We start from the raw sequence: 144,179 nt of genomic DNA, 5'->3' as shown, positions 1-144,179 counted from the left end.
ATGAAGCCTTTGGAGAAATTCTTGAAGAAGCAGAGCTCCCATCTCTCAGGCCCCAGACATCTACATCGTAGGCAAAGTGTGTCCAAAATATTGCCCTCATTTTTACGAGATACCCCTGGAGATTCCTCTAGTGGGGAAAAAGTTGAAGAAGACCCATCTGCAGCTCCACAACCTTCTCAAGACTGCTTGGAGCTACCTGATGGACTACGCTCACCACTCTCCTTCTCTTCTGATGAACTGTCACCTTCAGAGCCTCTGACACCACCGCCAGGGTCTGTTGGATGGTCTCTAACCCCTCCTGGACCTCTTCTTGCCCCAGACACTCCAGAGGCGCTCATGGGAAGGGTTCTGGACCAGTTACTGACTGCACCTAGACTGAGCGATGCAGCTGGTAAGTAAAGGGTTCAGGAACATTGGGAAGTATATATATGTATTGGGTTTTCTTCTGATAGACCTCTGGCATCTAATACTAGGTTAGAGCTTGGGCTCTCTGGAGCATCCTCTGATCATCTGTTGGGACATTCTGACACTATATATTTATATGTAGTATACTGAAATTCGTCTTTTTGTATTTTGTAATGTGATTTTTGTGCTGTTATTCAAGTAAGAAGCCCTGGTATTACTTTGAGTAGGGATGCATTATATTTTGGACAAGTAATGGTGTTTTCTGAATTTTGGACTTGAACTTTATTGACACATTGATTTGCTAAGCCCATCCTGCATAATATAGTGATTAAGTCTTCTTTTTATTAGGTCAGTGACTCATATAATATATACCACAAGTATGTGACGTGTTCCACAGAAAATAGCATTACCTGTTTTGCAGCCCATGTATGTAGATTTCATGGACATAATTCCATAGAAGTTTTTGAAGTTTTGGAAGAAACTGGATCATGAAAATACATGGAGCACATGCAAAGGCCATGCAGATGTAGCCCTGAAACTGAAAGGTAATAGTATTAGTTACTATGACCTAACCTGGAGAACACTGTATAGGTCCAAGCCGTGAGCCAATGTATTTCATATCCAGTATCAAAAGGGCCGAGGATTTATTATGTTTGCCACATTATTACTAGAACTAGCTGGAGCTTACTTTTCTTTACAAAATGTGAAAAATAAAGTACAGGAGGTCCCCTACTTAAGGGCACCTGACTTACAGACGACCCCTAGTTATAGACGGACACCTCTGCATCTTGTGACCTCTAGTGAAGCTCTCTAGATGGTTTACTTTACTCTCAAACTACAATGATAGGGTATGTAAAGTATCTGTAATAAAGATTTATTGATCATCCTTGGTCTCATTACAGCAAAACATTTTTAAAATCCAATTGTCACTGGGACAAAAACATTTTTTGTCTGGAGCTACAATTATAAAATATACAGTTCTGACTTACATACAAATTCAACTTAAGTACAAACCCAAGGAACCTATCTTGTACGTAACCCGGGGACTGCCTGTAAAGTTATAGGGCCTAAAAATAACATTTTTATATTTTTCAACCAACAAATGGATAGATCCATACTTTAAGTTCAGCAGTAGAGCACATGTTCTTTCACTGCATCATTCAAATTTATTATTGCTGTGGTCGTACAAGGTTTGGGCATACCATTGGTACAACCTGTGCAGTAGCAGTTAGGTAAGGTGGACTACTTTCACCCTAAAGCCAGTTCCTACTATCTTTTTGACAGTAAATTTCATGATATTGGATATCAGGGGAATGTTTCTGTACAGTGGTCCACTCTTGCCTGTTTCTGCCACGGGGTCATGCAGACAGCCTCATTTTTACTGCATAGGTCAAAAGTTAAATTGGTGAGGGTGTGAGCATGGGAACACATTCCATTCTAACATTTGTTACTAACTGTGTTTTAGTTTCAGTTTTTACTTAGTCCTAGGTTTATGTGATTAATGATGGCATGTTTAAAGTTTGTTAATACTTCTTTTTATTTATATCTTATGTGTTGTGACATCCATAGCAGAAAATATGGATATGCTGTCTATAACAACCAATCATAATGCAGCTTGCATTTTTACAGAGCTGTTAGAATAAATGATAACTAGTAATCAATTTGGCTAGTCATATACTGTATGTTGGATAGCTGTTGGCCATATTACAGAAGAATTTCTGCTGGCAAATGTGTCAGAATTTATCGCCCATTAAAAGAACCAATGTTAAAGTGGTGAGCGTAGTCCTAATCCGTATGTCCGTATCATCTGCCATTGAAGAACAATCACCCTGCCCCTCTAAGGCTACTTTCACACTAACGTATGAGCCACAGCCCGGGCCAGCATACAGCCGCTCACTGGCGAGAGGAGAGGTGAGTGCAGCTCACCCCTCCCCTCTCCATAGTGAGGCATGGTGCCTGGCTGTGTATACAGGAAAAGCTAGATCTCCCTCTATGTATTTCCCATGCACGGTGCGGTGACACACATGTGTGGTCAACGTACCGCGGCCAGGCTACATAGGCTTCTATGGGTACTGATATCCGTCAGCAAACTGTACAGCCAGATATAGGTCCTTTATAGGTGTGAGTGAGGCCTTAGAGCACATACACATAACAAGGAATTTTAGATGTGTGCTAGCTTTATTTTCTACAACTAGCAAACATCCCCATTCACTTCAATGGGCGCATGCACATGGCCGTCGATCCCGCGGCCCCATTCATGAACCGACTGCCCAGGCTGCAAAAGATAGAGTAGGTCTTATTATTGCTTGTGTTTGCGCCCTGGTAGCCACTTTCACGCACCGATGACATACAAGACCGTCTTATACTTCCCGTCTAACTGCTCTCGTCCTGTGCAGGAGGCCTAAGATCAACAGGTTCAGCAAATAATAGCAGAAAGGGCATATTCAAAACTCTATTGGCAATTTTTTTCTTTTTTCAGGAATAGATACTCTTGGACTGGGATGCAGATTTTGTAATAAAATACAATATTATAGGAATATGAATTTTGCTAAAATTATCCAAAAAGCTGGTAAATATTTCCATTGGAAGAATGATTTCCAACCATTAAAAACATTTATTTGTAAATAAGTGATTTTCCTATGAATGAATGAAGTCATAATTACGGTAGTCAGAAATTATTATTGTGGGCAAAATTGTGCCCAAATATAATTATTATGATTATTGCTCATGTGATTATTGGTATGTGTAAAAGGTTCTCACTTTCCAGTGGCTTTCGTACTATAAAAATCACATGCCATCAGTTACATTTCAAGAAAGTATATCATTTTTTCCCCATAAAGTTTAATAAAAACATGTTGTATACAACAAGTCCCTATCCAGACTTGTGCTCCACATAGAGAAGTGTCCTTGACACCAAAAAACAACATAAACCTGACAGTGACCAACTGGATATCATGATGGCTTCTATTATTAATGGAAACCAAAAAAACATAATCTGAACATGGTAACATGACTGAGTTAAAAGAAATGCTCATACTAGAAATGGCCAATCTAGAGCTACTTCCACTCAGACGACGAGATGCCCTTTACGTTACTTCTCACACAAATGTTTTTCACGGATGACATGTTTAAAGGCATTTCACAGACTGAAGACTACTCCAGGGACAAGAGCTAAGCATGATAGACATACATGATACCATGAGATCCCACATTCTGGTGGGACCATGATGCTGTACTGTAATCATGTTTGTAGTATGGTGCAGTTGTCCCACGGGGATTCCTTGCATCATGCTATCATGCGATGACTTTTGTGCCCAGAGCAGTTGAAAAACATGGCTGCTTTCATCCAAAAACTGTGCTAGTATGGTTTGCCCTGGTATTGCAGCTCAGCTGTATAGAAGTAAATAGAGCTTAGTGGCAATACCACAAAACCTATGGTTTGACGTGGACCTTTCTTAAACAAAGCAGCCATTTTTTCAGTCCCCGGACAAACCCTTTAAGTTTAATGGTGGCTGCAGACAATATACACTCACCGGCCACTTTATTAGGTACACCTGGCCAACTGCTCATTAACACTTAATTTCTAATCAGCCAATCAAATGGCGGCAACTCAGTGCATTTAGGCATGTAGACATGGTCAAGACAATCTCCTGCAGTTCAAACCGAGCATCAGTATGGGGAAGAAAGGTGATTTGAGTGCCTTTGAACGTGGCATGGTTGTTGGTGCCAGAAGGGCTGGTCTGAGTGTTTCAGAAACTGCTGATCTACTGGGATTTTCACGCACAACCATCTCTAGGGTTTACAGAGAATGGTACGAAAAAGAAAAAACATCCAATGAGCGGCAGTTCTGTGGGCGGAAATGCCTTGTTGATGCCAGAGGTGAATGGGCAGACTGGTTCGAGCTGATAGAAAGGCAACAGTGACTCAAATCGCCACCCGTTACAACCAAGGTAAGCAGAAGAGCATCTCTGAAGGCACAGTACGTCAAACTTTGAGGCAGATGGGCTACAGCAGCAGAAGACCACACCGGGTGCCACTCCTTTCAGCTAAGAACAGGAAACTGAGGCTACAATTTGCACAAGCTCATCGAAATTGGACAGTAGAAGATTGGAAAAACGTTGCCTGGTCTGATGAGTCTCGATTTCTGCTGCGACATTCGGATGGTAGGGTCAGAATTTGGCGTCAACAACATGAAAGCATGGATCCATCCTGCCTTGTATCAACGGTTCAGGCTGGTGGTGGTGGTGGTGTCATGGTGTGGGGAATATTTTCTTTGCACTCTTTGGGCCCCTTGGTTCCAATTGAGCATCGTTGCAACGCCACAGCCTACCTGAGTATTGTTGCTGACCATGTCCATCCCTTTATGACCACAATGTACCCAACATTTGATGGCTACTTTCAGCAGGATAATGCGCCATGTCATAAAGCTGGAATCATCTCAGACTGGTTTCTTGAACATGACAATGAGTTCTCTGTACTCAAATGGCCTCCACAGTCACCAGATCTCAATCCAATAGAGCATCTTTGGGATGTGGTGGAACGGGAGATTCGCATCATGGATGTGCAGCCGACAAATCTGCGGTAACTGTGTGATGCCATCATGTCAATATGGACCAAAATCTCTGAGGAATGCTTCCAGCACCTTGTTGAATCTATGCCACGAAGAATTGAGGCAGTTCTGAAGGCAAAAGGGGGTCCAACCCGTTACTAGCATGGTGTACCTAATAAAGTGGCCGGTGAGTGTAGAGAGTATTGCAGAAAATCTGCATCAAAATTATGCATCAAAAACCATATGGAATAAATTCAGTACTGAAGCCATATGGTGAACGCCAATAAAAAAAAAAAAAAAAAAAAAAACACCCCAAACGAAAAGCACTTTAAAAACGAATCAAAAAGGCACATTTACATTTCCTGCATGACACTAGTAAAAAGTACAACTCGTCCCACAAAAAAATAAACCCTAAAATAGCTCAATCAACAAAATAATAAAACACTGCTTAGTATACAGCAATAAAAAAATCTAAAGATTTTTCTTTTAATTCTATAGTAATACATAACAAAAAGTTATATAAATGTGTTATTGCTATAACCACACTGCCACATAGAGCATAAGTAACGTGATAGCTATGTTATTTAGTGTATAAAACACAAAAAAGGTAAAAAATCAATAGAATCAATTATATTTTGCAACCCCCCCCCCCAGAAAAAGCTAATAAAGGTTAAATAACGGGGTATTGCACCCCAAAATATAGTGTTACTGCATTCCTTAAGGAGTCTAGTTATTAAAAATGGGTCCACTCTTTGGAGGTCTTTACTGTCCTACTATCTTAGGGGCTGTGGCATAGGACCTATAATCTGTTCCAGCAAAATCCACCCTCCAAAAGCCAGTAGATGGTCCTTACCCCTCCGATTGGCACTGTGTACCCCTACAGCAGTTGTGATCATGTCTGGGATGTTTCAGCGTTCTAGGGAAACTGGGTGAAAATGGGGTGCATTTACTTCTTTAACCCCTTTTAAAAATAAAAATTTAGGGCCAAAGGTTTTTTTAGAAAAAGATTTTCCCTTACCCAAGCCAATGTAAATACTTTATACAGGCAGTCCCCGGGTTACATACAAGATAGGGTCTGTAGGTTTGTTCTTAAGTTGAGTTTGTATGTAAGTCGGAACTGTATATTTTATCATTGTAATCCCAACCAGAACTTTTTTGGTCTTTGTGACAATTGGATTTTAAAAATGTTTGGTTGTCATAAGAATCAATATTAACACTAAATCTTCATTACAGACACATTTGATAACTGTTTCAGCTGATTATTGTAGCCTAGGACTAAAGTACAATAAATTACCAATATCCAGAGGTCCGTTTGTAACTATGGGTCGTATGTAAGTCGAGTGTTCTTAAGTAGGGGACCGCCTGTATAAAACTTCTGTGGCGGTAAAAAGCTCAATATAACGCTCGATTTTTGGTGTAGTTTCCAAAAATGGATCATTTTGGGAAGTTCACTGTTCTGGAACTTTTCAAATACGTAATGTCACCTGAAAACAACATCATCTAAATCTTCCCTCCAAAAGCTCAATTGCTCCATCCATAATATGCCCTGCTCTGAGATGTGTTTTCTCATTTTATCCTGCATGAACGTGTACATTTTAGGACTAAATAATCATTTAATTGTCAAAATTTAAAAATTCCATATAAAGCCTTCATGTTGTTTTAATTCTTGTGCCATGAGGGTTAACAAGCTTACCAAAGGCTATTTTGAATAGTTTGATGGGTGCAGTTTTAAATTTGGGGCAATTTGTTGGGAGTAAATAGTAAATAGAACTTTGAAAACCCTTATGAAGATGAATCGTCCTCTAAAATAACTGAATCTGAAATTTACTTAAAAATTTTGAAAATCACAGTTTGAACTGTAAGCCACCTAATGTCCTAATAAAATAAAATAACATATGGAAAATGATGTCAACATAAAGATGACATGTGGTTAATGTTAGTTAGCAACTAATTTGGACGGTTAAACTAACTATGATGAGCATAACGTTTAGAAATCAGAATATAGCAAATTTTTCAACATTTTCATCAGATTTTCAGTTTGTTTTAAGTGTAAAAAATTTCAACTAAAATACAGCATTAATGGGAAGTACAACGAAAAAGCTTTCTGAAAATAAACTTGGTAAGATAAACTATTTAAAAGTTATAACTCCATATCGTGACATAGACAGATATGAAAACAGTGTGACACAGTGTGCAGACAAGAGAAGCTATTCAGAGAAGAATCTGACCATAGTCGGATTTACGGTCGTATCCAGGGACAGACAAAACACCAGGACTGATTGGAATTATATCAGTGAAAATTCTGTATTTTTGTTAATAACAGTGAATTAGAGAATGTGTTATTTTGTTATCCTGAGTATATTTAAGAATGTTGTCTTTGTGGGAATACCCCTCTAAGGGCTTAAAAGTTGGTTTGGACTTTCATTGCAAAATTAATGTGAAATTTCAAGTTCAGTAATTGACCTAATAAAAATCTCATATAAACCAGAGCAGAAAATGTATATGGTGCAAAAGCAAAATCAGAACCTCATGTCAATTTACATGCTGAGAAACTATGCAGCAGATTTTACTATCTGATGCAAGGGAGAGACCAAGATATTCCACTATTTCTGTAATATTTTTTGGTTTTAGAAAACTGTGTAATAATATTGAGTGGAGCTGATAACACTCGGTTTATATGGTAACGGACAGGCATTTCACATGGCCATGCTTTAGTGTACATGCTGTGATCTATTACTGATGCAGTTACAGGTCAAACACTCCTAGTTTATAAGAAGCAAAGAGTGATATTTTTAGTCCTGATTAAAACACAGATGCTAAGCCTAGTAACCAGACCTGGATAAGTAAGACATGATAGGATTGATGGCAGACTTTTTAAGCTGGGAGTTCCATAACTCTGCCTTGAAATGATTTCACCTACCGTTACTGACCTGACCATCAATCTTCACTGACCTTGTAGGGGTGTAACAACAGTGATGGTAGACATAGCAGTTGCTATGGGATCCACAGAGTCAGGGGGCCCCAGTATCTGGGGTATTAAGAGTGTATTGGCTGTGCATAAGCAGTATGTGTGTATTTAATGTATGTGTATCAATGTGATTGGTATAAGATGTATGTCTGTGTATATGATGCATGGGTGTATATTGTACTTTATGGGGCACATTTACTTACCCGCCCCGTTGACGCCACCGATCCAGAGCTGCCGCTATTCACTAAGATCGTACGTCCAATTTCCTGCATGTGTCGCTTCCCAGCTGAGGTCTGCCAGAGTTCACCTTCTTCTTCCTGGTGCATGTGAGTGCTTGGCTTGCGACACAATATGATTTTAAATTTATATAAAATTTAAATAAATTCCGCAGTTTGTCCGAATCAGTCGGGTTGTCCGACGGCCACGCCTCCCGATTTGTGTGGCATGAAAGACGGCGCCGATGAGCCACAATCCTATCACGTGTGCCAAAAACCCGGGGCAATTCAGGGCAAAAAGGATAAATTCGGGAAACCCGACGAAAAATGCGTCCGCCGGACCCTTAGTAAATGTGCCCCTACGTGTGTTTATGCTGTATGTATGTATATATGGTGTGCATACAGAAGACTGCTATGGGGCCCTGCCTCCTTGATATGCTGGAAATATATTTCTGATAATGTAATATTGCGTGACTTCAACAAGATAAAACATTTTTAAACGCGATTTAATTTAATTGATACATGGCTGGGAGGGCTTAAAAAACAATAAACCTCTTATAATCACCTTCTCTGGTGCTCCCTTTCTCGTGCGGTGCCATCCATCTTTGACAGCCTCTGTTTGTATATAGAATCTGGCAGTGCCACCCGACCTCATCCGCCATGTGCCTGCTGCAACAGGAGTTCAGGCAGTAGCAAGTGTGCGGCAGTGGTCGGGATGGCACTGTCAGGCTTTGTGAGGAAACAGAGGACGGCAGTGATGGACAACGATGTAGGAGAATGGGAGCGGGGAGAGAGGTGAGTATAAGTAGTTTATTGTTTTTTTTAAACCCCAGCACAGCTTTTTAAACTCCTGGACAACGACTTTAAGGACAATTCCTGACAAAACTACTTACAGTCCAAACTTAGGGCTCATTCACATGGCCGTCTGCGGGGACGTACGCAAATTTGCAGCTGCATGTACGTCGCCATAGACGGCAATAGCGGTAAGGCGCAGATACGGGCCGCACACCGCTAAAAGATAGAGCATGCTCTATCTTTTGGCATGTGTGCGGCCGTGCGCCGCTATTCTCTATGGAGGAAGGAGGGGTCACCTCCTCCTCCCCTCCATCACACGGCGGTATGCCTGCACGGCATACCACGTGTGAATGTACCCTAACTACTCCATTAGTCATTTGATGATTCAACTGGGTTCTCAATTCTTTGTCACCTGACCTGCCACCTCGCCAACGAATCTAAAATAATACATTTAAGAAATTCCATAGGAATTTCCCAGTATAGTTTTATTATCATAATTATAAATAGATAACATGCTGATTGCTAGAGTCACTCCTTAAAGGGGTCGTTCAAAGCTTAAATGCTATTCTGTATATGGTAAAGTAAAGTTGGGACCACATACTTCAAGTACTGCTGTAATCTATTACCTTGAAGACATTAAAAGCATGTTTAAACCTATTGGAGTGTGTGGTTCCAACTTTACCTTACTGTATATGGGGCTGGATCCCTGGTTCAAACTCACCAACAATATTGGTAGTGTGGACCGAATATATTGACTACAGCTATTCTGTATATACTGTATCTATGCACTGTATGGAGGAAATTTGCTTACCGAAATGTCCATTTCCTTTAGTCCGTTCGGCAGCACACATATGGGATTTTTCCCCTAGGTACAACTCAGAAGAGAACAGGTTAACAATCAGTAGTAGACAATTAAACAATTAGTGTCTTGACTGTCACTATATATAAGGCCGGAGCACACACACAACCCTTGTATGGAATATAGCAATAAAGTTTCATCATCTAAGGGCGGGAAAGTTGTGCTGTCTCACGGACTAAAGGAAATGGAAATTTCGGTAAGAAAATTTCTTCCTTCCTTAAGGCCACGCGCTGGTTCTTAACTTGGATCTATGGGAGAATTCCATTGATCTTCGAATAGAAAACATCTTTTATCCTTGATAAAGACGTTGGCCAATCTGAGGAGAATGACCTCCGTCTTTTTATTGTTGATATTACACAAGACCAAATGCACTAACTCCCGTGGTTTTGTGGTTAAGTGGCTTTTTACCTCCGCATGGAAGCTGTTCCCTGTGTCTGAACGGACCTTGTGTACTAAGTTGATGTGATGTGATGTTCCCATTCTTTCTGGATTTTTGAGTCTTTATATCTTGAAAATGACAGGGCCTGCAGCCTGGATCTTGCCTAACTTTGCAATAAATACTTTAGACTGGCAAAAAAACTTTGAAGATTCAAATAATCCTTTTGCTGGAGCACCCTTATGGAGCTTTGTCCATATGGCTCTTCTTGCCACGGCCAAAGCAACCACGATTTCAGAGGAATCCTTAATCCTGGTAATAGAAGCATCAGATAGCTATTGTGACAGGTCACATGGCCAGTAGTGGCACAGACTGTAGGATTTCATCCCTTGGTCATTGGACCTCTAATACCGTTATTAGGTGTGGTCCATCCATGCTGAACATATATAGACAGGACTGGGTGAGTAGGGAAGACGTCATCATCAGTGACTGGAAAATAGAATCATCCTTTTCCTGTCGCTTCCCTTCAGTATATTTAGTGGATTCCACTGGTGGTTACATTCTCCTTCCTCAGGAGGAATATCTGGTCTGGGTCATGAGATTTAATTCCTATAAGCTAGAATCTGCAATAGAGGATGATGTCTGGAGATCTAGAAGAAAAGGAGATGATCCATGATAGGAAGGCTTCAGCCTGAGATCTGTATCCTGGGGTAACACAGGAGAATAGATATTAGACTCATTCTCAATAGCCAATGGGTTCGGACATAACCTCTGCCTAGTTTTCCTCCTCTTTACACCTCTCATAGGAGTTTGTGACAGCCGCTCAGGAGAGGACGTCTAGTGAAAACACAAAGGACACATTAGTATGAGGTAAAGATGTGTACAGACAAGGCATATGCAGCCAACATCACTGTATGAGGAGTTCTGCTGCCGGGATATGAGAGGATCACTCTCCAATGCCATTCATCTAGAGCAGACTATGGAGAACATACATAGAAGCAGAACAAAAATATACGCATGAAATACCGGTAAGATAATTCTAAGTCAAGCAGAGCTCACAGACTATGCATACAAACCCTGGGGTCAGGGCACTGGAATGACTTGAAATACAGATAAACATCAGCAATGAAGATCTATGCATTCAGCAAGGTAGACATTATACCTGAGCATTCAGCAAGGTAGACATTAGACCTGAGCATAGGAGACCAGAGCATCCAGAAGGGATACATAAGAGACCTGAGCATTCAGAAGGGATACATAAGAGACCAGAGCATTCAGCAGGGATACATAAGAGACCAGAGCATTCAGCAGGGATACATAAGAGACCAGAGCATTCAGCAGGGATACATAAGAGACCTGAGCATTCAGCAGGGATACATAAGAGACCTGAGCATTCAGCAGGGATACATAAGAGACCTGAGCATTCAGCAGGGATACATAAGAGACCTGAGCATTCAGCAGGGATACATAAGAGACCTGAGCATTCAGCAGGGATACATAGGAAACCTGAGCATTCAGCAGGGAAACATAGGAGACCTGAGTAGTCAGCAGGGGTACATAGGAGACCTGAGCATCAATGGAAAAATACGTAAAAATATGGAAAAATATGATAAATATCAAGCAAGTAAGCAGCTCCACTGAATGATCTTCTGACTGCCAGGATCGAGAGGCTGCTGCATGCTCGGTCTGTAAAAGATCAACTGTGGGTTGACCAGACTTCATGAATTAAGCATAATGCTGGAGACAGGATTCCTTGCATCATAATGAAATTTGATGCAAAGAGTCCCTGCTTCACCACATCCTTGCATCATAGTTGCACTAGGCTCGGTCTGTAAATTTGGTCAGCACACTATCCATTTCTCTCGGTCTGGTGCGCCAGCCTTAGGCTAATTAGGCTATTGCACTAAATGCAATACTTTTTAATGTATTATTGCTGGTGTACAGGAAGTCTTATCAGACCTATCATAGTCCTAGTAGACGCTACATTGGGGCTGATATAACTAGTACACAGTGACCCCAGGTACAGTTGGAAACTGCTCTGTAGAAAAATAAATTTTAAAATAATAAATCATAAAAATGAACATAATAAATAAGTAATATATTGCAACCCTCCTAGATTTTACTGCATCCCTAGCATTGCCCCAATATTTCCATCCTGTTGTAATGCACCCACAACTTGTAAGTATTGGTGACGGATCGACATTCATGATCATAAAAGGTTTCAAGATGTTTAAAATCATTCATCATTGATACAATTGTGGAAGAAAACAAAAGCCAAAAATGTAAATGCAGAAATTAAACAATCCGTGTCTAAGAAATTATTCGGGCTTTGGCAATATGTCTGTTCTTGTACCTTATGTCCTTATAAGATGATTGAAAAAATATCAATGTTCATCTAAATGGAATAATTTGTACCAAGCGTCTCTACATACAGAATTTCTCAGAACAGATTGCACGGCAGGTTGAAATAAGACTTGAAGTTCCCATGAACATCCCCTCCCCCCTCCATTCCCACCCCCATCGCTTCAATCAGCAAAACTTGCTATTCCTATAAAATCCGAGCTGTGATTATTGAGAAATGGCAGCACATCAATACATAGTGCAGAATACAGGGCTACATAATGAGTGACCCTCCCCCCAATGCCCAATTAATTCCCCCCGAGAATAAGCTATAGAACCAATATATTTAGACTGGTTTGTTTTCTAGAATGGAAGTGATGTTTATTTCACAGGATAAATTATATCCTTTACCCCTATTTTCATGTTGCCACTTGTAATGTGCAGCTATTAATAAGGACTTTAGTGGCGCAGAATGTGAGGCAGAGGACTGAGGGCCTGTCCTACTCTCTTACTAAAGATGTGCGTGGGCAGTAAGGGCTGTCACTGTGTTTGCTCTCCCTGGAACACATGGGAGAAAGAGAGATTTAACCTTTTCCAGTCAATATATCTATATTTCTGCCGTGGCTTTTATTGTGCAGGTGTCGCTGTATTGCTCTCTACACTGATAATAAGATTCCTTAGGGATGAAGACTAGGATTTCTAGGTAACCTCTCTGTATATTATCAGGACAGGATCACACAGCGCTGGGTTACTGTATAATGTACAGGGATCTCCTGACTGTATATTATCAGGACAGGATCACACAGCGCTGGGTTACTATATAATGTACAGGGATCTCCTGACTGTATATTATCAGGACAGGATCACACAGCACTGGGTTACTATATAATGTACAGTGATCTCCTGACTGTATATTATCAGGACAGGATCACACAGTGCTGGGTTACTATATAATGTACAGTGATCTCCTGACTGTATATTATCAGGACAGGATCACATAGTGCTGGGTTACTATATAATGTACAGGGATCTCCTGACTGTATATTATCAGGACAGGATCACACAGCGCTGGGTTACTATATAATGTACAGTGATCTCCTGACTGTATATTATCAGGACAGGATCACACAGTGCTGGGTTACTATATAATGTACAGGGATCTCCTGACTGTATATTATCAGGACAGGATCACACAGTGCTGGGTTACTATATAATGTACAGGGATCTCCTGACTGTATATTATCAGGACAGGATCACACAGCGCTGGGTTACTATATAATGTACAGGGATCTCCTGACTGTATATTATCAGGACAGGATCACACAGCACTGGGTTACTATATAATATACAGTGGTCTCCTGACTGTATATTATCAGGACAGGATCACACAGTGCTGGGTTACTATATAATGTACAGGGATCTCCTGACTGTATATTATCAGGACAGGATCACACAGTGCTAGTTACTATATAATGTACAGGGATCTCCTGACTGTATATTATCAGGACAGGATCACACAGCGCTGGGTTACTATATAATGTACAGGGATCTCCTGACTGTATATTATCAGGACAGCATCACACAGCGCTGGGTTACTATATAATGTACAGGGATCTCCTGACTGTTTATTATCAGTGCAGTATCACACAGCGCTGGGTTACCATATAATGTACAGTGATCTCCTGACTGTATATTATCAGGACAGGATCACACAGTGCTGGGTTACTATATAATGTACAGGGATCTCCTGACTGTATATTATCAGGACAGGATCACACAGCACTGGTTTACTATATAATATACAGTGATCTCCTGACTGTATATTATCAGGACAGGATCACACAGCGCTGGGTTACTATATAATGTACAATGATCTCCTGACTGTATATTATCAGGACCGGATCACACAGTGCTGGGTTACTATATAATGTACAGTGATCTCCTGACTGTATATTATCAGGACAGGATCACACAGTGCTGGGTTACTATATAATGTACAGTGATCTCCTGACTGTATATTATCAGGACAGGATCACACAGCGCTGGGTTACTATATAATGTACAGTGATCTCCTGACTGTATATTATCAGGACAGGATCACACAGCGCTGGGTTACTATATAATGTACAGGGATCTCCTGACTGTATATTATCAGGACAGGATCACACAGCGCTGGGTTACTATATAATGTACAGGGATCTCCTGACTGTATATTATCAGGACAGGATCACACAGTGCTGGGTTACTATATAATATACAGGGATCTCCTGACTGTATATTATCAGGACAGGATCACACAGCGCTGGGTTACTATATAATGTACAGTGATCTCCTGACTGTATATTATCAGGACAGGATCACACAGTGCTGGGTTACTATATAATGTACAGTGATCTCCTGACTGTATATTATCAGGACAGGATCACACAGTGCTGGGTTACTATATAATGTACAGTGATCTCCTGACTGTATATTATCAGGACAGGATCACACAGTGCTGGGTTACTATATAATGTACAGTGATCTCCTGACTGTATATTATCAGGACAGGATCACACAGTGCTGGGTTACTATATAATGTACAGGGATCTCCTGACTGTATATTATCAGGACAGGATCACACAGTGCTGGGTTACTATATAATGTACAGGGATCACCTGACTGTATATTATTAGGACAGGATCACACAGCGCTGGGTTACTATATAATGTACAGTGATCTCCTGACTGTATATTATCAGGACAGGATCACACAGCGCTGGGTTACTATATAATGTACAGTGATCTCCTGACTGTATATTATCAGGACAGGATCACACAGCGCTGGGTTACTATATAATGTACAGTGATCTCCTGACTGTATATTATCAGGACAGGATCACACAGTGCTGGGTTACTATATAATGTACAGTGATCTCCTGACTGTATATTATCAGGACAGAATCACACAGCGCTGGGTTACTATATAATGCACAGTGATCTCCTGACTGTATATTATCAGGACAGGATCACACAGCGCTGGGTTACTATATAATGTACAGTGATCTCCTGACTGTATATTATCAGGACAGGATCACACAGCGCTGGGTTACTATATAATGTATAAGGATCTCCTGACTGTATATTATCAGTGCAGTATCACACAGCGCTGGGTTACTATATAATGTACAGTGATCTCCTGACTGTATATTATCAGGACAGGATCACACAGTGCTGGGTTACTATATAATGTACAGGGATCTCCTGGCTGTTTATTACCAGGACAGGATCAAAAGCTGCTGAGTTTCTATATAATATACAGGCTGTACCTGGTTATTATGTAATACAACAATATGAGTAATCTATAATCCTGATTTTTCATGCGCATGGCTATAGTATTTATAATGACATATCAGGTAGCACATTTCTGTGCATTTTCTCATTGGGTGTGCCGAATCTTACAGACTATAACATGCCAGGGCACACATACAAGTACATATTTGTGTTTCAAAAGAAGATCAGATAGATTGTGGTATATTATTAAGATTTTGCCAAATATGTTTTGTGAGCCTGCATACGGATTGCACATTAATACAATGTCACATGTTCCTTCTTTTCTCTTCCATCAGAACTTGCACTGGATGATTTTATACTGACTCACACCTTATTTATACCGACAGAAGAGCTCCTGGTCCAGTTGCAGCAGTAATATCCTTCCAGAGTTTCTCTGTACATTAGATGACTATGGCCCAGATTTACTATTAGTGAGACAAATTGCGTGAAGATCTCGGTCTTTATGAATGTGGGGCTGGCGGACTTGATGACATAAATGTGGCAGCCGGTGCAAATATGCACCAGAACGCCCCTTTCTGTGCTCAGTATTGTGTCGGAGTGTGCATAGTGCAGCCATAAAAATGTGGATGTACTTTGCCTCTGCAACTACTGTATACAACACAATATTCTGGGCTGAAGCATGCCACCATTTTCAAAATTTCATCAACAGTGGACCCAAAAAAAAATTGTTGTTGAAAAATTTGCAGATTCATACCGAATCTGAAGCAACCAACTGACTCGCTCATCTTTAAAAACACTAAAAATCTAATTCCAAGAAAATTTCTTATTGAAAAAAAAGTTTTAAAATTGTTACAGGGCCACTTTTATAGGCTGTGTTTGAATTTCGGTTGGGAATGAGCAACATGTGTTTTGCTTTGATTACAGGAAAAATATATGTTGTTTTGCTCTAAACACATCTGTGAAATTTAGAAATTTCTACCCACTGGCCCACGTTTATTAAAGCCCATGCGCCAGTTTTCTGTCTGACTTTGCACATTCTTTTCAGTGCAAACTGTTTGCATATGTATTTAGAAAGTGCCCACAACACATTTGTATACACAACATGACACAAATTTTTGCACCTAAAAGGGTGTACAGCCAGACTACATTTATCATGCAGTGTCCGAAGAATTGTGTTGCACACTCCATGTTAAAGCTGCACCAAAAAAAGAATGTGTGCCAGAAATCCTGAATCTGGGCAAATCCTGAAACTTCACAGGAAAACTGCACAAAGTGCAGTTTGCACTGTTTTAACCCTTTCAGGACCTGGCCCTTTTTTGTTTTTTCATTTTCATTTTTCACTCCCCATGATCAAAAATCCATAACTTTTATATTTTTCCATGTACAGAGCTGTGCGACAACTTGTTTTCTGCGTAACAAATTACACTTCATAGTGATGGTATTTATTATTCCATGCCGTTTACTGGGAAGCGGGAAAAAAATTCCAAATGCAGTGAAATTGGTAAAAAAACGCATTTGTACCGTTTGCTTGTGGGCTTGGATCTTACGGATTTCACTGTGCGCCCCAAATGACATGTCTACTTTATTCTTTGGGTCGGTGCGATAACGGGGATACCAAATTTATATAGGTTTTATAATGTTTACATACATTTAAAAAAATTAAAACCTCCTGTACAAAATTTTTTGGGGGTATAGTGCGTGAGCCCTCTCCATGCATCTGCGGCCTACCCGTGACGTGCTATTACGTCACGGGTTGTGAAAGGGTTAAATAAATGTGGGGCACTGTGTTTTCATTGTGTTTCTAAACACATTTATCAAAAACAGTGCCAACTGCACTAGATTTGTGCCGGGTATAGTGCAGCTGCGACATGTGCAAGAGGTTTGCACGAAAAGAACGTGCCAAGTCAGACAAAAAACTGGTGCTGGGGCTTTAATAAATGTGGGCCTCTGTCTTCAGTTCTTCTCTATAATAGCAAGAAGGAGTGGGCCAGGAATCCCTTGTATTGGCCCACTCCTCTAACATCCACCCCCCCCCCCCCCTCTGCGCCCATTGGGCATGGAGATGATGTCAAGGAGGAAATAATTACAATTACTGACAGTTCGCTAGAAATTGGAATTATTTCATGGCTTGTACATCATTAAACAGACATCTTGGATAAATGTCCTGCATTGAACGTATTCAAGTACTCTGCTTGGAGCAACATTTTAGGATGTTTAGTGATTTGAACCTATGACTGAAGCTAGAATTTTATTCAATACCTCTTCACAAGTTCTGTGGGTTTGAACATGAAAACTTCTCTTAAGTTTGGCATTATTCTCCTTAATATGGACACTTTCTGCGGCTGTAGTCGACATAGCTCTCCAACATGGGAAGGAAGTGATGCTATACAAAAGAAGCAAGCTGTGCTCTGCGCTCTTCTTCATCTGCTGGATACATACAAGGACTCTCTACAAGAAGAGGAGAAGACTTTTCAACTTATCAAGGTTAGAGAACTAGTAGTGGATAGTTATAAATTGCAAACTAATGAAAAAAATGGCAAAAGCTCAGCCAAGGAAAACTCCATGCACATAGACCGTGACTTGGACTCTATTGAATAACCAATTCATTCCGGCACCTGTTGTAATCCAAACAATCCTTTTATTCTTTTAAACTTCCATAATAATAATAATAATAATTCCTTTATTTATATAGTGTACACAGATTATGCAGAGCTTGCCATATCGGTCCCTGTCCCCAATGGGACTCACAATCTAATCAACCTACCAGTATGTTTTGGAGTGTGGGAGGAAGCCTGAGGACCGAGATGAAACCCAAACACGGAGAGAAAACATACAAACTCCTTGCAGAGTTGACCCTGGGACTTGAACCAGAGTCACATATTAAAAGCATAATCCCGATAATCCCGTGTTTCTAACGCTTCTTAATAATGGCAAGGAGTAGAATTGTTTGATAAAGCTTCTCTATTGCGGCGTAAAACATGTCAGACTAGAAATCATTTGGCTAATATCAAGAACTTTGTAATTAAAACCAACTTATTACAATATTTAAAACAATTTCTACATCATGAGTAATGCCAACAAAGTATTATATGCATTTGATTTGCCAAATACAATAATGAATACCTTTAGTATATAAAGCGAGCGAGGACTGCATGACTCCCTTTGTAAGTCCACTCCATAGACTATAATTGCTTGCGCACTCAATTTGTCTCCCAATTTTTGTCGCATGCATATTAGTAAATTGCTTAATCTCCTAAAGGTATTTATTATTATTATTATTATTATTATTATTATTAATTTAATCATGGCATGGTATAATACTTTGTTAGCATGGCTCATGATGTAGAAATTCTTTTCAATATTGTAATAAGTTGGTTTTAAAGTGATTACAAAGGTCTTGATATAAGCCCAATGATTTCCACTGTGATGTCTTTTACGTCACCATAGAGGAGCTTTGAGCTAAGTCCTTGCAAACAATTATACTCCATGCCATTATTAAGAACACCTAGAGTGTTCGAAACATGTAGGCTGGACTATACCCCACTTACTGGAATCATGATATTGGGATTATGCTTTTAATATGTGACAATGAAAGTTAGAGAGGATCTGTGACCCTAAAAGTAAGCAGCTCCTAGCGCTACCGCATTTTTAGCAGTGTTAAACTGCTAGCTTTATCGGAACCCTCCAATAAAGCTAGCAGACACTGCAGCACCATAACCTCGGAACGCCAGACCAAGCTCACAGCGGTCCGACGTATTCATGAGGGGGCGGACCAAGGTGCTGCTTCTTCCCTGGACCGCTCCTACCACACCAGCAGCAGTCACCACCTCCTCGAACCACCCCCTCATGTTTATGCCGGACCGCTATAAGCTTGGTCCGGCGTTCCTCGGGTACGGCGCTGCAGTGTCTGCTAGCTTTATGAGAGGGTTCTGATAAAGCTAGCAGGTTAACACTGTAAATAATTTGGTAGTGCTAGGAGCTGCTCACTTTAGTAAGCAGCTCCTAGTGCTTTTTTTGGGGTGACAGGTCCTCCTTAAAAAATAAAAGGATTGTTTTAATTACAACCAGTGCCGGACTGGAATAGTTCCTTCATATAGTTATAAATGCTTGATCGTTAGTGCTGTGGCAGATATTATGTAGCTACAGGTTTTTAAAGAAGGAAATATACACCATTCCTCCTAACAATATACATACAAGTGTAATAGTTGGACCCCCACTTGGCACATACCTTAAAGTCCTCATGGATACTAAGGGATCCACTGTTTATGGACACATACCATTAATATTTCATCAAAAATATTATAAAACAATTTTTAACTTTTCTTAAGAGTAGTCATTGTCCTTGCCTAACTCATGACTAAGATTACTACATGGAAATTTATAGCAGCATTTAACTAATTCACCTAGTTTACAACCCATGTCTTCACAATTTAGAACTAAAAGCCAGGGGGATACACATCAGTTCAGAACAATAGGGTCTGTTTAGTTTTTAGATTCCTCTGAGTTGCAGCCGGGTGTGTGCAACTGACATGACTTCAGTTTGACAGAACTAGGTTAAAGGGTCAATCATTTGTGTAATTGAGGTCTTATGGTCAAATGCACCTGATAAATACATACATATATACACATGGGACTGCAGGTCAAGAGCTTCCACAGGATTTTAGGTCAAGGAGAAGTTTTAGCTGTAGAAGAAATGAAGAATTTATATTTTAAGAAACATCTCTTCTGTTTTCATCCTCAATAATTCTCTGATTCCCTGCAGGATTTCTATGTCCTGGTGATGCGGGATGCTCCAAACATTCCTCAGCTCGAGGCAAATGTCATCAGGCTGCATCGATTGGTGGAGACGGCGGAGCTCAGGTAAAATAAATCACTCTTATCCCTGTTTTATTGTATAATAAGTGATTTTGGTCTCTCATAGAAAATACATGAACCCATTCCCAGACTTTACACTTCTATTGCCTGAAATTTTACGTCAGAACATTGAGCCTAATGGAGTAATTTGTTCTGTAATAGCATTCTATAGTAGACAATATAGAAAAGTGTTATGGTAGGACCCTCTCCAATAAATCCTGAAAGTTAGGTGTGAGCTAGCCGCACAAACTGTCTTATAGTCTCATAGCTTTCTATTGGGCATGTTCAGAGTGTGGTGTATATATGCCTCACCACATTGGGGATGTGCCAACGGCCAGCAATGGATACAGAAATGGATGCAATGCCAAATACAGTGATAATAATAATAGATACCTTTAGTAGATTAAGCGAAAGAGGACCAAATGACTCCCTTCGTAAGTGCATTCCATAGACATCTTTGTGGCGCCAGCAGTCACTTCCTATGGACATTGGCGAGGTTAGCGGCACCACCGATGTTTGACATTCTGTTAACAATAGTGGAAATAATATTGCAGTAGTATCGCTTTTACATGTACAAAAAAAATATACAGAACAGAAAAATATTACCATGTAGCTAGTATAGTGCAATATTTCAGACATCACCATTTTTATTTATACTTTTCATAATGGATGCACAATTTACGAAATCAGAAGGTCCATTAAAGGCTATGGGAACCGTTTTTAGTTTCCGTTATGCTCTTCTTAAACAGAGAGTGTAACAGAAAGCGCAGACGTAGGTGTGAACTTGGCCTAGCGTATAGTAATAGGCAAAAAAAGAACAGATCACATAACATACACTCATTAGATTTGGTATGGGGATTGTTGGATTACTTGTGTCTTGACCTAGACATTAGATACTTGCATTGTAAATAATGTATGGAGCCCATACAGGGAGCAGTCTTATGAAAGTGGCATAAACAATTCAACAACGCCTTCAGCTTTCACGATCCAAAATTAGCACTATGGTTTGAGACCACACATAGTAATGTAGAGTTATATACCACATTGGTACCTATGATAACAGAAGGTGATACAGCTCTTTATTAGTAAAATTAGGACCTTTCTCATGTAACAATATCTTGTTTTCTGCATTCAGGCTCACAGATGGCAGTGCCGCCCCTTGCTCTAAACAAGTCAAGCCTCTTTTCAGACATTTTCGCCGGATTGACTCCTGCTTGCAGCCTCGGGTAGCATTCAGGGGCTCTGATGAGAGTAAGTTTCCTTTTTTGCAATTATTGGAAATTTTTGCTGCAGCCATGCCTATAAAGCAGACCACAGACCTTTAATGGCTGCTATCCACTCAGACTCCTCTATTAATATGGAAGTCCTGCTTGGGTGAACGCATATGTTATTTCACTAGGGGGGAGAATAAGCAGCTGGCAGACATAGGGACTTGGGGATAAAATGCAACCTGTTGGATCCTTTTAATGTCTGGAGACGGCCAAAGATTGATGAACAGATCATGTTAAAAGCAGCAGGATCTGCCAACTATAATTGAAAAACTGAATGTCTATATCTGTCTGTGTGCTATATCTGCTAATTGGAACAAGGCCTCAGCCTATGCAGTATAGTATTCCTGGCTTCCTATAAAACTGGGAGTTATGGCCCCTTTATTACTCTTTACGTCATCTCAGGGAAGGAAGAGCAAAATGTTTTTATAGGCCTATTAATTCTATGTCCCATGCATTGGCTTTATTAGTGATATCATATGGAACATTGCCAGACTCCACTGCAATGGTCATTTATGACCCACAGGAGACATTTTTTTGCAGATTTGTATAAGTATTCTCATTATTTAGGATAAAGCATAGAATATGCAAGCCTAGATATTGGCATTGTAAGGATTGGGTACTTAGAGGATGATAAGTGCAGACTAGAGCCATGACATTGGGGCACAATTATTATTTGTGTCGCCTTTTTTTGCAGCAGGTATCCTACAGGTTTTTAGACTGTGATTTTAGATTGTGTGGCAAGGGCTTAAAAATTTGGTGCAGGGCAGAAAGAGTTTGAAGTGACGACAGTCAAAAAGGTGGATTTGGTAGATTTGCTTTTTATGGGTCTAAGTGTACGGCACAAATTGCACCATAAAAAGCAGTGGCATTTATTAATTTTGCCACAAAATGGCGCTAGAAATGTGCTATATTTTTCAGAGGGGTGTAAGTTTGTGGAGCAAAGGATTAATGAATTGGCGCACAGACTAAACGGTTTAGTACTCCTTAGATCAGCTTTTAGTAGCTCTCTTTTTGTGCTACAAAATGTGGCAAAAACGTGTCGGAAAAATCAAAGCACCAGAAATCTAGTGGATTCAAAAGAGGCGCAGAGAGGAAGAAAAAAATCACCGCCAGTTTTCCATTTGAAAGGCCATAATAAATGCCCCTCATGGTGTCTGTTAAGTAGATGCCAAAAAACTATACAGATAGTTTTGGTTAAAGGTTATGATTGATTGAGTTATATAAAAGAATAGGTACATTTATATTGGTGTGTCCTGCTTTTTATGTGAAGACTAGCCTTAACCTTCACTAAGCATTGACTTCATAGACAATTACTTTAAATCTGGTGGCACATTCAAAGGCACATCATTTTTTGACAATGAGGTCACAGTTTTAGGAATCTGCATAAAACTTGACCATGGCAAACTTGTAAGGGAGATTGTCTAAGGCCCCTTCCACACTTGCGTTGCAGATCACGTCAGAGTTTGATCAGGGTGCGATCAGGGTTTGGTCAGTGAAAAACGCACATTTTGCATCAGAGTGCAATCAGTTTTCAGTCAGAGTTTGTTCAGTGTCTCAGTTTTTCACGCGGGTTTTTGATGCAATTTCAATGCGTTTTTCACGCACAGAAAATGCAGGTGAAATGGACTCAGGACTGAGCTCTATCTTTTCTATGGCAATTGATGCGTGAAAAATGCATTGCACTTGCGTTGCACTTGCAAGTGTCTCAGAGTGCAATGCGTTTTTGATGCGTCTCCATAGAGTTGTATGGTGCGTTTTTCATGCGCGTGACTTGCAAAAGTAGAACATGTTGAGATTTAAACGCGCGTTAAAAAAAACGCGCGTGTGTGCGTGAAAAAAAATGCAAGTCTGAAAAGACCCATTGATTACAATGGGTCAGAGTGCAATGCAAGTTCTGCACATCAAAATCATGCGCAGAAAACGCAAAAAAAAAGTGTGAAAGGGGCCTTAAGCACAAAGAAATTTGCAAACGTGTACATGCACCATGGAAAGTTGCAAATAAAGATTAAAAGGGCCAGCCAAAAATTAACTATATGTACCCCAATATGCCATAATGTTAGTTGAGTTGAGCATAAATAAAGCCTAATCCTGACAAATAGGACAAATGTTCCCACGCTCTGATACAAGGCACAGAATATTTTAAGGATGTAACTGCTTACCTAGTATCAGGCTACTATGTCACAGGCATTTGTTCCTAATATTTTCCATGCTGAACTGTAGTAATCTACTTGTTTTTGGTGACAGTCTTTTGCAGGGTCTACATGCCTGACCATTCGTATGTAACCATCCGAAGTCGTCTCTCTGCATCCGTTTCTGACATCCTCACCTCTGTTTCTGAGAAATTACAGTATTCAGAGGAACAAGGACAGAGAGAGGAGCCTCTCATATTGGTTGCTGTAACCAGCGCGGGTGGTGAGTGCTTATTCTGTTTTGAGAATTAGGACTCATGTACATGAATATCATATATTATATGTGACAGGATAACTTCTAGCCTTCTATAGTGATATGTTTTCAGTCAAGAATGGATGTAGGGACTGAAATGACAACACGTACATGACCTCTTCAGATTTTGAACTTGTGATGGAAAATTCATATTGTAGATTCTTATTCAATATATATTATAAAATCATCAGGGGCAGATAAAGACTGCCATGGGCCCTGGGGCTGTATGAATATTATAGCCACTATGGGGGTCATTTACTAAGGGCCCGATTCGCGTTTTCCCGACGTGTTACCCGAATATTTCCGTTTTGCGCCGATTGTACCTGAATTGCCCCGGGTTTTTGGCGCACGCGATCGGAATTTGGCGCATCGGCGCCGGCATGCGCGCGACGGAAATCGGGGGGCGTGGCCGAACGAAAACCCGACGTATTCGGAAAAACCGCCGCATTTAAAAAAAAAATTGTGTCGCGAAAATTTCACTCACCTTCATCCTGGGTAGGCCGGTGTATTTCGAGGCATTCCAGCGGACTTCAGCGCAGCAGCGCCACCTGGTGGACGGCGGAGGAACTGCATTGATGAATCCCGGCCGGACCCGAATCCAGCGCAGTGAACGCGCCGCTGGATCGCGAACGGACCAGGTAAGTAAATGTGCCCCTATGAGTCCAGAATTCACTTTCTACAGATGGTACTAGAATCAAGCTTCTGGGGGAATGGAGGATGTGTTCCTTCGGCAGTTTCAGGACCAGTGAAGAGATGGAACAGATGTACGAGGATTTCATGGGTGAAGGTCCTTCTCAGTATAAAATTTGGTGGATAGTTTGGGTGGCCATGGGCCTCATAGAAGGTTTGGGCCCAGGCTACTGCCCAAACCACCAATGTTATTATCCGCTCCTGAGAATCATCTATTGAGATGCAGATTTCTGACTAGGATTTCAAGAAGTAAAATGTTCGAGCTGAGATAATAATGGGGGTTGGGAGCATCTCTGGAGTAGGAGTCTGTCGCTTCTAGTGAGATCCTGTCACTATGTGTACACGTGACAGAGTGTGTGGAGTGATGGGAGGGAGGGATATTCACAGCGTGATCATGCATGTTTTGAGCTCTGCGCTGCCTGGGTATACGCGCGTGCGAGGGAGATCTTCTAGAACCTCAGTATCTGAGGAAAACCTGTCAATGCATGTGAACGTCAATGTGTCACGGAGAGTTGAAGGGGCTGCCAGAGTATGTCTTTGTGCTCCTATTTTGTAAAATTAAGGGGAGGATATCCTTATTGTGTATAAAAGATGGGTGGCTGCTGTTGCGTTCCTGAAATAACCTATACTTATCAGGCCACATGAAATCCCAACTCCTACATGCTAAAATGACAGTATGTATAGCCGGTAACCATAGCCCGTCTCCATCCTTCATCTGTCAAACTGACAAGCAGAGCAGGCAGAACTCTACCTGTAAACTCTATTCTTAACTAGCAATTCAACCCCAAGGGTGCGTTCACACTGAATAATTTTCCAGACGTATTATATTACAGCTGGACTACATACATTGATAGTTAATTACATTTAAAATTCTGACAGAAATATACAGCAAGAGCCTTAAAGGGAATGTGTGACCTGAAAATTACATGATTTTTTTTAAAAATGTAGCCACTAAGCCTTATAAAAGACTGATACTGAATGTCTATGGCCAGTAGGCTGTTGTAAAGCTTATCCATTAATGCAGTAAACAGAGTAGAGATGAAGCTCAGGCAAGATGGAAGCCCCCATAGTTATGACTGAAAATAAAATATGTTACAGATTAGAAAAAAAGTGACATTCCTTTATATCTGGTTCTATAAAGCAAAAAAAAAAGAAAGAAAGGTAATAGATTTCCTTTATGGCCTGTTACAAAAGTATGGAATGTCCACTATTTACCCTGTGTCTTGTATCCTGTGTCAAATGAGATGGATAGGTTTTTAGCATGTTTGGACATGTGCCCTTCTACTCCATTGTCAGTGTCAATATTCTGTCCCTCCAAAAGCTTGAATTTCCATCGTTGCCACCTAATACCACATCCCATACTAAGGACCAGCCATATTCTGGCTGCTGCCTAGGAAACAGAAGAGCGATAAAATTATTCATAAGGGAGTCTGAAAGATTGAAAGACTCCCTGGTGAATAATTACCATGGGCAAGTCTGTTTTTGCTAAAGTTTCTCTATATTACACCTAGATAAAAATCAATGTGCATTGTGTAGCGGCGAGGTTCATGTTGAGTCTTTTTTAGGCTTTACTGAAATTTTGTTAGCTTTTTATGACAAATTTTGATACTTTTGCCTATTGCGCTGGTCAGTCATGCAAGTCATTTAGCAACTGCTCAAGAGCTACAGGTTGGAAACTACAGAACTTCCATGATTGATGCTTATGGATGTATATACAGAGAACCCCCATCTTTACGGCATGTCCACCACAAGATATATCATAAATGTCCCTTTTCCTTTTTCTCCAGATAAAGTTCTGTTGAAGCCAGATGATGGTTGCATCTTTACCACACTGGGGATAAACAGCCACCTATTTGCGTGCAATCGAGAGGAGCTGCGGTCTCTGGTAAGAACAGCTTTCACAATCATAAGCTGCATTAGTTGGCCTCAGCCCTGGCAGCATAGATGTCACATAATAAAGAAAGGGCATATGGCACAAAGGTTATCATAATTGTGCTTGGTAATTAAGTTTTGAAACATGTTATGTGATTAAATGTACTGGGTGATTTAGTTTTAGTATTCCTTCCATGTGACATAAAGCACACCAAAAATCCAAGAATTTTGTGTAGCATAGACTTAAATGTGAATTAATGCTAAAAATAAAATCTAATATGGAATCTGAAAATGGTCAAGTTGTTAATGCCCAGTGGTTATGGAGATAATGGGGAACATTTACTTACATTCCCGCTGTAGTTCACTGAAAGTGCATTGTCCAACGATAATGCACTGTGCCGAGATTCACTAAGATTGTGCACCCGATATCCTGCATGTGTCGCTCCCCCGCTCAGGTTGGACAGAGTTCACCATCTTTTTAGTGGTACATGTAAGACATGTAAGTGCTTGGGCTTGGGACACAATTTGATCGTACGATGGCACACCCCCTAAATTGTGTCGCACCAAAAAAGGATCACATGCGCCAAAATCCCAGCGCAGACACTTAAAGTGTAAGCCATGTAATCCCCGAAAAAGGTGCACAGTCTGACGAAAGTAAACTGTGCAACCCTTAGTAAATGAGCCCCAATGTGATTACCTTATATACTCGAGTATAAGCCTAGTTTTTCAGCACAAAAAATGTGCTGAAAAACCCAAACTCGGCTTATACTCGAGTCAAAAAAATAAATATATCTAAACTCACCTTTCCGGTGACCCCTGTATTTCTTCTGTGCGATCTGTCCGGCAGCGGCGGCAGGCTATATACACTGGGGCAGGGTCTGGCAGGCTATATACACTGGGGCAGGGTCTGGCAGGCTATATACACTGGGGCAGGGTCTGGCAGGCTATATACACTGGGGCAGGATCTGGCAGGCTATATACACTGGGGCAGGGGCTGGCTGGCTATATACACTGGGGCAGGGGCTGGCTGGCTATATACACTGGGGCAGGGGCTGGCTGGCTATATACACTGGGGCAGAGCCTGGATGGCTATATACTGGGGAGGCTGTCACCAATGCATTTCCCACCCTCGGCTTATACTCAAGTCAACAGGTTTTCCCAGTATTTTGTGGTAAAATTAGGGGCCTCGGCTTATACTCGAGTATATACGGTATATGTTAACATTTCCTTGGCTTTTAGGTACCTTTACCAGAAGAAGTTCAGTTGCCACCAGAAGATTCTCATATTCATCGGATTGAGGCGGAAGATCTTGCCAATCACCTTAGTGCTTTTCACTGGGAGCTGTTCAGCTGTGTGCACGAGGTGAGAAAGAGCTCATGCTTTCTATATAACATGTTTTTATAACAAGAAGAAATACATGTGTATTCATGCAAATAGAGGATATTTTAGCTTCTAAATTAGTGATAAATAAGGTGGTCAGTAGTGGGGCCCACATCTATGATTCCCATGTGTAATGTGGAAATACCCCTTTAACAAAACAGCTAATATAGAGGCAGGTCACAAAAAGGTAACCCTCTGAGACTGAGGCAGGTGGTCCGTAGACCTGGAGAGTTATGTATAAAACAGACCCCTGGGAGGGTGGGAATCCAGGGAACATCACACATAGGACATAGGGAGTGGCAGAGCTAATAATTTGGCTGTGAGTTGTAAAAAGGAATGACTGGTTTGTGGTTGATATTGTCTCGTGACAAGTCAAGTCTTTTATTGCCTCAGGAGCCAAATCTTTACCTGTCAAATCTTGTAAAGAACTGAACACAGTGCTGGGTTATTTTAGGGTGAACGTTTGTCTGACAAAACACGCAGTAAAGTCTATAAATCTTTCTCAACACATACAAATTGCCACAACAGTCTACTACAGTAGACATCAAAAATGTCTGACCAACACACCCTTTCTGTATACAGAGAAAGGTAATGTACAAGTCAAGGAACCCCAAACTGAGTTCTGGTATTTGTTTCTAGGAGTCACATCATTCCTAATTTTACACAGATTAAAGTAAAAAAAAAAGTGAACAGATTTATAAAAAAATTTTTAAAAAAAGAATGTTCTCTAGCATCTTCCGTAAGTGTGTAATAGAGATGTGTAATATAGGGAATAATGTACTGCCTAGGATCAAAAATATAACAAGTTATCTTAGATTTGTCCTGTATATGTTTCTTCTCCATTGAATCTTGGTTTTGATACAGTGCCATAAACAGTATACAGGCAGTCCCTGGCTTACGTACAAGATAGGGTCCGGAGGTTTGTTCTTAAGTTGAATTTGTATGTAAGTCGAAACTGTATATTTTATAATTGTAGATCCAGACAAAAAAAAAATTGGCTCCAGTGACAATTGGAGTTTAAACATTTTTTGCTGTAATGGGACCAAATATTATCCATAAAACTTCATTACAGACACCTTACAGCTGATTATTGCATTCTGGGACTATAGTAAAGCATTCAGAAAGCTTCACCAGAGGTCAGAGGGGTCTGTCTGTAACTATGAGTTGTCTGTAAGTCGGGTGTCCTTAAGTAGGGGACCGCCTGTACTGTCACAGAGTACCACAACTACACCCCCCACAGTGACAAACTGCCACGGTGTAGTCCAGTGCAGGCCACAATTTACTTTATTTATAAGGTGCCTTACAAGGCAGTGGGACACATTTCTTAAACTTTTGGTTTGTCTTTTTATTTAATTTTTGAGACTTTTCATGGTGCTTGTGCTCATATGCTTTTTTTGGGCCTAAAACAGTCTCCTATCAAAGTTTACCATTGTTTAGTTTGCTGCAGAGCTCCCTGAGTTATCACCTGAATCCAGATGTCATATATTTTTTGTTATAAAAAGTCGCAATATTCAATATTCAAAAAGACCAAATCCCACATGTATCAATAAGGAAAGACCACTAAGATACAATTGACCATCAGAAAAGCCAAGAAAAGTCCCAAAAAGCAGACTGACTTATGATACATGTGCCCCATTGTGTACTCCTATAAAGTGCCGATCATAGAGTGCCCTTATAAAGTGCAATGCATTTTATACTGCCATACAGTGTCAGTCATAGAAAGTGTAATCACGGTCCAGACACGGTACATATTTTTTCCGGTAGCATTACCAGTAACAATCTATAGAAGTGCAAAAACGTTAACGCGTTTCAAGTGGAGTACCCGCTCTTAATCATGACTGAACCGTGGGTACTCTGCTTGAAACGCGTTGACGTTTTTGCATTTCTATGGATTATTACTGGTAATGCTACCGGAACAAAGAAGTACTGTGTCTGAAATCTGGGTGGACCGTGATTATATTTTGTTGGATCGACATACCCCATCAGGCACATACAATACAAGAGGAAAGGTGAGCTGGATTTTTTATCAATACTTAAGCCAAAAAAAGCCCTTATAAAGTGCTAGGATCAGTGTACTCCTATAAAGTGCCTGCCATAGAGATCCCTTGTAAAGTGCTAGGATCAGTGTACTCCTATAAAGTGCCTGCCATAGAGATCCCTTATAAAGAGCTAGGAACAGTGTACTCCTATAAAGTGCCTGCCATAGAGATCCCTTATAAAGTGCTAGGAACAGTGTACTCCTATAAAGTGCCTGCCATAGAGATCCCTTATGAAGTGCTAGGCACAGTGTACTGCCCATCATCATTATAAAATGAATAACAACCCAATAGGAGAAGGTTATCATAAAATGTAAGGCTACTGGTAATTCAATGGGATCATGATATGATATGATATGTGCTTGCTCATCAGGAAGTGCTATTAATAAAGACCTCTTGTCTCCCCAGGTCTCATCACTGAAAATATATTAGTATAAGGGGATTGTGGAGGTGGAATGAGGAGAACAGGAACAGACTTGTATGAAATGTAGAAAGCTTTTGCAATATGTGCAAGGTGTCTATTTTCCACGTTATTGCAGTGTGAATGTGTACATGGTTGTGTGGCAATGGGTTCACCCATGTAATTTTATGGTGCGGTGGTCACGCATGTCTATAAATGGAATGAATCTTGCAATTGCAGCAAAAGTGAAAACATGGCACTTCCACACGCAGCATCTCACTTCCCTTATTAAAAGAGCCTGGCCGTGTGGCTATTGAGCCTTCATGCCCTCAAGGAAGATGGGTTATTGATGAAAGTGTCATCTGGCTTCACTGATGTATCTTCCCACCAAGAAGCCAATAATCATAGTATGTTTTCTGCTGTAGCTATACAAAGCTCTGATCACTGGACCATTTTACAATTACCACTACATTACTTTCCATGTATTTATTCCATACATACCAGTTACATAATAAGACTTGGTGACAGCGGCGATTTGCACACCAGCGCAGACAGCCACCGCATACTCCGAGAGGATGGAGCCCACTGATGCATCCAGCGAGGCGAAGGAGCGGGACTTTTATCATTATGTCATGATAAACGTCCCTCTTTGGGGTACATGTATCAAACTTTTGGCTTGTCTTTTTCTTAAATTTTTGAGACTTTTCATGGTGCTTGTGCTCATTTGCGACTTTTTTTGCAAAGTTTGACATTGTCTGCTTTTCTGCAGTGTTCTCTAAATTATCACCTTAATCCAGATGTGAAAGTAGCAACTTTTTTAGTTGCAAAACAAAAGTAGCAAAAAAAGTCGCAAATTTCGGCACTAATTGTAGGCTTCCCCTTACCAGGCGTAGAAATGTGAACTTGGAATTGATTGCGACTTTTGGAGACTTTTGTTTTAAAAAGTCTCGAATGAACAAAAGACCAAGCGCCAGATGTATCAATAAGGAAAAACTGTAAAGATACATCTGATCATCAGAAAAGCCAAGGAAAGTCCCAAAAAACTGACGAACAAAGCCAGACTTATGCTACATGTGCCTCATTGACTAATATTGAAATCTATGGTCCACAAACTTGAAAAAAGTGTATGCTAAAACCCTTGACCTACGGGCCATGGGCCTGTGGAAAAAAAAGACGTTAATGACCATATAGATAATAAAGGGTCATTATGCTATCCGTGGAAATAATGTAAGAAATGTATGTATGTATATGAATGATACCTTAGGTTACCGGCACATTAACGTTGAAGAAATCAGTCTGGCATCCGTTTATTTACGAAGTGTATGAGTGATCCGAAAAAAATGGTTCTGACAGTGGCATGCTCCAATATTTAATGGATTAGTCTAATGGTTCAGTAAAATAACGGTGGTTAAAGAGTATAGCATTTAGTGCAGCATTATGCCGACCATTCTAAAAACACACAGATGATTTTATGCATCTTGCCAGAATTTTAACTCTCTTGGGGTTATTTATCATGCGCCAGCACATGTGCCGAACATCAAGAGGTTCCGGCCTCATGATGTATACCTGATGTATGCATGATGTATGCGGGGGCCTGCAACGCATTTATTTCTACACCAGGCCCTACCTGGTATAGAAATAAACGCAGCCAGCGAATTTTCAGCACGTGCCCCTCTGGCGGCGGCCTCAATTCATGCCCGTCCAGGCCAGAGGACGTGGTGGAAAGTGCAAATAATTGCAATTGCTAGCATTAAGCTAGCATTTACGATTATTTCAGGGCTTCTACGACACTGCCATCGCGTAGAAACCCTAATAAATACCCCCCTCTGTTGTTAATTTATTCATACATTTCCTGGAAAATATAAAAGCAATGACACACAATGCAGTGCCAGTACTTTATTGGCCTCCGATGCTGCACCGTAATATGGAATTTACATATGGAAAACTTATTTATGTGAAAGGAATTAGTCTGATGATAGTATATTCTGGACTGATGTTCAAAGTGGCTGCAACCATCCTAAAAGTTAAAGAGGACCTGTCACCCAGAATTTCTGCACTAGGAGCTGCTTACTAAAGTAACAAATACTGCCGCGCTGTACCCTACAAGCGCTGCCTCTTCCCCGGACCGCCCCACTTGCTCCGTAGGCCGGCTGTGACTGCCGTGTGACATGGGGCAGTCACCGCCCCTAATCCCGTCCCCCTCATGAATACGCCGGATGGCTTTGAGAGCGGTCCGGAGTATGTAGGGTACAGCGCAGCGGTGTTATATAGCGTTATCGGAGGTTTAGTAAACAGCTCCTAGTGATGAAATTCTGGGTGATAGGTCCTCTTTAACTATAGTTTGCCCTTTACTTTTTGTTTTATTGTAGTTTGTTTCTGACAACCACTGAAAAGGGTTAAGGATTGTATTTATGCAGATATATGGGAAAGTTTCTCAGGCTTTTACAAACTCGCATTTAAGGGGGAGCGAAGCTGTTACAATGTGATGGAAAATCATTGTGACTTTCACACTGCAGTGTAAGATGTGTTATCACAGTTCTAACCACATTTTATGCAGTTTGATCAAGTATTCACAATATATCACAGTGTTATAATACATCAAAGATTCGTGGAGGCAGGCCATGATTTCATAGTCTGTGAAGGTGTGGGAACTCTGTACATGTGCAGTGGTGGATGTCAGCTGCACATGTACAAGGGTTTCCCATAGCCCAAATTCCAGAACTTCGACTCCAGCTCCAATAAAATAGACTCTGCCTTCACAGTTCTGTTTTCTGGTCCACTGTAGCATTGCTGATATAAAAGCTGCCATTTCTTTTCAGTGTCTTATTGCTGTAATCTATAGCAGAGGAGCTACACTCCTGAGCATGTACATAAAATGCATCACACATTCATCTCTGTAAATGGATATCAGTGGTGCACAAACAGAGTTGACAGGCCACATGCAGTCTGTCAAGCCATGAGCTGCTTTTCACACCCTGCTGACAGTCAGTCCAGTGAGAACTACCATAAACTCTCATTGGTGAAGTGGAGCTGAGAATTGGTGAGTGCAGTTGAGAAGTCCTCACTTCTCCCGGGTCCTCTCCTGCCGCTCCTCTTAATGTCCTGACTCCTGACACTGGTTGTATGTGTTAAGGTCAGGACCCAGAGCAGAGGGCCTGCAGGAGAGGACCAAGGAGTGGTTAGTACTTGTCAACTGTACTGTACTGCTCCTGGGTCCTCTCCTGCTCCTGGTGCACTTTTGCCCGCGGTCCTGATTCTGCCACCTACAACCAGCATGGCACACAGAGCAGAGCAGCACATGGAGGAGAGAAGAACATATAGTGTGATGCCGAGAGGAGAAGAGCCAGGAAAGAGGATTTATTTATGTTTTGTCTGCTCCGGTATTATTGTCTGTAATGGGCTCTCAAATATTTGTCTGCACTGGGGTTTCTAGTATCATTAGTTTTTTGCTCTGGGGATTTGTTTACAGGGGCACGGCGCCTCTGCTCCGACAACTTGTGACGGCCGGGGCATGCCACCCATCTCCTATCCCAGTACATGCTACAGCGCTGGTAAAGGGGACAGGTGGGCATGGCAGGTGGGCGGCATAGTCAGAGCAGAGCAATTATAGGTTTATAATGGACATTTAATTATATATATATATGTCCATTATTTATTATATATAAATTAAATTTAGAATTTAGATGTCATACTAAAAATCTGCAAATCCAGCAGACCATTCCTTAAAAAACTGAAAAACTCAACATTAGAACTCCTGCAATATCAGGCTATGAACAACTTTTGTGGTCAGTTGTTTGTGGCCCACGTGTAATTGGTGTGTGAGGTCTGACGATCATACACAGGGCTGTGGAAACCATGGCCGTTTGTATGAAATACATGAATATGTTTGTGTGCATGAGGCCTAACCTTGTATTACATGATTGCCCATTCCATGTAATGGCCTCCACATAATAATATATTTTCTCTGCAAGATCTTCCTTTGTTCCCTTAAAGGAAATCTACCAAAAACAAGCATGACAACCAGGAGCACATACTCATAGAACCAGGCACTATGTCTGTGATAATCTTCTTATATTTCTAAAATTGACATGTTAAATTATGCTAAAGGGCTCTTAGGGGTGTTACCAGAGCCCCTCCTTGCTGCAGCTTCACGGATTCTTATACTGCCTCCCTCCTCAGCACTTTCTCCTCCATGTGCCTGATGTAATCTCACTGTAGCAGAGGAGGTTTCAGCACACACTGGGAGGGGATGAGTGTTCCTACACAGTGTAACAACATGTGAATCTATAGTACAGAGGGGCTTTGGTAACCCATTAAAGTTAATTTTAGAAGAGCGGTGGCCATGGATAACAAATATAAGAAGATTACCACGGTCACTATCCCTGGGTCATGCTTGATTTTGATGGTAGATTTCCTTTAACCTATTATTCCTACCATATCTCAAATGAGGATTTCATCTAAGCAAACACTGTCTACATGGGAAAATCGTTTTTTAGAATAGTATCGTTGTTTCGGTGTTGCTTATCAGGGTGATGATAATAGTAGATCTTTTTGCTGTTGGGTAGATGTAGGGCTACTATTTTACCCAACAATTTCTCATTTTTGCATCTTTAATTGCTTAAGACGTCAAGAAAACAACAAACATTATGGGAAATGAACTGTGACCTATAATTTGTGGTTTAGCAGTGCACATAATTCTAAATTCCTGGAAGATGCTGGGAGGGGGCACAGGCAACTCAGCAGGTTAGAAAATCATTTAGTCAGACACCATATTGGTTCACAGTGGGGGTTTCTGTAGTTATTTCAGTTTGTTGCAAATGAAAATAAATATTTTGTGCCAATGATAAGTGTGAGCTACAAAATCCTGCTGGTAATATTACCCATTGTAGCCAAGAAAAAACTGCAACATGACAATGTTACAATTACTACCTTACAGAATCAGAATATTCTTATGCTGCTGAATTATACGAGGGGACTCCATGGAGACTCTCTGCCACTTTCCTTCTGGATATCCTATAGTGTAAATGTAAAAAAAAAAACCCAACACTTTAAATTTCTAGCACCAACATTGATATATGTTTTCTTCTCTGTTCAGAAAAAAGCTAAATTCTGACTTGTTATTTGTTAGACCAGAGACTGCAGTTGGTCCAAGATTTATGGAAGAGGTTCTGGCTCCGTGGACCAACCACAGTGTTGAGGGTGGGTCTCCAAGTATCATATGTCACTATGAAGCTCAGAGTCGCGTCCTCTGCACTGTGGTTAATCCATAAAATCTGGCTTCTAGCCTAACCAAAATTAAGTGAACTGTAATAGCACAATTGATAACAAAGCACTTAGGGTTTACACAAATGGTCCAAATCCAGCATAAAGTCTACTTGTATTTTGTACATGAATGCAGAAAAAAGCAATGTAAATATATATTGTATTAAAAAAAAGGATATGAAAGCAAGATAAGTAAAGAAAACTTTAGGAACTACTTTGTGAAAATTATCAGTATAACTTTCTGGTAAATTTCTGGTCTTTCTATGCTGAGAAGTCAGGTGGGTGGTCCTATCAGTGACTGACAGCCCTCTGTGTATTAGTGTGCATACAGTGATGCCAATTATGGAAAGCACCACCCACATGACACATGAGCAGAGAAAAAGCAGAGATTTAAATGTATAAAATACAATATGCAAGGGTCTTCAAATAACACAATTATGACAATATTTTAATTAGTATTAATTGCAGTTTTGCTTTTCTTCTTAATTGGAGCATCATTAAGGATACAAAAACAAATGTGTACACGGTGTCCAAACTCTTCAAATAAAGAATAGCAAGATTTATTATGTTATGTCCTTATGTCTTCCCAGCTGGAGTTTGTGGACTATGTATTCCATGTGGAGAGGGGACGCAGGGAAACAGCGAATCTGGAGTTGCTCCTGCAAAGGTGTAGTGAGGTACAGCACTGGGTCAGTACTCAGACTCTGCTGTGTGAGGCACCAGCAAGACGCACCCAACTTCTCAAGAAATTCATCAAAACAGCTGCCATGTGAGTACATGTCCATTCTTAGTGTTAGGTTCTCTTTATTTACGGTAATAATGGCCCTTCTATATTTTCCACCATTGTTAACTTTTTACCCAACATATTTAGACCTGTTATATTGGAAGTGATCAATGGGACCAACATCACCTGTTGTTGGCGATTGGTGCTCTTAAGCTGTAACTTACCCAGACCTACCACATTCACTCAAATATAAGGACAGTACACTGAGCTTTACCCACTGTACATATAAAATATTCATGTAAAAATCAGTATTGACCCATAACGACCCCTGGTTGCAGACGGACCCCTCTGCCCGCTGTGTCCCCTGGTGAAGCTCTCTGGATACTTTACTATAGTTCCAGGCTGCAATGATCAGCTGTAAGGTCTCTGTAATAAAGCTTTATTGACAATCCTTGTTCCCATGACACCACAAAATTTTGTAAATCCAAATTTTTTTTCTGATGTTACAATTATAAAAATATATAGCTCCGACTGACATATAAATTCAACTTAAGAATAAATCTAAAGAACCTGTGTTATATGTAACCAGGGACTGCCTGTACACAGTTATTGGCCATGATATTTTCATCCACCGCAGCATATGTAGCAGGGTTCCTATGACCCATATGACACTCTCTACTTATCCTCATTTTCTAATAACACTCTGTATCTTCACTCTCTTTGGACTCTCCACAGTTGTAAACAGAACCAGGACCTTTTATCCTTTTTTGCTATAGTTATGGGTCTAGACAATGGTGCCGTGAGCCGCCTACGTGTTACTTGGGAGGTAAGATGATCTCTCTAGTTGCTTGATGTAAAAAAATGCACAAATTGACATGGATGGGGTCTATATGAATGTATTTATATGTATACATGCTCACTAGAAGTCTCTGTCACAGATTGCAGTAATGATAGGAAAGAATAGCTATGGAAAAGTTGTTTGTAGAAACAAGTCACTGAATAGGAAATACTCACAATAGTTGAACAAGGTGCTAGCTTCATCAAAGATCATGATACCTCAGCAGAGTAGCCACTACAGAAAGACAAGAGGGTGGAGTCTTAGTTAGTGGATAAAAAGGGGGAAGGTCCCAGGTGTCGGCTAGTACCACCAGAGGTTCCACAGACTCTTCTCTTAGAGACTCTGACAATTATAACAGGAATTGTACTTTCAGATACTTTTATATTTTAATTTGATAATCTCTTAATTGTCTTTTGTCCTAAACTGAATAACCTAAATTTAATATCTTTAAATCCCCTTATCACTCTGGTCTCTCTCTTCTGAACTCGGTCTACTTAAGCTATGGCCTTCTTATTCAGCATTCTATACAATGTTCCACGTGTGGTCTGACCAGTGATTTATATGAAGGCAAAACTATGTATTGATGTATAACTCTGCTAGAATGATGTTCTCTCCAGAAGCATTTACTTTAACACTAGTGTTTAATAGGTGTATCTATCCATGTCTTCATTTATTTATCTTTTTTTGTAGAAACTACCTGGGAAATTTAAAAATCTCTTTAGAAAGTTTGAAAATTTAACGGTGAGTTTGATAAAGTTTCTGTTGTTGATTTTCTTTCTCACATTTTTGGTACTTTTTACATTTATAGTTCCAATATGTTGTCAAGTAATATTGAATATGCCCAATATTAATGCAAGGCTGATAGTGTATATCTTGCAGGAGTTTTACATAAGATAGGTCATCTTCCACTGTATATATATGTAGACATCTCACCTTCTAGTAATTTTTCCTGTATTCCTCTAATATTTTCAATTTCCTTCTGTAGGACCCCTGCAGGAATCACAAGTCGTATCGTGAGATGGTGTCTCGTATGAGACCCCCGGTTATACCGTTCATCCCTCTTATCTTGAAAGGTAATAAAAAATGAATGGTACATATGATTAAATTTCCTGAGTAACTGCACATGCTATAGTCTTGGGGACAGGCTGTGTCCATTGATTTTAACTATCTATGGAAATTCCATTAGTGGTTTAAAAGTGTCTCTGATCCTCCTTCCTTATCTTCTAGACCTTACATTTTTACATGAAGGAAGCAAAACCTTCCTCGATGGACTTGTAAACGTGGAGAAAATGGTGAGCACCATAGTAACCTGCATTATCACTTTCACAATTTGGCATTTTTGTGAGAAATTTAATTTACCGTATAGACAGAAAATAAACACGTATTCTATATGATCTAACATGCATTCGACATGTAGAAGTATATCAGCTTCTGTGAGTCTTACCCTAAAAATATCCTGTTAAGGAACGATTTTGTCTTGGAAAAATTTCGCCTACAAGTAGTAACAGAACTGTTTTAATGATACAGGGAGTGCGGGTTGTCATGGTTACTGTTCTCTTTTCATTTCACAGCACGCCATAGCAGAGAAAGTGAGGACTGTGCGAAAATACCGGAGCAGCCAAATGAGTAAGTGCATGAAAGGGTCATGGTAAACATGTGAAACCACTTTGCACCTAGGTCTCTGAGCTGTGTACACACTTATTTCCAAATTTTGCTGTTATTATAAAGACTTGGGGCAGGTCTCGCAGCTCCAGTACTTTAGATTAGCTTTTCCATGTGCTTAATGTATAACACAATACAATATGAGACGCTATAAAGCACTAGATATACCCAACTCTAAGGCTGTTTCTCTCAATGACACAAAGGTAGGTGATGCCATTCAGGTGAGGACATTCATTAGAATCAGCATTGGCATAACGCCAAATGTGTGCCAGTGGGTAGGGCGGACGCATGAATGCCTCGGCCCTCTCATTTTGCTAAAGTCTCTGCTAGAAAACAGGGAAGACTGCTCCTTATTTTTAGACCAGGTTTGACTTGGTCTAAACTAGTCATACCTTACGTAGATAAGGGGAGAGCGGCGGACCACCTTTTTTGGATTTATAGCCTTCAGCAAATCAGGTGTGTGGTATGCTGGCGAGGGGAGGAACCACAATGAAGGCTTAAAATGCCAGTGTTACAATATCCCCCCATTATGTTTCCTTTTGATTAGTTGGGTTTTGCAAACATTTATATACAAATAAATTAGGAAATATATGTGTATTATTGAATAAATACACTTTGTTACACTCTATACAGCTCTTAAAATACACTCTATTGCAGCCCTTACCCTATGTTATAGCTGTCTGTATTGGTTATTCATATTGCTGGTACTAATTCAACACCAGAGTAGTAGGAGATCTCTACATTATAGCCGATAGGGTCCCTGCAGAGGGATCCAGAACCTGAAGTTACACCCCTGCAATCTGTTATAGTGTATGGAAGATGCAGAAATAGAACATTTAACTATTTCAGTATCTGGAGAGTAATTGTTCTAGAAATGCCACCTGTTCAGGGCAAGGGGGTGAGGACAAAGCCCCATTCTCTGTGTAACAAAGAAGAGTGTAAGTATGCATGTATGTGTAGCCAGGCATCATAAATCATGCATACAGTTGTGAGCTGTACACACTACAATATACAGATGAAAAAGTAGACACAATACTGCAATTTTAACAAGGGCCACCAGTAACCCACCATTAATGACTAAATCTTTATTAATATAACCCCATCTCATTCTCTGGCGCTGTACAGATCATGGAGTAAATATACAAACAAAATACACTCACCGGCCACTTTATTAGGTACACCATGCTAGTAACGGGTTGGACCCCCTTTTGCCTTCAGAACTGCCTCAATTTTTCGTGGCATAGATTCAACAAGGTGCAGGAAGCATTCCTCAGAGATTTTGGTCCATATTGACATGATGGCATCACGCAGTTGCCGCAGATTTGTCGGCTGCACATCCATGATGCGAATCTCCCGTTCCACCACATCCCAAAGATGCTCTATTGGATTGAGATCTGGTGACTGTGGAGGCCATTTGAGTACAGTGAACTCATTGTCATGTTCAAGAAACCAGTCTGAGATGATTCCAGCTTTATGACATGGCGCATTATCCTGCTGAAAGTAGCCATCAGATGTTGGGTACATTGTGGTCATAAAGGGATGGACATGGTCAGCAACAATACTCAGGTAGGCTGTGGCATTGCAACGATGCTTAATTGGTACCAAGGGGCCCAAAGAGTGCCAAGAAAATATTCCCCACACCATGACACCACCACCACCAGCCTGAACCGTTGATACAAGGCAGAATGGATCCATGCTTTCATGTTGTTGACGCCAAATTCTGACCCGAGTCTCTGACCCGAGACTCATCAGACCAGGCAACGTTTTTCCAATCTTCTACTGTTCAATTTCGATGAGCTTGTGCAAATTGTAGCCTCAGTTTCCTGTTCTTAGCTGAAAGGAGTGGCACCCGGTGTGGTCTTCTGCTGCTGTAGCCCATCTGCCTCAAAGTACGACGTACTGTGCGTTCAGAGATGCTCTTCTGCCTACCTTGGTTGTAATGGGTGGCGATTTGAGTCACTGTTGCCTTTCTATCAGCTCGAACCAGTCTGCCCATTCTCCTCTGACCTCTGGCATCAACAAGGCAATTCCGCCCACAGAACTGCCGCTTACTGGATGTTTTTTCTTTTTCGGACCATTCTTGGTAAACCCTAGAGATGGTTGTGCGTGAAAATCCCAGTAGATCAGCAGTATCTGAAATACTCAGACCAGCCCTTCTGGCACCAACAACCATGCCACGTTCAAAGGCACTCAAATCACCTTTCTTCCCCATACTGATGCTCGGTTTGAACTGCAGGAGATTGTCTTGACCATGTCTAAATGCCTAAATGCACTGAGTTGCCGCCATGTGATTGGCTGATTAGAAATTAAGTGTTAACGAGCAGTTGGACAGGTGTACCTAATAAAGTGGCCGGTGAGTGTAAGACATTACAGAGTAATAACATGGTCAGATGGAACAACAGGAACAAGGGCCCTGCTCACAAGAGCTTACAAGCTATACGATTGGTATAAACACATTAAAAAAAATCATCACTATCAATGCTATCAGTATTATTTAACCCTTTCATGTCTGCCATATGGTAATATACGTCCTATTTGCACATGCTCTGTGCAGAAAGGATGTTTATAGACGTCATGATAGTGGCCATATTAAACAGGAGAATCCTCTCTTTAATATGATATCTGCATAATGTATGGATGCTTCAAAGAATCGTAGATATCCACTCTTAAAGTTGTAGTAAAAAAATTGTAATTTTTATATTCAGTTTTCTTTTTTCAAGAGTTCCGATGGTAACTTTAAGAGTGGATATCTCCGTTTCTGTAAAGGATCCATACACAATCCAGGCGTTTGAAATGAGCCCCCCTCCAGCCTGTCAGCTGAAGGCAGAATGTAGAAGAAGTTATTCAGTTTTACTACCTATTTTAAAAAAATTAAAAAAATATCTTATTTTGAATTTGTAGTTATTTGTAGTTTTGTAGTTTTGTAAAAAATATGTAATTAATAAAACTCTCCTACAAAGTTAAAGTCTCACATGCCTTGAAAAAAAAAAACTGAGTAAAAATATTGAGTTCAGTATAACTGTACTTTGGCTCCACTCTGTGGTAGAACCTGATATTGCTGCCCTTCATTAAACTTCTAATTTTTCCTTCTTTTTACTTTTAACTAGGGCTGGACACAGATGTCTCTCCAACTCATTTGCAGAATAAAGCCTATGTGCGCCAGTTCCAAGTCATTGACAATCAGAACTTGCTTTTTGAGCTGTCCTACAAGCTGGAACCCAATGCACAGTGACCGGAGCACTGTATGCTATTTAGGAGGTGTATGGCACAGGGTGTCATACGCTTGGTACTCAGAGCAGGAATGCAGATATAGCTATACGAAGATGCATTGCGAGAAAGACAATGCTAAGGAAGATATTCTGATTGTGCTACGTGGGTCTGGTCAGTAATGGACATATGTATCCTCCTGTGTAAGGGAGGCTTCTGTCAAACTCCTAGAACTGCAGATGGAGGAATGAGCGTCATATAATAGGTTATAGACCAGGAGATATTTTTGTAAGAAGATGACATGTACAATCCACTTTGTGCTATTTTCTTATTGGGGAAATAGAAGGGTTAAAATTATATATATAAACACATATATAATGGGTTGCAGTCCTGCATTTGAAGTTCCGCAGGCAAATAATGTACATAGGTATTCATGGGAACATACAAATCTTGCTGTATATAGTATGTGTTGTATTTTGGGAGGTGGGTGTATAGTGGGTATATTTAAATCATGTAGGATTTGCTGTCATGTGCAGCTAACATACACATTGCAAATGTGTAATATGAATATATATGTTACAGTACACAAGGACACGGAGTAGAGGATAAGTAAAGGATAACGCTACCCAAACATGGAAAATTCGGGATAATTGTGTTAAACCCATAACCTATGATAAAAGTAAAGTTCTCCCAAGGCATCCTTTTTGGGGAGGGACATATAGGGTGGCTGGGAGTAAAAAACAAATAGGATTTTTATTTTATTAAAGGGATTGGGTGGCCCTTGCCAATCCACAGGATAGGTCATTAGTATCCGACCACCCAAACCCTGTATTAATCAGCAATTCCGGCCCAGTCCTAGGTAAATAACCTAATTCTACATAACATTAAGCCCAATTGTGGGTAAGAATCACACTGCCCATAAACACACAGAGCATTATGCTTTGTTCCTATGGATATAATCCTAATCCTTTGAATTGATCCATGTAAAATGTAATATACATAATACACATCAAGCGAGGTTAACCAATAAAAGGATACAATCCGCTGCTATGAACAAAGGACAATGTTATAGAGATAGCAGCATATATTAACAGAGAAGCCCTGATGTGTGCATGCATATACCCTCCGATATACATACAGGCCTATATATCTATATAGGTATAACATGTACAAGTATTCATGTTCATACGTCTACGTAGACACCTGTGCACTTATGTAGCCCAAAGGCACATATGTACCTTTTAAGCTGTATAGCGCCATCAGGTTAGAGCTCGTCTGGACGGGTTCATGTACGATGTTAGAGTCCGTGTAAAGGTTTTTGTACTGAGAGGAACTGTATAAATGTTTTATATCTGTTTATTTTAAGGTTATTATGGCAAGCTGCAGAAATTTAGCACTTAAATGGGCAAAGAGTCCCAGGGTAGAAACACTGGAAAGGCCATATAAAGAAAGCACTCTGCCATTAAACAGCCTTTACAACATGCATTGTGGTCAAGTTATGTTTTTTTTGTTGTTGAATATATGTGTATATAGGGGGAGGAGTATATATCGGTAGCAGCTGGCGATTGGCTGCTGCCGATGAATGGGGCGTTCCCCAGTGATGTCACTGTCCTAATATGGACAGTGACATCCCAGGGTCCTAGCGGGCGACGCATGCGCTCGGCGGGGCTGTGGGAAGAGATGCAATACGCTGCATACACTCCCCATAGCCGTATTTTGCCTTTGCTAAGCGCATACACCATAAACAGGACCTATAATGGCCACACAGAGGCAACAACTATGCCTACGTCTGCCACTATTTGTCAATGTATAAAGGTTACAAGGTCAATTAGTTACAGTCTCTTATTGAGGGCACACATTTCAGTTTCCGTCGAAATAGTATAGTCACTCTAAAGGACAAGTGGCTTTCTCAGAAATGATAGTCCCAAGTAATGACACAGTCTTATGGGAGCCGCAATGATAAAGATGGTAACCACGGAACAGAATCTAAGGATCAACTGAGGGTATATATTATTGGCTTTGCGCTCGTTTTTTGGTGGACACATTTTATTTTTGTTGCTGCACTATGTGAGCCCTATTTATTATATGTTGGAACCAGAATTTAGCTTTTTTTTTCTTACAGCTCTTCAATCCCAACGGTTTTCCTTTTGGAACAAAATTAGACCAACCAAAAGCAAGTCTGCTAACCTATGAACCCCTTCATAAATATGGTTTGACATTTCTGAAGCTCATGGGGGATATTTATCAGGACCACTGGCGCCACTGGCGGTGCGCAGAGGCCCTGAAATAAAATAATAATAAATAATAATTCTTTATTTATATAGCGCACACAGATTACGCAGCGCTGCACAAAGCATGTCAAATTCGTCGCAAATGCTAGCTTATTGCTAGCTTTTGCGATTATTTTCCCCAATCCGCCACCTTCACGCCAGTGGGGCGTGAAGGGGGGGCGCGGCCAGACGGGAGTGGGCCAGCGCGGGGCGTTACTGTCCCCGCGCCTGTGCACTTGCTGCTGCCAGCTACTTTTCATACGTGAAAAGTCGCCGGCTGCGTAGGTTAAGCGCTGCTGGCAGCCCGATACATCAAGAGGCAGAACCCTCTTGATGTATCGGGCTGCGAATTTGCAGCAGCGGTGCGATCATCCGCTGGCGCACGAGCGCCAGCGTATGATAAATATCCCCCCATTTGTTCTTCTTGCGATGCACCAGATACATTAAAGGAAACCTACCATGAGGAATCTGTAGGAATCGAATGTAGATCTGATGGTAGATTCGTACGACCTCCCTCTACCCTAATCTGTAATTTAATAATCCTGGAACCTAACCTAAAAAAATGTATTTTAGTAATATGTAAATTAACAGCAGAGGCCAATTTTCACAGCCATTTACGGTAGCCAGTAGTCACAACACCAGCCCCACAGTAGCCAGTAGTCACTGTAGCCAATAGTCCCAGTGCCTCCCCCAGTAACCACAATAATGCCCACATTATTATATGTATGCCACTAATGATCCACAGGTAGGTACACAGAGCAAATGTTATTGATCATGGCCACCACATCTCTTTCTCCTGCATAGCTTATTCCCATTTCAGTAAATTAATGTTATTATATGATAAAAGTATACAATTTACAAAATACTTTCTGTATCAATCCCTCACGATCTTTCAGATCTCTGCTGATGATATTCTATAGAAAGGTTCTATGTCTACATCCGGAGAACAGAAATCTGACCATGGTCACATGGGTGCACAGCACAGAGAGTAATCTCTGTGTGATACTAATGATATGCGGACCAGTATCACCCCCTTACAGAATCCATATCCATAGGGAATGCCATAGGGAATGCCCACCCATTTTCAGTGGATTGGGCTATCTATTAGGGTTGATCTCATATAGATCGAAGGAAAACTCAATTGAGAATAACACAATTGGTGTATTGATATCTGAACCATGTGTAGTTGAGAGGGGGCACCCTCATACTCATTAGAGGTAAGTTCTGGACACTAATTTATTCAGATGATATTTGTCTAATATGAGTTCCTAACATACTGTCATATAATCCATTTGGATAAATGCAATAAGAGGACAAAGCCCACCAATTGCCACCCCCTTCCTCCCAGAAGTGTAAAGCTATCCTTGCAGATCTTCCCTAGGCTGGTAATATACCTTACAGTGAAGGAGAGAGGTTAAACTTAACCAAAAGGCTGACATTTCCTGTGAGTCTACAATAACAGTCTGACATCCTCTGGGATCGGTTAGGCAAAAGAACATGTATGGCAAAGAACAGGGAAAGCAGATTATACAGCTAATTGCCATAAAACTGCAGGGGAGACCATCTTAAATATGGATGAGCAGCAGGAAATAGAGAACTTTACATATAAAGCTGCAGCCAAGCTCAGATAACATACAGACTTTCTGCTGATCAGCAACATCACTGCAGGTGCCATCAGCAGCACTGCAAGCATCCGATTTAAGGGAGGGAACCCCCTACTAGAATTTGTGGAGATGGCTTGTAGAAATATGCAGATCTTGGTCTTGTACTGCATATTTCTGGGTATAGTATGTGCAGGAGTGAATTTGTTTCCCGGACACCTTTAGACAAAAAGCACTGAATAAATAGCATAGCTGCAAAGAGTATGGCCGTTAAGCTAGTCATCAATGGTAGCACATTCTGCCTGGCGGGATGTAACAGTAGCAGTAGTGTACATATTGGGGCTCATTTACTAAGGGTTCGAACGCTGCACTTTCGTGAGGTTTCCCGAATATTTCCGTTTGGAACCGAATTGCCCCAGGATTTTGACGCACGCGATCGGATTGTGGTGCATCAGCGCCGACTATCACATGAAATTGGGGGCCGTGGCTGTTGGACAACCCGACGGATTCGGAAAAACCGCGGAATTTAAAAAACTAAATTGTGTCGCAAGATCAGCACTTACATGCACCAGGAAGAAGAAGGTGAACTCCGGCGGACCTCGGCGCAGTAGCGACACCTGCTGGATATCGGGCGCACGATCTTAGTGAATCCCGGCAGATCCGAATCAGCGACGGACAACGCGCCACAGAATCGCAACTGGACCGGGTAAGTAAATGTGCCCCATTGTGCTGGCCTGTGACATGACTGCCATGCAGGGCATGTGTGCAGCTTTTCAACAAAGAAAAATAAATTTCAGGTTCCCCATGCCAGCAAATTCTGTGCCCCCATCTAACACCAGTCCACACAATTCACCACTGTAAGGGTGAAGACACACATGGCGTTTTTGGGCCGTTTTTGGGCCGTTTTTACTGAGTGCGTTTTCAGATCGTTAAAAACGCATGCGTTAAAAAACGCATCCGTTTTTTAAAAACGCATGCGTTTTTTTGAAAACGCATCCGTTTTTGTCCGTTTTTCCGAAATTGCGCAATGAAAAACGGACAAAAACGCATGCGTTTTCAAAAAACGCATGCGTTTTTAAAAAACGGATGTGTTTTTTAACGCATGCGTTTTTAACGATCTGAAAACGCACTTAGTAAAAACGGCCCAAAAACGGCCCAGAAACGCCATGTGTGTCTTCACCCTAAGGCATACATATCAATGTCACGCACATTTGAAGGCTGGGGGTGGCTTAAAAAATAAACTTATACTCACCTCCCTCCAAGCTTGCATTCAATTACAGTGCTGCCCTTACTGTCAGGTCTCTGTTTGTGCCATCCCAACCAAGCAGGTGCACGGCAGTGGTCGGGACGGCACCATTGGCCTCTGTATACTAACAGAGAACCGGCTGTGACAGACAGCACCACAACTGGCTGGGAAAGGGGAGTGAGATATTAGTTCTCTTTTATATGTTCTGCCCACCCCCAGACATATATAAAAAAAAAGTTGATGCCTGGACAAGACCCTTAATCAATGACTACAAAACAAATCAGACAAATTGGCATGTAGTAACTTCCAGGTGATGATCCGCGCTATATCATCTGCATCACGTCTTCCGGTCATGAGTTATCGCTGCTGTATTATTCCCCAAGCGTCTTCATTTATTTTGCAAAAAAAATGATGATAAGGGAACTAAACTTTCTCAGGGAAAGTCACCAATCAGTAGGACATCACTATCTCTCACGCTGCTCTGCTGGGATTTTGCTCCACTGTTCTTCCAGTTTCTTCTTCACAACAGACTGCAGTGGGTTACTTTGCCATAACTTTGTCACCAAGGATTTTCCAGAGGTTTTCTACTGGCTTTAGATCAGGACTGGGCTTGCCACTTCATTGTTTCAATGTTTTCTGCTTCAAAGAGTTGCTTTACCCATTTTGCTATGTGAGAGGGGGGAATTTTCCTGCATGAAAATTGCTGGCTGATTGAGTGAAGAACACAAGGAAGGAACCACGTGTTGTTGAAGAAGGTTCTGATACACACTTGCATTCATTCTGCCGTGTAGCTGTATGAGAGGTCCAACTCCTTCTGCATAAAACATTCCCCAAACCATGACACCTCCTCCACTGACTTTTTTACACACATTGGGGGATATTTATCAGGACCACTGCGCCACGTCAGTGTCATAGAAACCCTGAAATAATCGCAAATGCTAGTTTATTTCTAGCATTTGCGATTTTTTACCCCAATACGCCACCTTCATGCCAGTGGGGAGTGAAGAGGCATGAAGAGGGGTCACGGCCAGCTACGATATAGTGACTCATTGTAATTTTTTTTATTGTTTTAATGAGATTTAAAATATATAATATATATCACTCATATATATATCATTTTCAAATCTGCACCCCTCAAACTATCAGAAACAGCTTTTAGGAAGTTTGTTAACACTTTGAGATCTTGAGATCTATTCTGATGCATAGGCTGACACACTGCATGTAGGGTCCTCTCTCAGACAGGACCTTACAGGCATTTACTATTGGCAGCCCTGTGGTCTTAGCTCAGTCCCCAAGGCTGCCATAGCACCGATCAGAGCCCCCAAAAATGCGCTGATCGCGCAGGGAATCCTAAGAAGATCACACACATTGTTAGTAGATTACTGCTGACTCCCCGTGCTTCCTGATGCCGCTTCGGCTCCGATGCAAAGATGAATCGGCATGGGCTCCACAATGTACTATTACGGCGTGAAGCACTATTAGCGGGACTCCATGCGTTAATAGTATGGCGCAGAGTTCCAAGAGGTTACATAGACACATCAGCCTCATGAATGCCTTAAAGGGGCCAAATGTAATTTTATCTACTGTAATAAATGTATTCACTCAAGCGAACTGTCTGAGAGCAAAACTGTTCTAATTGCTCATGGCAACCAATCAGAGCTTGTCTTTAATTTTCCCACAGCTGTTTATAAAATAAAATCTTAGCTCTGCCATGAGCCATGAGCAACTACAACAGTTTGCTCTCAGACACAGAAATGTCCCCCTGTGATCCTATTGGCTGGTGACATATGTTACAGTGTATTTAACATCTAAATGGCCAGGCTCCAGAGGTGTAACAAGCAGATCTTTTTCTCTTTTTAAGTTTTCATACTAGTGCTTCCCAGGAATACATATAAACCCATAAATTACTATTACTATGTTGGGGCTACTGTTACCCTTGGGAAGTATTCTGCTTCTGTCACTTATAAATTACACTGATCATAGAATTTGTATTTATATGCTGACTAAAGACCAGTAAGGATCTGATTTTTATTCCTTGCAAAGGCAACTACCCCAAAAGACAACATATCATAAAACTCTTCACTGATCATAGCCCACATGGGTTCACATCATGTTTTGTTTGATACATTGTAAGGACATGTCAGGAGGATTCCAATGTGTCCTCACAATATATTGCACTGTACGTCCCAGGTCGCTGCACACATGATGATGTTATCACATCACGTGCCTGGCTTCAGAGCGACCGAGTACAGCGGCCGCATGCTGAAGAAAGAAGGGGGTGCGAAGAAATGTGAGTAGATTTTTTTCCAGCATGCGTGGGACAGTGTGACTACCAGAATGGGGGATCTTTGAAGGGGGGAGGGGGGTTGTGAGGACAGTGTGGCAGCTGGGGAAGACAGTGTGGCTTATGGGGGGGTAAGGACAGTGTGATTACTGGGAGGGGGGCAGTGTGGTTACTGGGGAGGGGACAGTGTGGCTACTGGTGAGGGGACAGTGTGGCTACGGGAGGGGACAGTATGGCTACGGGAGGGGACAGTATGGCTACGGGAGAGGACAGTATGGCTACTGGGGAGGGGAGACAGTGTGGCTACGGGAAGGGACAGTATGGCTACGGGAGAGGACAGTGTGGCTACGGGAGAGGATAGTGTGGCTACGGGAGAGGATAGTGTGGCTACGGGAAGGGACAGTATGGCTACGGGAGGGGACAGTATGACTACGGGAGGGGGACAGTATGGCTATGGGAGGGGACAGTATGGCTACGGGAGGGGGACAGTGTGGCTACGGGAAGGGGGGCAGTGTGGCTTATGGCTTCAAAAATCCACAACTTTTTTATTTTTGCACAGAGCACCATTTAATATTCCATGCTGTACTGGGAAGTGGGCAAAAATTCCAAATGCTGTAAAAATTGCTGAAAAATCACACTTGCGCCATTTTCTTGTTGGCTTGGCTTTTACGTGTTTCTCTGTGCGTCCCAAATGACATGTCTTCTTTATTGTTGGAGTTTGGGACATTTGGCGGCTATTTTCTAGGAGTAACATTTTGGGATGCGGCAATACCCAACACGTTTCAGATTTTTACTGTTTTATGTCAGTTCTAGGATGATTTGAATTTGTAGGGTTTTGTTTTTTATCTTTTTTATTTTTTCAGACCCCCTAGGGTACTTTAACCCAGGGTGTCTGACTGATCCTGATCCTAACGATCAAAAACAAAAATGGCACCTACACCAGTGCCAATCAAATGGTTAAAACCGGTGGGTGTTTGCTTTAATATGAGGCAAGCACCCACCTTGAATGGAGATGCCTCAGCCATTTTATCAGGCTTAATCCTATCCTTCCAGGCTCACTCCAAAGATATGTTACCAGAAACAAGCTTACTACATATAAAAACATATGCAAGCTCATTTCATAGGTACAGTATTAGAACCAAGCATAGTACACAGATTCAGTGCTAGAACCAAGCATACTACAACAAAGCTTACTACAACGGAAACTCTGAAAACTCACTATGGAGTTTGCGTACCTCCTCACTGCCAAGCAACTGGGTCGAGCAACACAAGTGATCTGATAATAGAGGCAGGGACTTCTCAGTGCACATGATTGCGGAAGAGTGCGCAAGAACCGCATTGCTGCAGTGAGCCGACGTAAGAAGGGGGAGGAGCAGGTGAGAGACCATGTGGGAGGGGTGAGCAGGGGAGGTTTGGAGATGAGCATCGCTGAAGGGAGGAGAGATTCTAGATGGCAGACAGTCATTTAAATTCCCCCTCCCCCCCTCTCCTGGCCTTCTGTCCTCCTCCATCCTCCCTCCTATTGTGGCCACTGTCCTCCATCCTCTTCATATTGTGGCCTCCCTTCTCTCTCATATTGCGTCCTCCATTCCCCTCAAATTGTGACCTCTCCACGGTCAAAGGACCGTAGCTGCCCTGTGGTATGGTCCTGCTGCAACCAGGCACCCTTTGTTGACCAACCTGCCGCAAAGCTTTGGCCCTCTCATTGTCAGTCACGCTGATGGCCTCCCTGATATTCTGTTGGAGGATTTCACCCCGACCCCGCGGAGGTACTTGTGCAGGTGGGGGTCGTTCAGCTGCAGGCTTGGGTGCCACATAGGACCTGGTGCAGGTCACCACCAGTGGAATAGCAGCAACATCAGGAGAAGGAACCACAGGAGGAGTCAGTGGCCCCTGGGATCCAAAGGCCTTGGAGCACGGGCAGCAGCTCTTCACGTGGCACCTCTGTGGGGTCACCAGCCCGGATCCTCGGGACCAGCATGGTAGCAGGGAGGGGTAACAGTTTCCTTGCTCTGTCACCGACCTAAAGTAGGTACTCAGGACGGAAGCCAGAGTTAGTCCCCGATGCAGCCGTTGAGCAGAACTCTGGCTGTTCATGTAGGGAAAGGAGACGTGGTCTCACCATGGTGAGAACTCCTTCTTCACTCCATGAGGCATGCTGGGGGAACGAGGCACTGAGGGGGAACAGGAAGTTCTTGCACCAGAGGGCGGGGTTCAGGTCCTTATCGCTGTGGTGGGCTGAATTCGAGCCGAGTTGATCCGCCCAACTCGACTCGATGGGTTCTTCCTAGTTACCAGGTAAATAATAAAACTTGATTTTCTACTTTTCTAAGCATCGCTGGTGTTAGTTGAAAAAGGGATGCCCTTAGGACTAAAGGGCTCTATGGGAACCTGTCTTAGATGAATTTTTTTTAAACAGCGGTGACAGGTTCCCTTTAAACAAAAAAAACCTTACTCAACTTTCCATTTTTTTCCCGCAGTCCCACTTCATCCTCTCTCCGGGGCTCTGAGATGACGAGGAGGAGGGGCGGTACCAGTTGAATTGTAGCTCCTCCCCTCTTCTGACCGTGCACTTCGTCGTTCTAAGAGAAGAGGAAGCTGGACCGCAGGGGAATAATGGAAAGGTAAGTAAAGTCTAGGAGGCGGGACATTGCGGGATAGCACTGGACATTCTCCCTACCGCCCGGGGTAGCGAGACAGTTGGGAGCTATGTGTACATGAAATGTCAATTATATATCTATCTTCCTCTCTCCGTTTCTCTTTCCATATAAACTCCAACATGAGCTGTCTAATACGCATAACCTATAGCGACCAATCAAAGCTCAGAGCTCCTATTAATGACCTGTGGCAAAATATAAGCAGAGTTGTGATTGGTTGCTAACTGCCACAGCAGCAGCAGACAATGGCTCCTGTATATGGTGGTTAATAAGTGGATTTTGGAAAGCGCAGGGTGAAAACTTTGACTCATAATCTAGTCTAAGACATTCCCTTAGTCACAGAGATCAGAGATTTTAAACGCAACAGCGGGATTTCTTCAGCGGACACACATACATACACTCAGCTTTATTATATACATGTATATATAATAAATGTCATGGCTGCAGTCTCCTATTCAGCCCTCCACAACATGGCGGCAGTCGTAGAACATATCGCTCACTGACCTTCCCAACATGGCCGCGCTCGTTTCCCGCAAACGTGGGACGTGATGACGCCCGTCAGCCTAGCGCCACGCCCCTTGCGGTGACTCCATTTTGTGCTAGTGGAAGAAGCTGCTGGTTGTATTTCCGGGTTGTCTGAGACCGGGAAGACCGGAAACCGGAGGGAACAGCAGAGAGAGGGTAAGGGGCAGAGAGCTGGTTCCCTGAGAGTCGTGGCCGCTGTCAGGCCTCCTGTGAGGGGCGGACGGGGTGTGCAGCAGCGGTGCAGTGCCTTGGAGTGTGGGACGTGTCCAGGCTGTGGGATACACATTGTGGATGACAAGCAGCGCAGTCCTGGATGCCATAGGTGACCATTGCCAGCCTTGTACTGATTGGATACTGTGGAACTACAATTCCCAGCACCGCCTGTCAGTCCCGGCAATGTGAGGACATGCTGGGAGTTGTAGTTCCACGCTCTACCTTGTTCTGTAGGTACCTGACAAGGATAAGTGGTCACCTTTATACCATTGTGAGCCTAGGGCTGTCAGGGCATGCTGGGAGTTGTAGGACGTTGTGTAGCTCTCCAATACAATCTACTGCTGGCTGTGGGAGAAATATTGTAATAAGTGTAGTATCAGGAGGTCACAGTGTCCCCTTCTGCAGACACTGACATCTACCATCAGCAGATTTCACTATAGATGTAGAGTTTTTCTGATATTTCTGGGATCCTTATACATGACAGTATTTGTCTTGATGAGATATTCTGGGGGTCAGTAACCAATACCAGGAAATACTTGTGCTGCCCCATGAGAGATTTCAGTGCACATTGCTGTATAACGTTGCTGTAGTTTCCATAATGACGTCAATGCCTTATCCATGATCATTCTTCCTTATAACTGTACTGTACTGCTCCTCTGTCATTCCTTCTACAGTTTTAGGAATAAATTGACATCTTGGTCTTACCAGTTGGTGGGGGGCGTGTCCCTGCACAAACATGGATACTGTCCAATCGGTGATGTTCGTTTCGAGTCACACGCCCACTGAGAAGGGAAGTGGGAACACCTATTTGACAGTCTGTTTCTCCATTTCCAGGAGGTATAACAGAGGATCCGCAGAGTTTGGACATGTTCACATTTTCTGCAGTGGTTCCTCTCAGAGCACATTTGGTCCTGTATGCAGCACTTATGTGTCCAGGAAAGTGTTTGACCCCATAGCTGACCCCCTGGGTTCATAAGGTCCATCATCATGTGCTTGTTTCTTGTCCTTTTTTTGAACAACATTAATGTATATAAGGTTTGTCGCTGTATATCCATGTTCTTCAACAATTTTAAGCCATTTATTATTTTTCCATTCCATTTTCCAGTTCTTCAGTTTTGGAATGGAAATACTATGATTTACTTCCAGGGGCTTTAAAGGAAACCTACCATCAGGGATCCATCTAATAAGGTAGATCCCATGGTAAGTTGCTACCATTTGATGGTCCCTGTCTAATCTAAACAATTTGTAGAAGCAGAAAAACATATCTTTTACTTATCTTTTCTGCATGCGCAGAACTCCAGTTTCGGCACAAGGAAGCTAAGTGAAGGCAGGAGCATGGCGGGGGTGCTCTGGTAGGTGGCGTCAGCTGAGGCTACTGGGGTGTAGAATACTCCGCACCCCAATAGCCCGTGCTGATTAATTTACATAAGTAAAAGATTTTTACAGGTACTGCATAGAGAAAAGTCAGATAATGGCAACCTACCATGGGAGTTAACTTTTTAGGTAGTTCCTTGATGGTAGGTTTCCTTTGCTACTTATGGTCCTAATCGGAGATGGGTGTTTGCAAAAGTGTTACTGGCCGTGTGCAATGGATCGTTATGGAGAGGGGAGGGGGTCACTCATCCTCCTCTCCATCGCGGCTGATGTATGCCCACCCACCTGGCCGTAGCCGTGCGAGCATACGTTAGTGTGCATGTAGCCTTATTCCTGTTAAAATGAGGACATCATAGGGACACCTGTCAGACACTATTATAGTTGTTTCTGTACTGTGTAGACTGTTGTCTTATGTCTTCGGTTTATTGATACAAAGTATTTCATCATTCAAAACACAAAACCATCACGTGAGAAGTATAGGGCCTTGGGAAGAAAGATCCCCATGCCTCATAATATGGGATGCTGCACACTGTATACTGTACCAGTGAGTTCAGTGGGGTCACAATTAAAAGCCTAAGCCTAGAAATCTAGAGGGTTGCGTATGGTAATGGAGCTCCCACTCACTCTGGTGAGCTTTTTATTTATTTTTTTTTTATACTGTATGTTAGCTGATGATAAAGTAGATGACTTAAGGATGGAATTTCCCTTTAAGTGTAAAGGAAGACATGAGAATACCAGCAGTAGTCTGTGTGCTGCAAAATTGTGACCAGTAAATTGATTTATTCTATGATTCTTAGTCACAGGTTACATGGTGACTTTACACGTGCAACATCTTGGATCAGGTAACTGAATGCACTTGGTTCACTTCAGTCTCGGATGGTATAAGACATGCGGCAGATAACATCTTCTCCCCATAGAGGACACTGCCATTGCTATGCAACTTTCCACTTGTTTCTGTTGGCAAACAAAAGTGGTCTAAATGTATGGAGGAGACATGCTGGTAGTTGTTATCAGAGGGCAGCAGTTTTCTGGGATGGATGACGGAAGCTATGATTTTGCATTACACCTCCTGTTTATGCTACCTCACCCAGTTTTCTAGCAAGGTATGATAGGGGAACAGAGCCCCGGGGTGTGACTGCATAGCTCTGCTGCATACCTTACTAGACAGAAAGTGCAGAACCTCGAAAAATGTGGATTGTCCAGAAAAAAACAAGCTGCTGCGTCTCTAAACCTTATGCATAGTGCTGCCCCCAGGGATGCGAGCCTATTTATAGGCCAAAACTCATCTGTCCGTATATAATCCACAGGTGCTTACGCTCACCCAGGTGTACGTGTGTTGTCAAGAGGCAGGGCCCTAATCAAGTTCTCTGCTGTCAGGGGTTGTCTGAGATCTAGAACATAGATCGTAGACTAAATATACAATAATATGTTCTATGTCTTACTGTAATTACTGGAAATGGCAGAGTCTACTCTGCGGCTGTGATATCAGCCCCGTACTTTTGTGTGTGCCGGCCTCTAGGCTCTCACTACAGGACCTCTTATCTTCTGCACCATTATAACCTTTTCCCATTGAATGCCCTTTTTCCATTTCCGTTTTTTTCTCCCTCAATTCAAGTTATTTTATTCCTCAATGTACAGAGCTGCATTAGGACTTGTTTTATACACAATCCCATACAATGTAGCGAGAAGCTGGAAAAAAATATTCAAGATGTAGTAAAATTGCCAAACCTTTTTTCTCCAAATGACGCTCTAGTTTTATTCTTTGGATTAGTATGATCAGGGCAATACCAAATGTATATAGGTTTTAATACATTAAAAAAGTATCTTTTGTACTAAAAATATTTTCTTGGTTTCGCCAAATTCTCAGGCAAATAACTTTTCCATACCTGGGTTTTTGTGGTACAAGCCGATTATCACATTTGGATGTTATTTTCCTATAGGGTTCTCACTTGCACCCTGGGCTGTCTGATTGCTCATACAGTCTGCAGTTCTACTGTATTGCGGTATTTAGTGATTTTGCTGCTACTCTAATGGTGTTCCTCCAGCAGGTCCTGAATGTTTAGAGCAGGGGTAGGAGAACCTTTTTGGCTGAGAGCCATCAACACCAAGGGGGTCATTTATTTATTTTTTTTTCCTTCTTGTTTGTGTTTTTGCTTTTTTTTTCTGCATAATGGCTGTTTTGCGCCCTTTTTTTCCGGAATGTTATGCCATTTGTTGTTGCGCCCTATTTGTCATTGCATTGCACTTCTTTACAGATGTTTGCGCCGTCTGCTCCATTAGTCTAACGGACCCCTCGTCTTCGTGATCTGTGGGGGCCTCAGCACTAAGGATAGGGCCTAACTTTAGACTTGTATACTGGAAGCCAAGAAGATCTCTGGCTGTGTTGTAAAGGTGTGATACAAATTTGTGGAATTTCTTCTGATCAATTCCTGAATGCTGAGGTCAAAGTGCAGGAAGTAATGGAGAGATGGAGGTCACAGTCGTGTAGTCATATAAACCTTCAGGTATCTGTGGTATGACAATAATGACTGGCATGACGGCTTATCTGTAGATGGGTCTAATGTGCAGAAGGTGAATACTCAGGATGTTTTGAGCATGAACGTGCAGATTGCATGGCACAATCCTGGGTAGCCACCATCCGAGTCTAGAAGATGACCCATGTGATGTCCAAGTTGTCATTGCTAAACTTTTTTTTATGGTGGAGGGAGTCTGATTTAGTCTATGAACACCTTCAGTAAGCCAACAATATAGTTTCTGAAGTTTCCATATGATGACCTCTCAGTGTGTTGTCTCGTCTATATCAGGACAAGTTTTACATGGCTGATCTCGTGGCTGAGCACCAAGTTTTTGCTGTGTATTTGAAGCTTGTGGTGCCGTATACTGGGTGTAATATGCTGTAGCCTCCACAGCCCATGTGCAGACAAATGTGTAACCCACCTTTTGAGACAGTGTGGATTTCCATTGAAATGGGATGCAGACCATAATCTGCTTTAAAATGTGAACATCCCCCTAAGCTAGGTCTGCACATTGCTCTGAATGGTTTCTCTCCAGAGAGATGACACGGCAATGTAATGTATGGTGCCAGTTTCACACAATTTGTACCCTCCCAGAGTTCTTATTTGTAATTGCCAGAATCCCTTTCCCATCTGCCCAATGTACAAGTCAGCAATGAACCCCTATGCTAGTCTTCCATGGTACTTCCAATGTTGTACTAATGACTGGAAATTGAACTCCTGCCCTCTTACCATTACAAATAGTAGGGAATTTGAATGCAAACCATTCTATATGTCTTTGGGAAAGCTTTTGTTTTATTCGTTCGCTTGCCCTTTAAACATTGTGTTCTTCTGCTACTTCTCTGCTTTCAGGTCATGTTCCACATCAAGTGGTTGTGTGTTTAAGGTGAGGCCTTTAATCCATCCCCTTTTATAGTCTATCAACTTATTTGCACACTGTCCTCTCCCTTCTGCTCTATGTTTATTACTAGAAATACATAAAATACGGGTTATGAAATTTATTCTGGATGAATACAGGCAGTCCCCAGGTTACATACAGGATAGGTTTGTTCTTAAGTTGAATTTGTATGTAAGTTGGAACAGTATATTTTATCATTATATATAATTTTATAATTGGATTTTAAAAATGTTTGATTGTCATAAAGATTAGCCTAAGGGTAAAGTACCGTAAATTACCAACATCCAGAGATCAGTTTGTAACTAGGGGTCGTCTGTAAGTGGGATGTTCTTAAGTAGGGGACCGCCTGAACAAATGTTATCCATGATAAATATAAAATGCCAGATATTCCCGCTTTTCTACTGTCAGACATGTGAGAAGATGCATAAACACCTTCAGTAGTGTTCAGCTGAACAATCATTTGCCCTCCTCTGCACGGCCTGCGGGGAAGGGGGCAAAGTGCAGGGAGGCAGATGGGTAGTGTTCAGAGGGGTGAGTAATGGCTGAAGCCCAGAGGAAAAATGGGATTTGGATATACGTTAAAGTTTGACCTGAAAAAGAATAAGTTCAGAACCAATACACATAATAAAGGCAAATGGTGAGTACAGCCCTATGGTAGCGCTGGGTTTCCATTATGTTGTTGCTGCGTTTATTAAAAATATTTCATGTACGTATTGCATCCGCATTATTCGCATCCATATTATTCACATCCGCAAAGAAAGGATGGTTTTCTAATTTTCTATTTTTTTGCCTAGCTGGTTGCCTAGCATCATTTGAGAATAAATGGATTGCGTACCGATGTCATTCATGTGTTTGCAGATACATTGCCTCCAATAAGGTCTGCAGTGCATGCTGCAATTTTTTTTCTCAGTCTGCACCATCAGTGAAAAAATACGGACATGTAAACAGGCCCATACAAGTTAATGGGTCAGTATGCTATCTGCAAAAGAGAAGATGGGATACTGATCAAAAGCACCTGTCTGAATGAGCTTTTAGCTGTAACAACCCATGTAAACATGTGTTGATGGGTCTTCTATAATTTTAGAGGTTGTTAGATGATGTGTCTAGGGCTGGCACCAGCACTGGGAATACCTGGGCTAGTGCCAGGGGGCCCAGAGCTGCTGGGTGAGTCCCACCATATAAGGTTCTACATAAGGAATCCGTGGGGGCTGTATCTAATGAATCCATAGGGGTCTATATAAAATAACCATGAGGGAGGCTGTATACAAAATAACCATGAGGGGGCTGATTGCTATAATAGGGAATATTTTAGGGAACAGGAGACTGTTTTAGTTTCTGAATTTTTAATGCCGCCATGTGAGTTCACTGCAAATGGGTCTACTGATGTTGTCGCCCAGGGGCCTACTGCAACCTGGAGCCAACTCTGGACGTGCCCTTGACAATACCAGACATACCTGCTTGCTGGATCAGTAAAGAGTGAATAATTCTATGTACTAAAGATAACAGTATCTATATGTTTAAAAAGTATAGAGGGAAACCTAAAATACCCATTGCCTCATAAATACTGTGAGGGGTTGTCCCTGAGCAATCAGACCCTGCAGGGTTAAAGTACCCTAGAGTGTCTGAAATAATAGTAAAAAAAAGTTAAACATTTTTTAAAAAGTAAAAGTTTAAATCGCCTTCCTTTTCCTAGAAAACATATAAAAATAAACATTAAAAATCATAAATGTATCACAATATTTTTTTTTAAAATGGCTCCCTGCCGTGAACACCGTAACTGAAAACAGCGCCAAAATGTCTGAGTCGCCGCTTTTTCAACATTTCGTGAATATTTGAATAAAAAGTGTTCATATAGATCCCAAATTCTGCTCCATACATCTCACGGCTATCTCCGCCAGCTCCATAGAGATGGATGGAGCAGAACGGTCAAGCGCGGCATCTGCTCCATTAATCTCCCGGAGCGACGAGGGGTCGGACTGAGGTGCCTGGGACCCTATTGGACCCCTCGTTTTCATTATCTGTTAGGGTCTCCTCACGGAGTCCCTCACCGATCAGCAAGTTGAGCCCTATCCTGTGGGAAAACCCCTTTAAAGGGCATCTACCACCAGGATGAAGAACTGTATGCAAATGACTCCGAGGGGCTTCAGGCTCTATAGGTGTTAATAGATCCTGGACCCTCAGGCTCATTTGCATACAGTCTTTCATCCTGGTGGTAGATGTACTTTAAGGTTGATGGAAACAACCAAAATATCACTGACCACTGGTCTGTGCCTCCTGGTTGCATCTGAATAGTTTGGTGGTTCCATGGAGTATGAGAGGATTCAAATATTTACTGAAATGGGCATGTAGTCCTCTTGTCTATGTACAGTTTCGGTAATGGGAAGCTTTCCAAATGTCCGGCCTCTTGTTTTATCCATTTGTAGATTGCGGTTTCCTTGCTTTTACTAATGCACTTCCTCTAGAATGTAATTGACAGCACAGAGATTGTGATTACATATTTAAAGTTCAAGGAGTTTGTAGGGAAGGAATTCAGAATTTTATTTTGTGCTTCATTTCCTGTTTACACTTGTATTGAACCTAGAACTCCAGCAATGACTGTGTGGTACATGTCCAGTCATCTATGTAAGAATAGACTTCAGAAACATTCATGAAAAATGTGAAAAAACGAACACCCAATTCTGAATAGTTCCCGCTGCCCGTCTCCACCACTGCATGCAGGCAGAATGTAGTGTTATGAATGGAGATGAATGGACCAAACGTTCTCGTTCAGGTTCGGCAACTAGCCATGGCTATAATTGGCCAGGGGGTGTTGCATCAATTTGCTCTTTGGGTGACAATTCGGCAATAAGTCAGGGTCTTGCGGCCCAACGGGAACGTCTGTTCTGCTCCTCTCTAGTTATGTCACCCCACTACATTCTCAATCATTGGGTGGTTGGGATCCATGGAGAATGTCAGTGGTGCAGAGGTTCAAAGGTAGGTACGTTACAAGTAAATATTTTATATAGCATCTGTCCTGCCTCAGCCAAAGGGTAATTGTAAATTTGATGCAATTCTATTAATTTTTCAATACAGGAGTTGTGTGGCCCCACCCCATATAGGGGCTGGTTTCAGGAATCAACTGAGTTGTGATTATTTATAAAGATGCCTATCCCTCCGCCACCTCCACCAGGGCCTCCTCCACCTCCGACCTTCTCCCAGGTATGTATGTACTGCTTATTGGTAATACCATGTGATAATCATATCATCCACCCTGTTTAAAGGGGCGGATTAAGACTGCCATGTGCCCGGGGTGGTAAATAAATTTTGGGCCTCCACAGGTATAATTCTATTTTTAAGTTTTTGATGCTTATTTTCTATTGTAATAGAACCAAACGTTGCTATCACATATTCAGCTTTACATTCGTAGTGCTTCTGAGCAGTCCTATGTATGCAAGATGAGAATAGTAACGTTCGATTGTACCCAGAGGTGACTTTAACCCCTTCACGACTGCCGAACGGCTATAGACGTCCTATTTGCACATACCCCGGGCAGAAAGGATGTCTATAAACATCTTGCAGTGACCAACTTCAAACTGCTGTATCTCCTGAACCCTGACACATAGAAACTTAGTGAATTAATATCTCCAGTTCTCTTTAAGTATCCATGCACAATCAACATATCATCATAAAGAGAAGTCTCTCTTGTTTACTATCACACAAGAAATGTGTTTTTATGTGCAAGTGTTCAGGAGATGTAAGCGTTTGATGTGAGCCCCCACCCAGCCCGTCAGCTGAAGGCAAAATATAGAAGAAGCTGCAGGAGACTTTCACTTTCAATTTGCAGAAGTACATGCACCCTCTGCATCTGTAGCTCAACCTGGGAAAGGGTAATTCTGTACTTATTTATAATATATTTTACTTTAAAAAAAAACTTATTGGAAAAATGGCAATTTTTTTCCCATTTGTAGTCTGTTATTGGCAAATTTTACATATATTTTTCTTTTTAATTAATAAAACTATCCTATCAAGGTAAAGTCTCACCTGTCCTGAAAAAAAACAAAGTAAAAATTGTTACGATATGTAAAGCTTTTCCAGAGACGACATTTAAAGAAGTGCATAGCAGAAGCGCAAAAATTGGACATTCAGGCACCAAAGACCTTTGGTCACAAAGGGGTTAACGCCTGTACAAGCGTTTATTGTTAAGTCTTGAGGAGATAAAAAAAAACTTGTGCGGTCGTTATTTAATGCGTGATGTAAAAGTACAATAAATGTCTCAATTGGTTATTTAAGCACAGAAAACACTGTAATGATTTTCTTTTATAAGTGGTCGTCTTTTAACACTATACAGTACCGACCAAATGTTTGGACACACCTTCTCATTCATGAAGTTTTCTGTATTTTCATGACTAAAAATTGTAGATTGCCACTGAATGCATCAAAACTATGAATTATCACATGTGGAATTATATACTTACCAAAATAGTGTGAAACGACTTAAAATGTCTTATATTCTAGGTTCTGCAAAGTAGCCACCTTTTGCTTTGATTATCTCTTGAAGCTCATAAAGAGAATGCCAAGAGTGTGCAAAGCAGTAATCACCTGAAATAGTCTTCCAATAGTCTTCCCAGAGATGCTTAGCACTTGGCCTTTTTGCCTTTACTCTGCAGTCCAACTCGGCCCAAACCATCTCTATTGGGTTCAGGTCGGGTGACTGTGGAGATTAGGTTATCTGACATAGCAACAATCACTCTCTTTCTTGGTCAAATAGCCCTTACACATCCTGGAAGTGTGTTTGGGGTCACAGTTCTGTTGAAAAATAAATGATGGTCCAACTAAACGCAAACCTGATGGAATAGCATGCCGCTGCAAGATGCGCCCCCACACCATCACACCTCCTTCTCCATGCGTCACTGTGGGAACCAGGCAGGTACCGTCCATTCATTCACCTTTTCTGCGTCGCGCAAAGACACAGTGGTTGGAACCAAAGATCTCAAATTTGGACTCATCAAATCAAAGCACAGATTTCCACTGGTCTAAAGTCCATTCCTTATGTTCTTTAGCCCAAACAAGTCCCTTGTGCTTGTTGCCTGCCCCTAGCAGTGGTTTCCTAGCAGCTATTTTACCATCAAGGCTGCGGCACACAGTCTCCTCTTACTAGTTGTTGTAGAGATGTGTCTCCTGCTAGAACAATGTGTGACATTGACCTGGTCTCTAATCTGTGACTCTTGGTCTTCCTTTCCTGTGTAAACCAGTTTCTTTGTAGCGCTTGATGGTTTTTGCAACTGTACTTGGGACACTTTCAAAGTTTTCCCAATTTTCGGACTGACTGCCCTTCGTTTTTTAAAGTAATGATGGCCACTTGTTTTCTTTACTTGGCTGCTTTTTTTTCTAGCCATAATACAAATTCTAAGAGTCTATTCAGTAGGACTATCAGCTGTGTATCCACCTGACTTCTGCACAACTGATGGTCCCTACCCCATTTATAAGGCAAGAAATCCCACTTATTAAACCTGACAGGTGAGGTGAAAATCTTTTCTGGTGACTACCTCTTGAGAATGCCAAGAGTGTGCAAAGCAGTAATCAAAGCAAAAGGACCTAGAATATAAGAAATATTTTCAGCTGTTTCACATTTTTTTTTTAAGTATATAATACCACGTGTTTACAATTCATTGTGATGCCTTCAGTGTAAATCTACAATTTTTATAGTCATGAGAATACAGAAAACTCTTTGACAATGTGTGTCCAAACTTTTGGGCTGAAAGATCTTCTCTTTTAGTGTCGTTGCCTAGCATTATTAAACTTAGTCCCTGATTTTGGTGGCCGTGCACCTCCCTACCCCACTGCCAATATATCCACTACTGCTGTGTAGCTCTATTAGATTTACTTGTAATTGGAGTGAAGATCGAGAGACCAACGTGTTTTTCCTGTGTCTCTTGTTCGATGCTATCCCAAACATTTATAAAGCTATAATTTACTAAAGGAACAACCTCTGGCTTATTGCTCAATCCAGCACCTGCACAGATATAAGGAGAGATTTATTGGCGATATGTATCCCCGGTAGGAACTTGTATTTCCTTATTTACGGATAGAACTTGCATCTTATTCCCTGGGATGTCATAAAATTATGTCACATGGGAGATTCCCTAGATCCTGCCAGACCAAGTATTGCAGGACACATAGGAGCTCCCCATGTAATATGTCATTATATATGTGATTGCTGATATTTGTCCACAGGCTAACACTGAGCCTCCTAAGCTTTCCCGTGATGAGCAAAGAGGGCGAGGGGCTCTTCTCACTGATATCTGTAAAGGAGCCAAACTAAAGAAGACTACTGTGGTGAATGACAGGAGTGCCCCAGTGTTGGATAGTAAGTATTGTGTGACCTGAATGTAATAATTGTGATCCAGGAAATATTCATGTAATCTTTATCCACTCCCTTTCTGGATAAATATTGACTGATATGAAATGTCTATGCTTAAAGTACAACTTACTGGGCTCTATAGTTTCCTCATGCACCTTATATTCTTGAAATATGGAAAGATGCATGAAAGGAAATATTAAAAAATAAAGGAGACTGTTGTGATAGGAGTATTTTTGGATGTCAGAGCTGCCTGTCCTGATATTCAGTGGCATTTGCCTTATTCCGACACTGATATAGAAGCAGGTTAGTTAAGTCTTTACTGTGTACAACTCATAAGTATCTGATCCGTGTGCTTGGTTTACAACCCTTGATCCTGGTGATATATTATATTTGTAAAGAAAATCTGCTCTTCTTTTAGCTTCTTATTCCCTATTTTTTATTTATTTTTTTTTTTAATTTTTTTTTAAAGCCTTACAAATGATGTAAATGAGCCTTACGGGCTCCATAGTTGTTAACACCTTTGCGACCCAGGACCAACTATAGCGTCCTCTTGCTGCGAAGAATGTATGGAGAGGGCTCACGAGCTGAGCTCTCTCCATGCACAGCAGGTGTCAGCTGTATAATACTGCTGACGCCCGCCTGTTACTACCACGCTCGGCGTTGACACAGACCGCGGCTCCTAACTTTTCCTTTACACCTTACCTTACCTTGCATGCGATAGGTTGCCATGGAAGCCTACAGTCTCATTGAGACTCGTAGGCTTGCCATGTGCAATGATCTCTAATAGCCAGTAGATGGCAGACTATGAAAAAATAGTAAAAAAAGTAAAAGTTTAAATCACCCCCCCTTTCCCTGGATCACATATAAAAGCAGTAATAAGCAGTAAGAATCATAAACGTGTTCGGTATCATCGCGTCCCAAAATGTCCGATCTATCAAAATATAATAATTTTTCCCGGCGTTTAACATTGTAACAGAAAGTAGCGCCCAAAGACGAAAGTGGCACTTTTTTGAAAAATATAAAAAATGTTTATCAAAAGTGATCCAAAGGCCGTACAGTCCTCAAAATGATAGTATTAAAAACTCATCAAAAGTCGCCAAAGGTGACACCACCCACAGCTCCGTGCACTGAAGTATGAATAGCTATTAGTGCCAGAACATGGCACAATGAAGAATTTTTTTTTTACAGGAGGTTTTAATTTTTATAAATGTATGAAAACATTATAAAACCTTAGACAAATGATCGTACCGACCCAAAAAATAAAGTAGACCTGTCATTTGGAGCGCTCAGTGAAAGCTGTAAAATCCAAGCCCACAAGAATATGGCACAAATGCGGTTTTTCATAATTTTCCCTGCATTCAGAATTTTTTTTTCTGCTTCCCAGTACACAACATGGAATAATTAATACCGTCACTATGAATTGCAATTTGTTACGCAGAAAACAAGCCCAAACACAGCTCTTTACATGGAAAGATAAAAAAGTTGTAGATTTTTGAATGTGGGGAGTGAAAAATGAAAACAAAAGGGGTTAACCCTTAAGGGGTTAATGGAACCTGGACCTCATGATCATTTACATATTTGTGTAAGGAACAGCGGATCCTGATAGATGGGGCACACACCAGTATGTCTGTGTTTGATTTACAATCCTTGACCCTGGTGGTAATGTCCTTTAATAAAACTTTCAATATAAAATAAAGAAAAAACCCCAAATTCACCCGACAGGTTCCCTGTAAGCCGGCCATACTGGTGTGTGCTTCCCTTCTTTATAGACATATAGATGTGACAAGTCACAGACAGTCGCTCATTCTTTATTTTATACAGGAATTTTAAAGACCACCAGCCTGAATGAATGTTCAGAGCTCAATATTGAACTAACAGCTTTCCTTGAAAGTAGGAATGTATAAGCAAAACATTTATTTTGCAGAACCGAAAGGTCCAGGAGGTGGTGCAGGTGGTGGTCCTGGATTTTGCCCACCTGGTGGAGGAGCATTGCAACCGAAAGGAGGCCTATTCCAAGGAGGTGTTCCCAAACTAAGACCAGTAGGGACGAAAGATAGCTCAGGTATGATATGCAGTTCTTTCATTATTTATTCAGCAGTGTATGATTTTTGTCAAGATCTTTCCTAAATTATTATTTTTTAAAAATCTATAGAAAGCCCATCTGGTCGGTCACCTCTTCAGGGTTCATCAACAAGGGCAGCTGCTCCCCGTCCACCAGTTTCAGTAGGGAGACCCCAGGATGATTGTGACAGCAGCAGCAACCGTTCTTCCCCTCCTGAAGTCGGACGAGCTCACAGGCCATCCTTGCCGGATCTCACCCGTCCTCCTAGTACCACTAGTCCTGGAATGAAGCACAGTTCCTCTGCACCTCCCCCACCTCCTCCTGGGCGACGCCATGCTAGTACAGCACCCTCTCCTGCTCAGAACGCCAAACCCTACAGTAGGGATAAACCTTTACCGCCAACCCCTGGGCATCGGGCCCCTGCTGCTCCTCCGGTAAAGCCCCCTCCCTCTCCTGTCAACATGCGAACCCCTAACTCTCAGGGACAGCCTCCTCCACCGCCACCTTACAGACAACCCCCTCCCTCTGTGAATGGACCGCCTAGTCCCATAAATGAGCCACCCCCAGATCTACCACAGAGGCACAACTCTCTCCATCGTAAGCAACCTGTGCGAGGATTGGCTCCTCCACCACCACCTTCAGCAAATCTATCGCCTGGTGGTAACAGACCACCCCCACCTGCAAGAGACCCTCCTTCTAGGGGAGCAGGTAAGGCTTTGAAGGCATTACTCAGCAAGCCATTAGTGAAAAAATTCATGGATAAAGTAATAGTTTTGCATTCCATTGCTTTCTTATTGCAGCTCCACCTCCACCACCTCCTGTAGTACGCAATGGGGGCCGTGATGCACCACCACCTCCTCCCCCTCCTTACCGAATGCATGGCACAAACGATACAACACAGAATCGGGCTAAGCCACCTCCTCCTCCCTCTCGAACCCCTGCTGGACCTCCCCCACCTCCGCCTCCTGTTAGGAATGGACACAGAGACTCTATCTCAGTTGGGAGGTCATTTGTAGGTAAGATCCGGAACTGCTCTTTGCACTTTAATTTCCCATCTGCTGGATATGTAAGAATAAAGACTGCGTAAAGAGTTTCCGGGAGTTTTAATATGGGATAGGTCCATAATATAGCTTTGGCAGGAATCTGACTCCTAGCATCCCCAACAATCTTGGACGCTACCTCAATTTTATTTTTCTTTTTTGTACTACAAACTTGCTTATGAAAAACTTCTTTGAAGGACATCACCCATCAGATTACCCGATTGTAGATGCTTACTACTCACTTCCCCATCCCTTGCGCATCTGCAGTGAACTTCTTTTACTATGTCTTAGGCTGCATTCACACTAACGTATGGAAGACGTATATACGGCCGATATACGTCCTCCGTAGACAACAATGGGCGCACGGCGCCCTACGGGAGCGGTACGGTGCCGCACACGTGCAGCACCGTACCGCTCCGTACCCGGAAAAAGATGGGACCTGTCCGATCTTTTGCCGTAATACGGCGCCGTGCGCCATTAATTCCTATGGAGAGGGGCAGGGGTGAGCTGCGCTCACCTCCTCCTCCTCCTCCTCTCCCTGTGCACTGCCGTTGCCCGCTACGGTATGGTACGGGCGGGCAACGGCAGTGTGAATATAGCCTTAGAAGTGCTGCATGTTGTTAGATACAAAGCTTTTAAAAATTTGCAAATCAGATAATCTGATGGTAGATGTCATTTAACTTGTAATAGTACAATAATTGGCAGATCATCGAGGTCAGTGAAGACTGGTTGGCCACTTCACTTCTAGCTATTGCATGTGTGAGCCAGGATATTGGTTAACTTGCCAATATCCATCTAGTAAAAGTTCTGCATGGCTTTCTTGAAATGTAAAGTTCAGAAATGTCTTATAACTTATCAACTGCCATTGCTGTCCATAAAATGGCTGGAGACGGTCATGTGATGTCTAATGTCCATGATCTGGTATATGCTCTGGTATATGCTCCATATTCGAGGACATCATTTGTCATTCCCCTGTACTGTCCTGTGACTGTCCTTTGTCCTTCACACATCCTAGTTTAGTACAGGATAGATACAGTAATGAAAACAAATACTATCATAAGGTCCTGGAAGATAGATTGCACCCGCATCGCAATGTTCGGGCGCATGCTGAACCCAAACTTCAACCAGAATTTGGGGTATTGTGTTTGTACTTGGCCCCCACCCTTAACACCCCCAATGACTTGACCCTGAATTTGCTGCCAATTTGTGGACAAGAATGGTAGCTGATCAGGTAAAAGACATAAAGTAAACCTCTGCTTTAGAAATATTTCAAGAAAGCTGTGCAGAACATTTAATAGATGATATTGGTAATTTACCTATTATCCTTACACACACATCACAAAAAACCTGGAGTAAAGCAGCCAACCTTTAAATGACTTTGAGATGTGTTTTTTAGATTTGTTTTTAAATCAACTTAAGATCTTGAGTAAAACCCATATAACCTGAAAAAACGCTAATTAAGCACTGCTCCAGAGAATGTTATCACTGTGTTGGCCCTGACAGGCAGAAGTAATCAATTGCTGAACCATCCCCTGGCTGCTCTGTATGAGTGATCCAGCCCAGGTCTATTAGTCCTGACTGGACAGTTTCTGCATCAATGTCACTACAGCATTCTCAATGTATGTTTAATTCACAGTGCAAGAAAACAAATGGTAGATTTCAATTAATTACATGATAAAACCAACACACGTGTAAATGAATTGAAAGTAAATTGCCCAATTGCAAACCTAACAGGGCAATCCTGATTATGATATCCAGCCATGCCCTTACAATCATGTGATTTCCCTGACCCAGAAGTTGTCATGCAGTCACATATTCTTCCTGACCCGGAAGGAGTGGAGCCATCAACCATGTGGTTAACCCCTAGGCGCACCAGGACGTTATAGTATGTCCCTGTGGCTAGATGCTTAGCGCACCAGGACGTACTATAACATCCTGCTTCTGGCACCGGCCCACGAACTGAGCCGGCACCAGAAGCAGTGGCTGTCAGCTGTCTATCACAGCTGACACCGCGCTGTAACACCCGCAATCGGAGCTTACCGGGGGATCCGATCCACTTCTGGGCAGTCACGAAGACTGCCATGTGCCCCGTAGCTGCCCGATCTCCCTGGCAGTCAGATCCCTTCCGGGTCTGACTGTAAACTGTCTGAGCATGCGCCTGCACTGATCCATGGCCCCTGGTTTGTGATTAGTAGGCCCAACACCTTTATTTGCTTTGTTCACATAGTAGTTTTCCGCTTACTTCAAGGTTTTTGTTTTGCATTTGCAATTCAGATGGACAAAAAAAGTCCTTCATGTTTGTAATATGTATGTGATGGGATGCATACTAGAGGTGCAGCACAGCCCTACACAAGACATAGCCTTAAAGGGGTTTTCCCACAAAGACAAGTTATCCCGTGGATCAGGCCTATCTTTGTCATCAGTGGGGTCTCAGTGCTGAGATCCCCCACAGATCGTAAAAACAAGGGGCCGCTCCTCAGACTTATGGGGCAGACAGGCACGCATGACCGTTCTGCTCCATTAAACTCTATGGAGCTGACGGAAATTGCCGAGCACCGTGCTCGGCAATTTCCGTCAGCTCCATAGAGATTAGTGGAGCAGAACGGTCATGCACGGCTGTCTGTTCCATTATTCTTATGGAGCGCCGAGGGGTCTGTGGGGGTCTCAGCAAGTTTGGCCCTATCCCGTAGAAAGGGCTTAACTTGTCTTTGTGTGAAAATCCCTTTAATCCATTTACTTGTAGGGTGGACCAATATCATGTGTGATTACATCTATAAGCCTTTTGTGCATTGCATTCCAGATGACTTTGAATCAAAATATTCCTTCCATTCGGTGGACGAGTTTCCTGCTCCAGAGGACTACAGACCCTTCCAAAAAGTCTACCCCAGTAAAACAATCAGAGGTAAGGCTCAGTTGTACAGTCTTGCTGTACAGAATCTATGTATTAGTTTTCATTGATCTGTCTTTGACATGAATGTAAGAGTCCTAAATAGGGGAACTCTATTCTATTTACACTCTAATTATATGTATTAATAAAAGGGAATCTACAAAATCTGGTTCATTCTAAGTATACTTTTTGTCTTTTTAGCAACCCGTGGCGCTCCTCCGTTGCCGCCCATTCCGAGGTGAGATGATATTGCCAGTCTGCTGCCTGGACTCTTCATCCTGACCCTCCTCTTCCGTCACCTGCCTCTTACAGAGAGGGTCGCCTCCGCATGACAACATTTGTGAACAATAGGAGCTGGGTGGCCCCCCGCTGCCTGTCTATGCATTCCATACCCTTGCCACCGACGCTGCTCTCTCCACACCTTGCACGGGAGGGGGTATTGTACGGTTCCAACTCCTGGGTCTAAATCAAGAAACCTGTGATCCTTCCCCTTCCATTCTTTATCAGACCTGTCAGATGATTAATTTTGCTAATGCCATGAGAAACTGAATAGTTTAATACATTTGTAGGAAGAGGTTTTTTTGTGGGTAAGTATAACTCCACAATGTAGACACTATAACGGAGAACAGCTGTTATATAATATAGGAATACATAACCAATTGAATTACAATTCCCCAGAAGCTGCCCAGCACTCCCAGGCCTCATACTCCACACAATGCACTTTGTAACTGTTACCCAAAGAGACCTGGCACAGCCGTATCCAGGTGACTGTGGGTGAGGATACTGGAGTTTCGGACTCGGGATGTTGATCTCAAATGGTTGAAACTGGGAGCATGTTTACTGCATATTGCAATCTTCAGCGACGATGACTGTGCGACTCGGCTGGAAGAGAGACATGCATGGTGACCGAGGGACGCATTGGAATTACCAGATTACAAAACTTGTTTAAGTGGAGGTTGTTCATGTTTAATACGGTGATGGGATTTTTTTTTTTTGGTGGTTATGCACTTCACTGTCTATGCAGATGATGAGAGGAGGGTTTATTCATAAGTGGGTTTTCATTTTTTAGGTCACTGGAATCCCTTCTTTCCCTTTTGGTCTTACCCTTTGTTTTATGCCTGTACCCTAAATACTCCACCTCTCTTATCTTTGTTCCAATACTAAAATAATTATGACTGTAGTATTAATCCCTTGCCAGCTGAACGGATCAGGAACGCGCTGTGGATACCGGTTTCCTCTCTTGACAATACTAAAGTTTCAGATGGACCACACTCTGTTTTTAGCGTGTAGTTAGAAAAGCACATATAGCACCAATGCAGAAACCCTCTGCATTGTTAGACAGTGCACCATGTAGAGACACTTACTGTCATTTTCTGTTGCAGCATGTTCATCATCTGTGTATAGAGATATTGGCAACACTAAGCTGCAGCATGTCTATGACTGCCAACACCCCCAATGCTGCTTGGGTTTTTGGGGATTCATTTGCCTTATATCAAGGGGTTCTCATTTTGTGCCAGCGATTGCAACACATGGCCATGCTTCTGGAACATCTACACCTGTGGTTTATGGCTACATTGCATATATACCCTATACCTCAGGGATGGCTTTAGCACAGAGATGTCAGTTCTCTGTATTTCTGCCATAAAAGGGCATTCAAAAAAGTACAGGAAATCTGGTAATCATTCTTATGTAATAATAGTGGGCAGTAGAATGGCTTGTAGGATTCCTATTTCTAGGTTTTATCATATATGGTTAGATGAGAAATGCCAGTCAAATAATAAATGCCAATTTCTGATATCGAGGTAGAGTAGGAAGGCCCTTGTGAACAAATGGAAAGGGTCATATGTTTATCTAATGTGTATAGCTAGGTTCTTGGGTTGTTCAAAGTCTGATTGGTCGGTTAGATATAAGGCTGGGTATAGGGGCAGAAGTTCCCTCCCATTTTCTTCCTGCCGGGATGCCAGTTAGGCCATCAATAGTCATATCTGTGTGATCATACCTCTGTGTATGTTGTTCATACTAGCAGGACTGAGAAAAGTGAAGTTATGGTCCAGTGTTGCAGTTCTTTCAATTGCTCTTGGCTGGTCTTTTGTCCTGAAGAGCTTTCTGCTCTCTGCGCTGCTCTGTCCCACAGCCCCTCTCCTCTGCTTTGAGTAGGAGCTGTATCAGGATTTTGGTTGGATACTTACAGTAGTCACTCAAAGGTGAGTGGGGCTGTGGAACAGTTCACTGCAAAGAGCAGAAAGCTCTTCAAGCTGAAAGACCCACCCAAAGCACTTGCAGAAGCTACAGACCTGGATAAAAAGTTCACTTTTCACACTCCTGCTGCTAAGTTTGGTTCCACAGATCTCCAGGGCCTTTACCTAACGCTGTCTGCAGTTTACTATGGTCGAAACTAATGACTGATTCCAAGTACCAGAGCACCAGTGTAAGACCCCATTAAAAAAATTAAATGCCTCTGTTTTTATCTACAACCTAAAGGGAAAATGTTCTATGGAGCCAGGCCGGTGAGCTGCGATCTTGGCATGAGCTGAGGCCCCTTGCTTATACACTACTCAACCTTTATGCTGCTAATGGGACACAAAGCATTGGTCTGCAGAGCATTAATAGTATGCACACTCCACTACTGTGAAGCCTAGAGAGGTGTGCATACATCTCCCATGATGCACTGAACTGACCCACAATGCCTTGCTTCCTTGTTGGCAAGGAAAAGGTTATACATTGAGAAAATTTGGTACTTATTCTTTTCTAATGTATATTTTACTCTAAAATTATCTGAACTTATAGAAACTGAAGTCTATTTTGTATGTTGTAAAATAGGACTACGAGAAAATGGTTGAAAAATACTAAAATATAAATATATCTATATAAAATAATGTATTATCTCTTATTGGAATGCTTCGCCTTGTTGTCTGTGTTGTGTTACCAACTCAACATTAGGCTGCCGTTTACGGGAGTTAGTTGGGTTTTAAACAGCCTTATTCTTGTTTACTAGGGAAAAAAAATGTCCATGGAAACCACATATTAAGCATTTTGCTAGATTTTATTTCTTTAAACAAGATGAGATCACGCTTGCAAGTTATGCCCTATCCATAGGACTAATGGATGAACTCAACTCTGTGCTCTACAATGTCTGACATTTTCATATTATTTGATGGTGTAGCATACACATCCTGCTGTGCCACCCATTAGTGATGGGTGGGGGATCCAGCAGTCGGACCCTCACTTATCAGCTTATTATTACAACTTGGAAACTTGGTACAACCCTTTTAAATGAATGGCTGGATCCATTCTGATATTTATGGAGCCTCCTAATTTTTCCACCAAACCAGAACGTCAAGCTTTATGGCACTCTGAGACTGGTCCTTTAGGGCCCTTGGGGTACAACATAAGGAAAGCCAAGAACATCAGACATGCCCCAATCATCCCACACCCTCTTTGTAATTTATTGTAAACTTGTTTACCCCCAATGAGCACGAGATTTGTGAAGAAACATTCTGCTAAAAACGGTCAACCAAGTCCCCAATACACATGCATGAGCAATAGTAGCTGCAGCAACATCCCTCTCCTGCTAAACAACAAAAGGATGGATTCAAACTTGTCTAATTTCTTTCCATCTGCCATTGGAGGGTAGTTGAACGACCCCATTCACATTAGATGCTTAGCACAAACTGATTCAAATTATGCCCGTGCCAATGTAACCATGTGTTCTATTAACAACACGGAAAACCTGCAAGTCAAGATTAACACTAAAGTACATCAAATTGCTCTTACAAATGGACAAATCAGAATTGGTACCCCAATACCAGGGCCCACCTCACTTGTTGTATAATGAAAGTCTGGATTTGTATCTATACTATGCAATGAGACAGCCTTGTATGTGACCATCTAGATGTTATCCATATATCATTGTTGTGCATCAATAGATATGTATTGTATTATATACAGTGATGGGAGCCTGTATTGGTTACCAAATTGTTAGTGGTTGGTTTCTATGTATGGAGTATGATGTAACACATTCTAGGAATTAATATCCTTTAGTTTCCTTATCTCTTAATAGTAAGGCTAGTGTCCAAATAAGTAATATCACTATGGGTATGAGCTCCTCTCTTTATACATTTTGGGATCTAATGGCTTCAGGAAACAAGGATTTCACATTTAACAATACAATAGGATCTCTGGCAAGGCCCACTCCTGTCCCCGCATCCCACTCAGTGTTTGGGCGAGATGTCACAACTTGGGGCTGTGCTCCAGGAATGGTTTGTAAAGGGTTAACACCCCCCACCCCCACCCCCGTTCAGATTTTTATTACTCCAAGCAAATGATGTAAAGATCTTAGATTTCAAGTTCAAGAGATACATTTTTAGATGGCACTGCTTTGCCTAAAAGTTGCCATACACAAAAAAACTAAGTTTTTGGGGTGAATATGTCAATCAGTAGGAAACAAATGGTATTCATTAAACAGCAAGTTTACTTTGCACATGTCACAGCTATAGAACATGGGTGCAGCTTGATTCATACACAGTAGTGTAAAGCATGAGGTTTTTTTAGCCATGTTAAATCCTTACTCAATGTTTATACAATGTTTACCTGGGGCCTCATTTAAATGTATCTATAAGAATGCAATTGTGTGGGATATTTGCCCCCTGGCAGCAGACTAGTAAATGCTGGGATATGACACCTATCTTAACATTAGTAGGTGAAACCACTATTTACAGAAACATCCATTCACATGTAAGCATTTCCTCCCATTGTTTGCTTTGTACCCAGTAATGGTAATATCACATTAACATAGCTAAAGATAGTTGTGTTACCAGAAAGTGCCCACCAGACATGGCCGCACTCTGCCCCTAAAGCCACATTCACACTTTGTAATGCATTTAAAACATATTTTTTTTAAAAAAAAACTAAGTCTCCAACAATGATCACATGTTGAGATAACATTGTTTCCTCCTCATTTAAGCAAATGCGATGGAAATCTAATGTTACCTCATCATTTGATCAGTTGGGAATGCATATTAAAAAAAAATAAACGTGAATGTGGCTTGAGACCTAGTGACATTTTATTGCTGTTTGTTGATTAAACAAGCTTAGGCCTCTTACCCATGCGCGAGTTTGATAAGACAAACTTGCATTGTGTGCTTGCTGCAATGTCTGAGCTAAATGCTCAGACACCAGAACTGACATGCTGAGTTTAGTTCCAGTTTCTGATCTTTTGGGCCGTAACCACACAATGGGCAAGAGCGAGCGCAGGGTTGCTCGACTAGGTCAAGTCCATATCCTACAGCTAGCCCAGAATATATAGAAATCAAGTAAAATTTACATTTATTTTTGAGATCTTACAAATGTTGATGTTTTAGCAGGGATAAAAAAACCCCCCATAAAACTGTAATATGCTGTACACAGGGACCAGAAACTTTTGGGCGAATTCACAGGAACGTGTGCCCACCGTACCATAGCGGCTCACCCCTGCCCCTCATCATACAGGTTTATGGCGCTGTATTATGGAGATAGATAAGACATGTCCTATCTTTTGCCCGGGTACGGAAACTATACCCGTACCGCTCCGTGTGCTCATTGTCGGCCAAAAAGGGCCGTATATACGTCCCCCAACGGCTGTGTGAATGTAGCTGAAGTCTGCGTTTACACGTTGCGTTTTGTTTGTGTTAACACATGTGTTTTGTAAATGCAATGTTTACAGCAATGTAGGTAGGCAAATGTCACCTCCGTTACCCTGATGCAGTTTATAACGTATGTGTTAACAAAATGTGTGAATACAGCCTTATTAGTCCAGTAGGTTTTAGTGATCTCCTATAGCAGTGATGGCTAACCTATGGCACTGGTGCCAGAGGTGGCACTCGGAGCCCTTTCTGTGGGCACTCAGGCCATCACCAGAGATGACTCCAGGTATCTTCCTGCAGTCCCAGATAGCCCAGGACTTGCTGTGCACAGAGCTATTTTAAAGTGACAGCTCGACCTGGGACTATTTTCTGCTTTATTGGTGTCCTCTGGGCGCTGGTATCAATGAAAACTGTGACAGAGAAGGGAGTATAAATCACAAATTAAATTTCTGTGTTGGCACTTTGCGATAAATAAGCGGGTCTTTGTTGTAGTTTGGGCACTCGGTCTCTAAAAGGTTCGCCATCACTGTCCTATAGTAAAGGCTAAATAGTACCATCCAATGGTTTTGGTCCCTGTTGTGACCTCACCCTAAACCCCCCCTGAACAAGTGGCTTTGGGGACTGTAACAGGACATTACAGCAGTGGGGATCATTAAATGCCTGTACCCTTTTCTATTTTTAACATTTTGGAAAGTCCCTAAAAAAATAGTCAAAAACATTGCAAATCCTAACCATGAAAACCCATATCGTACTAATAATAGTCTACAGCTATACAGCGCCATCATATCATGTGCCGCTTTCTTCCCTCCATGGCACAGTATGTACACTACAGGTTCCCCGCCCCCTGCCGCCCGTGCACAGTAGTTTCTTCCGGCGAAGCGCCACAACTCTTCTGTGTGTAAACCCTATACTAGCCCCTCCCCCTGGTGTTCAGCTCACGTGGTAAGGTGTCCAATCGGAGCACTTGGCGCCAGATTCCGAGCGCGCGCTGCGTTTAGCTGCGAATGTTTGGCGCGCTGGGGTCAGTCTGCCTTTGGCTCTCTGTGTGCGCGCTTCTCGTCTCCAAGCTCTGGTTGTCGTCACCCCGCCATTTACAGTAAGTATTATAGATTGTATGTTGTGTTAATGTGCTTTGTATTATGTATGTGTTCACGCTCCTCGATTGTGCTTCTTAGCGTCTCTGGACTGACATACGTGTATGCAATGTCCACGTAGCTCCAGGGCCACCTCATATAAGTGTATTATCTTTATAGTATGTAACTATACATATAGATGCATGAAATCAGTAATATATTATAGTGTATGTGCTTAGCCCTGCGTGTGACTTCCATGTTCCACCTTCTGCCCCTTCCCCCTCCTGATAGGGATCAGCTGATCCTCAGTAATTGCACACTTACCCCTCTACCAGCAGGACACATGGGGGGTGAGGAATATGTAACTAGAGTGTAACACAATGGTAAATTATACATACAATTCATCAGACCTTATCTGAGGATCTCCTGTACATTGTAGACTTGCTTTCTTCCAACCAAATGGCTCCCCACATGTCTACAGGTTGTGTGTGGAATTGCAGCTCAGTCCCATTTCCTTTGCTTTATGATCACAAACCGTATTTCAGAATTGGCTTCTAAGCAATCAGTATGGCTGCAGTGTCCAACTTGTGCTCAGTTCTCACCTGCGTGGTGGTTTTCCTTTACATCCTCCTTATTAGGAGAGTAATGGAAACTAATAAACAAGTCTTCAGTTCACCTACCGTTCTCCGTTGCCTTACATGTATGGGATGTAATCTTCTGTTATTTTAGGGAATACGAGTCGCTGCACTATTCTTTTTAGCTTTATTAAAATGGAATGGGAAATGACAGCATAAGGGATACTTGCTGATTGGTGGGGTCTCGGTGATACGACTCCCACAGATTACGAGAAGGGGGGATCTATCGTATCCCTGAAGACAGTCAGGCAGGTACGGCTGCTCTAGTCACTGCTGGAGCTGACAGCGGAGCGCTGTACTTTGCTTTGTTGGTCAGCACCATAGATATGAACTAAGCAGCTGTTGGATCCACGATTGGCTGTTCTGTTCACTAGGGGTACAATAGACCCCATTCTTTTGTTCTGTGTGGGGGTCCCATCACTTAGACCCACTGAAATCAGCAAACAAGCTCCTATTTCGGGGATAAAGGCTAATTTGTCACCAAAGAGCCCCTTTAATGTAAGTTTAAAGGGGTCTCAGTGATGAGACCCCCACAGATCATGAAAACATGGGGTTTCACGTACCTGTGTCAGACACCTTGCTGCTCCGTCAGACTGGAGCAGACGGCCGATCAGACCGTTCTGCTCCATTAATCTCTATGGAGCTGATGGGTATTGTGGAGTGTCTCGCTCATCGACTTCCCTCTGCTCCATTAGTCTGACGAAGCTTTGAGGGGGTCAGACAGAGGTACGTGGGACCCCTCGTTTTAGTGATCTGTAAGGCTCTTATCACTGGAACCCCCGCTAATCAGCAAGTTGGGCCCTATCCCCTGCCATACCCTTAGTGTGATGTCACACGTCATATTTTTGGAGTGTTTTATAGCATGCACGTTCAGTGCGTTTTTGAATGTTTACTATCTATTTGGCTGGTTTTAATCTGTTTCACAGCTGCCTACACTTCTAGAAATGAAGATAAACCGGTTTAAACATTCAAAAAAGCATGCGTTTTAAAAAAGTGACTAATGCATTCTATTAAATGGTCCAAAAATATGTGTGGCATCACCCTTAGTCTTAGTTATAACCTCCCCACGTAATCATTGCTCTGGAAACAGTCGTTCATTTTTCCAAATGGTATAAATTTTTTTGTTTGTACATAAAATATTTTTCTGTTCACGCCTACATTCAGACATCTGTTATGACCACTAAAAAAGATGATAGCTGTTTACACTTTTGTTTTGCACAATTTTTTTCGGCTTCCTCTTATGTTGCACATAATAGTAAATTGTGCTGCTTCTAAGTATAATTTGTACCTCTGCTAATTGGCTCTGAAACAGCTCTGTAAATGTATAACAATTTTGTGGCTTTTGGAAGGTAAAGTAATCACTCAAAGTTGAAATGACCCTCATCGTAATAATTAAAAACGCTCTCATATTTACCCATAAATTAAAAAAAAAATCCCCATCTAAACTATAAAAACATTGTCCCCTTTGCCCCTTGACTGGCACAAAATTCTAATGGTCGTTTTGAGTTAATTTATAAAATAAAACCACTAGATGTTTACTTCTGTTTAAGTTTTAACTAGCCTTGTGTTTTTTTAAGGTAGCACGCAAAAAAAAACTGATGAAAATTCCGTAATACCCGATCATTTAAGTCTTTTCAGTGTTAGTCATTAAGGGGTTTAAAGCCAAAACCGATTCAGAATTAAATAAAAACCAGCCCAGCTGTAATGTAGAAGGGGTTAAGATTCGCCTCCTGCATTCAGCTCTTGCTGATTAAACTTGTTAACCTGCGCCTGCCCTGGCTGTCTCATTCATTAAGACATAACTGCTCCCTGTTGATGACTTAATCGGGAGCTTCCCAGAAGTCTGCTAATGGGAAGACTGGGCTCATTACTGCCGCGCGGCCTCGGGATTGTAGAGTTAAATACAGAGCATTGCAGTCTCACCAGCTGTCATTGAGCCCATTCTGAGGGTGGACAGAATTTTATCTGCAGGTATTTATCCAAACAATTGTCGTCCGACTTTCTTAGTTCATTGGGTTTAATTCCCTCAAACCACCAAAATCTCATAGGTAGTAAATCTTCATTTATTTATTTTTTCCTTCAAGAAATGCCCAGCACTCGCTCTCAATCTCAAAGCTCCATTCAGTTCCCAAAGACAAAAACTGCCAAGACTCAAGCCAAAGGAGGACTCCGTGTTCGGGCTAAATCAGATATTCCAGCTACTGTGACGCTGTCGCCTGTTTCCAAGGAGTTGCCACTCAGCCCCCGAAAGAGGCTTGGTATGTACCTTTGACTGTATATGTTGCACACTTGGGCCCACTGCACACAAATCACTGGGACTCCTTGCATTATATTTCTCTACGATCCTGTCCTCTGTTTTGTGCTTGTCTGTGGGAATTGGGCAGCACAAGGACCGAGCACTTTCCGGCTGTTGCGCAAAAACCACAGCTCCCTGTTGCTTTAACCAGCTGGGTAACCGCATGTTTTGAACCAACGATTGGCGTATTTTCTTGGTCAGCGTCTTTAATTTTTTTTTGTTCGCTTCCCTCTGTTTAGGTGACGATAATCTGTGTAATATCCCTCAGTCCCTTCGATGCTCCCCACCTAAACAAAGCCGAAATGAGAATGGACCTCTCAGTCCAGCCAAAGGCAGACGCCTTATTTTTGATGAGAATAAAGCTGCCCAGATTGCTTTGTCCCCCATCAAGAAGAGAGAAGACAATATTGTGTTATCTCCTCAGAAGAGAGGTCAAGAAACCCCAACAAGCTCATCCCAGCGGGGGCCACATGAGAGGAAGAGTGTGGGCACCCGACTGTTCAAACAAGAAGGTGAGAACAATTTAATCTTGAGCTGCTCATACACACTTGATAGCGCTAAGCCTACATGTATGCATCCAAATATAGAGGACAGGGATAAGGGAACAGTAATGCACCCCTTGGAGTCTCATAATGTTTAAATTTAATAATAAAGGAAATACATATTTAAAACACATTTTATACATGTGATGCCAATATTGAACTATTATAGTTGTACTATAGTTATCAAAACAAATTGAGCTTTGTAGCTGGGCAAAATACAGAACATGGCTCAAGCAGATGGCTCACGCATGTGTGCAAACCACAGCCATGTGCAAGGGTCTATGGAAATTAATCACATTCTTGGGTTAAGATGGCACTCAGATAATTGTAATAATTCAACTGATAAGAGACATTAATTTTTATGCCATATAATTTATGGTCCCCATAAACACTAGAATATTTAGCCTATATAAATATATATATACATGTACGTTATTAGTAATTTCATTGATAAGAATGTTTGCTGCAAACCTGATATTGACATTCTTGACTCTTCTTTTTACAGCATCTTGTTATCAGCAGGTTAAAAGTGCCCTTAACACAGCTGTGCCTGAACGTTTGCTGGCACGTGAGGAGGAGACTACAACCATTCTTTCCTTCCTTAAGGCCCATGTGTCTTTGGAGAAGCCTGGCAGCCTCTACATTTCCGGTGCACCCGGAACTGGCAAAACTGCCTGCCTGAACAAACTACTGCAGGAAAACAAGGTTTGCACCTGCTTATATTCACTTTCCTTTTAAAAGTTGTAAAGGTCAACGATATATTAAAATATCTGAAAGTGTGTTATTGATTGATGATTTGTGTTACAGGAGGTTTTGAAGAGTTGCAAGAGTGTTTATATCAATTGCATGTCCCTGCGCAGCTCCCAGGCCATTTTCCCTGCCATTGCAGAAGAGATCTCTGGGAATGAAAAGATGAATGTTAAAGATGTGGTCAGGCAACTAGAAAGAGTGGTCACCTCCAAAGGACCTATGATGTACGTATACAAATTCTGTCTCCTATTGTGCATATGTGAAGATTTTTATTTTTTTTCTTGCTTTAATTTAACTTAATTGGAGCTGTTTTTGGCTTCAAGTAGTTTGGTGATCTAAGCTAGTAGCTTGTTGCAATTACTGCAGTGTGTTTAACAGGTTTCTCATCAATTTAATTGTTCCCTTTTGTAGACTTCTAGTGTTGGATGAAATGGATCAGCTGGATAGCAAAGGTCATGATGTTCTCTATACTGTGTTTGAGTGGCCCTGGCTAACTAACTCCAGAGTTGTTCTTATTGGTAAGTATTGTTTCTTTGACACCATGTGGTTTGCAGTTTGGAAGCAGTCTCTTTTTTTAGTTCCCAGAATTTTACAGTCCTCTTTTTTAACTCTCCAGGGATTGCAAATGCTTTGGACTTGACTGACCGCATTCTACCTAGACTACAGGCAAGACCTCAGTGCAAGCCACAGTTGCTGAATTTCTCTCCTTATACAAAAGACCAGATAGCCACAATCCTACAAGACAGACTTAAACAGGTAAAAATCTATATATGGCATTGTTCCCTGGTTTTCATAAATATGGCTATGTACTTTGCCAATTGTGTAAGGTAGGCAATGGCTTGTTGACCTTTTCCACTGAAAAGATCTATTTGAAAAGATGCACAAATCTACACATGGCAGAGTTTTCTTTGTGGAATTTAATATATGGTGCAGTATGTCCAGTTTCTTCATCCAAGAACGTCTGTCTCAGGTAATGGTGACTGAGTTGTTGAATTCTACACTTTATTTTCATACAGGTTTCTGGTGACCCAGTTCTGGATAATGCAGCCGTTCAGTTTTGTGCTAGAAAAGTGTCTGCAGTTTCTGGAGATGCTCGGAAAGCTTTGGACATCTGCAGGTAATACTTGCTTGGTTGCACATATGTATTTTTGGCTCTCGGAACTGATACTAAAGATTAAATTTTTAAAAGAAAAAAAATGTGTGGGGATGTATAGATGGCGATATAGCATTTATTTTTATACACATTTTCTATAAGCTTGTTTATCAAATGTATGTTCATTCCACTTGCAGACGTGCTGTTGAAATTGTAGAGTCAGATGTTCGGAGCCAGGCTGTCCTGAAGCCACGTTCTGAATGTAAGTAGATGGTTATTGCCACTTAATTTCTTTGTGGTGCGCAGCAATAACTAGACAGAATTTGACAGCTGCCCGGTTCCTCCTCTTGTTGTTGTGGGGGCATACTTGTCATCTGCATGGGTGTAGCTATAAAACTGCAGTTTGGAATAAATGCTGCTCTAGAGACACTTTATGGCTTTGTCCTCTGTAATAGAACTTGTACATCTTGAAATCTTGTTGTACATCTCAGCAATAATTTTTAAACGCTTTGAGGTTTCTTAAATTGGCATTTTATTTTATTTGTTTTATAGGTGCTTCACCAGTTAAAGAAGTAGTTTCCACACCTGTTCCAAAGAAAGTTAGCCTGCCACACATCTCCCGAGTCATTTCTGATGTATACGGAGACAAAATGTCAGCAAGCAGCGGAGGCGAGGAGACCTTTCCTCTGCAGCAGAAACTTGTAGTTTGTGCTCTCTTGCTACTCACACAGCAAAGCAAAATCAAGGAGGTGACCATGGGCAAGGTGAGAGCTGACATCACAATATTTAAATATAACGTTATTAAAATTAACTTGTGATGTGTGTTAATTTTTAATCTTTTACTTATCCAAACTGCATTCTTGTCTTCTAGCTTCATGAAACTTATAGCAAGGTGTGTCGAAAACAACAAATGGCAATGGTCGGCCAGTCAGAATGCCTGTCTCTTTGCCAACTTCTGGAGACTAGAGGGATTTTGGGTCTTAAGAGGGCGAAGGAAGCCCGTCTGACAAAGGTGAGTCTTTGAGATGGTGTTCATTCCTGTTGTACAAAGTGGTTTCTGCACAAACTTTTTTTTTATATATTTTGATGTTCTCTATTTCTGACTATATGGTTAATTCTGATCTCCCACTTTTATTTGCAGGTGTCTCTAAAGATAGAGGAGCGCGACATAGAGCATGCATTTAAGGACAAGGTTTTAATTGGAAATGTCTTACATGCCGGGATTTAAAATCGCTTTTATCGCAAACGTTTATTGTACTTTGAATTTTATTGTGATATTTATGTTTTTTTATATATAAATTACAATCACATTGAAGCTTTTTTTTTTTTAAAAAAATGTTTTTATAGACAAATAGAATTGCCTGTTGTTCAAGGGAGAATGTAACAGCTGCTAAGGCAGTATTGAAGGTTGTGTGTGTGTGTTTGTTTGTTTTTTTTTTTTTTTTTTTTTTTTTTTTTTTTTTTTTTTCATAACTGCCTGAAATTATATAGGCACACTCACCAGTGGTGCATTAGATTATTGAAAAATTTCCTACTCCAGACACGGATAATTCTCCTTTTTTGGGGGTGCTATGCTTCACTGCTCACCCCTATTTAAGTAATGTGATCCAGATATAATACAGATCTCAGCCTGTTGGTTGCTGTATGTATATATTTTAATTGCTACATAAATACCGTTGCATTATGAGGATTTGCTACATTATGTGGCAGATGTTAACGGTTCTAGTATCTTTAAGGTACGTCCTGTTTATACAGATGCAGAGTCTGCATTTCCTATAGAATCTTTATTGTATATGTCTTTTTAAATAAACCTGAAAAATGCAATTGTCTTGTGTTAATGTATTGTTGCTCTATAACCATTCTAATGTGTGCAAACTTGTTAATGCAAAATGCTCTGCAGTTGTTACTGGAGGACGATTTCATGTACTGCTGAGATCATTGTCTTCTAGATGCAATATTTCTAGTATGGAACAGCCCCGAGATTTTTGATTTGACAGATATATTATATTAAAAAACAATTTGGAATCTGATCGTACAGACCAAAAGTGTGAAAAGGATGTTCCATGGGATCACATGTACAAATACATAACAAATACCATAAGAAAATACGGTTCTGTAAACGGAAAAATGGTTAAAGCTGCAAAACTAAACGTGCAAAACTAATAAACAAAAACTAATACAAATGTAACCAATAATTAATACAGACCCAAGACCAAACAATACAATAGTGGCCAAAAGTATTGTAATCCCTGCAATTCTGTCAGACAATACTAGTTTTTTTTTTTTTTTCCAGAAAATGATTATAATAACATTCTTCGGTGTTACATCTTTATTTATTTAGCTTACAATGAAAAAAGTCAAATCATTGATCATCTTACACAAAACTCCAAAAATAACTGCAAACTACTTCTGGTAAACATCAATGAGTTTCTTCTGGGCCTCTCAGCTTCTGTGGTGCTGGTGGGGGCCTGGAGCCATGGGGGCTATGCCTGCCAGTATGGGTGCTGAAGGGGCAACTGGGTCTTGGTCCCTGTCGGTGCTGTGCTGCAGTGGCGCTGGGTGCCATGTGATGCCGCACACAACAGCGTAGGGAACAACTACAACGAGGTTACTGTGAGGTGGTTAATGGGCTAATACAATTTGATCAAAATGTAACTAAGAACCTTTGAGTTTGTTATATAATGTAGCCTAGCGGCAGTAGATCGATGTGTGGTCCAGTTCTTTTTCTCTCCCCATGTGTGTCTGTATGTGTTTATATACAGGGAGACAAAAAGGTTGTAGCCTTCACATTTTTGTTTTTCACTCCCCATGTTCCAGAAGTCATAAATTGTATGTTTTCTGTTTAGAAATGCAAGAACATTTCCTTTATAGTTTCCTATCCTGCGCGTTGTACAGAGCTGGAATATGTTCCCAAATATCATGGAATTAAACTTGCTCTTTCCTCGTGGCTTTAACCATGTGACCAAACAACACATTGCCCTTATGTTTTGGTTCAGTGTGATCATAAAGATGCCAAATGTACATTTGTTTTGATAAATATCAATCTTTAACAAATTGTAGCTCTATTTTGACACCTGTAACTTTTTATATTTCTGTATACGAAGCTGGAAAAGATTTCATCTTTTTTAAGATGAGTTTGTTTTCATTGATTTTGGGAAATTTTTTTTTTTTTTTGGTTCACTTTTATTACAGTTTTAATAGGTTCACCTCCAAGGAAATAAATATTCTGATCGGACATCTTAATATGTGCAGATAGGTAACATGTTAGGCCTCTGGCTGGCTGGCTCTCATTGATACAGGCAATTTATAGGATTGGAATAATCTGTGAGGCTCTTATCTGCCGTGTCAACTAATCGGTGCCCCACAACGATGTTGCGCCCATGCTCCACCATTGTTTAAATGGTGTGGTCATGTTTAGCCCCTGCTGTTAATCTCAGTTGTCTGCCTCCGATATACTGTTGCATAATCTACCAGCAAATACGGAGGGAATTATTCTAGTCTAGAGGTGCATTCATGATTAGAAGGTGCTGTGAATGTTTCTCGGGACCACAGCACAAGGTGGTCATTTAATCAACCTAAGAACTAGGCAGGCAATGAATGTAGCATTCCAAAAAGTATCCAAAGCACCAGCATTCAGCACATCCTATTGGAACTATATACAATATGAGGAAAGATATGTCTAAAATACTTTCTTTAATACAAATAAAAAAACATAAACAAGACCAGTATATGTACAGCTACATAGATGATAAATTACCCAATCCACAATAAAAAGCAATATGCGGTATAAGATAATGCTTATGAGATCTTATTCAGTTGTAGGTAACTGTACACATTCCATCCTGAATGAATGTAGCATGTTTAAAAATTATTAATCTTTTTATTTAATACATTAAAAAATACAATTGATAAACATGCATATAATGACATATCCAGGGGTAGTTTAAAAAAATATACAACCAACAGGTGCGAATGACTGTTGGATTATAGAAGTTACATTTCCTGTGTGTGTGTGTGTGTGTGTGTAATATATATATTAAAATGATAGGGTATGGATTTATTATAGATTTGTAAACATATTACACTGAATCCTAGATACCATGATCCCAAGGCTATAAGCACTAGTGTATTGATATAGCAGAAAGATACATAGAAAGGGGAATGTGAATTGATGGGGGAAACCAGATTATAATTAAATAGCAGCCAATAGCAGATGTAGATCCGGGTAGGTGGTAATTGGCGCACGCAGAAGTGCCTGTGTTCCTATCATGTGACCGGTGTATGGCGGCACTCTCCTGTATGCAGGATAGGGCGAAGGGAGTGCATCCACACACCAGGAATAACGTCATCCATCTATGCAAGCTGAGCAGATCTAATTTCATAAGTTACTCTAATATATAAATACACCAAAATAACCTAAAATTAAAATGGACTACAATTGTGTGAGATCGAAAAATAATTGTGAACCTGCAACATAAATAGGTGTATAGATTGTGTGAATGCAAAATCAATAGAAGAATGAAAACCTTATATATGTGATATGTTGAAGTGATTTGTGAAAACCAATGATGTAGGTGGTGTATTAGAGAAAGTGACCGAAAACCTGATAGAACAATAATGAGTATCCATACTAAAAATGTATAATTATTTTAAACCTGCTATGTTGATTGCCAGCCTAGTTCTTTGTTAGGTTGATATATTTTCCCTTACGTCCCCATGACGGCCCACCTGGAGGATGACCCCTTGACCTCTGTAGGGACAGGAAGCAGAGAAGTTAAAAGGCCCCACCCCGGCATCCGTACTCCAGTGTCTTCCTGTCCCTACACAGGGCAGGGAGCAGAGATAGATCTCTCCTCACGGGCCTCCTCCAGGGGGGCAGTGGGGGGAGCACAAGTCTGCAGGCACGGGCCGATCCTTACCCTGCCAGTTCCCGGACCTCGCCTCGGCGCATCGCGCGTCCTCCCTGGCTCCGTGGGGAACTGTTGTGCCGGCTCTACCCCCGACTCCGCGTAGTTCCAGGGTACCCGGAAGTCGGAGCACGCGTGGTGGCTCCGGTCACGTGCTCCGACGCTTCATTGGTGAACTTCCGGTCGCACCGGAAGTGACGATTGGAGTCACTGATTGGCCGAGGCCGGATCACGTGCTGCGGCACACGAATTACAGGACTTCCGGTCGCACCGGAAGTGACGTTTGGGGGCTCGGCGGCGCCAAAATTTAAAAGTTTGGTCGCAGGTAGTCACTCTGACTCTGAGGTCTAGATCGCCTACCACTACGCCGATAAGGTACTGTACACTAGGCTGATGTGTTAATGTACTTGATTCTGCATATATTGTACTGCTGTATGTGAATAAGCCCCCCTTACCTATGATTATAGGACCCATGGAAGTATCTATCTTTTCTAGCGAGGTCCTGGCCATGGAATCTTCTGTATCAGATCCCCTGTCTACAGGCCTTGTGAGTGTCTTAAAGATTAATGGGGCAGGGGCTCTATTCATATATATGTTATATCCCCTGTAAATACTAAGCTGTCACTTATCTCTTGGCAGGAGCCGAAAGAGAAAGTGAGGAGCAAAGATCCCTCTAAAGATGGGAAGAAATCAGCCTGTCGTAAATGCAACATGTGCAATACAAGGCTTAATTCTAATTATAAAAAACCAGTATGCAAGGAATGTCTGGATAACCTTCTAAAAGAAGAGCGAACAGGCTTTAGGGAAGAGATACGTGCTTTCATTAAGGAAGAAGTCCATTCTTCTGTAGCCTCCTCCATAGCCTCACTTAGCCTCCCTGGGCCTCCACCCAAAAGGGCCTTAATTTGTGCCTCAGAATCAGACCCTGACTCAGAGGATAATTCCTCCTTTAAGGATTCTCTAGAATTGGAGCCGTCCACTTCTCTATCCGCTTCAAAAATGGAATCCAGATATCTGTTTTCCTCTGACGACTTAGACCAATTGCTTAAAGCCATTCGTGATACTCTAAAAATTGAAGAAGTGGAAGAAGCTAGATCCATTCAGGATGAGCTGTTTGGCATCCTTAGATCCCAGAAAAAGAGAGTATTCCCCATTAATGATACTCTCAAACAACTCATTCAGGAAGAGTGGAGAGATCCAGAAAAGAGGATTTCTGTGTCTAAGGAATTCAGGAATCGTCTATTATTTGACGAAAATGATACTAAATTCTGGAATTCACCTCCCAAGGTTGATGTCCAGGTAACAAAATTAACAAAGCGCACTGACCTGCCCTTTGAAGACTCTATCCAGCTAAAAGATCCTATGGATAGGAAAGCTGACTGTTTACTTAAAAAAGCTTGGGAGTCTGCTATGCTTAATCTAAAAGCGAATGTAGCCACTACCTCGGTTGCCCGTACGATGTACTTCTGGCTATCTGAGCTGGAAAATCACATTAGGGAAGGCACCCCCAGAGAGCTCCTGTTAGAGACTCTTCCAACTTTAAAGTCGGCTACTGCCTTTATTGCTGATGCATCTGGTGAATCCGTCAGGTTCTCTGCAAAAGAAGGAGCATTGTCCATTGCAACTAGAAGAGCGCTATGGCTAAGGCAATGGTGTGGGGATTTCAGGTCAAAGTCCAAACTTTGCAGCATTCCATTTGAGGGAGAATTTGTGTTTGGTCCTGAACTTGACTCTATTCTGGAGAAGGCGGCGGACAAAAAGAAGGGGTTTCCTGAGGTTAAAAAACCACCCAGAAAACAGCCCTTTCAGGACTTTAGAGATCGAAAAAATTCATACAGAGGCAAAGGCAAGCAAGGGCGCTGGAGCCATCCGAAAGGAGGTAGAGGTAGAGGCTTCCTCCTCAGCTCCAGTAATTCAACCTCATTTGGGAGACAATGACGCCAGAGTGGGAGGAAGGTTACTAGGGTTCCTTGCACGATGGTCCCAGATCACATCCAACCCTTGGATTCTGGACATAATAAAGCAAGGGTACAAGCTAGAATTAACATCTCTTCCTCCCCAAAAGTTTATCCTGACCAGGCTGGGGTCTCAAAAGTTGACTGTTTTAATTTTTCAGGAAGTCCAGAAACTCATTCAGATGGATGTAATTACACCTGTTCCAGAAGAAAAGTGGAAGGGCGGTCACTTCTCCCCCTTGTTCCTCATCCAAAAGCCAAATGGATCCCACAGGATGATTTGCAACCTCAAAGGTTTGAACCAGCATCTCTTGTACAGGAAGTTCAAGATGGAGTCAATAAAGTCTGCAGTAACACTGATCCATCCAGGAGCCTACATGTGCACGATAGACCTGAAGGACGCGTATTACCACGTCCCTATCTACCTTCCGTCTCAAAAGTTTTTGAGGTTTGCAATAGTCTCACCACAGGGGAAGAAACTATGCTTCCAATACAGGTCTCTACCTTTCGGGATAGCATCAGCGCCAAGAGTGTTTTCAAAAATCATCATAGAGGTCGTAGCCTTCTTAAGAACACATCAAGTCCTGGTCGTTCCATACCTGGACGACTTACTCATAATAGCGAAAAATCGAGAAGAACTTATTCTACACCGAGACTTTACAATCCAAACGCTACAGAATCTGGGATGGATTATAAACTGGGAGAAGTCTGCCTTGCATCCGGATACTCAGATCCTTTTCCTGGGCACCCTCCTGGACTCTGTGAACCAGAAATCTTATCTTCCCAGAGAAAAGTCAGAACGCCTGGTAGGTCAGATCAACGTTTTTCTCCATCGCCAGAGATGCTCGATAAGAGATGCTATGAAGCTCCTGGGGCAGTTAACATCTTGCATCCAGTGTGTCCAGTGGGCACAGAACCATACGAGAGTCCTGCAAGGTTGGATACTACAATCATGGGACAAAGATCCCCTACATCTGGACAATTGCATCAGCATTACTCCTGCGGTCAAACAGTCCTTAGTGTGGTGGACCATTCCTACACACCTACAGAGGGGAGTTCCATGGCATCCTTGGCCCCTATCTATAGTCCAGACAGATGCAAGTCAAAAGGGCTGGGGTGCGAACATAGCAGGATCCTTCTTCCAGGGAAGTTGGCCTCCTCATATCCAAAGAATGTCATCCAACTATCGAGAACTGAAGGCAGTCCTGGAAACCCTGAAGACAGCCAGTCATCTTCTGGTGGGACAACACGTGAAAATCCTATCGGACAACTCAACAACAATAGCCTACCTACAGCATCAAGGGGGTACAAGATCTCCAGACCTTTCAGACCTCTCGAGCGAAATATTCTCATGGGCAGAATTGAACATCAAGTCCTTATCGGCAGTTCATCTGAGAGGGAAGGACAACAAGGTGGCAGATTTTCTGAGCAGGAAAAAACTAGACCACAACGAATGGTGTCTGAACCAAAAAGTATTCCAGCTTCTAACCCAGATGTGGGGAATACCTGTAGTGGATCTGTTTGCCACCAGGGAAAATACGAAAGCGGAACTTTTCTACTCTCTCAGTTATTCAGAGACCACCTCGAAGTTAGATGCATTCAGCCACAAGTGGGACGCTCCTCTGGCATATGCCTTTCCTCCTCTGCCTATAATTGCAAGAGTTCTCCGGAAAATTCAAAGAGACGAATCCAAGGTCATTCTCATTGTTCCCTTCTGGCCCAAAAAGAGCTGGTTTCCGCTCCTAAAGAAGATGGCTCTAGCAGAACCTCTAATGCTACCCATTCAGGAAGATCTCCTCCATCAAGGGCCGCTTTTTCATCCGAGGCCACAAGATCTCAAGCTCTCGGCCTGGATCCTGAAAGGAGCTTTTTGAGGGCAAAAGGCCTTTCGGACAAGGTAATCTCTACTCTACAATCCAGTAGAAAACCAGTTACCTCAGCTATATACCTGAAGATATGGAAGAAGTTTATTTCTTTCTGTGGTCCAGCAGTTCCCAATCAATCTTCTCCTAATATCTTACAGATCTTAGAATTCCTGCAAGCTGGGTTCGACATGGGCCTTAAGACTAGTACCCTTAAAGTCCAGATTGCAGCACTAAGTGTGTTCTTTGATTCATCCCTGGCGGATCATAGATGGATAAAGAGGTTTGTAAAAGCAACTGTCCGAATCAGGCCCTCAGTGAAACCTTCAGTAGCTCCCTGGGACTTATCCTTAGTGCTAAATTTTCTTACTGGACCTCAGTTTGAACCAATTGAATCTGTAAGCCTTAGAAACCTTACCTTGAAAACGGCCTTCTTAATTGCAATCACTACTGCAAGAAGGATTGGCGAGATTCAGGCTCTATCTATAAATGAACCTTATTGTTTAATTTCAGATGACAGGATCATTTTAACGCTTGACCCAAACTTTGTCCCCAAGGTTTGTACAGCTTTCCACCGGAACCAGGAAGTGGTCCTACCTTCATTTTGCCAGAATCCAAGAGCCGCTAAGGAAATCAGCTGGCATTCCCTGGATGTAAGAAGAATAGTACTCAGGTACATGGAAGTCTCTAAGAGCTGGCGGAAGGACTCTAATATTCTTCTCCAATTCCAAGGGAAAAACAAAGGGAAGAAGGCCTCAAAATCGTCCTTATCCAGATGGATAAAAACCGTTATCAAAGAGGCTTATGAGGCTCTGAAAATGGCTGTCCCAGATACCATAAAAGCCCATTCCACAAGAGCGATGGCTACCTCCTGGGCTGAAAGAAGAGGAGCCACAATTGAGCAGATATGTAAAGCGGCTACCTGGTCTTCTTCTCTTACCTTCGCTAAACATTACAGATTGGACATTCCGAATAACATGGACCTTTCCTTTGGGAGAAAGATACTACAGGCCGTAGTCCCTCCCTAAAAAATAATTCATCTGGTATATCTCCAGGTGGGCCGTCATGGGGACGTAAGGGAAAAAGTGAATTAGTCTTACCGGTAATTCCATTTCCTTAGTCCACCATGACGGCCCATATATTTTTTCCCACCCTAGATATGTCATTTAATGTATTTATAAACTTGCTTGATTTAATTGTTTGTGCATATTAACAGGCAATAAATCGGGTTGCATCCAAGCCGGTGTAGTTATTTGGTAGACACTGGAGTACGGATGCCGGGGTGGGGCCTTTTAACTTCTCTGCTTCCTGTCCCTACAGAGGTCAAGGGGTCATCCTCCAGGTGGGCCGTCATGGTGGACTAAGGAAATGGAATTACCGGTAAGACTAATTCACTTTTTGTGTGTAGCATTTTTTTATTTTTTTTTAACTCTTTGGGTTGCACATTTTGGTATTCATAAGCCATTTAATGTATTAATAGGAGTATACCACTTCACCAAAGCATTATAATCTTATGTATTGCTGCTCTGTGAATCTCATAAGACAAGATGCTTATCTGATAGAGGGTAATGGTCCAGTCAGGAAAACAATGCAAAGAAGCAACCAGTTTTCCTAATTAGCATATGGATTAAAATGAAAATTTCTTAGAAATGGCATAATGTAGAGGAAAAAAATAAAAATAAGTTGGAAATTAATTCTCTACAACACACTTCCAGCAGATTCTAACATTTTGGGGAACTGGTTGACTCCCTTTAAGGAATCAATCAGATGGTTGTGATCGGTCAGTGGTTCGCTGAGGGGCAGTGGCAAATTTTAGACTGACCACAGTGCCTTGGACTTTGTTTGTAGCTTCCTGTATTGCTATGATGCAGAGTCTTTTCCTCCTGCACTGTGGTCAGTCCTTGAAATCCTTTCTGTGATTCAGTGACCAACCACAACCGTGTATTTTAGTACTACTTTCTGTATTTGCCCTAACTACTTAAGAATCATACATTATAAGTTTGGTTCTTGTGACCTGGAATTTGCAGACTTTAACATTCGCTTTAGGCCCTATGCACATGGCCACAATAGAGGGCTATGGCTCCCGGTAATCACTGTGCCTCATGCACCCTGACCTGGCAGGGCACTGCAAAATATTGGATTTATTTTATCTCTTGCTGGAATATGGAGACGGGATGGTTGAGGAGCACTCATGCCCCACCTCTTCTGCACCTAGCCATGTGCTATGCCCAGGTACAGCCTGACTGGCCAGCACACTTAGGGCTACAACATTGTGACACAAGTGATGGCAAAGCCCTGGTCTCAAGATGAACTGATCACACACACACCAGATTAATGGTCCCAATCGGTGGATACAGTCAATATCTGTCTCTTCCCTCTGTGACAGGTATTGTCCTACTTTCATATTTCATTTAACTTTTCATAGTTCATTCATTGTTCCATAGCCAAACAATTTTGCCAGGTGGCAAAAGTGGTTATTTGTATATGGCAATAAGAAAATATTGAAGTGCCAGAGATGAGTGCAAAACGTGTTCGTTCAAACTGTAATGTAGCAGTGAGGTTGTTTTTTTGTAGTACTCATTAGTGACCAGATGGTGGTGATAAAGTACTGCTTTAGATGTTGCTCCCATAGCAGTAACAAGGAGATTTCTCTCACTAATCCATGACCCAGAGTAAAGTTTTACTTTCCTGCAGCCTCTCACTGCCAGCCCTATGGGAATGAGCAATCCAGCTGTTGTAAGAGACGTCTCAGAATAGACGAGTGCCCGACTACTTGCTTAGCTGGCTCCTATCATGGCTGAGGACAAGACTTCAGCAGGATATAAAAAAAAAGTTAAATGTGTAGACTTAATTGCCTTCATTTTTCTAGTGTAACTTTTTTCTTTTCTTTTCCCAGCTTGTTGGCATCAGCTGATGTTGGAGGAAATAAGGTAAAGAGCTGGAATGAATGTTTGTGGTTTATTGAAACCTGATCTATCTGAATCTGAACAGTTATGTGAATCATCAGCCAATGACTATAGAAATACATCTACTTATATAGCAGCATCATATATAGCATCTCTTAATAATTGGGTTCATATATAGACAGAGTAATAACATGTACAGATGGAACAATAGAAATAAGGTCTCTGCTCACAAGAGCTTACAATCTATGAATGTAAAGTATAAATCCACAGTTACAAGAGCTTTGTTTACATTTAAGATCATCTACAAGGTTTAGCTTTATCCTTATTCATTTTAGCCTTGAGCTAGGAAACAATAGTTGGACTTGTAGCACATCATAGACTGTAATCTGGAGAAAAAGTATGAAATGGAGGGTTTGACCAGAGGTAAAGATGTCCACTTCTAGTAACCTAACTTAGCATGTTGAAAACAAATAGTTGCATAGTTATTATATTGTATATACAAGCGGTCCCCTACTTAAGAACACCTGACTTACAGATGACCCCTAGTTACAAACGGACCTCTGGTAATTGGTAATTTACTGTACTTTAACCCTAGGCTACAATAAACAGCTGTAACAGTTACTAAAGGTTTCTGTAATGAAGCTTTATTGTTAATCCTGGTTCTTCTGACAATCCAACATTTTTAAAATCCAATTGTCACAGAGACCAAAAAAATTTGTTTGGGCTTGCAATTATAAAATACTGTATACAGTTCCAACTTACATACAAATTCAACTTAAGAACAAACCTACAGAACCTATCTTCTATGTAACCCGGGGACTGCCTGTAAAAAACAAAATGTAGTTCGTCCAACAGTCAATATGATGTCCAATTCGGATAACTATGAAAATAGAGTAAAAATTGGGAGACCAAACTCGGTCAGCAGTAACTACAGAACTTAGGAACATCAGATAGAAACAGACAATGGACAAACAAGAAGGGAAGGGGAAAGGAAGGGCAGGGGAGGTATTGGACCAGAACGGATCAGGTGTGGGTATTCTGTTTGCGGTGTGTGACTGGCTCTTAGGTGTCCACCACAGAGGAGGCGCTGTAAGCAGTCAACCAGGCATCTGTAGTCGGAGAGTTCCTAAAATGAAGCCAAGGGTACCTGGTCACATGGAACGCCTCGTATGTGCCATCATCGCTAGCCCACAACTCCTTATGTCTTATTAAATCAAGGGCTTATATCCATTGAGTTTTATTGAGGGCTTCAGGGGATCGCTACAACTGGGAAATTATTTGTCTCCTAATGGTGTAACATGGCTTTTTTTTTTTTTTTGTGCATATTGTGATGGGTACATGGTACATCCAGGGAGCATCCATAAGAGCTCCAGCTCCAGAGAAGGGGTGATGTTCTTACAGCATAAGTCATTGTATGGTTTGGAAATGGTCCTCCAGAGATCCCGGACGGGTTTGCATTCCCACCGTATGTGGAGCAAGGATGCTTCAGCTTTGCCAGAAAGTGGCCAGTACGTCAGGAAACATTTTGTGTATTTTTACTGGCGTTTTGTACCGTTGGATGAGAATCTTATAGTTCAATTCTTGTACGCGAGTAAAAATAGAAATCTTGTGGATCAAGATAAAAGCCTTCTTGAGCCTTCCTGAGCCATTGCTCAGGAGTAAAGGATGTACCTTGATTTTCCTCCCAGTTGCTGGTGAAGTGGGACATGGCGTCCATAATCTCCCAACCTCCTCCTCAATAATAATAATTCCTTTATATAGTGCATACAGATTATGCAGCGCTACACAAAGTTTGCCACATCAGTCCCTCTCCCCAATGGGGCTCACAATCTAATTAACCTACAAGTGTGTTTTAGAGTGTGGCAAATTCTTTGCAGATGTTGACCCTGGGACTTGAACCCAGGACCCCAGTGCTGCATGGCTGTAATGCTAACCACTAAGCCACCGTGCTGCAATAACAGCGAATAGACCGAGGAAGATGACTAGGTCCAGTACATACATTTTCGATTGTGGTTGGGGATGGCGAACCTATGGCACGGGTGCCAGAGTTGGCAGTCTGAACCCTTTCTGTTGGCACCCAGGGTGTTGCCCCAGGATAGATTCATTATCCAGCATCCAGAATATTCCAGCATCCAGCATCCAGAATATTCCAGCAGTTCTCAGTTCTCCTTCTTCTCTCAATACCATTTTAAGGTGACAGATCCTTCACTGATTGGAAATGCAGGAAGAGTGAGAAGGTCCAGATTATCTTTTGAGGTCCCCTTGCTGGCCCCATGATTCTTATTGTACAGAGAGACCCTGGAGAGAAGCTACAATGATGTCTGAATTTGTCCTCCTACTTTCAACTATATTGGTGGCCTCAGGGGGCCAATACGATTGAATGTTGTGAAAGAACAAGGAGCAATAAGTTACTGTTTAAATTATCATGTTGGCACTTCATGGTAAATAAGTAGGATATGGTTGTAGTTTGGGCACCCGGTCTCCAAAATGTTCGCCATCACTGCTCTATGGTATAGACAAAAGTCTGGTAGGCCTGTGCCACCTTCACTATTGAGAAGAGTCAAAACAAATTGTTTTTCTGTTTTACGGTCTAGATTTGTGTCAGACAAAAGATTGAGTTAAGATGCAAAGGCAATTAAAGAAAGATCTCGGAAGTGAGTGGGATGGTTTGGAAGTATAAGAGGCATGGTAAAATATCCATCTTTAGTAAATGAACACGTGAAAAGGACTCTCTCCAGATTTTACCTCAACTAGCACCCTCTGGTAAGGCTACAAATGTTCTTTCTAGAATTCCCTCTTTCATGTGAAATCTTGCTGGTTTACCTATAAAAAATCTCCTTCAAAGTCATATGAAAATGAGCAGAGAAGAGTAATTTTTGCCTGAGATGTGTCAAGTGTACAGACTGTAGGTGGAATGTCACTTTAGATGCACCTATCTTCTGTTCCATAGAAACACAGTGTCACAATAACCCCTTACTGACTACTACGTCACGTGTCAGCTGTGATTGGAAAAGGCTGAGCGCTCTCCATACCCGGTAAGTGTTTGATCCTACCATATACTGCCATACTGCAATCAGACAACCTAGGCTTAAAGTACCCTAGGAGGTCTGAAAAATGGTAAAAAAAAATAAATAAAGTTAAAACAACCAAAAAATTCAAATCAACTCCCGTTTCCCAAGAACTGATATAAATACAAACAGTACAAATCATAAACATGTTAGGTATTAGGTACCTCGTCCCAAAATGTCCGATCTATCAAAGTATAATAAGGCGTTTAACCCCTTAACTGAAAATAGCACCCAACGTTAAAAATGCCCCTTTTTTGCCATTTTGAAAAATATTAAAATTTCAATTAAAAGTGATCAAAAGGGCGTAACGTCTGTCAGGGTTTGAGATCAGTGGACCACCACGGAAGGTGGTACTAGCTGACACCTGGGACCGGAGTATAAGTGGCACCTGGTCTTCACCAGAGCCTGCCGCAAAGTGGGATGGACTTGTTGCGGCAGGGTACCACCAGGTCGTTCCACAGGTGCGAATAGCCCACAGTGGCAGCCGAGGTAGTTTAGCAGGAGATTGTGTTGTGGTCTGGTTAAGGGACAAGGTCAGGGCAGACGGCAAAGATGCAAAGTCAAGTCCAATCTGGGGTCAGCAAATGGAGGTCCAGGCAGACGTGAACAAGACACGGGAATGAAGGAGCAGGAAACACACAGGAGCAGGAACACAGCACTCAGGAGCAGGAACACGCAGGAATATCGCTGGGGAGCTTTCTCTAAGGCGGACTGAAGTGGATCAGAAGGTTGAAACGTGAGAAGAAGAGTGAACAACGGGCTTGCCTAGGGTTGAGAGGTTGAGCTGTCGGGAGATAGTGGAGATTTTTATCTGTATATAAGCGGATGGTAAGCTCCCTCCAGAAGATATTGCAATTCTTCCAGGACGAGTTTGATGGCCAGAAGTTCTCTATCTCCTATTGAGTAATTGCTCTCTGCAGAGGAAAAAGTTTTGGAGAAAAAGCCGCAAGCGATAGTTCGGCCCTTGGGCCATTTCTGGGTGAGCACCGCCCCAGCACCTACGGAGGATGCATCAACTTCCAGATGGACAGCTTTTCAATATCAGGTGTAGTGAGAACTGGGGCTGAAGAAAAGGCGGAGTGCCACGATGGGGGACACAAGAGTTAAGAAATGCGGATTAACTGCCGGTAATAGTTCACAAAGCCCAGACACTCCTGACGCGGCCATTGAAGAACAGCAGACAGTTTGGCTGGATCCATCTGGAGACCTCTGTCGGAGATAAAAGAGCCAAAGGAAAGGGAGAAATTGACATTTCTCAAGCTTGGCGTAGAGGCGGTTGGCCCAGAGGCGTCCAAGAACTTGCTGTACGTGGGACTGGTTGGACTCAAAGTTCGTGGAGAATACTAGAATGTTGTCAAGATAAACTACGACAGAGTATAGAGTATTGACAAATTCTTGAAATATGGCTGGCATGTTACACAATCCAAACAGCATCACCAAGTACTCGAAATGTCCATCACGATTGTTAAAAGCAGTCTTCAACAGATCACCCGGATGAGGTTGTAGGCTCCATGGTGATCCAACTTGGAGAAAACCCTGGAGCCGCGCAGGCGGTCAAAGAGCTCCGTGATCAACTGCAACGCATAGCGGTTCTTAACCGTGACCTTGTTAAGACCGAGATAGTCAATGCAAGGACATAATGACCCATCCTTTGGTCGTGAAAAAGAGCCTGCACCAGCCGGAGAGGAGGACTTACATATAAACCTCTCTGCAGGTTCTCTTGGATGTACTCCGACATTGCTGCGACCCTGGGGAGGGGAGGCACCCGGCAGGAGATCCACAGGACAGTCATAGGGACGGTGTGGCGGCAAAGTCTGCTTGTTTCTTGGAGAACACATCTGCAAAGTCCTGGTAACACATTGGTAGGCCCTCCAGAGGCTTGGGAGCTACAGAGGACACAAGGACAGGTACTGGTAGAGGCATCACCATGCAACGAGACTGGCACTCCAGACCCCAACGAAGGATCTCCCCCATCTTCCAATTAAGGATTGGTGCATGAAGCTGCAGCCATGGAAGGCCCAGCAGGAGAGAGGAGGTGGAGAAGGCAGCACGTAGAAGTCAGTCTCTCTTTATGAAGAGCTCCGACTTGCAGGGAGCTCAGTGCGGTACCGGACCGAGTCGGAGAGGATTTGTCTGCTTACTGAGGAGATGACCAGAGGCTTCTCGAGGCGGACCACAGTAATGTGATGCTGGGAGATCAGAGCCGCATCCACGAAGTTCCCTGCGGAACCAGAGTCCAGAAAAGCAGTGACCTGAATCTGGGTGCAGGTGCCAATGCTGTCAAGCACCGTAATAATCAGACATGATGAAGCTTTGCTTACACCTAGGGACGCTTCTCCCAAGAATCCTAGGTGCTGGCGTTTCCCAGACGTTGGGGACGGACAGGACAAGACCCAATGAAGTGCTCAGGACTGGCACAATAAAGGCAGATGTTTCCCTGACATCTTCTGAAACGCTCCTGAGAAGAGAGTCTGGCTCTGTCCACCGCCATAGGCTTCTCTGCAGAGGGTACGACCGGAGGCTGGACCGGCCTTTGGAAAGCAGGAGCCAGACAAAAAAAGACGACGTGGGCGCACTTCAGGTTGTTCAAGGCGTAACTTACTGGTAGCTCCCTAAACCGCACGTCAATCTGTGTGGCTAGGGTAATGAGACCACTCAGGGTAGACGGCAGATAACGAGCGGCCAGAGCGTCCTCAATGTGAGATGAGAGTCCCTTTTTGAATGCTGCGGGCAGGGCCCCATCGCTCCAGGAGGGTTCCAAGGCCAGGGTACGGAACTGGACAGTATAATCTACCACGGAAGAGCTTCCCATGGCGTAGATTCAACAGCACAGTCTCAGCAGAAGAGGCCCATGCGGGTTCTTCAAACACGGACTGGAACTCCGCCAGAAATGCTGTGAGAGTAGCCGTGACCGGGTTGTCTCTGTCCCAAAGAGGACCCAGGCCAGGGCTTTGCCGGAGCTGAGACTGAGGATGAATGCCACTTTGAATCGCTCCGTGATAAATTGAGAAGGCATGAGTTCTATGTGCAGGGAGAAATGGGTTATAAAGCCCCTGCACAACTTAGGATCTCCATCATACTTGCCGGGCATAGAGAGTAGCCTAGGTTCAGCGGCAGGTAGACAAGCCGGAAACCTAGACTGCCTCGGGAACCTGTTGCTGATGCTGAGTGGCTAGCAGCTGTTGGCTAGCAGTGGCTATCATAGCGGTGACCTGTCCCAGCTGTTCACGCAGTAGGGACTGATGAATCGCTGGACCACGATGGTGGCAAGATGGGGCCGACCGGGAAGTGGAACCATGGCTGGATCTACCTTCAGGGTTCGGGATAAGTGGATCCTCTGGACTACCGGGGGCAGTGGTACTAGTCTACACCTGGGACCGGAGTCCAAGTGGCACCTGGTCTTCACCAGAGCCTGCCGCAAAGCAGGATGGACTTGCAGCGGCAGGGTACCACCAGGTCGTTCCACAGGCGCGGTGGCAGCCAAGGTCGAGGTACCTTAGCAAGAGACAGTCTTGTGGTCAGGGTCAGGGCAGGCCGCAAAGTCAAGTCCAATCCGGGGTAAGCAACGGGAGGTCCAGGCAGACAGGAACACAGGACTCAGGAGCACGAACACGCAGGAATATTAATGGCGAGCTTTCTCTAAGGCATAGGCACGTAGATCCGGCAGGGAGTACAGGTAGAGGCTGGGAATTCATCAGGAAGGCAGGTGGCCAGCGCCAATTACCGGTGCGCAGACCCTTTAAATTTAAGAGTCGGCACGCACGCCCTGGGCAACGCGGACGTGCGTAAGGAGCTGCGGGAGACGTTGCTGCAACCTGGCTAGGTGAGGGGCGCAGCAGGGCACACCGAGGAACACAGTTGCGCCTGCAACCCGGGACAGTGTTAATACAAAAACACTTTGGCCCAAACGGCCCAAAAAACGCATTCAAAACACCATGTGTGCCGTCACCCTTAGGGTGATGTCACCCATGGCGTTTTTAGGCTGTTTTTGGGCCGTTTTTAGTTTCAGATCATAAAAAACGCATGCGTTTTTAAATGATGCATGCGTTTTTTGAAAATGCATGCGTTTTTGTCTGTTTTCAGAATTTGCGCAATTAAAACCGACAAAAACGCATGTGTTTTCAAAAAACGCATGAGTTTTTAAAAAAGGATGCTTTTTTTTTACGATCTGAAAATGCACTAACTAAAAACGCCATGTGTGACATCACCCTAAGGGTGACGACACACATTGCATTTTGAACGCGTTTTTGGGCCGTTTTTAAGCAGTCCGTCAAAAAACACATGCGTTTAAAACAAAAAAGAACCTTATGGTTGCCTTCTCAGTCACTCCTGTTGTGTCCTGTCCACCTGTCCAGTGCCATGCGTCTGCTACAGCATTGAATCTAATGCAGAAGTAGTTGGGCGGCAGCGCCTGCCTCTTTGGCCAAAGGTGCACGGCACAGAGAAACCGTGGGGCGGGACAAGGGGAGCGTCGAAGCCAGATATATAATTTAAAAAAAAAAAAGGCTGGATAACCCCTTTAAATATACCGGCAACTCTTCAACCCCCCTTACAGGACCCCTTTATAGGCTGACTGCACTTGCTTTATAAGAGTCTGCATCTCAAACTGAAAATAGGTCACACACATGGAGACACAGATAAACTGATCCTCCTCCCAGGGGGTGATTTCGGGATAGCATTGCTGGTGCACTGATTGTGGGAACAAACAGCTGCTATAAGGTTGTTGAATAGCAACACACGGTAAGATTCCTATAATCTGGCGCTGCATGGTCATGATTTTGTGAAAAATACAGAAAAAAAAACAACAAAACATCTGAGAGACATATACATCTATGCTTACAACATTAGCAGTGGCTGGAAGAATTAACCTTGTCTGCAGTATCTGAACCTGACAGGAGAAGGACTTACTGGTAAATTTATTTCATTTGGGGTAACCCTCATTTTCACCCTTCTGTTCCTCCTTGTACATGCTACTCGCCTGTGATCCGTGCTGCGAGATGGTGCAGAACATTATGCCAAAGTTTTCTGCTGTATATTGTAGAGACGGATTAGTGTGATGCTAGCAGAGGCTGAGGGTGCGTTCACACCTTCAGTTTTTCAGACAGTTTTTTGATGTCCAAACCAGGAGTGGAGTAAGAAGAGGAAGAGAAATGGCATCTCTCAATTATTTATTCTCACTCATTATAATCCAAACCTGCTTTTGGATGAAAAAGCTGCATCAGAAAAACTGAACTTGTGAACGCACCCTAAAAGATTATGGGAGCCATGAACTTCGCAGTATGTTTTGGACAAATTTCAAACCAAAAGCAGACTAAGACCTGCGGAATAGTAATGTGTTCAGCCAGTGGAAATGGACCCATATGTTGGCACAATACCGAGAACTGAACGATTTGCACAGGATCGCACAGGGGTCCTTGCCCCATACAGAAATATAATGCAAGGCCTTCTGTCTGCTGGCCACACTGCAGTGCAGGCTCTGATACTGTTCTTACAGAACCGGCGCTGTAGTTAAGCGGGTATTTAATGTGTAGCCATCCTGAGGCCTCTTTCACACTACCATATGCTCACCCGGATCAGTGCTGCTTCCCTCTCCATAGCAAGGCATGACGCCCGGCTGAAACACTGGAAAATATAGAGCATGCGTGCACTGTACCGCAATCAGGCGCCAAATGCGTCATATATATGTCACCACAACGGCAGTGTGAAAGGGACCTTAATTGCCATTGATTTTCTGCCACAATAATCAGTGCCAAAAACAAAAAAAAAAATATTTGCCCTACATTCCAAGTAAAGAATCTGCTAAAAATATAGGACATGATGGTCAATGCTTTGGAAAACCAAAATTCCACTGAGCAGCTGTTTAAGCTGGACAAACATTTTATTTAGCTGTCATCTTAAAGCCCATTGCTCATGAGCGAGTTTGGTCTGACAAACCTGCTCCTTGCGCTTGCAGGATTTCCTGCTGATGCTAGGTTTGATGTGGTAAATCCTGCAAGAGCACGGAGTGAGTTTGTCACACCAAACTCGGTTGCGGTCAACAGGCTTAAAGGGGAAAAAACATTGCTGCTTTCTTTCAAAAACCGCACCACGGCTGACCATGGTGTGTAAAGAGATGTAGACAGAATAATGGAGCTTTGCTCCAATAACCAAACATTACTTATGGTCACGTATGGCACTGTTTTTGGATGAAACAGCAAATTTTTACAATCTCTGGATAAACTCTTTTGTAAGGTTAATATCTGACTCGCATATATATATGATTGACTGTGTGTGGAGCTAAGGGGAGAAGTCCAATTCCAGACACCACTTGCCGAGAATAAGTATCAGGCAGTAAAAATCCCCAATCTCCAGTTGAGGAGAATTGGGGGGCCTCCATATTCATTAGTTTTCTGAAATTGGTGGGGAATTTATAACATTCTGGCCTTATCCCCATTTCGGAGCTCCCAAGCAAAGTAATGTGTTGGGGCTTCCTTAATAGTACACTCCAACCCTTGATGTGAGGCAATGCTGGGGAGAGTAGGTTCGGGCAGACAACTTATATATTGGGGCTTATTTACTAAGGGTCCTGCGGCCACATTTTCGCTCTTTTCGGGATTGTGACGCAATCGCATCGGCTTTCACGCGACTCAAATCGGGAGGCGGGCCATCGGATGATCCGATGGATTCGGACAACGTGCGGGATTTAACATTTAAAATTGTGTCGCAAGCCAAGCACTTACATGCAGCAGGAAGAAGAAGGTGAACTACGCGGGACCTGCAGGAAATCAGGCGCACGCTTGTAGTGAATGGCGGCAGACTTAATCGTCGGACATTCCGGATCGGGATCGGGCAGAGACCGGGTAAGTAAATGTGCCCCATTGTGTGTAAAAAAATAGTTTGTCTTGGAATAGATATGTCTTTCATGTTTCACTATCTATTCTGTTTAACTATCAGAATGATTTTCATGTCTTATTGTTGAAAAATGTTAAAAATTGTTTTCTATAAAACAAAGTGATTGTGACATATAACCAGGATCTTGGGGACATGCCCTAATGTTGTGCAGCATTTACATGAGTTGCAGGCTTGAAGCTGAGGTTGTTGCACTGATATAGTAAAACGAAGGAAAACCAAGAACCAGAAATACCAAACCAAAACCAGAAATATTGTCCTCTACCATGGGGTTGATTCAGTTTCCAACATATCCAAACGTAGGTTCAGGTGCATGTTGGGAGCATCCAGACATTTTGCCGCATACCAATGAGAACTTCAAATTCTGTGCTACGTGATATGTGCTTCGACCCAAAAGAGGTGGGGATTGTTGAAAAGTATTGTTAAGACGTGAGTCATTTTGGATATTTTGGCTTAAAACCCTTTTCCCGTCTGGCCTTAATTTCAGGACTGATACAGCACACTTTTATTAGAATAATAGAATAAAATGTCATATAGATCATCCTTTTAGTTAGGATGTATCTGCATTTTCTCATCTCTACCTTAAATTCTGTTGCCACCGGTATTAAATACGTAGGTCTCCTTCATATTGGGGATTAGCTTTGCCTTTTCTCATCATTTGACATGTTATGGGATCCATAGTTTCTCAGTCGGAGTAACTGGACCAGTGAGTCTTTTCTGATCAGTCTGACTTTGTTATACTGTTTGGATGTGATTTTTTTTGTGTTCATACTGTATAAACTACGTTAGCCTAAAGATAATAATGTTGAAGATATTTGTTTTGACATTAAATACACCTTATTAGGAATATACTGTATATGGCTTTCTCTCACAGGTGGAATAAATATTGCATTGTAAAGAGTTAAAATGTTATGTAATGAAGCTTTCATTGAAGGTTGTTTTTTTTTTAATATTTGTATTTTGTACATGCCATGGCTAAGAGCGTGTAGCTTGAAACGCATTGGAGTTTTTAATTACCTCTGGAATCCTTTTTAAAAAGATGAAATAAACAAGCCTTTCGTTTTAATACTGGAGTGCTCAGAGAAATAATTTTGGTTTGGTTGAAGCGGAGGTTGGTCAGGATGCTTGTGGTGGCGCAAACCCAAAGGTTAGGTCACATGGTGCGTTCAGGAAACCTACCTCCTCCAATACCTTATTGCATTTTAAAAGTTTTCACCCGGAACATACAAAATCAGGGGTCCCCTATAGTCAATTCCTCAGACTGCGTAGATTGAATAGTGACGATTCCACCTTTTTAGACCAGGCTACAAAATTAATGAGGAGATTTTAGGAACGTGGGTACCCCAAACATATTGTGGAGGGGGCATCTCAGAGAGCCTATTCCATTTCGAGAGAAGAAGCCCTGAGAGGGAAAGTGAAAACTAGAAATATTACCAAAAAACAGGATCGCTTTGTTTTTTCCTTCAAGTATAATACTTTCGAAGTGGAGATCCGCTCGGCCATAAACAGAAACCGGGGTATTCTTAAACAGATAAAAACCAATAATAGCCCTTAGAAGAAGTAAAACCCTTAGAAGTCTATTGGTTGATAGTCGCTTCAGTACACCTACAGGAACATGGCTGGATACATGTACCCCACAAGGCAACTTTAGATGTGGAAATTGTAATTTTTGCGATCAAATGCTGACCAGTAATTTTCTACGAATATGTGGTGTTACACATGAGGTACATGATTTCATAAACTGCAGATCGTCTTTTGTTGTATATGTGATTTTTTGCCTGTGCAAACATTTTTATATTGGTAAAACCATATGTAACCTGTTCGTGAGATTCCGGGAGCATTGCAACTCTATTGCGACCCTAAAAGGTTCCCCAAGATTGATTCAGCAGGTCATTGCATCCCATGGTGGTAATGCACGTTCTTTGAAATTTTCAGGAATTGTACATGTACAAGGGGGGGGGGATCGTCAGAGGGAATTGCTAAGAGAAGAAGCAAAATGGATTATGAAGATTGTGCACTAATGAATGTAACTTTTACTGCTCGCCATGATACAGGCACCTCCCCCTTGGCTTTTATAAGGCTGGAGTCCTGGACATGACGAGGAGGTTTGACAAAGCGCTATACGCGCGAAACAGGCTGTTACCTTGTGGACCCCGGCGTCCTCAGATGTCTGATGTTTTAATGCTTGAATAAAGGAATCGTGGATTGAGAAAAGTGAGTGTTCTTGGACTTTCCACATGGTGCGTTCTTGCTGCATTTTTAAACGCATTGCAGAACTCATGCTTTTTAGCCCCTGCGGGAATCAGCCTCTTTTGGCCTTAAGGACGCGGCCCCATTTTTCAAATCTCTAATCACTATAAGTGGTTATAGCTTTGGAACGCTATGAGATATCCAGGGGATTTTGAGATTGTTTTCTCGTGACATATTATATCAAATTAGTTTGGATGAAATCTTTTGTGTTTAGTTATGAAAAAAAAACAAAATTTGGCAAAAATTTGGAAGAAAATCTTTATTTTCAAAGTTCTAAATTCCCTACTTTTGATGCAGATAGTCATAGCACCCAAATAAATTCATAACTTACATTTCCCAAGTGTCTGCTTTATGTTGGCATGGTTTTTTAAGATTCCACATATTTTAGTAGAATGTTATGAGGCTCAGAATTTGGGTGCCATTTTTCCAATTTTTGTGAAAATCACCAAAACTAATATTTAGATGGACCTGCTCAACTTTTAATTGACCGTGAGAGGCTAATAGCTAGACTCGTAAATTACCGCATTATGGAAATTACACACCTCAACGTATGAAAAAACATTTTTAAGAAGTTTGTTAACCCTTTAGGTGTTTTATAGGGGTTAAAACAAAATGGAGGGGTGGTCTACAAATTGTAATATTTTTTGACAATACATTCATTTTGGGTGGAAAATTAAACATTTGTAATAGATAAAATGAAAAAAGGCTCCACAAAGTTTGATACCCAATTTCTACCGAGTACACCGATACCCTATATGTGGTGGTAACCTGCTGTATGGGCGCACGGCCGGGCATAGAGGGGAAGGAGGCGCCATGCAGATCAGATTCGCTACGTCACATTGGACAGGCTATAATTTTTTTTGTTTTTTTATTGTGGACCTATAGGGGCTTATTTTTTTGCCACATGAGATGCACTTTTCTGGTACATAATTTTGGGGCATCTATAGCTAATTGGTGAGATTTTATTAACTCTTTGTTGGTGGAGGAAATGAAAATCATAAATTTTTAGGAACTTTTTTTGTATTTTTTTTGAGCCGTTTACCGTACCGTAAAAATAGTATATTATTTTTATTCTATGGGTCTCCACGTTTACGAAAAGACCTTATTTATATAGGTTTTTTTTAAAAAAACATTTTCCCATTTTACTGAATAAAAAGTAATTAGGCAAAAATGTAAATTTTAGTATCACTGATTTTCATATGCATAACTTTTTTATTTTTCAGCTTACAAATCTGGTTAGGGGTTTATTTTTTGAAGGAGAATATTTGTTCATTTTAGTGGTCTTATTTAAGAGTGTGTAACTTTTTTAAATCACTTTTTAGAGCATTTTTTAAAGGGTATTAATTGAAAATTATCTTTTTTTCGCAGCGTTTGTTGAGGTTTTTTTTTTACGGGGTTCATTTTGCAGGTCCAATAACAATTCTGTTTTATTATGCAGATTGTTACGGATGCAGGGATATCAAATATGTGGGGGTTTTGTGTATTTTATTCAATTTTACTGAATAAAAACTACCGTATATACTCGTGTATAAGCCGAGTTTTTCAGCACAAAAATGTGCTGAAGAACCTCACTTCGGCTTATACACGAGTCAAGAAAAAAAAAAAACTTAATACTCACCCTCCGGTGTCCGGATCGTTGGCGCGGGTTCCGATCTTCACCGAGAGGCTCCCGATCCTCGGCGCGGTACCAGGAGGCAGCGGCTCCCCTTCTGTAGCAGGCAGATCGTGTCCATGCGATCTGCCGGCGGGCACACAATAAGATGCAGCGACACCGCGGTATCATAGGGCGTGCCCGCCGGCAGATCGCATGGACGCGATCTGCCTGCTACAGAAGAAAGAAGAGAGAAGAGGAGCCGCCGCCTGAAGATCGGGACCCGTGCCAACGATCCGGACACCGTAGGGTGAGTATTTAAGTTTTTTATTTTTTTTTACACTTGGCAGGGGGCAGGCTGTATACTTTATGGGGGCAGGCTATATACTTTATGGGGGCAAGCTATATACTTTATAGGGGCAGGCTGTATACTTTATAGGGGCAGGCTGTATACTTTATTGGTGGCAGGCTGTATACTTTATAGGGGCAGGCTGTATACCTTATGGGGGCAGGCTGTATACTTTATGGGGGCTGGCTGTATACTTTATGGGGGCTGGCTGTATACTTTATGGGGGCTGGCTGTATACCTCTTGGGGGCTGGCTGTATTCAACATGGGGACTGGCTGTATACTACATGGGGACTGGCTGTATACTGCAAGGGGGCTGGCTGTATAATTAGAGGGGTTGGCTATATACTACATGGGGACTGGCTGTATACTACACCCTCGGCTTATACTCGAGTCAATAGGTTTTCCCAGTTTTTGGTGGTAAAATGAGGGGTCTCGGTTTATACTCGAGTATATACGGTAATTTGGAGACAATTTTTTTCATCACCATCTTTTCATATGCATAACTTTTTTATTTTTGGGCTGACAAATCTGGTTAGGGGCTTATTTTTTGCGAGAGGGATTGTTCTTTTTAGTGGTCTTATTTTAGAGTGCGGAACTTTTTTAAATCACTTTTTAGAGCATTTTTTTAAAGGTATTAATTAAAAATCATCTTTTTTTCGGAGAGTTTTTTGAGGTTGTTTTTTACAGGGTTCACTTTTCGGGTCCAATAATGATTCAGTTTTATTATGCAGATTGTCACGGACATAGCGATACCAAATATGTGGGGGTTTTCTGTATTTTATTCAATTTCACTGTATAAAAACTAATTTGCAGAAAATTTGGTTCATTTTAGCATCACCATCTTTTCATGTGCATAACTTTTTTTTTTTTCGGCTGACAAACCTGGTTAGGGGCTTATTTTTTGCGAGAAGAGTTGTTTTTTTAGTGGTCTTATTTTAGAGTACGTAACATTTTTTAAATCACTTTTTAGATCTTTTTTTAAAGGTATTAATTAAAAATTATCTTTTTTTCGGAACGTTTTTTGCGGTTTTTCCCCCGTGTTTACCGTGCAGGTCCAGTAACAATTCTGTTTTATTATACACATTGTTACGGACGCGGCAATTCCAAATATGTGGCGGTTTTTTGTGTGTTTGTGTTTTTAATAGTTTATTAAGTGTTTTTATGGGAAAATGTCATTTTAGGGGCTTATATTTTTATGTATTAATTTTTTATTTATTCTAATGTGTTAACTTTAGTGTTTTTACATGTTTTTACTTATACTTACTTGAACTTGAACCAGCAATGCTTTGATTGCTTATTCAAGTTCAATACACTGCTCTACAATACTATTTTATTGTAGAGCAGTGTAAACTGTCTGAGCATGCAGGCGCAGTTTACAGTCAGACCCGGAAGGGATCTGACTGGCAGGGACATCGGGCAGCCCCAGAGCATTAGGCAGACTTCGGGGCTGCCCAGGAGAGGATTGGATCCCCCGGTAAGCGACACGGGGGATCCGATCCACAGCAGTAACACCCTTACACGCCCTGTTGGAACTTTGCAATAAACAAGTGGACTTTGGTTGTAGTTTGTGCACTGGGTCTCAATAATGTTCGCCATCACTGTTGTAGGACTTTTCAGGAGTAGCTTTGGTTTTTGGGAAAGACCCAGTTAAAAAGTCGCTATTTTTCATAACATCAACTTGTGCGATGTGCAAGTTTTTTTTTCCAAGTGCATGGATACCAGAGACCCTGTGCTGTCCTTATATAGTTAAATAAGTCACTTTATTAACCAATATTTTGTAAATTATGAGCTTCCTGTGCCTCACTGCTGGTATGACAGCTCCCCTGATCACTCCATACTGTAAATATATTTGTGATTATTTAGAGAAATTGCACTATGTACATACAGTCATATGAAAACGTTTGGGCACCCCTATTAATCTTAATCATTTTTAGTTATCTAAATTTTGGTTTTTGCAACAGCTATTTCAGTTTAATATATCTAATAACTTATGGACACAGTAATATTTCAGGATTGAAATGAGGTTTATTGTACTTACAGAAAATGTGCAATATGCATTAAAATCAAATTTGACAGGTGCAAAAGTACCCCTATCATTTGCTTGATTTGAATACTCCTAACTACTTTTATTGACTGAGGGTGGGTTCACACATTGCAGTTAAAACTGCATCGCAATCAGCTTTGAGGTGGTTTTAGGTGCAGTTTTGTCAATTGAACAGGTGAAAGACATGAAGTGAACGAGTGAATTTGATTTTGAAGGGAAACCTGCTCCACAAATGTCATTCACTCGTTCACTTCATGTCTTTCACCTGTTCAATTGACAAAACTGCACTTAAAACCACCTCAAAGCTGATTGTGATGCAGCTTTAACTGCAACGTGTGACTGCACCCTTACTGGAGCACTAAATTGGTTTGGTAACCTCATTGGTCTTTGAACTTCATAGCCAGGTGTATCCAATCATGAGAAAAGGTATTTAAGGCGGCCACTTGCAAGTTGTTCTCCTATTTGAATCTCCTCTGAGGAGGCGTCATGGGCTCCTCAAAACAACTCTCACGTGATCTGAAAACAAAGATTGTTCAACATAGTTGTTTGTGGGAAGGATACAAAAAGTTGTCTCAGAGATTTAACCTGTCAGTTTCCACTGTGAGGAACATAGTAAGGAAATGGAAGACCACAGGGACAGTTCTGGTTAAGCTCAGAAGTGGCAGGCCAAGAAAAATATCAGAAAGGCAGAAAGAAGAATGGTGAGAACAGTCAAGGACAAGTCACAGACACCTCTAAAGACCTGCATCTTGCTGCAGATGGTGTCACTGTGCATCGGTCAACAATACATCGTACTTTGCACAAGGAGAAGCTGTATAGGAGAGTGATGTGACAGAAGCCGTTTCTGCAAGCACGCCACAAACAGAGTCGCCTGAGGTATACAAAAGCACATTTGGACAAGCCAGTTTCATTTTGGAAGAAGGTCCTGTGGACTGATGAAACAAAGATTGAGTTGTTGGTCATACAAAAAGGCGTTATGGATGGTGGCATTCCAAGAAAAACACTCTCTACCCACTGTAAAATTTGGTGGAGGTTCCATCATGCTTTGGGGCTGTGTGGCCAATGCCGGCACCGGGAATCTTGTTAAAGTTGAGGGTCACATGGATTCCGCAGGTTATGAAGTTACGCCGGGGATGGATATATCAGCAAGACAATGATCCAAAACACTGCTCCAAATCTATCCAGGCAGGGCCGGCTCCAGGTTTCAGTGGGCCCCTGGGCGACAGTGCCTCACTGGGCCACTTTGCTCATGTGGTGGCATTAAAAACGCAGACCTTAAAGGGGTTGTCCAAGTTCTTTAAAAAAACTCAGGGAAGCCGGGAGGGCGCTGCTTAAAAAAATAAAGTCCTACTTACCTTCCGGTGCCCCCCGGTATCCAACGCTGCTGTCGCTCCGGTCCGGGCGCCATGTAAACAAACATGGCGGCCGGAGCAGTGCTGGATTCAGCTTCCTGCCGGCCGTGGCCTGGCACGCCTATCCGTCCCTATTCACAGCATTGTGTATGCGTGTCGGAAGGTTGTCGGGTCCGGCCGGAAGCTGAGTCCAGCGCTGCACCGGCGGCCATGTTTGTTTACATAGCGCCCGGACCGGAGCGACAGCAGGGCTGGATACCGGATGGCACCGGAAGGTAAGTAGGACTTTATTTTTTTAAGCAGCCCCCTCCCGGCCTCCCTGAGTTTTTTCTAAGAACTCGGACAACCCCTTTAAGATACCAATATTAATATACATCCCCCCAGGCTCCATTAATTAATATACATCCCCCAGCCGGCTCCAATAATTAATACATCTCCCCCCCCCCCCCCCCCCAGGCTCCATTAATTAAAACACCCCTCCCCAGGCTCCATTAATTAATTAAATACACATTATTAGTGGCCAGAAAAAAATAATAAACTCTAACTTACCTCAATGGCTGCTCGCATCTACTTCATCTGCTTCATCTTCCGAGTGAGAGCAGCGTCTACTGTGCAGCAGCAGGGACGCTGGCAGCGAGAAGTCTTCACGTCAGCCAGCGTCCTGCACAGTATCAGACGCTCTGCAGCAGAAATACATCGGCCATGTAGTGCCCATACTTTTACACCTGTCAAATTTTGTTTTCATGCATATTGCACTGTACAATAAACCTCATTTCAATCCTGAAATATTACTGTGTCCATCAATTATTAGATATATCAAACTGAAATAGCTGATGCAAAACCCACATTTTGATAACTAAGAATGATTAAGATTAATAGGGGTGCCCAAACATATTCATATGACTGTACAACTTTCTACAAAAACATCTGTAAATGTGTTGCTTAGATGAATTACATGATGCTAATTCATTTATGACCTTCTTATAATCACCCCTCTGTCTATATATGGATTCTGACTGCAGCCATGTGTAAATACCCTCTGGGTGAAAATGGCCTTTAAGTATATACTTTTGCAAAATGGTATTTTAACGATTATAGTCAGCCCAATTGATGTATAATATGTGCATATCATATGGGTCCCTTCCTTAAAAAAGAGAAAGTTATGTGTGTTCACTACATTGTGGTACTTCTGACAGCACTACCGTGACAGCCGCCTTCTTATTTGTAGCCAGTTATAACTACACATTCACATATTTTCTCAGTGTGTGGCAAGTTATTCACACCCCCCCAAACACTTACAGTCCAAAATACACATTCATGTCAACCATTCCTACACGAGGCTGGAAATAATGTGGTCTGACAGCTGTGGAATTGCATGTGCTAAGGAGGAGGAGATATATTATATGTGTAGACAGGAAAGAAAGGCAAAGGCATTTTGTTGAAATGAAGAAAGAAATATGGCCGAGAGTTGTCACAACCATGTCTTCAGGTCCTGAATAAGGATGCCCTCTAGTGGTAGCAAAGAAAACCAATGTGTTACCTGATAGAACATAGTAATAATCTTAACACATAAATTAAACAGGAAGTAAAATCAGTGCTGCAAATCTGTGGGGAAGAAGGGACTCCTTGTATCATATATCACTATAATGCACAGACTGTTCTGTACATATGTGTGGGGAAGAAGGGACTCCTTGTATCATGTATCACTATAATGCACAGACTGTTCTTTACATTTCTGTGGGGAAGAAGGGACTCCTTGTATCATATATCACTATAATGCACAGACTTTTCTGTACATACATTAGCACTACAGCAGTGTGCATATTCCGGGCCACATGTTCTTGCTTGCAGCCTATTGCAGCATTGCGCAGGCGCCAAATGGATGGACTGGGTGAGTATAAAGTGTTTTTTTCTAAACTATTGTGTAAAAATACTACAGGGCGATTTGTGACACTAAACCACCAGTCCGTAAGGACCTGTGGGTGGTTTAGTGTCTCAAATTGCCCTGACTGGTTGCCTTTAATAAAACATAAGTGTTCAATGTTAGTGATTCAAGGTTCTCTCTACCTAAACAATTATTAAAAACGTAAAACATTGACCCTGGAAGCTATTTCCAAATATCAACTGTTTCATAATTCAACAAATGTTTTATTTCTGCCAGGTGTAGAAATATGCAAAGCATGGGAACTTTTGGCGTAGAGATGGCGCAAAGTGGGAAATAGTCACAATTGCTGGCAGTTTTCTATTAATTGTGATTATTTCAGGGCTTCTACGCCAGTGTTTTGGTGTAGAAGACCTGATAAATCTCCCATATAGTCTGAAATTTGGGATGAACAGGCCACTCTACCTTGATCCATACATAATGTATCCTAGTTTCTGATTTGCTGTCTTCCTCTACAAATAACATCCTTTAGTAACCTGTCCAAAATGTTAAACACTTTCTCTGGAATCCATAGAGGACTATAAAAACAAAGTGAAAAATGTCATGGACACACGTCCTGTCCATGTTTCTGATCCGTTGGCAATTCTTGTCCTTTTTTAACAAATAACATTCAGCCTTTTGCAACCTACATACTGACTATTCCATCTTGTCAGCAGGGGGAATATGAACCCCTTGGTTGGTTATTCTTACATTCCCAGGAGGAATAACAGAGGTATCAGAATTATTATTTTGAAGGGAATATGTGTTTATAAAGATACTTGATTTATGATTTCATTGTAAAGTCTTGTGAGCTAATAATGATACTATGATGAATACCACTGCTACTCAATAGGACTGTTTCCCTTTAACGAAACAGGTTCCCCACTTTCAGCTTCCGCTTTATGTGGTTCTCATAAAACAGAAGGAACTACACGAGACACTAAAACATCCTTATTTACCAGTGATGGGTTATAGTCACATGCAGCACCCATCGCCTACCACCCACTGGTGCAAGGAAACCCCCCCTCTATGTGGTGCAGTATCCCCACCCACAGGAGATATTGGGATAGAGAGAGCATATGAGGACAGCGCTGTTCGTAGGGCGGGTTTTTTTTTCTAATCTTTTCTTTCATCTTTCTGTCCCCTTTTCTTCTTTGTCCCCTGATACATCCCTCTCCCCTAAGCCGTACTCTTAAGTCCTGTTTTTGGTTTATCAAATATTCTTATGAAGTCTGAAAATGTAACTTATCTTCCCTCATAGGCATCACATTTCCACTTTTTATTGGATTTTATTTGATACCGTCCCCCACCTCCTGATTTCTCCATTCTGTCTCTGGCCTGTCTTCTCTGGGTATGAATAGGAGGATGTCAGATGCCCTATGTCTTATACAGGGCTGTACATCTTTAACTGCGGCTCCAGGGCTGCTGGCACAGGGGTGGGCTCAGAGATGTGCGTGGGTAGTGCAGGCGCCTGGCATTTTGTGACGTCCATTGGCATGTTAAAAAATTGACCTTTTCTCTCAATTCGTCTCAAATGGCAGTGCGGTTCATGCAGGAAAAATAAAATACTGTACAGGGAAGTGACATTATCTAGTAAGAAAAAAAAAGACAAACTTCTTACACTAGTGACATTGCCTGGGGAGAGGCAGTGGAGAGTATGCTAAAGCGAGCACAGGGGGTTGTAAGGTTTAAATATTCTGGGCATGCTGGGAAATGTGGTGTCCTGACTTTATACTGAAATGGTTAAACATCACACCCCTACACCTGATCACCCCAGTCACGTCTGAGCACCAGGCCGCCTTATGTTACATACTGTAGCAGGCTGCTATGTTTTGAGGGATGCAGGGAGGAGGTGGAAGGGTGTTCGACGTGAGTAGGATCTGCAGAATAAGCCAAAACAACTCCCAGAAATCAAAATAATAAAAAGGTCCCACTTTACTACAGCTGTGAAAACAGAGTGTTGTGTGCTAAGCCCACCTCAGGGCCCACTCAGAAGGAAATGGCGAGCTGCCTCATGGTCTGCAGCGCTGAAAACTGAGTATACGCTGTCAAAATATCATCTCTGGTATGTTATATGTATATTACAATAATACATCCTTATATAGCGCCATCAAATTCCACAGCACTGTACAGATCATGGGAGTCATATACAAACAAGACAATATGGAGTAATAACATACTCAGATGGAACATGAGGGCCCAGCTGGCAAGAGCTTTGAGTATGTATTATGACATGTAAATGTCCCATGGATATCATATGGAGATATGTTACTGTGGTTCAAATGGTCATCTTTATGCAAAGCAATGCTGCTCAACGGCAATAAACTAATGTTGCCCCCTTCAGATGTAGCATGTACATTGACTAGATGAGAGTGGGGAAGCTGGTGATGTATACCAAGAATAGGAAACAGTCACCGACAGTACATCGAATTGATATATTTTTTGTGTTTTTTGCTTAGTTTTAACGTTTTCCACTGAAATCATTGCAAGCATTGCCATTTGTTTTGCCCTCTTTTGCGATTTGGAATGATTGTAAATGAGTAAGTTATAATAAATAATAATAAATCTTTATATAGCGCTATCATATTCAGCAGCACTTTACACATCATGGGGTACGAAGATGTTACAAAGCCATAATAACATGGTCAGTGAAACAGGAAAGAGGGCCTTGCTCGCAAGAGTTTACACTCTATGGGGAAGATTTATTGGGCTTGTAAGGCAATTTACTGGCGTACATGGCCTGAAATAATCGGATTGCCTAGTGAACCTCTAGACATTGTAGTCCTTGTTTTTGGTCATATTGATCATGAATTCTGTAAAAAGCCATGACATCACTGTGAACAAGGCTTAATAATAATAAAATCTATTCTTAATGCAGTAGCCAGGCTTGTCTTGATACTGCACCTCCTACCTCTCCTCTCTAATCTCAGTCTATTGTCCAACCCATGCTTTTTGATCTGCCAGTGATCTTAGATTATGCTCTTCCTTAAAGGGGTATTCCTACGAAGACACGTTTCCTAAATGTACTCAGGATAACAAAATAACACATTCTCTAATTTCACAGATATAGATTGCCCCTAGACACAACTCTGTAACTTCTGACTTAGGGTCGGGGAAGCCATCTTGGATTTCTGTGTGATGGCCGTGGAGCTGAGTTTCTCTCTCTCTGCCTCTAGCTCCTCCCATTCCAGGAGGGAGCTAACACAGACACTGACTTCCTGCCGGCAGAGGAGTCAGAAGAACTACAAGCTACAGGCAGATAAGTTCTTTATCGGGGGAGGAAGGCATAGGAGATCTAGTGTGTTGTGGAATAGCAGAGATGTAACAGAGCTTAATGTCATTGTGTGTAGTAGGCATCTCATATATTTCATCATCTCTGATGCGTCTCATGTTTCTATGTGTCAAATACTAGTACAATGTTCAGAAGCTAAATGAAAGTGTATATAAACCTGTACCCTGATAATCTAACCCGTTAGACACTTTTAGAATTAGATGGATAATGATGTGTCTGCTTAGAGAGTCCCCACCCACACTCTGGAATTTTGTCCTGACCAGCTTAGGGAGTTATAGGAGCTAAGACAGCTATAAAACTGAGTAAAATTGTGAAGTAAAGAGTTAAAAAATGATCTTTATTGTGTTAATGTAGGGCGGCACGGTGCCGGAGTGAGTAGCACTTCTGCCTTGCAGCACTGGAGTCCTGGGTTCGAATCCCACTCAGGTCAACATCTGCAAAGAGTTTGTATGTTCTCTCCGTGTTTGCGTGGGTTTCCTCCGGGTACTCCGGTTTCCTCCCACACTTCAAAACATACTGTTAGGCTGTTTAGATTGTGAGCCCCATGGGGACAGGGACCAATTTGACATGCTTGTGCAGCGCTGCGAAATCTGTGTGCGCTATATAAATAAAGAATTATTATTATTATTATTATTAATGTCACTAGGGGATTGAGATTTACAAATTTTCTTTCAGAGCTGCACCATTCTCTGGAATTCCCTACCTTGTTCTATCAGGCTAATACCCAATCTCCAAAGCTTCAAATGCTCTTGAAACCATCTCTTTAGGCAAGTCTATCACTTTCCATAAGGCTGCATTCACACGGACGTATCTACAGCCGCCCTACATAGGCCGGCAATGGGCGTACGGCGCGGTACGTGTGGCACCGTACCGTTCTGTAACTGGGAAAAGATAGGACATGTCTTCTCTTTTCCTGTATAACGGGGCCGTGCTCCATACATCTCTTCCTCCTCTCCCGCTGACGTGTGCCTGCCGTGCTACGGTACGGTGGCCACACGTGTGAATGTAGCCTAACTGCATAAAACTTCAACTCTCTTTTTTCTAACCCATCTTGTGCACTCTTCTCATCTGCAAGTAAAAACAAATACCAAGCTCCAGGCTTTGCAGTCCCATCGGCTGGTTGGTGAATGGTTCAAACAGCAGCATTTTTTTAAATTATTAAATTATTTCATTCTGTTCCTTTATAAAGAATGGGTGGACCATTATACAAGCTCTTACACCTTTTGTGTCAGTCCCTCATCCTCTGACTGTAAGCTCTTGTGATCAGGACCCTCACTTCTATTGTATCACGTGACTGTGTTTTAACTTTGTATTTTATTTGTATATGTCCCCTGTGATTTATGAAGCGCTACTGAATATGATGGCACTGTATAAATAAAGATTATTATTACTTATGAGTAAAGTGGTTCACAAAATGAATGCATTTTAAAATCTGTACTATGGACTTGAAAAATGATAATCTACACGAAATGTGAAATCCCCAAAAATTTTCTTACAGAAAAAATTAAGAAAAATTAAGAGGCGACTGAATCACCTTTTTGTAAGAGAGAAGCCTTTTGCGGGAAGTTAAAAAGAAACCTCTTGATATGTGCTGGTGTTTGCACACAGGAAACTAGCCCTTTAAAGGCCCAGTCTAGTGCTGTTAGTATAGGGAGTGAGGAATGCGTGTCTGTGGCAGGGAATAAGAGGGGGGGTCTCTCCCCATTAATCACAGGACAGAAGTGAGGGAGGGGGGAGCTGCTTATTGTCTGCTTTAAGTTAGTTTATAAAGATTTATGGGGCTTCAGCTTAGGCTATTCTGACTGATATAAATTACTTCTGAGGTGGGGGGGGGGGGGGGATAAAGACTCCCCTCTTCGTTTTTTGCCATAAAGAGTCTTAGGCCATTGGCGTTTTAATTAACCCAATGTCTGCGATGATGTTATTGCAGTATTGCTTATGTTATATGGAGACAATGCATAGTCTAATGGGAGGAATGAAGAGCTGTATGTTCTGATATCTGGTCTAGAAAGTGTGTTATGTCTGTCTGGAGCAGAGGAGAAGGATCTGTGTCTGTGTATTAGAAAGCAGCCTGGAGGTATTTAGCTTTATGTATGTATTAGGGAAGCTGTATGTAATCTGTATATAAGGAATAGGTGTGTACATCAGTTTATGTGTATTATAGAGAGAGGATGTATTTTGAGTCTGTTATCAAATAGAGGAGTATGTAGTTTGGTGTTTATATATATATATTAGTTTTAGAGGTATGTAGCATGGTGTCAATTATTGGATAGAGAGGTATGTAGCTTGGTGTCTTTAGATTGGATAGAGTGGTATGTACAGTAGCTTGGCATCTACAGATTGGATAGAGAGGTATGTACCTTGGTGTCTATAGATTGGATAGAGAGGTATATAGATTGTTGTCTATAGATTGGATAGAGAAGTATGTAGCTTGGTGTCTATATATTAAGTATAGAGGTATGTAGCTTGTTGTCTATATATTAGATATAGAGGTATGTAGCTTGGTGTCTATATATTAGATATAGAGGTATGTAGCTTGGTGTCAATAGATTGGATAGAGAGGTTTATAGCTTGGTGTCTATAAATTGGATAGAGAGGTATGTAGCTTGGTGTCTATAGATTGGATAGAGAGGTATGTAGCTTGTTGTCTATAGATTGGATAGAGGTATGTAGCTTGGTGTCTATATATTAGATAGAGAGGTATGTAGCTTGGTGTCTATAGATTGTATAGAGAGGTTTATAGCTTGGTGTCTATAAATTGGATAGAGAGGTATGTAGCTTGGTGTCTATAGATTGGATAGAGAGGTATGTATCTTGGTGTCTATAGATTGGATAGAGAGGTATGTAGCTTGGTGTCTATAGATTGGATAGAGAGGTATGTAGCTTGGTGTCTATAGATTGGATAGAGAGGTATGTATCTTGGTGTCTATAGATTGGATAGAGAGGCATGTAGCTTGATGTCTATAGATTGGATAGAGAGGTATGTAGCTTGGTGTCTACATATTGGACAAAAAGGTATGAAGCTTGGCATGTATAGATTGGATACAGAGGTATATAACTTGGTATCTATAGATTGGATAGAGAGGATTATAGCTTGGTGTTTGTATATTACAAATAGTCTTGTCCCTTGGTGTCTGTGTATTAGATGTATCTTGATGTCTGTGTGTGTGTGTGTGTATATATATATACAAACACACACACACACATATATATATATATATATTTATATTGGTCTGTGTATGAGGAGGTTGAAAGGTATGTATCCTACAGTTAGGAGGAGGAGATGTGTGTGTATGTAAGGTCCATGTATTAAAAAAAAAATGAAGGCCTGCTGCTTTGTGAATGTTTTCTTCATGTACTTTTTAGGCCAATATGAGGAGGAGCTCCTCTCATATTAGGATCTGGTTTTGGCTGCACTATATTTTTCCCAAAATGTAAAAGAGGATTTCTCTTTTATACAGCATTTTTCAAAGTTTCTATTTTGGTTACTATTATGTGTGTGACTTTGTGTATTAGGGGCTAGGTAAATGGCAAGTGCTGGTGTGTATATATATATATATATATATATATATGTATGTATGTATATATATGACAAGCCTGATATCTGTATATGAGAGAGAATGTAAGGACTGTAAGTATTGTTGTGTCTATGTTCGGAGGATGTGGGGACTGGTCCTGCTCGCTGTAACAATTTGGTGCTGCATGTTAGGAGGTAACGGTGATGGCTGTCAGCATTTCTGCATTCTCTAGACGTAGCGGATATGATTACATTTTGTGATTGTGATGGGGTTAATGTCTTGCAGTTCTGTGAGGTCCTTGGGGAGGGGGGATAAATGGCTTTCCCAGACATATCCCCACATGTGCTCCTCCCAATAAGAAATCATCTTGTGAGCCGAGGACCCCCACCCCTCTCACTGGTCCTTTATCTGGTCAAGGTGAATGTTTGGAAGAGAAGATTTAGTGATTCAGGGCCACAGGTCACACATGGGGACCCATTCATCAGGGGGGCACAAAGAGGGGGCTGCCCACCCCTTGCCCAAACAAATGCATAGTGTGGTGCCTGCATATGTGTAAAGTAACAAAAATATCTTCAGTTAAGAAAGCTCCCTGGTGGATGGGGGGAAATCCTCAGAAACATATTCTATGCTTCTTTATGTGTGGTAAATATAGTGCTGCATGATGATGGGTATAAAGGATTGTTTTAATGATTTTATACATGTTACATGTGTGTCACCTACATCTTTGCTTATGTGGATTAAATGCAGGCTACATTTTCTTTAACCTTATAAAAAGAAAGAAATTCCTTATATTCCCTATGGGGAAAATAATCGAGCAACATTTCACACAAAAAAATTCTACCAATTTTTGTTTTTGCAGGCATTTGATAAAAGAAATCTTGCCCTGGTAGTAGATCCCATCTTGAGTGTGTCCACAGGGACTGGGCAGTGGTCTGATGACATTTCTAGCAAGAGGATCAGACAGGTGAGAGCTCCTGCCATTTTTTTTTATTCTGTATTTGTTTGAAATAAGAGGCGCCATATTTGTAAGGGAGATGCTTATTAAACAAAAAAAAAAAACATTTATTGGGCTTAGGCTACATTCACACCAACGTGTTCTGGCCGTGTCAAAGCACACGTCAGCGTGCAGGAGAGGAGGAGGGGGTGAACGCTGGTCGCCCCCTGCCCCTCTCCATAGAAAATAGTAGCCACACGGCTGTGGATACGGCCAAAGATAGAGCAGGCTCTATCTTTTTGTGGCTCGGAACGGTGAACGCTTGTGGCGCTCACCGTACCAAGCCCATGCGCCACAGCGGACTATGGGGGACATATGTATGTCCGCAAGGTTGCGGCCGTATATACGTTCCACCGACGGTCGTGTGAATGAGCACTTAATTCACATCATGTTTTTGCAATCCATTGTAAGGATATGTCAGTAGGATACTTCTTCCTATTCCTCCCCTCCCTCTGAAAGTAGGAGGAGGAGTGAGCATCAGCAGAAGTCAGTGATTGGCTGCTGCAGATGTTTAGGGAGTTTCCCCGGTGATGTAAGCGTCCTTATATGGACACTGATGTATCTGAGAACCTCCCTGAGCGTATTTTTAGTGGAGGCTGGGAGAGGGGTGCAATTTACATCTGCCCCCGGTAGGTTATAGTGGCTTTGGCTGAGCCTAAACGTCACTCAGCAGGAGGGAGCTGGACGGAAAGATGCAGCTGCTGTGTCTTTCCTTCCTGTTTCCTACGGTACATGACATGAAGACAAAGGCAAAAAGGATGCTTCTACCTGCCAGTTTATGTCTGTGGATACGTCTGACGCTTTCCTGGCATATACAGGTGGTCCCCAACTTAAGAACATCCGACTTACAGACGACCCCTAGTTACAAACGGACCTGGATTTTGCTAATTCTCTGTACTTTAGCCCTAGGCTCCAATGATCAGCTGTAGGAGTTATTAAAGGTGTCTGTAATGAACATTTATAGTTAATTCTGGTTCTTATGAACCCAATATTTTTAAAATCATCTTGTCACAGAGACCAAAAAAATTCTGGTTGGGGTTACAATTATAAAGTATACAGTTCCGACTTACATACAAATTCAACTTAAGAACAAATCTATGGAATCTATCTTGTATGTATCCCGGGGACTGCCTGCATTATTCTTACTGTCCATTGGGAAATTTTATTTATAGAACATTTAGCAAAATCCTGAGTGTGTCATGTATCCAACCAGTTAATACAGTTGGACGGAGCACACATGGACCGCTTCTGGCCACAGACATGGAATCAGGATGAGACAGTGTAACAGCCCGTGAAGCTGCAGCCTCGAGGTGCCCTGTTAACACCCCCCAGATCCCTTCAGGCTCATTAAAATAATTTAAAAAGTTGATTTTAGAAGGAAGGAGGCCATGGATAACAGATATAAGAAGATTACTACAGTCACAGTGCCTGTATCTATGAGCAAGTGTCTCTGGTTAATCCATTCTTGATTTCGATGGTAGATTTCCTTTAAGACTGTCTTGTCTAACTTTAATCTACCTATCATTTGGTTTAAAGGACATAAGTTTTACTGATGGTAGACATGTCCTATTAAGAAGTTCCTGTGGACCTATGCTCCTCATGACTTATTGTTTTGTAACACTATATGATGCAGTTGTGGCAATAGAGAATTTTAATAATTATGCTAATAAGCCTAGGGTGTTATAATTTTTAGAACTATATTTCTGCAATCACGGTGTATAGAATAATAATAATAAAATAAGTCCTGAGGGGCATAGTTCCTCAGGAACTTCTTAGTAGGACAGTAAAACTCATGGTAGATGTTCTTTACACCAAATTCAAGCATGGATAAACCGGGGACACTTACTCAGAGCCAGGCACCTTGATTGTAGTAATCATCTTATATTTGTTATCCATGGTTGCTTCTTTTAGAATCAATGTTTAAAATTATTCTAATGAGCTTGAATGGATGTGGGGGTTGTTAACAGCCTGCAACTCCATAGGCTGTTATCCCTTTTCTTATGGATAAGGGATAACTTAAGTAGTTAGTACAACCCTTTCAGTAGAGTCCCATAGTGTTCTTGTGATGGATGAGAAGCTTCAGCTGGCTGTGCCACCACTATAGAGTAACAGGGATCTGCAATGGTTTACTTGGCTTTTGCTATGTGAATACACCTGATGGCTTCCTGAAGCAGACTGAAATGTTCTCCTATACGGATAATTGCCATGTCTTTCATGTTTTGATAAACAAGCTTTATTAATTAGCTTCCACCGAAATCAGAAAGCTCTGTGCATTTACTGATAGAGACAAACATGTAGCAGGGCCACTTCATCTGTAGAGCTCAGTGACCGCACTCACCCCTCCTGCCAAGCACTCAACCTACCAATGCTTTTAACATTCCTCTGAGTGCACCTCAGCTGTGCTCTTCCTCTCTGTGCTGAATTTGTCTTCTTTATTCTCATTTTCCCTCCACCCGTTGTTTGTTTCCATGTTCCTCTATCACCCTGCTCCTCTTAACCCCCCCACCCACGCACCTATCTCTCTCTTTGTCTCCCCTGTATCTTTTTTTTTCAGCTCACCATTCCCCCACCCCCACAGCACAGGATCAGAGAGACTTATTTTCTTCCTCTTTAATCGGTCGTATGAGGGCACTGCTCAGCGTTAGGGGGGAGAATGGGTAAGGACGCAGTGGTAGTGAGTGCTTTCTCTACAGCACAGTATGTTCTAGATGTTTGGGGGCCATAGCTGAATGAGGTGGTCAGCTAGGTACAGGGCTCCTCACACACCTGCTCCCTGCTCTGCAGACATCTCCTGAAACTGAACAACACTATTATTGTCTCTTCTACCTGACCTTTTAAATATGCAGCCCTACAAGGAATAGAAGAGCGGCTACAGATGTAACCCTTTTGGGTCAGTAAACTTCCCACTTTCCCCATTTTGGAGGTCCGCTCTGTTTAATACCTATTACAGTGGACTTGCTCTGTCATTCTGTCATAGTTCCTTATTTACAGCAGAAAATGTAGTATGTTTGCGTTGTTTCGCGGAAACTGGTGTTTGCGATGCATTTCAAAACATTATGCAAATGCATCGTATAACAACGCAACCTCAGGATCCATTCACACGTATCACACATTACAATGGCATCAAAACTACCGTACATTCAATTTGGTGCAGTTTTTGAAACCTGTTCAATAAATACCTCTCATCAGTTGAAATTATGGGGGTCCAGTTTGGCTCTCCTTTCCCTCCAATAATACTGTTAAAAGTTCTACCATTTTGAGGTACATATGACTTATTGCTTAAAGGAAATCTACCGTGGGAAAGTTCCTTTTTTAAGTAGTTCCCAATGCCTATTGTTGCAGCAGCTTCATCACATTTTTGGCTTAAACTTGGATGCAGCTGCTGCCTTAATAAACTTTAATACCTTAATTTGCTACTTTCGTTCAGAGGCTACTGGGGGCGTGGAGTAGCCTGAGACAGCTCTGGGGGCAAAGGCTACTCCACGCCCCCAGTAACTGCGTCATACCCGCCTCTCTGCTCTTCTTTTCAAACTACCGTATATACCCGAGTATAAGCCGAGACCCCTAATTTTAACACAAAAAACTGTAAATACCTATTGACTCACGTATAACCCGAGAGTGGGAAATGCATTGGTCACAGCCCCCCCCCAGTATATAGTCTGCCAGCCCCCTATAGTATATAGCCTGCCAGCCCCCTGTAGTATATTGCCTGCCAGCCCCCTGTAGTATATAGCCTGCCAGCCCCCTGTAGTATATAGCCTGCCAGTCCCCTGTAGTATATGGCCTTCCACCCCCTGTAGTTTATAGCCTGCTAGCCCCTCTAGTATATAGACTGCCAGACCCCTGTAGTATTCAGCCTGCCAGTCCCCTGTAGTATATGGCCTTCCACCCCCTGTAGTATATAGCCTGCCAGTCCCCTGTAGTATATAGCCTGCCAGCCCCCTGTAGTATATAGCCTGCCAGCCCCCTTTAGTATATAGCCTGCCAGCCCCTGTAGTATATAGCCTGCCAGCCCACTCTAGTATATAGCCTGCCAGCCCCCTGTAGTATATAGCCTGCCAGCCCCCTGTAGTATATAGCCTGCCAGCCCCTGTAGTGTATAGCCTGCTAGCCCCTCTAATATATAGCCTGCCAGCCCCTGTAGTATATAGCCTGCCAGCCCCTCTAGTATATAGCCTGCCAGCCCCTGTAGTGTATAGCCTGCTAGCCCCTCTAATATATAGCCTGCCAGCCCCTGTAGTATATAGCCTCTCTTTCTTGACTCCAGCATAAGCAGAGTTAGAGCATTCAGCACATTGTTTGTGCTGAAAAACTTGGCTTATATTCAGAGTATATACGATAATTGCGTGTCTCTAAGCTGCTAGTGGAATGGCCGCTTTGCTCAAGCGCAGAGCTCTGTATGACGCAGCTACTGGGGGGCGTAGAGAAGCCTTCACCCCCAGAGCTGTCTCAGGCTGCTCCACACTCCCAGTAGCCTCTGAACGAAATTAGCATATGAAGGTATTAAAGTTTATTTAGGCAGCAGCTGCCTAGAAGCCAAAAAAACGGGATGCAGCTGCTGCAGCAACATGTATTAGGATCTACATAAAAAAGTAGATTTCCCACGGTTAACCCTTTCTTTTTCCTTTAATTTACTGTATATACTTCTGCCAAACCATTACCTATATTTATTAACGAACAGATACTAACACACTGGGGCTCATTTACTAAGGGTCCGAACGCCGCACTTTCGTCAGGTTTCCTGAATATTTCCGTTTTGCGCCTGAGATCGGATTGTGGCGCATTGGCGCCGGCTTTCAGGTGACAGAAATCTGGGGGCGTGGCCGTCGGACAACCCGACATATTTGGAAAAACCGCAGAATTTAAAAAACGATTTGTGTCGCAAGATCACACACATGCACCAGGAAGAAGAAGGTGAACTCCAGTGGACCTCGGCGCAGTAGCGACACCTGCTGGATATCGGATGCACGAGCTTAGTGAAACCCGGCAGACCCGAATCCTCGTCGGACAATGCAACGCGGGATTGCGGCTGGACCGGGAAAGTAAATGTGCCCCATAGTGGCAGATTTATCAAGCTGTCTGAAAGTCAGAATATTTCTAGTTGCCCATGGCAACCAATCACAGCTCAGGTTTCATTTTACCAGTGTTCATGAATATTTTAAAGGTGACCTGTGATTGGTTGCCATGGGCAACTAGAAATATTCTGACTTTCAGACAGCTTGATAAATCTGTCCCATTGTTTCTAAATAAGACCATATTTGCATTCATGTGTAGTTTGTGCCTCATTTACACTGCAATGGTGTTTGCGTTTACATGTGATTGTGTTGCATACATATGCCATTTAAGTGACCTTTGCATTTACATTGAGTTTTCATGGCGTTTGCATGGTGTTTACTTCTACATGATGTTTGCGTTTACATCTAATTTCCGTTTACATTGCATGTGTGTTTACACTGCGTTTGCATGCCACATCACATGTCACATTGTAACTTTTTTTTGTAAACAGTGTACAACAATGTTAAATGCATTTTTGCAGAATAGTAACAATACACAGCATCTACATGAGCCTAGAGAGATCACACACTGTCTGCCACTGATTGGACAGTATGAGAGAAGATTAGTATAACACATGCCCCCAGCTCCAGCCCCAGCTCCTCCTCTCTGACCAAACACAGATTACAATGGTCAGATACTAGGACTGATATCTCTGGAACCGTGAGGGCTAGAAAGAAAATTCAAAGAGCACCTGTATCTGTGTAGCAGCCCCTACAGTATGTTAATCTCCACATATGTGAGTACACCTAATGAATTTATACATGGCTCCTTTTATGAAGTTATATACAGTGCATCCCTTTTATTATGTATTATGTATTTATACAGCCCCATTAATTCCATGGTGCTGTAGAATCAGTGACTTAATGAATTTATATACACTCACCGGCCACTTTATTAGGTACACCTGTCCAACTGCTCGTTAACACTTAATTTCTAATCAGCCAATCACATGGCGGCATGTAGACATGGTCAAGACAATCTCCTGCAGTTCAAACCGAGCATCTGTGTGGGGAAGAAAGGTGATTTGAACGTGGCATGTTTGTTGGTGCCAGAAGGGCTGGTCTGAGTACTTCAGAAACTGCTGATCTACTGGGATTTTCACGCACAACCATCTCTAGGGTTTACAGAGAATGGTCCGAAAAAGAAAAAACATCCAGTGGGCGGAAATGCCTTGTTGATGCCTGAGGTCAGAGGAGAATGGGAAGACTGGTTCAAGCTGATAGAACAGCAACAGTAACTCAAATCGCCACCCGTTACAACCAAGGTAGGCAGAAGAGCATCTCTGAACGCACAGTACGTCGAACTTTGAGGCAGATGGGCTACAGCAGCAGAAGACCACACCGGGTGCCACTCCTTTCAACTAAGAACAGGAAACTGAGGCTACAATTTGCACAAGCTCATCGAAATTGGACAGTAGAAGATTGGAAAAACGTTGCCTGGTCTGATGAGTCTCGATTTCTGCTGCGACATTCGGATGTTAGGGTCAGAATTTGGCGTCAACAACATGAAATCATGGATCCATCCTGCCTTGTATCAACGGTTCAGGCTGGTGGTGTCATGGTGTGGGGAATATTTCCTTGGCACTCTTTGGGCCCCTTGGTACCAATTGAGCATCATTGCAACGCCACAGACTACCTGAGTATTGTTGCTGACCATGTCCATCCCTTTATGACCACAATGTACCCAACATCTGATGCCTACTTTCAGCAGGATAATGCACCATGTCATAAAGCTTGAATTATCTCAGACTGGTTTCTTGAACATGACAATGAGTTATCCAGTAGAATAAAAGTTCTTCTTATGACCGGAGCCTAAAACCCAAATGACGATCCATGCACAATGTTTTAAAATTGTGAAACTCTACACTATGTCTGGATATGTCTCTCATATACAGTGAGTGGAGGAGACTAGGACAGGAGTGAAAACATTTGCGGTTTCTGGTCAGAACGGTGACATATCCCTGAAAGTGATCCCTTGTGTTTGGCACATTAATAAGGAGGAATCGTGCATGGATCGTCATTCGGGTTTTGAGCTCCGGTCATAAGAAGAACTTTTATTCTACTGGATTACCTAATAGTGGGTGTTTGCTGGATCCATCTAGGACCGTTGTGGATAGCTCATAGGAGAGAAGGTGCAGCACCACGCAATACTATTGGTTTTTATGACAATGAGGTCACTGTACTCAAATGGCCTCCACAGTCACCAGATCTCAATCCAATAGAGCATCTTTGGTATGTGGTGGAACGGGAGATTCGCATCATGGATGTGCAGCTGACAAATCTGCGGCAACTGTGTGATGCCATCATGTCAATATGGACCAAAATCTCTGAGGAATGCTTCCAGCACCTTGTTGAATCTATGCCACAAAGAATTGAGGCAGTTCTGAAGGCAAAAGGGGGTCCAACCCGTTACTAGCATGGTGTACCTAATAAAGTGGCCGGTGAGTGTAGAACCTAATTTATATGCAGTATCCTTACTATACAGCACCCTTTTCTTATGACTTTATATACAGCAACCCCCTCCTGCCCACCTGTTACTTCACTTCCCGTGTCACATTTGGACATTGATCTTTTACACTTGGGTTAATGCACACTAATGTATGCCCACTGTGCTGTATCCCAGTGGGCACACGTTGGTGCCTGCTCGCCCCCGGCCCTCTCCATAGAAAATTGTAGCCCCACGGCCGTCGATATGGCCAAAGATAGAGCAGGCTCTATCTTTTTGCGGCTACGGCTCGGAATGGTGAATGCTTGTTGCGCTCACCACACCGAACCCCTGCGCCATAGCTGCCTATGGGGGACATTTTTGGTGGTTTTGGTTTAGGTGTTGATCGCAGCAATCAAAGTTTATTTGTTACATCTTTATCATATTATATATAAACGAATATTCATTCTGTCTCACTATCTTTATCTAATCTTTATCTAGTCTTCATCTAAATTTACATGTAATATTTCATATCATACTTTTGCATTCTATGTCCATTATGGAATATGTTTTGTAACCATATATAGTTTTTTTTTTTGGTTGAGATGATTTCCATGGGCAATTTATATTTGTTTCAAGTAATCCTTCTCTCGTGATTTTAAATTTGTATTGTGATGTGGATAAAGCCTATCTCATACTCGCAGCCTTTGCAATGTTTACAGCAGTGTCCTGATATTCATCCTTGCCTTATATAAGCATCAGGCTCTTTATCCAGACTCGGTATGACAGGTTCACCTTCCACATGGCTGGGCTGAGCGGGGGTGTGAGAGTTGCAGGGTGGGTGTGGGTTAGCAGGGAGAAGGGGAGTAGGGGCAGGTGACCACAGCCTGTCCAAATTCATCACATCTCGTGAAGGCAAAGTTTAAGAAACAGCTTTGTTGACATTCTCTAAATATAATGAAATGGAAAGTGGGCACCAGGGTATGCTGCCTCTGCTTCTCCTTCAATAGCTCTGCCTCACATTACTGAATCAGAGCGCCACTGTTAAAAAATCTCTATCATGATCTAATGGTTTTATCCTTAGTAACAAGAACTCTGTACAAAATAGTAATGCACAGGTAAATTTGTGAGCTAAACATGTTTGCCTTCCTATATGTTGTTGGGTGTAAACGGCCCGGATAAAGTTTACATTACATTAGTCTTTATATAACGCCAATATCTTCTGCAGCACTTTACAAATTAGAGGATACTTACATAGAAAATGAGAGATCACAGATTAATATAATCATCATTTCTCATAACAGTAATGAGGTCCCTAAAATAGTATGCACTATACAGGGAAGAAGAGGTGGCACAAGCACTAAAAGTGCTTTTACTAAGGTCAAACCATTACTTCATAAGTAATGCTGCATGAGCAGCCACCAGGCAGTGTATATATGTACAGTATCTAAATTTGACATTAAAGCATCAAGTCCAGGGGGATAAAGTGACAAAACATGGGTAACTATGTTATGAGTTTTATATTTTCAGCCTCGATATGTATCTAACCATCCACTACAGCTTTGAAACCCAGTGGACAATCATCTTGGCTATCTCTTACATAAATGTGACTTCTTGCTTAGTAATGCGGATTATTTTCATGTAACTGCCTTGTAACTGTTTTGCTTCTAAAAATATATATATGTTTTATTTTTATAATTGAGTTAATATTTTATATATCTAATTTGGGTTGTCAGCACTGTCTGAATCCTTCTGGGCAAGCTCTTGATCAAATTCAAACATTTTTCAACCAAAATCTGATGTTAATGCATGCTGGTCAACGAGCTACAAAAACAGTTTTTTCTTGACCTATAGCTTAAAGTGTTCGCCTATATTAAGGTCTGGGAACTGTGGGGGCCGATCCAGCAACCCTACTGTACTTCATTGTCATTGAGCCATTTCTTTCCCAATCTCAGCAAATATTTCGGTTTGTAGTCCTGCCTGCTGAAGTGCAACGTAGTCATTTTCATACCCATAGTACTCAAATTTATGAAGTAACGTATCTTGTAGGATACTCATAAATAGCTCAGCATTTAGACCACCATTCTGGTCAAGTGTATGACACCTTTTGGTATGAATCCCCTACATGTTATCAGGCTTCCTCTGCCAAATTTAATAATAATAATTCCTTTATTTATATAGCGCACACAGATTACTATGTCAAGTTCATGTTGCAGCTCCTGTTAGCTGTGCGCAATTGTCCGCGCTTTGCATAGACTATCTTTGCAGAGTCGGAAGCTGCCCATTCTCGGCTCTGAAGCCAGAGCAAGTGCGCATGCGCAGTAGCTACGGCTTCGGAGCGGAGTACGCCCACCCATTGACTATGCATAGATAGTCTATGCAGAGTGCGGACGAGTGTGCGCAGCTACCAGGAGTTGGGCGTTGAAGATGACTTAGTAGAAGGATCTAAAGAGGCTGCTGGAGCATGGAGTAGCCCACCGTCTAGCTTCAGCTACGGCTACTCCACGCCCCAGTAACCTTTCACAAAGTTACATGTCAGATTAATAAAACTCAGCAGCCACTGAAGGATTAGTCCTAAAAAATGCTACAATGGTATTTATTAGCCAAAGCTGCCTTCGGATCTACCTTAAGAGATGGTAGGTTTCCTTCGGATCTACCTTCCAAGATGGTAGGTTTCCTGAAGAGACTGACTGAGCAAGGTATGAGGGAGATGTATTTTACATAAAGCTGAGTACAGTAAATAATCTATTATTTAGATGGGTTTTTCCACTATAAACACTTATTTTTGTTCAGAAGTCATGATGTAACACACTGAACGGTTAGTGGGAGAAAAAATTATTGTGCGTCGATTCTCAGTAAATAGCTACGCTCGATCATGAAGAGGAGACATTGAAATGAATGAGGAGATTTTTAATATAATTGCCACCAAACTATTTTAGTGAGGCAGAACTTTGCAAAATGGGTCAAGTGTGCTTGTTGCTATGCATTGTTTGGATGGATTAGCAACACAGACTGTGTTCCAAGTATCTCTGTAAGTAAAAGAATTATGATGAACAAGGTTTGGCTGCTGTTCTAATTTCTAATTTGCTTCTATTTTGCCAGTTTAAAAAATTGTAAAAATAATCCCTTTTTAAGTATTTATTTTCTAATTGGATCATGTTCTACTTGGGTATAACTAGGGTTCAGTTTTCCTCCATCACCTTATAAGAAGATAAAAGGGAGTGACAGGTAGATGCCTATTTGGTCCATATATCATGAGAGCTGAGGAGGGAAACTCTGTAGTTTTGATAGGTCAGTGTTGGGCATTGGCCCCTTGATAGATGTGTAATACCTTTGTGTACGTGTAGTTAGTAGCAAAAGAACTGTGAAAAGTTAGCTTTTAATCCAGGTCTGCAGCTCCGCAAGGGTGGGTCCTGAAGAACTTTCAGTCTTTTGCACTGAACTGCTTTGCCTTACCATCTACTTTGAGTGACTGCTGAAGTATTCAGCTCAATTAACAGAGCAGAAAGCTCTTCAGGCTGCAAGAGTCGCCCAGATCACCCGCTGAAGCTGCAGACCTGGATTAAAAATTAACTTTTCACTGCTACCAACGTACTTTAGGTTTTTGCAGATCTGTGTTTGGCATTGGCCATGGGTGGATGTAATACCTTTACACAAACCTTGGTGTATGTGTAGTTAGTAGCAACAGGAATGTGAAAAGTTAACTTTTATTTCAGATTTAAAGCCCTTCCAGGCTGGATCCTGAAGAGCTTTCAGCCTTCTGCGCTGATCTGCTGTACAACCTTGCCCTCTACTTCGAGTGACTGTAGAAGTATTCAGCTCAATGCACAGAGCAGAAAGCTCTTCAGGCTGACTGTGAGCTTTTAATCCAGGTCTCCAGCTAGAAATTTGTTTTCATGCATTGTGAACCAAACATACCTTAAGAATGCTATAGCCACACTGATGCGGAAAAATATCTTGTTTAATCCCTGATCTGAGTGGTTTTGCCCAAAAAACAATCATAAAATTCAGGACCTAGGGAAAGCTGGGTTGCATGCTGCTTGCTGTTCATAAACACATTACATGGAGCTTCCTGAACTGTGCAGACAGGACTAATCAACCTGTGCTGGATGACTCATAAACAGCAGGTGGGGAATGATGCAGCGATTGATTACTTCTGTCTGTCAGGGACAAATCAGTGATTAGATCATTCTCTGGAGCCTTGCATAATTAGGATAAAAGGAGACGTGCCAAGCCAGCCTGAAACGACAAAACCACTCAGCATAGGGATTAATCAAGATATGTTTTTGCATCAGTGTCGCTACAGCATTCTCAACGTACATCTGGTTCACAATGCATAAAAGCATTGATAGGTAGATTTCCTTTAAGTTTTTTGCACTGCATTGATCTACAGTTCAATGATTATACTCTGCTTCTTGGCCGCTACCTAATATTTCTGTCTGCAGTTATATAGTCAAATATGCTGACAGATTCCCTTTAAATTGGAGTTGGACAGCCATCAGCTGATCCTTGTTGGACTGGTTCCCAAACCCCCTCCAAGCAGCTGATTTTGTCAGGGAAGCCGTGGCCACATAGACGTTATGCAGAGAACATGTAAAATAACTTGGAGATTAACTTGTATGATCTAAACATCTGGGAGCTGCAGTATGTTCACAGCTTTTTTGTGTGTTGACTGTAAATGTATAGAAAAACATTAATTCTTGTGATTTTATTTACATCCGGCTACATTAGTAATTAGAAATAGTTATTGTCCTAATGTGGTTGGCTAACTTCATTGAATGACTCTTTGCAGTCTCCTAACATATTGATATGGGTAATGTGTAAATCTACAGTATAACAACTAGTTTAGCGGCTCTTTTACAAAATTGTCTTTATATATTTTTTTTATTTTTCAAAATGAAAATGTTACTAAGGTCCGATAGTCCATTATTTTAATGTACATTGTACCTATAGAACAAATATTTAATGGATGCATAACTAGGAGTTACACAAAGCTACAGACTGAAGTCTATGTACAGTCAAACACGTATGCGCTTTCCACCGCTCCCCCCCCTTCACCACTCGCTCTCTGTCCCAGTTTAAAACACAGGAGACTGGGATAAACCATTAAGGAAATGGGTTAAACAGCCATTCCATGTGTGTGGATCTATTGCCAGGCGTGGGTGGGAAGCGTGAGGAGGGGGGACCCAATAAGAACAAGACCAAGGGAGGAAGAGAAAAGAGAGGGGAGGAGTGGGGTTGCCAAAAAAGAGATTTGAGTCTTGTATGTCCAGTGCCAGATTCCCAGCTAGGAGGCAGGAAACACATAGTCAGCTGCACTCGGCTGTCACTGCACTCACTCATGTTACTGCTCTATATACACTGCACTCACTAATCTCTCACAATGAGGTCACTGCTGCACGCTGGCTATACTGTTATCCTCAATATGCTAAAGCTCATCATATACCAGGGATTACAGACAGATGCTTTCTGAATGACATGATCTGTGGCCTGGTCCTATTGATGGGATGTAGGCCTGCAGGTCTAAGATTTTCGACAATAGTACCCCACAGCGACAGAACAAATTTACTCTTCTATCTATATAGCTGTATGATTTGTAAAGAGCTACAGAATATGATGGTGCTATATAAATAAAGATTATAATTATTATTATTATTATTATATCACTGCTTACCCCTCCCCTCTCTATAAAGAAGTGAGCGGCTGGCGCCGTAATACAGCAATATATGGGATATGCTCTATATCTTTCCATGTACGGTCATGGTGTGGCGAGACAACGTGCGCTCACCGCATTGTGATCTGGGGCCATAGGCGTTTGTGCGCAAGGGGCCTAAGAGTTCATAACTGCGTTCCACAGGTCCTGTTATAAATTCTGCTATTAATAGGAGAAAAAAGTCTCTTTTTTTCCACAATATTAGTAAGATATGGTCCATTAAAGAATATGGGAAGTAGAAGTGTTATGCTCTATTTAAAGGACATCTATCAGCAGGATGAAGGATTGTGTAAACCAAGCACAGTGACATACTGGTGTGTGCCCCCTCTGGCAGGATATGTTTTTCTTTATCTTCCCTGGTTTCTCTGCCCTGGTTTTTAAGAAAAAAAGGCTGCCTTAGGGGCTCCAGGCTCTATTAACACCTATGGAGCCTGGAGCTCCAAAGGCTCGTTTGCATAAAAAACTTTTTTTTTTGCAAAAACTAGGGCATATCAAGATTGTTGGTTGCTTCTTTGAGTGTTGTCTTGAATTAGTACAACCTAGGGTTGGGGGTAACTGGGCAGACACAATTCTAGCTGGTGATTAGGCTATATGCCTGGTCCCACCCACTAAAGCATGCTACCAATAACATATACAGTGGTATACAATATTTTTTGATCTTTTACTGTCTGGACTTATGTGTTACGTACACTGTACGATGACAGAGGCAGTCGTTGGCCTCTTATCCCATCTGAACGTGCCACAAGTGATCACTAAGTACCCTATTGGGTTTTTACAGAGGCTGGTGAAACTCAATTAAAATGCGATCCTGACCCCTTGTGATTAACTGGGAAGGAATCCAGGAGCAATTATTCCCTGCAGTGCCTCCACAGGAGAGACTAAGTATTACCATTTTTTTATATTGATTGGTTGCCCATGTATGGGTAAGTGGGGATCTGTGGGTGACATAACCATGTGGAGGGAGGAGGGGCAGGACAACAAAGAGATGCTGCGAACACAGGCAACAGTTCTGGTGCTAAGTATCACTGATAGCAGTACATAGCACCAGAACTGTGGGTTGGTAAGAGCAGGCCAGACTTGAAGCTTAACTTAATTGGACATGCTTTCCAAGATTATTTTTACTGCTAGCTATTTATAGTTTTGTCTCCTCTGTTAACCTTTTTAAACCCGACCAACATCCAGCAAACTTTCTATATATTTAATACTATATTCAATTACAGTTTAAAAAAATCTAAAGTTGATGGATTCTGTTTACCATATTATGGCCCAGATTTATCAAAAGTAGTGCTGCACTATGTGCAGTTTTCCTCACCAATGTGCAGAGTGCAGCATATTATTGAACAGTGGTGCATGGTCTTAAAGGAAATCTACCATTTCATTTCACGCATTATGAACCAAATGCAACACCCCTGCCAATGCATAGGAAGGCTGGTATTTGCGAATAGCACCCTCTCCAGGTCAGGAGGAGTTAGGGGGAGTCTCGAACCCTCTAGGACGGTTCTAGAACCTGGGCATTGTGTAATTGCAGCTGTAGATACTGCCTGGAAAGGCAACAGTTATCCAATGACCTGTCTGTTATGAAAGCTGGAGTGTGATTGGATAGGTGCTACCTGCAGGGTCTTATCCTAAGAAGAGTGAGCAGCACACCTTCGGTGCCACAGCTTTCAAACCATGGAACTACTAGTGCCTCCGGCCTACTGCCTGACATACAGGCCGAGTCTGGAGACTCAAGCCCAGAACTGCAGCTTCCACCACTTGGACTCAGTTCCATCTGAACCAGCCCAGCCTGCATCTAATATCAGGCTGTGTGCACCTTGCCTGCAGACCAACTCTCCATGACCATTCCAGCATCAAAGAATCTGCTGTTAACCGTTTTGGGCCGTTACCTGCTGTTCAATAAAGAACCGTAAGTTGATTTGCTCAACGGCTGCTTACCCCCATGTGCTCCCCCATCCATCACCCAGGGACTCATCCTACAGACACTTAGGGGTTGTCCGAGGGAAAAACCATTGCATCAGCAAAACCAATCTTCTCAGGGATTAAACAAGTTATGTTTCTGTATCATTGTAGCAACAGCATTCTATAGGTATGTTTGGTTCATACTGCAAGAAATCAAATTGTAGATTTCCTTTAAATAATCTGGCGTCCCCAGAAGTTTACACCATCTTTTTTTGGGCACCTTTAGCATAGAGTGTGATACAAGTCTGTTGAGTCGCAATAATAAATGTGGCGCACAGTCCGAATTGGCACGCAAAGGGAAAACACTTCCTTAGGTGCAGAATGGCACAAATACTTCATGAATACATCTGAAAGCAGTTTGCACATTCTTTTCAGTGCCAAGACAGACAGAAAACTGGCGCAAATACTTTAATAAATGTGGGCCTATATGTCTCTGGAACAGACTGGCCTCTAAACACTTGGGTAGCCCCAACATGCCCTATAATTAATACGTGAATACAGGCATGAAGCGATGTGTGTCCAACTACTCTATACTTCACTTGTGTAAAGTCACTGTGACTCATGCTGTTAGTTTTCTGTTCTCTCTGTACGATTGCTGTAGCAATGGTAATGCACTCAGTATCCTTGACTCTGTTGATTGAATTTCACAAAGCACAGCACACAGACAAGTTTCTATGACGTGAATAGATAGCCTGCTTATGTTGATGGTGCACCGACTGACCCTCCAGCTGTGTGATGCACCCTGCAAGGAGTCAGACACAGAAACAACTAATGGATAGGACACTACAAACTTGAATTAATGAAGGGATATAATAATGAGTACATGTAATAGGGATTTCTGAATACAAGTGCAACAAGTTCATTTAATACAGATTTCTCTATGTTAAACGCAAATTAAGTTTTTCATATTTTCCAACAAGCAAAGATTTTGGGGCAGGTATGAATTCTACAACTCTTGACGTAGGCATGTAAGGCATCAGTTACATTTTCACATGCAATGGGGGTGAGGGGGGGTCTTGGCTCAATCGCATATGCGTTTCCACTGAAACGTGGAGCTTGTTACCAATTGAATGCATTTAAGTATCTGTATCTGGCCAAACCTCTCCCCGCATCCTTGGGATTGCGTTTCAAATGTAATTCAAGTAGAACATGTGAGTGGTTTTTCGATTGTACTTTGCACCTCATTTATTTTTTGGGTGCTTAAAAGATAATGGGGCATATTTACTAAGGGTCTGCGGACGCACTATCGTTGGACTTTCCGGCGTTTTCAGGTTTTGCACAGCTGTGACAGATATTTAATGGGATTGTGTCAAAGATTGGATTTTTCCGCATCTGCGCTGGCTTTCATGCGACAGAAATATGGGAGGAGACAGTCAAACGATCCGGCTGATTCGGGCTGAGCGCTGTAATTAACATTCAAATTGTGTCGCAAGATCAAGCACTTACATGCACCGCTAAAAAGATGGTGAGCTCTGTCGGACCTGAGCGGGGAAGCGACACATCGGGCGCACAATCTTAGTGAATCGTGGCACAGTGCATGATCGTTAGACAATGCATTTTCTATGAACGATTCCAACCAAATAAGGAGAGAAAGACGGGTCACTCAGCAAAAAGTGTAGATTTTTATGAGTGACCCGTCTTTCTCTCCTTATGTGGTTGGAATCGGATATTTGTCTTGCTTTTTTTGCATATATAAGATTAAAAAAAGATTAGGCATTCAGGTACCGGAAAATAAACTTACGATGATTAGTAAATGCCCCTCAATGCATCTACTGGAGTAATTATACACTGAGTATTTTTGTGGTGGGCTTTAAGGGGATATCATACTATTGGAGTACACTAGGGTGTATGCGGTTTGGGGTTTTATATAGAGCCTTCAAGTTTTCCATGATAAGCTCTGTGCAATCCCTTTTTACAATTTCTGAAGTTGGAGATATGCAATTTCTATTTACAAGTGAATTTGTGTAGCAACATCCAAACATCTATACTGTTTTTTTCACTACACCCCATAGAAAAATGAGAGAAAACTACCTTTGAGGAAGTTAAGGATATAAGTATAGATTATATAGAGAAGACAGTAGAACTTTTACTGTAAAATAACCTATAATTTATAACATATTTATTGCACAGTCTAGTGTTGGCAAGGGTTAACCCTCCCCGTGCAATGCAGACATCAGGACAGACTTGGCTACATCTGGACAGGACGTGTCCTTAGCATGTAAGAACAAGGATGAGGAAGGGATTCCGCATGTGTGCCAGAAGTTGTACTACTCTTCCCAAAACACACAGTTTATGTGTCCCTACAGGAAGTGTAGGCTAACCCCTTTTAATGACGCCTCCCTAATATGCACACCCCACAAGGAGTATCCCGCTGCGCATTGTAATGAGAGAGGAAAGCTTTGATATCCCCAATTTATACATCTGATTCCCACATGAATATTCACAAGTGTTTATGTTGATAAAAATACCAACAAGGCACATGCTGCTTGTGTGCTATCAATATAGCACTATAGCACTTAACCCACACAGGCCCAGCGTGTGCCTGCAAGCCCGCTGTACCCATGGACCATGGACTTATAGGCCTTCGAAGTATGCTGGGAAACCTGTCGTGAGGAGCTTCGAAGTTACAGACATGGTTTACTCAGGCCTGAAGTGGACGCTCAGTGAGCACAACCTGCCCTGGGGCCACAAGGGTTAAACTGATGGCCAGGCAGGAAGAGTGGGAACACATCTGCAACCAGTTTGAACATTCCATGGAGGTTACAACATGGGGAATGCGGGAGGCATTTGTGAAGAGGAATCACTTCAACTGACAGACAGGGGAGGGCGAGGAGATAAAGGGGTAGAAGGGGGGAGCTAGCAATACAGAGGAGGGAGGGAGGGGAGGAGGTGGAGACATAGGGGTAGACAGAGGGCTTATCTGAAAAATGAATCAATCTGCAGCATTCCAGGGGAGAGCAGCTGGAAGGGAGGGGGGAAATTGAATAGAGGGGGTGGGGGTTACCAAGACATGAATCAATCTGCAGCATAGGAGAAGGCTAGAGGAGAGTGTGAATGATGGGGAGAAGGAGGACCTGTCTGGGGAAATGTGTGCAAATAAAAAGCAGCTGGAGTGGAACTGTTGTAACACAAGTTATTGCAGCTTTGTTTCTAGGAACGAGAACATGTGATGCAGCATATGAATTTAGGTAAAGCCATAAGTGGGGATGGCTGGTGCCCCTCATAAAAGATCATAAATGTGATGATTGAGCATTTCACAGCTGCTTTATACCAGGGCTGCACTCAGCAACAGCTGCACTTTATAGGAAAACATGGAGGCGCAGGTACATACAACTTCTACAACAAAATAGTAACACTCATGAAGGGAATCTATGTACAATAAATGTATAGCCCCGACCCTATCATTTACAGATTATCTACATCAATAGCAACCAATATGGCTGCTATTCCTGCCTTCACATGGGGATTCACTCAGCTAGTCAAAACCATCTATGTTTTTATGCTACTGTTTATCTCCCTCATTCTTTGGGGCTTATTTACTAAGGGTCCCGCGGCCGCATTTCCGTTGGGTTTTCTGACGTTTTCGGGGATCGCGCCGCTAGGACACTGATTTAGAAGGGGATCGTGCCGCACGCGATCGCCGGCTTTCATGCAACAGAAATTGGGGGGTGGGCCGTCGGACGATCCGACTGATTTGGACTAAGCGCAGGACTTAACATTTAAATTGTGTCGCAAGAACCAAGTGCTTACATTCACCAGGAAGAAGATGGTGAACTCTAGCGGACCTGATCGGGGGAGCAAAACATGCAGGATATTGGGCGCACAAAGGTAGTGAATCGCGGCACACTGCATTCTGGTTGGACAATGCACATCGGTGAACGCGCCAGGGACGGGCAAGTAAATGTGCCCCGTTGTGTTCTCTAAAACGTCACCCACAAAATAACAAAAGAGCGACCAGATCAAATTTGTATCTGTAGATGAAAATGTGCGTAGCATGAGGCTCATTGCACCTCATGCCGAACATGAAGACCATGCTAAAGCGGTGTAAAATCATCATGCCACTTGTTTTATTCCTCTTTCCCTGTGCTTATGTTTCTTTTGCTTTCACCAGTCCCACATCTACTATTCCCTAAAAAGCAATCTGTCATTAGAATGGCCTACAGTTATATGAGCAGCTAGAAATTAATCACCGGGCTGCCATCTTCATGGAGTAGGGCTCTCACAGAGATGAACCTCGGAAATTGTTATCCTTCCAACCATCCGCAATGAATAGTTAGGAAACCTCAGAATTTGTGACTGCTCCATTGATTAGTCAGTCTGAGCACGTGGGGGAAATATTCACTATGTAGATGGCTAGATAGACTCAGCCATGCATTTAAGGGACATATATCAGGTTCCAGGCTCTCATGAAGAGATGGCAAGCCCGAAGCTTTTATGCTAATAAAATATGTCCCTGGCAGCAGTAATATGTAGAGATGGAATAAATGCTGTGCCTTCTCTCTGATTGGCTAAAGAGTATTGTATCCCTATTTTTTTAGTTTATTTGTACTTTTGTTTTGAAATTAAAAGTCACTTACTCCCAGCTCTATTAGCATAGTAGTGCATGTTCAGGATAATGGTGGAGTAATCAGTTATCTATCTTATTCCTACAGACAGTTTCAGAAAAAGGACATATAAAAAGTTGGTTTCGGCTCACCAAGTAAGTGCCATTTCTCTGAGAAGAGCTGGTTAGAGTCCAGACATAGTAATCCAAAAGAATAAGGGTAATACAGCATATGGCAGAAAAATTCACCTACTACATAAACAAAGAAAAATGAACCCACATGTTTGAAAGCATTGATGTTTCTTAGGCTACCTTTACTTCTCATTGTAACCTACGCTGTAATGGTATGTCAGGGATCTAGGACATAGCTCACTTTTTGCTCATACAGTGGGATACATCATGCTGTTCCACCCCTTCCCCTAAAGCAGGAGGAGAAGTGAACATCAGTATCATCCAGTGATTTTATGCTGCGATGGCCAGGGATGGATGCAGTACAGTTGCATCCATCCCCATAGACTCTAATGGCCTCTGCTGAGCTTATACGTCACTAGGCAGCAGGATGGAAAGGCTAAGCTTGCGTTGTTCCGTCTAGTGTATCCTGGATGTGATGTATGATGAGCAGATGGAAACAAAAGGATGTTCAGACTTATATACACTGAACACATCCAACAATCGAGATGCGAATGTCCCTATTGTGTGTCTGTTTATTGTTTTGTGTTACAATATGGACAGCAGTTGTTACTGCTTTGATTTTGTTGCATTGCTCAAAAAGTTTAAAAAAGTTCATATCTAAAGGATATTTTTCACATTGGTGGATTGTAGGAGGATCTGACATAATATTCAGCATGCTTGTATACAGGCAGACTAGTTTATTACATAGCCACTGCCCTGATCTGCCTTTTTTACTCCAGTTATTTGATTCTGCATGCTAGTGTGAGGGCTTATCATTTGCCACCAGTCCGTTTGTAACATAAGACTACCATCTTGATATAGACTAGGGAGGGGGGTGCTGGTGCTTGGATTATCAGATTTGTGTGTCAGCTGTCCTGCTACAGTACCAGTTATATCCCTCAGCTGCTCCAAGGGGATTTTCAATCCTGCAGTGTTCAGTTTTAGGGGAGCAGTAATAGTATATTTTTGCATTCTATAACGCCTGCACCTCTTCACTGTCTAGGAATTTGGTGATATGTAGCAGTGAGAAAACAATTTATCTAACCCATTTTAACCTTTTTGCACACAGCGGCAGCAGCCTAGTAATGACACTGAGACTAAAGAAACAAAGTGCCCCATAACCCTTGTACAAGCTGTGTATTACTAGGTAAATGAGTTTTCATAGGCTCCAAATACCTTCTTCTGCTACAATGCAGGCCAAATGTTAATTGTTTTTCTGAGAAAAAACTTTGTCCACATGGCAGAAAGCCGAAGCGGAGTCTCTTTTTTGCAGCCGCAGGTTCACATAGTCAATGACTATTCAATAAAACATTTGAACATAAAATAAAAATAACATTTTTGTAGTGCTTGGTTCTTGAGCAATAATTTAGATGAAAAGTGACTGAACCCAGTGAGAGCAGCGGGTATTCTATGGGGCTGCCCAACATCATTGGCACATTTTTGGGGTGATAAGGATTAGACAGTTTGACTTTAACTTTTTTTCAAGAGATAAGTAGCTGTCTACGGCGTATGCATCTACCTCAGGTTTAGCACACATACTGGGTTAGTTGGGTTACGACTAAGGATGGTGCTCCGGCCGAAACACGTCACCTTTTTTGATACAGTGCACACTCGATGTTTTTATCCTATAATGGAATAACGCTTTAATGTTTTTAATGGACTCGCCGGAGAACCCTTTCCTTGTTTCCTCGTAGTTGGGTGAGATGTCTGTTGGCACAATGAGTGTATGGTATATATTTTGGGATGTGCGCTTTGTAATTCCCCCTCACCCAGAGTCTAGTTATTTCTGCCAGTAAGTCTGGGAGATAGCCTGTTTAGTGTTTGTAGCAAAGACATTGGCTTGATCTACAGCTCTAACTCTTGTTTTCATTCATATTGCCATAGATGTAATGATTCCCTTTTTTATAATGCTTTCACCATTGAAGGATCAGGAGACAACGGAGATCAAATATTACATTTCGGTTGCTTGCTGTGTTTTTCTAATTAGAAGCCAGACGCTCAGCAATGCTGGATAATCAGAATGACAATCCCAACGTATCATGTTTCAAAATACAATAACTAGGAACAGAACTGCTTTAGAGGACACTGCTCCCTAGAGCTTACAGTCTAAGGTATGGAAGGCATAAAGAAGTTGAGGCCTCCTCTGAAAAAATATTCTATGGTATAAAATGGCTATTAAGGCTTCCATAAAAAGACGAAACTCAACTAAACCATGTTTTTCCCCATAGATGAGGATCCTATAAGCATCTATTGTTGCTGAATCTGTTGTTGAGTCTAAGAAATATCTCTGATTTCCAATATTAACCACTGCAAAGTATGAACCTTCTTGGTTGGAATCCCAGGTCCTGGTCCCCTGTATAGTCACTGATAGGTGTCAGGGGTATTAAAGGAATATTGTCAGGAAAGAAAGAAAGGGTCCTGACCAGTGAAAATTTATAGAATTCAACAGATTTGATCAGCGGTTCTCAGATTTCTGATGATCTTAGGAATTGAAACGCCACTCCAGAGCTGCCGTGAAGCCAGTAGGTGGGATCAGCTTCCTCCTGTCGTCTCCCATGGTTCCGCTTCCTATCTAACACAGCACTACACCTCCCCTTGCCCTGGGTCAGCTCCGTCCTTGTGTAAGACTGTACCCGCGTGATGATTGCCATACATAAGAGGGGATGATCATGATATGGCACAGTGCCAGGACAGTGGAGACCTTTTTGGGGCACAGTGCAAGGGAACAATTCAGTTTAGGTAGGTCATTCATAACACTAATTCTGGTAAGGCGTGCTTGCATTGATGCTATATGCAGTAAACACCCCGGCTGTATTTAGTGGACTTATCCTGCTAGCCCTATCCATTTACCCCTTGCCGTCCACCAACGCATGGGAAGGGGTTAAGATTAGTCACCAATCTTAAAGGGGGTTTTCAAAAATCATAGAAAAAAATATACAGTTATGAAGAAGCCGCGAAAATAATTTTAAGGTTGGGGGTCACCACATCATTAGGAACTATATTAAAGAGTTTCAGCATTAGGATTGTTTCGAATCACTGATGGATATGGTTGACCTTAGACAGACAGCTGTTAGAACTA

At 42.0% G+C, this 144,179-nt stretch overlaps 3 protein-coding genes and 1 long non-coding RNA gene across 6 annotated transcripts in view; all 4 read left to right on the top strand.

Annotated features, from left to right (window-relative positions):
- The window catches only part of RAPGEFL1 (Rap guanine nucleotide exchange factor like 1), a 45,752-nt gene extending 1,852 nt beyond the window's left edge, over positions 1-43,900 (top strand). The window contains exons 1-15 of the mRNA XM_072111445.1: positions 1-391; positions 16,115-16,193; positions 18,113-18,263; positions 20,542-20,639; positions 21,769-21,884; positions 24,149-24,316; positions 26,824-26,921; positions 28,148-28,270; positions 36,577-36,755; positions 37,446-37,536; positions 38,239-38,289; positions 38,534-38,621; positions 38,776-38,840; positions 39,120-39,174; positions 42,318-43,900. The exon at positions 1-391 is cut by the window's left edge and continues 1,852 nt beyond it. Coding sequence (XP_071967546.1) covers positions 1-391; positions 16,115-16,193; positions 18,113-18,263; positions 20,542-20,639; positions 21,769-21,884; positions 24,149-24,316; positions 26,824-26,921; positions 28,148-28,270; positions 36,577-36,755; positions 37,446-37,536; positions 38,239-38,289; positions 38,534-38,621; positions 38,776-38,840; positions 39,120-39,174; positions 42,318-42,442 — 1,878 coding nt within the window. The 3' untranslated portion in view covers positions 42,443-43,900. The remainder of the gene's footprint in view (positions 392-16,114; positions 16,194-18,112; positions 18,264-20,541; positions 20,640-21,768; positions 21,885-24,148; positions 24,317-26,823; positions 26,922-28,147; positions 28,271-36,576; positions 36,756-37,445; positions 37,537-38,238; positions 38,290-38,533; positions 38,622-38,775; positions 38,841-39,119; positions 39,175-42,317) is intronic.
- A 9,125-nt stretch (positions 43,901-53,025) lies between these two features.
- Positions 53,026-73,217, top strand: WIPF2 (WAS/WASL interacting protein family member 2). Of its 3 annotated transcripts, XM_072111442.1 has the most exons (9): positions 53,064-53,156; positions 57,953-57,986; positions 61,071-61,196; positions 64,212-64,344; positions 66,263-66,400; positions 66,491-67,108; positions 67,201-67,416; positions 70,241-70,342; positions 70,529-73,217. In XM_072111442.1, the coding sequence occupies exons 3-9, from the start codon at positions 61,140-61,142 to the stop codon at positions 70,567-70,569; spliced, it is 1,305 nt and encodes a 434-aa protein (XP_071967543.1). In that variant the 5' UTR covers positions 53,064-53,156; positions 57,953-57,986; positions 61,071-61,139; the 3' UTR covers positions 70,570-73,217. The 3 variants fall into 3 exon arrangements, with proteins under 3 accessions (XP_071967542.1, XP_071967543.1, XP_071967545.1); XM_072111441.1 differs by lacking the exon at positions 57,953-57,986 and having other exon boundaries at positions 53,026-53,156; XM_072111444.1 differs by lacking the exons at positions 53,064-53,156; positions 57,953-57,986 and adding an exon at positions 53,173-53,322.
- A 3,685-nt stretch (positions 73,218-76,902) lies between these two features.
- Positions 76,903-83,652, top strand: CDC6 (cell division cycle 6). The gene is made up of 12 exons (XM_072113651.1): positions 76,903-77,044; positions 79,741-79,914; positions 80,192-80,464; positions 81,000-81,199; positions 81,302-81,468; positions 81,656-81,762; positions 81,861-82,000; positions 82,261-82,361; positions 82,535-82,599; positions 82,890-83,101; positions 83,209-83,349; positions 83,479-83,652. The coding sequence occupies exons 2-12, from the start codon at positions 79,743-79,745 to the stop codon at positions 83,563-83,565; spliced, it is 1,665 nt and encodes a 554-aa protein (XP_071969752.1). The 5' UTR covers positions 76,903-77,044; positions 79,741-79,742; the 3' UTR covers positions 83,566-83,652.
- Positions 83,653-93,729: 10,077 nt separating this feature from the next.
- LOC140066104 (uncharacterized) lies at positions 93,730-121,199 on the top strand. Its single transcript, XR_011848114.1, has 3 exons — positions 93,730-93,991; positions 96,918-97,002; positions 121,101-121,199. It is a non-coding gene; the product is annotated as an uncharacterized lncRNA (long non-coding RNA).
- Positions 121,200-144,179: the final 22,980 nt, after the last annotated feature.

This window comes from Engystomops pustulosus, chromosome 6 (genome assembly GCF_040894005.1).
Source record: "Engystomops pustulosus chromosome 6, aEngPut4.maternal, whole genome shotgun sequence".
In the NCBI taxonomy this organism is placed as follows: domain Eukaryota; kingdom Metazoa; phylum Chordata; class Amphibia; order Anura; family Leptodactylidae; genus Engystomops; species Engystomops pustulosus.
This window is presented reverse-complemented; position numbering and strand designations above follow the sequence as displayed.

What these genes read in the sequence shown, in the direction of transcription:
- WIPF2 (XM_072111441.1), top strand. Translation starts at nt 61,140, where the DNA reads ATGCCTATCCCTCCGCCACCTCCACCAGGGCCTCCTCCACCTCCGACC. An exon ending in AGTTGGGAGGTCATTTGTAG is followed by an intron (nt 67,417 to 70,240) that starts GTAAGATCCGGA and finishes ATTGCATTCCAG; the next exon opens with ATGACTTTGAATCAAAATAT. An exon ending in CCCCAGTAAAACAATCAGAG is followed by an intron (nt 70,343 to 70,528) that starts GTAAGGCTCAGT and finishes TTGTCTTTTTAG; the next exon opens with CAACCCGTGGCGCTCCTCCG.
- CDC6 (XM_072113651.1), top strand. Translation starts at nt 79,743, where the DNA reads ATGCCCAGCACTCGCTCTCAATCTCAAAGCTCCATTCAGTTCCCAAAG. An exon ending in AACTACTGCAGGAAAACAAG is followed by an intron (nt 81,200 to 81,301) that starts GTTTGCACCTGC and finishes TTTGTGTTACAG; the next exon opens with GAGGTTTTGAAGAGTTGCAA. An exon ending in CTCCAGAGTTGTTCTTATTG is followed by an intron (nt 81,763 to 81,860) that starts GTAAGTATTGTT and finishes TTAACTCTCCAG; the next exon opens with GGATTGCAAATGCTTTGGAC.